Here is a 144,179-nt window from a genome sequence, read left to right on the forward strand (position 1 = left end):
CTGGGCATCTGCCCATCTCCGACTTGCTTGTGACTTTTGGACTTGGTCCCCTTGTTCCACAGGTACCCTAGATTGGAAATCCACAGTTGTTGCATTGCTGGTTTGTGTCTTTCCTGCATTATTCCTCTAACACGACTCTTTTGTCCTTAGGGGAACTTTAGTGCACTTTGCACTCACTTTTCAGGGTCTTGGGGAGGGTTATTTTGCTAACTCTCACTATTTTCTAATAGTCCCAGCGACCCTCTACAAGGTCACATAGGTTTGGGGTCCATTCGTGGTTCGCATTCCACTTTTGGAGTATATGGTTTGTGTTGCCCCTATCCCTATGTTTCCCCATTGCATCCTATTGTAACTATACATTGTTTGCACTGTTTTCTAAGACTATACTGCATATGTTTGCTATTGTGTATATATATCTTGTGTATATTTCCTATCCTCTCACTGAGGGTACACTCTAAGATACTTTGGCATATTGTCATAAAAATAAAGTCCCTTTATTTTTAGTATAACTGTCTATTGTGTTTTCTTATGATATTGTGCATATGACACTAAGTGGTACTGTAGTAGCTTCACACGTCTCCTAGTTCAGCCTAAGCTGCTCTGCTAAGCTACCATTATCTATCAGCCTAAGCTGCTAGACACCCTATACACTAATAAGGGGTAACTGGGCCTGGTGCAAGGTGCAAGTACCCCCTTGGTACTCACTACAAGCCAGTCCAGCCTCCTACAGGAAGTCTCTAGCCCTTTTCGTTCCTGCAGAAACCGCAGCTTCTTCTGTCCAGTAGAAGCTTCTTTGCACCCGCAGCTGGCATTTCCTGGGCATCTGCCCATCTCCGACTTGCTTGTGACTTTTGGACTTGGTCCCCTTGTTCCACAGGTACCCTAGATTGGAAATCCACAGTTGTTGCATTGTTGGTTTGTGTCTTTCCTGCATTATTCCTCTAACACGACTTCTTTGTCCTTAGGGGAACTTTAGTGCACTTGGCACTCACTTTTCAGGGTCTTGGGGAGGGTTATTTTTCTAACTCTCACTATTTTCTAATAGTCCCAGCGACCCTCTACAAGGTCACATAGGTTTGGGGTCCATTCGTGGTTCGCATTCCACTTTTGGAGTATATGGTTTGTGTTGCCCCTATCCCTAGGTTTCCCCATTGCATCCTATTGTAACTATACATTGTATGCACTGTTTTCTAAGACTATACTGCATATTTTTGCTATTGTGTATATATATCTTGTGTATATTTCCTATCCTCTCACTGAGGGTACACTCTGAGATACTTTGGCATATTGTCATAAAAATAAAGTACCTTTATTTTTAGTATAACTGTGTATTGTGTTTTCTTATGATATTGTGCATATGACACTAGGTGGTACTGTAGTAGCTTCACACGTCTCCTAGTTCAGCCTAAGCTGCTCTGCTAAGCTACCATTATCTATCAGCCTAAGCTGCTAGACACCATATACACTAATAAGGGATAACTGGGCCTGGTGCAAGGTGCAAGTACCCCTTGGTACTCACTACAAGCCAGTCCAGCCTCCTACACTAGTTCAGCCTAAGCTGCTCTGCTATAGCTACCTTCTATCAGCCTAAGCTGCTAGAAACACCTCTTCTACACTAATAAGGGATAACTGGACCTGGCACAAGGTGTAAGTACCTCTGGTACCCACTACAAGCCAGGCCAGCCTCCTACACAATGTTTCCTGGGGTTTGCAAATTTTTACCGGAGGTTCATAAATCATTTCTCCCAGACAGTGGCCCCAATCACTAAGCTATTAAGAAAGAAAGAAAGATTTGTATGGTCCCCAGAAGCTGACCAAGCCTTTTTAACTTTGAAGGAAGCTTTTTCCACTGCCCCAGTCTTGACTCACCCTGATGCGGACCGTCCCTTCATAGTGGAAGTTGATGCTTCAGATGTGGCAATAGGTGCAGTCTTGTCACAACGAAGCAAAGACACTGGCCAACTTCATCCTGTAGCTTACATGTCTTGGAAACTGAACGAAGCCGAACAGAACTATGTCATTGCTGAAAAAGAGCTTCTGGCGATTCGTTACGCCTTTAAAGAATGGAGACATCATTTGTTGGGTGCCAAATACACTGTCACAGTATATACTGATCATCACAATCTCCAATTCATGAGTTCCACCAGACTTTTGACTCCTCGGCAATTACGCTGGATGCTGTTTTTTGCCGAATTTGATTTTGTGGTAACTTTCTGACCTGGTAAAGACAATCGCAAAGCTGACACCTTGTCCTGCCAAGAGTCTACCATGTTGCCTGCAGTTCAAACCTCCAGAGCTATCATTGCTCCAGACAAAGGGGCATATTTATACTCTGTTTGCGCCGGAATTGAGTCGTTTTTTTTGACGCAATTCCGACGCAAAACTAACTCCATATTTATACTTTGGCGTTAGACGCGTCTAGCGCCAAAGTCCATGGAGTTTGCGTTATTTTTTTGCGTGGACACCTACTTTGCGTTAATGATATGCAAGGTAGGCGTTCCCGCCTAAAAAATTTACTCCGAGGCATGTGTGCCGTATTTACACTCCCGGGCAAAATTCACGCCCGGGAGTGGGCGGATCAAAAAAAATGACATCCGGCCGCTTTTGCGCCGTTTTTTAGTGCCTGGTCAGGGCAGGCGTTAAGGGACCTGTGGGCTCGGAAGGAGCCCAGAGGTGCCCTCCCATGCCCCCAGGGACACCCCCTGCCACCCTTGCCCACCCCAGGAGGACACCCAAGGCTGGAGGGACCCATCCCAGGGACATTAAGGTAAGTTCAGGTAAGTTTTTATTTTTTATTTTTTTGTAGCATAGGGGGGCCTGATTTGTGCCCCCCTACATGCCACTATGCCCAATGACCATGCCCAGGGGACAGAAGTCCCCTGGGCATGGCCATTGGGCAAGGGGGCATGACTCCTGTCTTTGCTAAGACAGGAGTCATTTCAATGGGGGTTGGGAGTCGAAAAAAATTGCGCAAATCGGGTTGAGGCGAAAAATTTGCCTCAGCCTGACTTGCCCCATTTTTTGGCACCCAAGCTCCATATCGTTTAGCGCAGTTTTGCGTCAAAAAGTATAAATATGGCCCAAAGTCCTATGCATCATAAAAACTGAAGATTTCTTTGAAGGCATCCGTAATTCTTTCACCATTGAGAAATGGCAGACATGGGCCAAAGCAGATCCCAAAAGGTCAATCGAGCAAGGATTACTTTTCCATGATGCTTGTTTGTACGTGCCTACTACCAAACTTTGCAAGATAGTATTTCATTGGTTGCATGTTATACCTACGGCAGGTCATCCAGGTACTCCTAAAACTCTTTAATTAATCCAACCCTACTTTTGGTGGCCAACCAAGATGTAAAAGCAATGGTAAACAACTGCAAAGTCTGTGCTCGCATTAAAACAAGTCATTCGAAACCAAAAGGGTTGTTGCATCCACTCCCAACTCCAAGTCGTCCTTGGGAGCACATTTCTGTAGACTTTATTACAGGTCTACCACTGGTTCAACAGCATTCTGTAATCCTGGTGGTAGTGGATAGTCTCACGAAATATGGACATTTCATTGCCTATAAGAAATTGCTCACCTCCAGTGAACTGGCAACTATTTTACTGAATAGAGTGGTCCGTTATCATGGACTGCCGAAGATGATCCTCTCCGATCGATGGTCGCAATTTGCCTCCAATTTCTGGAAGACCTGGTGCAAAACACTTCAAGTCACTTCCACACTATCTACAAGCCATCAGCCTCAAACAGATGGTCAAACTGAGAGACTAAATCAGACTTTGAAGCAAAACCTGCGTGCTTACACTAAAAAAGCACTTCATTCTTGGACATGTATGCTCTGGTTAGCTGAGTTAGCCCATAATAACTAATTCCACACTTCCACTGGCGTTACACCATTTTTTGGCTTGTTTGGCTATCATCCTGACACCTTGCCTATCACGATCCCTCAAGAAAGTTCTCTTACGCCAGCTATGTCAGAAACCATTCAACATCTTCATCAAACCCAGAAATTGATTCAACAGCATTTAGAAAAAGTCAAACAAAAATACAAAAAGCATTATGACAAGAAACATTGTGAGGGACCGCAGTATCAACCAGGTGATAAAGTGTGGCTTTCTACAAGACATATAGACTTAAAAAAGAAGCACATGTTCAACCCCAAATTCATAGGTCCCTACACTGTCCTTCAGCAAATCAATCCTGTGACCTATAAACTGCAATTGCCAAGATCATTACGGATTCATCCAGTGTTCCACACTTCCCTCTTGAAAAAGGCAGTCCAGAAGGGCCACCCTCATCCACCTCCAGTTCCAGTACAGGGGGAAGTGGAATACGAAGTCAAGAAGGTGTTGGATTCCAAGCTGAGAGGGCGTAACCTATGGTACTTAATCTCATGGAAAGGTTATGGCCCTGAAAGTAACTAATGGGATTCCGCATCTGATATTCATACTCCAGTACTTGTGAGGCGCTTTCATCGTCTCAATCCAGACAAACCAGGCCCTAGAGTGCGTCTGGGAGAGGTAAGTACTGTCAACATCAGGGCAGTGCGCGCTCTACGGGCGACTAGAATGCAAAAACCCAGCACTCTCAAGATAACGTAATTTATGCATTGTTCTGATATGCTGTTGCTTAACCTTTTGCATTACAGAGTTTAATCCTGAAGACTTATGTTCAAGGTCCATATAAATACTGTTAATTTGCAATGTACTGCTGCAGGCTTTCAGAGTGTGGTCCCTTTCCAGGGCCTTCTAGAAGCTTTCCCTGCAGCATGCCTGGGTGTGGTTTGTGGGCTGGGCCAAGACTCTATATAAGGGAGCCAGCCCAGCTCCACGTGCTCACTATTCAGAGGTCCCTGTGCAGAGCAGCAGCAACTTCCTGAGCTCCTGTTCCGGAGGACTACTTTGATCTTCCAAGCCTTGCCCTTTCACTTTGTTGGTGATTCTTGATCTGGGCGGTAAGACGGAGGTCGGGCTGGGCCCCCGATCCCGTTTCTCTAAGGCTTTTCGAGTCTTTGGGCCTAATTTGCATGATAAAGCCATTTTGCCCTTGTGCGTGTGAACGCGCGGTTCTCTGTTCGTGTACAACTCTTGATAATCATGGTGCGCTACCATTTTATGCCATTTACAAGATAGTATTCGAATTGGCAAGACGCGCAATTCATTTCTTGTGCTTAATTCATGTTATTCATTGTACGCTACCATTTCATGGCATTCACATGGTGGCATTCGAATCGGCAAAATGGGCAATTCATTTCTTGTGCTTAATTCATGTTATTCAATGTACGGTACCATTTCATGGCATTCACATGGTGGCATTCGAATCGGCAAGAGGCGCGATTAATTTCTTGTGCTTAATTCATGTTATTCATTGTACGCTACCATTTCATGGCATTCACATGGTTGCCTTCGAATCGGCAAGACGCGCGATTCATTTCTTGTGCTTAATTCATGAATATTCAATGTGCGTTACCATTTCATGGCATTTACGTGGTGACATTCGAATCGGCAATATGCGCAATTCATTTCTTGTGCTGAACTCATGTTACTCGTTGTGCGCTACCATTTCGTTGCATTCACATGGTGGTTTTCGAATCGGCAAGACGTGCGAATCGTTTCTTGTGCCTAACTTATGTTATTCATTGAGCGCAACTGTAGGAAAGTACCATCTTGCCTGGCGTGTTACCCCCATTTTTCACTGTATATATGTTGTTTTAGTTGTATGTGTCACTGGGACCCTGGTAACCCAGGGCCCCAGTGCTCATAAGTGTGCCTGAATGTGTTACCTGTGTAGTGACTAACTGTCTCACTGAGGCTCTGCTAATCAGAACCTCAGTGGTTATGCTCTCTCATTTCTTTCCAAATTGTCACTAACAGGCTAGTGACCAATTTTACCAATTTACATTGGCTTACTGGAACACCCTTATAATTCCCTAGTATATGGTACTGAGGTACCCAGGGTATTGGGGTTCCAGGAGATCCCTATGGGCTGCAGCATTTCTTTTGCCACCCATAGGGAGCTCTGACAATTCTTACACAGGCCTGCCACTGCTACCTGAGTGAAATAACGTCCACGTTATTTCACAGCCATTTTACACTGCACTTAAGTAACTTATAAGTCACCTATATGTCTAACCTTTACCTGGAAAAGGTTAGGTGCAAAGTTACTTAGTGTGAGGGCACCCTGGCACTAGCCAAGGTGCCCCCACATTGTTCAGGGCCAATTCCCCGGACTTTGTGAGTGCGGGGACACAATTACACGCGTGCACTACATATAGGTCACTACCTATATGTAGCTTCACAATGGTAACTCCGAATATGGCCATGTAACATGTCTATGATCATGGAATTGCCCCCTCTATACCATCCTGGCATAGTTGGCACAATCCCATGATCCCAGTGGTCTGTAGCACAGACCCTGGTACTGCCAAACTGCCTTTCCTGGGGTTTCACTGCAGCTGCTGCTGCTGCCAACCCCTCAGACAGGCATCTGCCCTCCTGGGGCAGGATGGCAGAACAAAGAACTTCCTCTGAGAGAGGGTGTTACACCCTCTCCCTTTGGAAAATGGTGTGAAGGCAGGGGAGGAGTAGCCTCCCCCAGCCTCTGGAAATGCTTTCTTGGGCACAGATGTGCCCAATTCTGCATAAGCCAGTCTACACCGGTTCAGGTGACCCCTTAGCCCTGCTCTGGCACGAAACTGGACAAAGGAAAGGGGAGTGACCACTCCCCTGACCTGCACCTCCCCTGGGAGGTGTCCAGAGCTCCTCCAGTGTGCTCCAGACCTCTGCCATCTTGGAAACAGAGGTGCTGCTGGCACACTGGACTGCTCTGAGTGGCCAGTGCCACCAGGTGACGTCAGAGACTCCTTGTGATAGGCTCCTTCAGGTGTTGCTAGCCTATCCTCTCTCCTAAGTAGCCAAACCCTCTTTTCTGGCTATTTAGGGTCTCTGTCTCTGGGGAAACTTTAGATAACGAATGCAAGAGCTCAGCCGAATTCCTCTGCATCTCTCTCTTCACCTTCTGCCAAGGAATCGACAGCTGACCGCGCTGGAAGCCTGCAAAACTGCAACAAAGTAGCTAAGACGACTACTGCAACTCTGTAACGCTGATCCTGCCGCCTTCTCGACTGTTTTCCTGTTTGTGCATGCTGTGGGGGTAGTCTGCCTCCTCTCTGCACCAGAAGCTCCGAAGAAATCTCCCGTGGGTCGACGGAATCTTCCCCCTGCAACCGCAGGCACCAAAAAGCTGCATTACCGGTCCCTTGGGTCTCCTCTCAGCACGACGAGCGAGGTCCCTCGAATCCAGCAACTCTGTCCAAGTGGCCCCCACAGTCCAGTGACTCTTCAGTCCAAGTTTGGTGGAGGTAAGTCCTTGCCTCACCTCGCTAGACTGCATTGCTGGGAACCGCGACTTTTGCAGCTACTCCGGCCTCCGTGCACTTCCGGTGGAAATCCATTGTGCACTGTCCAGCCTGGGTCCACAGCACTCTAACCTGCATTGCACGACCTCCTAAGTTGTTCTCCGGCGACGTGGGACTTCTTTGTGCGACTTCTGGTGAGCACCATTTCACGCATCCTCGTAGTGCCTGTTTCTGGCACTTCTCCGGGTGTTACCTGCTGCTAAGAGGGCTCCTTGTCTTGCTCGACGTCCCCTCTACCTCCTGGTCCAATTTGCGACCTCCTGGTCCCTCCTGGGCCACAGCAGCGTCCAAAAACGCATACCGCACGATTTGCAGCTAGCAAGGCTTGTTGGCGTTCTATCGGCGGGAAAACCCTTCTGCATGACTCTCCAAGGCGAGAGGGATCCGTCCACCAAAGGGGAAGTCTCTAGCCCTTTTCGTTCCTGCAGAAACCTGAGCTTCTTCTGTCCAGTAGAAGCTTCTTTGCACCCACAGCTGGCATTTCCTGGGCATCTGCCCATCTCCGACTTGCTTGTGACTTTTGGACTTGGTCCCCTTGTTCCACAGGTACCCCAGATTGGAAATCCATCGTTGTTGCATTGTTGGTTTGTGTTTTTCCTGCATTATTCCTCTAACAAGACTTCTTTATCCTTAGGGGAACTTTAGTGCACTTTGCACTCACTTTTCAGGGTCTTGGGAGGGTTATTTTTCTAACTCTCACTATTTTCTAATAGTCCCAGCGACCCTCTACAAGGTCACATAGGTTTGGGGTCTATTCGTGGTTCGCATTCCACTTTTGGAGTATATGGTTTGTGTTGCCCCTATCTCTATGTTTCTCCATTGCATCCTATTGTAACTATACATTGTTTGCACTGTTTTCTAAGACTATACTGCATATTTTTGCTATTGTGTATATATATCTTGTGTATATTTCCTATCCTCTCACTGAGGGTACACTCTAAGATACTTTGGCATATTGTCATAAAAATAAAGTACCTTTATTTTTAGTATAACTGTGTATTGTGTTTTCTTATGATATTGTGCATATGACACTAAGTGGTACTGTAGGAGCTTCACTCGTCTCAAAGTTCAGCCTAAGCTGCTCTGCTAAGCTACCATTATCTATCAGCCTATGCTGCTAGACACCCTATACACTAATAAGGGATAACTGGGCCTGGTGCAAGGTGCAAGTACCCCTAGGTACTCACTACAAGCCAGTCCAGCCTCCTACAGCAACCATTTCATGGCATTTACAAACCCTTGTGGAAATGCGCAATGTGCACAATTCATGTTCCTGCATTTTAAGAAAACTAAAGTGTTAGAATTCTAGATGTTATATTGTATGTGCATAATAAGTCCCTTAAGTACAATTCCTATGGTGTTATAGAAATCATTCAGATTATTTCCTTATCTTCATGCAAAAGACTATGCTTGAATTTGAAAATGTAATTCCAGAATTTTCTGATGTTTCTAATCCATGTGTAACATTTCATTAAGAGGTTCATTGGAAAGTTGTATTAATCTTTCTTGATTCCTTCACAGGTAACCAGACATCTTGAGGCCTAGTTATTTTAGTCCATGCTTAAGTTATCCATGTTTCCAGTATGACAATGCTTAGAATCATAGTCTAGTAATGATTAATGTGATATAATCTTGATATTGTGTGTTTTAACCTTTTTGCTTCCTACAGGTCTCCTTCCCAGCTGTTCCCTACATAATCCCCTTTTCCCCACTTGGACTCTCTTAGACTCTGTGACATACTAATCAGAGTATTGGAGCTGTCTTGTGGTGGACGTGTTGGGAACGTGCGCAGACCCTGAGGATCTGGTGACTCTGACAGATTTGTTGCATTAGTACTTGGTAGACTCAGATCTGACCTCTCCCCAAGAATTGGGAAAGAAGGCAGACAAATGGGTCAGAACAAGAGTGAGCAGAAAAGCTCATACAGGTGGTGACAAGGATGGCAAGAAGAAGGATGGTAAGTCTTCTGACAAGGGTGGAGACAAAGATAAAAACAAGTCTTCATCAGGCCCACAAAAATCCTCTGGGGGAGGTGGGTCCAAATCCTCTTCTAACAATCAAAAGAAGCTATGGTGTTATTTATGTAAAAGTAAAGGCCATTGGGCAAGTGATCAAGAAAAAGACCAAGGCTCCCACTGCCACAACCCCAACTGCGTCCTCTAGTGCCCCTAGTAATAGCATTGGCGGTGGGAAGAATAGTACAAATAGCCAATCCAAGGGTGTAGCTGGGCTCACCATTGGTAATGTAGTTGGGGTTGGTCTTGTTAGGGAGACCACAGAGGCTGTTTTAGTCTCTGATGGTGGTATTGACTTTGCCACCTTGGTTGCTTGTCCCCTTAATATGGATAAGTACAAGCAACTTCCCTTAATAAATGGTGTTGAGGTTGAGGCCTACATGGATACAGGAGCCAGTGTCACAATGTGATTGAGAAAATGGTTCACCCGGATCAACACCTACTTGGTCAGCAGTACCAAGTGACTGATGCTCATAACAACACCCATAGCCACCCCATGGCTGTTGTGAATCTCAACTGGGGGGGGGGGAGTTCACTGGTCCAAAGTAAACTGTGGTAGCCACTGATTTACCTGTAGACTGCTTACTAGGCAATGATTTGGAGACTTCAGCTTGGGTTGAAGTGGAGTTGGAGGCTCATACAGCAATGCTGGGCATTCCAGGGCATATCTTTGCTCTCACAAGGACTCGGGCCCAGAAGCAAAGAGGACAGGGAAGCTTGGATCCTGGAACAATGGACCAAGTGCTCCCAAAAGCTAGGGGTAGAAAGGGTAAATCCTTGCCCACTATCCCTCCCTCTCCAGAAGATTCCCCTTTTGAGGAAGAGGAATCCTCTCCCTGTGCAGAACTTACACCAGATGAGCTGGCAGCAGACACTGCTGAGATTTTGGGTGCAGGGGGGGCTGCTAGGGAAGAGCTAAGTGTGGCACAGCAGACCTGTCCACACTAGAGGGTTTGAGTCAGCAAGCTGTCAAAGAGCAGAATTGGGATATCTCTGATAGCCATAAAGTCTATTGGGAAGATAACCTCCACCACACACAGTCAAGGGACCCTAAACCTGGAGCTGCCAATAGATTGGTCATCCCTTTGCAGTATAGGGAGTTTCTTCTGATTTTGGCTCATGATATTCCTTTGGCTGGGTATGTGGGCAAGAGTAAAACTTGGGACAGACTTGTTCCATTGTTGTACTGGGCTCACATGTCAGAGGACACTAATGAGTTTTGTTGCTCTTGTGTGACCTGCCAAGCCTGTTGCAAGACTGGTGGCACACCTAAGGCCCCCTTAATGCCACTTCCAGTGGTTGGGGTGCCATTTGAAAGGGTAGGGGTTGACATAGTTGGCATCCTTGACCCTCCAACAGCTTCAAGCAATAGGTTTATCCTTGTGGTAGTAGACCATGTCACTAGGTATCCTGAAGCTGTACCCTTAAGGACCACTACAGTTCCTGCAGTGGCAAAAGCCCTCCTAGGAATCTTTTCCAGAGTGGGTTTTCCTAAGGAAGTGGTGTCAGACAGAGGTAATAACTTCATGTCTGCATACCTCAAAGCTATGTGGAAGGAGTGTGGTGTAACTTACAAGTTCACTACTCCTTATCACCCACAGACAAATGGTCTGGTTGAGAGGTTTAATAAAACTCTGAAAGGCATGATCATGGGACTCCCTAAAAAACTCAGGAGGAGATTGGATGTCCTGTTGCCATGCCTCCTTTTTGCTTATAGAGAGGTACCCCAAAAAGGAGTGGGCTTCAGCCCCTTTGAAATCCTCTTTGGGCACCCTGTAAGAGGCCTCCTTGCTATTGTGAATGAGAGTTGGGAACAACCTTTAAAAGCTCCCAAGCAAGACATTGTGGATTATGTACTTGGCCTAAGATCCAGAATGGCTGAGTACATGAAAAATGCCAGTAAAAACCTTCAGGCCAGCCAAGAGCTCCAAAAGCAATGGCATAACCAGAAGGCTCTCCTGACCCAGTACCACCCAGGGCACAAGGTGTGGGTATTAGAGCCTGTGGCCCCAAGAGCACTACAGGACAAATGGAGTGGACCCCATCTCATAGTAGAAAAGAAAGGTGAGGTCACCTATTTGGTAGACCTGGGCACTGCCAGGAGTCCCCTTAGGGTGTTCCATGTCAATCGCCTGAAACCTCTTATTATGACAGGGCTTTCTTAACCCTGCTCATGGCAACTGATGAGGGGAAGGAAGAAGAGAGTGACCCTCTCCCTGACCTCTTCTCCACCGCTGAAGCTGATGGCTTAGTGGAGGGGGTTGTTCTTGCAGATTGCCTTCCTGCTGAGCAGAAGGACAACTGCATAAATCTCCTCGACCAGTTCTCTGACCTCGTCTCACTGATCCCAGGTACAACTACCTGGTGTGAGCACACAATCAACACTGGAGACAATTTACCTGTCAAAAGTAAGATTTATAGGCAGCCTGACCATGTCAGAGACTGCATAAAACAAGAGGTACAGACAATGTTAGATCTGGGAGTGATTGAGCCTTCTGAAAGCCCATGGGCTAGCCCAGTGGTGCTTGTCCCCAAACCTCATAGTAAAGATGGTAAAAAGGAAATGAGGTTTTGTGTTCACTATAGAGGACTCAGTCATGTAACCAAAACTGATGCTCACCCTATACCAACGGCAGATGTGCTAATAGATACACTGGTGTCTGCAAAGTATCTAAGCACTTTTGACTTAACTGCAGGGTATTTGCAGATTAAGTTGTCAGAAGATGCTGAACCTAAAACAGCATTTCACACCATTGGAGAGCACTACAAGTTTACTGTTATGCCCTTTGGTCTGACAAATGCACCTGCCACGTTTCAGAGGTTGGTGAAGACAGTCCTGCAAGGGTTGGAAGCCTTTAGTGCAGCATAGTTAGATGATATAGCTGTATTTAGCTCCACCTGGGATGAGCACCTGGTCCACCTATGGAAAGTTAGAGAGGCCCTGCAAAAGGCAGGCCTCACTATCCAGACTTCAAAGTGCCAGATAGGGCAGGGGAAAGTTGTTTATCTGGGCCACCTAGTGTCGTATAGGCTCTCATTATTCTAACGAGACTACTGGATTTTGAGCAGCAAGATCGTCCACGGTGTGGGAGACTGAGTCCGACCCACGGTGGGTGACACCTGTCGCTCCAAATCCGGGTTTTGCTCCAGCTAACTAGCAGTGCCTCATCTCTACTAGAAGATAGGGATGATTGGGCAGCCGAGCGCATGACATATCGGGCTTCTCAGGGAAGTCATGGTCACTCAGGTCACATCCGGTTCTCTCGTTCATAATACAGTCTCATATATAAATGATAGACAGAAGCAGTACATGTTTCAGTGATAGGTTTGATAAAACAACTGCATCTTAGGTAGCAAAGCGTGAGCTGCAATAATCAGGATGACACAACATGACAGTATTAAAATGGTGACGAGAACAGTGAAGCATAAGAATAACGCTATCATATTGTCACTAGGATTGATGGACTATTTCCTATCTAAGTCATAATCTGACCACAGCATTTTAAGCTCTAATTCTGCCTTTCAGGTTCCCCCAGGAGGACATCAACCCTCATACCTGAGCAAAGGCCTATAGTCTGCGTTAGCATCTGTAGCGAAGCATTCAGCATTCAGTCATGGTTCCCTGGCTGGAATCTCCCTCTTAACGTGTAATGGGACTAGGAACTGTTTCTATAATAACATAGCTGATGTTCTAAGAAAATGTCCCTACGTAAGGATGTGTATTTTCTGCAAATGTTGGAGACTAAACTTCTACCACGTTCACCGGCAATGTACTAAACTTTAGCCTTGAATGAAGCACAGAGTGATCAAGAATGTCTTGTTTGAGAACACAGTGCTGAACTAAGCAAAAACAATTAGATAGATGAAAATAAAACAAGACCGTAAAACTGGTTATTGTAAAAATAACAGTGCAAAGCCGAATTAAATATATCTAGGTTAAAGTGCACAGCGGCCTAATGTGTCAAACTAACGTGCATGGAGCTATTTCTAAAATGGCTACATTACACCCTCCCCTTGTCGGTTGAAAGTGGTTCAAAGCCAAAGCTAAAATCTCATAGCTAAAAGCTCAACCTAAGATTTATATAAAAACGATGTCAATCTGGACAAGTTAAAAGGACACACAAGCATACTACATGGCAATTTAAAACATGAGCATGTGTCTTATAATCGAATCAAAAGGACAGGTCAATTTAGAAAAGTTCAAAACTAGGTGGAGAACAAGAGATCTTCCACTTTGGCAGATGTCAAAGCCGGAAAGTCCTCGCCAAAATGGATCAAGGAGCAAGTGTGTTCCATAGCCCCAGTGTCAACAAAGGCGGCACCCCGTGGAGTGTCCATTGATGAGTTGTCGACAACTTCCTCTAGGAAGGGTAACTCATAATTAGCTTCATGCAGCAAACGCAACCTCAACGCGCATGTCTGGTAATGATCCCTCAGCGAGAACATCAACAGATCAGCATTGACTGCAGGCAAGCGCTGCTGTGAAAGACAGACTTCCAGTGCATGTTCGAAAGAGCACCAGAGGCAGCGGAACATGGGCTGCACACAATACAAAACCGGTCTGAATGACAAAGACCAGTCACACTCCATTTGCTCCAGGAGTGTTGCTCCAAAGTACTGCATCATTCGTTCACGGCAAAGCTGCGCTGATGGGAGCGCCGTCATTTCTCCTCTTTGTGGCGGGACAGCCATTGCATATAAACAACAGCAGGATGTCAGCTAATAAAGCCAAAGTTATCGGAAATCCCCCAAAAATACTACCGAAAATTGAGTGGGTAGCTGAAGGTATCAAACCGAATATGGAGGAGAAGGTGTGAACGAAACCAGGACCAACAGCTTTGAAAAAATGTACGATTCCAGTTGTACTGGACGCATTAAATATTCGTCCCACGAGTTCACCAAAGTGTCTCTGAAAATTCGTATTTAACAGGGACTGTATTTCTGCTGATGACCTTGCCACTTGTCACCAGGCAGGTCGCTCCCCCCAACTGCCACGCAGCCCCCTGTTGGTTGAACTTCCATTGCCGCTTTTGCCGCCTGACTACTCACTCCCTTTTTTCTGTACCCCTGCGCTCTGTTGTCCCTCTCCCGCCGTCTTTTCCCACCGTTTTTGCCCTGGGTTTTCCCCCGGGTTTTTTCCCTTGTTGCTGAGCCCCTGCTGCCCCGCCCCCTTCACTCCCATTGGCCGTCCCACTCCCACCTCCCAGCTGCTCCTCCCTCCCTCTGCCCTCATATGGAGGCCGCGAAGCGGTGGTAGAGAGCGACCTTTGACCCTGTCACCAGGCAGGTCGCTCCCCCCATCTGCCACGCAGCCCCCTGTGGGTTGAACCTCCGTTGCCGCTTTTGCCGCCTGGGTACTCGCTCCCTTTTGTCTGTACCCCTGCGCTTGGCTTCTGTGCCACTTCGTTTTTTCATTCTGTGCCGCTGTGTTTTTGTAGGAGGCTGGCCTGGTTTGTAGTGAGTACCAAGGGGTACTTACACTCTGCACCAGGTCCAGGTATCCCTTATTAGTGTAGCAGAGGTGTCTAGCAGCTTAGGCTGATAGAAAAGGGTAGCTTAGCAGAGCAGCTTAGGCTGAACTAGGAGACATGCAAAGCTCCCACTATACCACTGGTGTCATATGCACAATATCATAAGAAAACACAATACACAGATATACTAAAAATATATATATACACAATACCAAAATTATGCAGTAATAGCAATAGAAAGCAATGCAAGCAATGTACAGTCACAATAGATTGCAATGAGAGCACATAGGTATAGGGGCAACACAAACCATATACTCCAAAAGCGGAATGCGAACCACGAATGGACCCCAAACCTATGTGAACTTGTAGAGGGTCGCCAGGACTGTAAGAAAACAGTGAGGGTTAGAAAAATAGCCCACCCCAAGACCCTGAAAAGTAGGTGTAAAGTGCACCTAAGTTCCCCAGAGAGCAAAGAAGTCGTGATAGGGGAATTCTGCAAGGAAGACCAACACCAGCAATGCAACAACGATGGATTTCTGGATGAGAGTACCTGTGGAACAAGGGGACCAAGTCCAAGAGTCGCGATAAAGTCAAGATTGGGCAGATGCTCAGGAAATGCCAGCTGAGGGTGCAAAGAAGCTGCTACTGGATGGTAGAAGCTGTGGATTCTGCAAGAACAAAGAGGACTAGGAACTTCCCCTTTGGAGGATGGATGTCCCACGTCGTGAAGAAGCTTGCAGAGGTGTTCCCACACAGGAAGACCGCAAACAAACCTTGCTAATTGCAAGGGTTGCGGTTAGGGTTTTTGGATGCTGCTGTGGCCCAGGAGGGACCAGGATGTCGCCAATTGCGTGAGGAGACAGAGGGGGTGCCCAGCAAGATAGGGAGCCCTCACAGGAGCAGGCAGCACCCGCAGAAGTGCCGGAACAGGCACTACGAAGAAGAGTGAACTGGAGCTCACCTGAAGTCACAAAAGGAGATCCCACGACGCCGGAGGACAACTCAGGAGGTTGTGCACTGCAGGTTAGAGTGTCGGGGACCCAGGCTTGGCTGTGCACAAAGGAAATCCTGGAAGAGTGCACAGGAGCCGGAGCATCTGCAAATCACGTGCTACCCAGCAATGCAGTCTAGCGTGGGGAGGCAAGGACTCACCTCCACCAAACTTGGACTGAAGAGTCACTGGACTGTGGGAGTCACTTGGACAGAGTTGCTGAGTTCCAGGGACCACGCTCGTCATGCTGAGAGGGGACCCAGAGGACCGGTGATGCAGTTCTTTTGGTGCCTGCGGTTGCAGGGGGAGGATTCCGTCGTCCCACAGGAGATTTCTTCGGAGCTTCTAGTGCAGAGAGGAGGCAGACTACCGCATGCACCACCAGGAAAACAGTCGAGAAGGCGGCAGGATCAGCGATACAAGGTTGCAGTAGTCGTCTTTGCTACTTTGTTGCGGTTTTGCAGGCTTCCTGAGCAGTCAGCGGTCGATTCCGTGGCAAAAGGTGAAGAGAGAGATGCAGAGGAACTCTGATGAGCTCTTGCATTCGTTATCTAAAGAATTCCCCAAAGCAGAGATCCTAAATAGCCAGAAAAGGAGGTTTGGCTACCTAGGAAGGAGGATAGGCTAGCAACACAGGTAAGAGCCTATCAGAAGGAGTCTCTGACGTCACCTTCTGGCACTGGCCACCTCTGTTTCCAAGATGGCAGAGGTCTGGAGCACACTGGAGGAGCTCTGGGCACCTCCCCTGGGAGGTGCAGGTCAGGGGAGTGGTCACTCCCCTTTCCTTTGTCCAGTTTCGTGCCAGAGCAGGGCTGGCGGATCCCTGAACCGGTGTAGACTGGCTTATGCAGAGATGGGCACCATCTGTGCCCATCAAAGCATTTCCAGAGGCTGGGGGAGGCTACTCCTCCCCAGCCCTGACACCTTTTTCCAAAGGGAGAGGGTGTAACACCCTCTCTCGGAGGAAGTCCTTAGTTCTGCCTTCCTGGGCCAAGCCTGGCTGGACCCCAGGAGGGCAGAAACCTGTCTGAGGGGTTGGCAGCAGCAGCAGCTGCAGTGAAACCCCAGGAAAGGTAGTTTGGCAGTACCCAGGTCTGTGCTAGAGACTCGGGGGATCATGGAATTGTCTCCCCAATGCCAGAATGGCATTGGGGTGACAATTCCATGATCTTAGACATGTTACATGGCCATTTTCGGAGTTACCATTGTGAAGCTATACATAGGTAGTGACCTATGTATAGTGCACGTGTGTAATGGTGTCCCCGCACTCACAAAGTCCGGGGAATTTGCCCTGAACAATGTGGGGGCACCTTGGCTAGTGCCAGGGTGCCCACACACTAAGTAACTGAGCACCCAACCTTTACCAGGTAAAGGTTAGACATATAGGTGACTTATAAGTTACTTAAGTGCAGTGGTAAATGGCTGTGAAATAACGTGGACGTTATTTCACTCAGGCTGCAGTGTCAGGCCTGTGTAAGAATTGTCAGAGCTCCCTATGGGTGGCAAAAGAAATGCTGCAGCCCATAGGGATCTCCTGGAACCCCAATACCCTGGGTACCTCAGTACCATATACTAGGGGATTATAAGGGTGTTCCAGTAAGCCAATGTGAATTGGTCACTAGCCTGTTAGTGACAATTTGGAAAGCAAAGAGAGAGCATAACCACTGAGGTTCTGGATAGCAGAGCCTCAGTGAGACAGTTAGTCATAACACAGGTAACACATACAGGGCACACTTATGAGCACTGGGGCCCTGGCTGGCAGGATCCCAGTGACACATACACTAAAACAACATATATACAGTGAAATATGGGGGTAACATGCCAGGCAAGATGGTACTTTCCTACAGTAACCATGAGCAGGATTAAGTCAGCCCTGTCATAGTAAGTGTGAGAAGGTAGCCTCTTTCTAGCCTTGTTACCCCCACTTTTGGCCTGTTTGTGAGTGTATGTCAGGGTGTTTGTCACTGTTTTCTCTGTCTCACTGGGATCCTGATAGCCAGGCCTCAGTAGTCATAGTGAAAACACTATGTTTTCAGTATGTTTGTTATGTGTCACTGGGATCCTGCTGGTCAGGACCCCAGTGCTCATAGGTTTGGGGCCTATATGTATGTGTCACTGGGACCCTGTCACACAGGGCCCCAGTGCTCATAGGTGTGCATGTATATGTTCCCTGTGTGGTGCCTAACTGTCTCACTGAGGCTCTGCTAACCAGAACCTCAGTGGTTATGCTCTCTCATTACTTTCAAATAGTCACTGACAGGCTAGTGACCATTTTAACCAATTTACATTGGCTTACTGGAACACCCTTATAATTCCCTAGTATATGGTACTGAGGTACCCAGGGTATTGGGGTTCCAGGAGATCCCTATGGGCTGCAGCATTTCTTTTGCCACCCATAGGGAGCTCTGACAATTCTTACACAGGCCTGCCACTGCAGCCTGAGTGAAATAACGTCCACGTTATTTCACAGCCATTTTACACTGCACTTAAGTAACTTATAAGTCACCTATATGTCTAACCTTTACCTGGTAAAGGTTAGGTGCAAAGTTACTTAGTGTGAGGGCACCCTGGCACTAGCCAAGGTGCCCCCACATTGTTCAGAGCCAATTCACTGAACTTTGTGAGTGCGGGGACACCATTACACGCGTGCACTACATATAGGTCACTACCTATATGTAGCTTCACCATGGTAACTCCGAATATGGCCATGTAACATGTCTATGATCATGGAATTGCCCCCTCTATGCCATCCTGGCATTGTTGGTACAATTCCATGATCCCAGTGGTCTGTAGCACAGACCCTGGTACTGCCAGACTGCCCTTCCTGGGGTTTCACTGCAGCTGCTGCCAACCCCTCAGACAGGCAGCTGCCCTCCTGGGGTCCAGCCAGGCCTGGCCCAGGATGGCAGAACAAAGAACTTCCTCTGAGAGAGGGTGTGACACCCTCTCCCTTTGGAAAATGGTGTGAAGGCAGGGGAGGAGTAGCCTCCCCCAGCCTCTGGAAATGCTTTGTTGGGCACAGATGTGCCCAATTCTGCATAAGCCAGTCTACACCGGTTCAGGGACCCCTTAGCCCCTGCTCTGGCGCGAAACTGGACAAAGGAAAGGGGAGTGACCACTCCCCTGACCTGCACCTCCCCTGGGAGGTGTCCAGAGCTCCTCCAGTGTGCTCCAGACCTCTGCCATCTTGGAAACAGAGGTGCTGCTGGCACACTGGACTGCTCTGAGTGGCCAGTGCCACCAGGTGACGTCAGAGACTCCTGCTGATAGGCTCCTTCAGGTGTTAGTAGCCTTTCCTCTCTCCTAGGTAGCCAAACCCTCTTTTCTGGCTATTTATGGTCTCTGTCTCTGGGGAAACGGTAGATAACGAATGCATGAGCTCAGCCGAGTTCCTCTGCATCTCTCTCTTCACCTTCTGATAAGGAAACGACCGCTGACCGCGCTGGAAGCCTGCAAACCTGCAACATAGTAGCAAAGACGACTACTGCAACTCTGTAACGCTGATCCTGCCGCCTTCTCGACTGTTTTCCTGCTTGTGCATGCTGTGGGGGTAGCCTGCCTCCTCTCTGCACCAGAAGCGCCGAAGAAATCTCCCGTGGGTCGACGGAATCTTCCCCCTGCAACTGCAGGCACCAAAAAGCTGCATTTCCGGTCCCTTGGGTCTCCTCTCAGCACGACGAGCGAGGTCCCTCGAATCCAGCGACGCTGTCCAAGTGACCGGCACAGTCCAGTGACTCTTCAGCCCAAGTTTGGTGGAGGTAAGTCCTTGCCTCACCTCACTGGGCTGCATTGCTGGGAACCGCGACTTTGCAAGCTACTCCGGCCCCTGTGCACTTCCGGCGGAAATCCTTCGTGCACAGCCAAGCCTGGGTCCACGTCACTTTAACCTGCATTGCACGACTTTCTAAGTTGGTCTCCGGCGACGTGGGACTCCTTTGTGCAACTTCAGCGAGCACCGTTTCACGCATCCTCGTAGTGCCTGTTTCTGGCACTTCTCCGGGTGCTACCTGCTTCAGTGAGGGCTCTTTGTCTTGCTCGACGTCCCCTCTCTCTGCAGGTCCAATTTGCGACCTCCTGGTCCCTCCTGGGCCCCAGCAGCGTCCAAAAACGCCAAACGCACGATTTGCCTGTAGCAAGGCTTGTTGGCGTCCATCCGGCGGGAAAACACTTCTGCACGACTCTCCAAGGCGTGGGGGATCCATCCTCCAAAGGGGAAGTCTCTAGCCCTTGTCGTTCCTGCAGTATTCACAGTTCTTCAGCCTAGTAAGAGCTTCTTTGCACCAACCGCTGGCATTTCTTGGGCATCTGCCCATCTCCGAGTTGCTTGTGACTTTTGGACTTGGTCCCCTTGTTCCACAGGTACCCTCAGTCAGGAATCCATCGTTGTTGCATTGCTGATTTGTGTTTTCCTTGCATTTTCCATCTAACACGACTATTTTGTCCTTAGGGAAACTTTAGTGCACTTTGCACTCACTTTTTAGGGTCTTGGGGAGGGTTATTTTGCTAACTCTCACTATTTTCTAATAGTCCCAGCGACCCTCTACAAGGTCACATAGGTTTGGGGTCCATTCGTGGTTCGCATTCCACTTCTGGAGTATATGGTTTGTGTTGCCCCTATCCCTATGTTTCCCCATTGCATCCTATTGTAACTATACATTGTTTGCACTGTTTTCTAAGACTATACTGCATATTTTTGCTATTGTGTATATATATCTTGTGTATATTTCCTATCCTCTCACTGAGGGTACACTCTAAGATACTTTGGCATATTGTCATAAAAATAAAGTACCTTTATTTTTAGTATAACTGTGTATTGTGTTTTCTTATGATATTGTGCATATGACACTAAGTGGTACTGTAGTAGCTTCACACGTCTCCTAGTTCAGCCTAAGCTGCTCTGCTAAGCTACCATTATCTATCAGCCTAAGCTGCTAGACACCCTATACACTAATAAGGGATAACTGGGCCTGGTGCAAGGTGCAAGTACCCCTTGGTACTCACTACAAGCCAGTCCAGCCTCCTACAGTAAGGCTTTAGGCGATTGACATGAAGCACCCTAAGGGGACTTATGGCAGTGCCCAGGTCTACCAGGTAGGTGACCTCACCTTTTTTCTCTACAATTAGACTTTGTAAAAACTTTTGCAAAGTCTAAAGGACTTTAAGAAAGTTAGAAAATTGTTTCTAGGTATATATTATACATGCTCTAAGTATTGGAGCAAGCTTTTCTTGTGAAAAGCACAAGTAACAAAGTGGTAAAGCAATTGCAAGTACTTATCCCACCGCTGCACCACCAACGTAGGAGGCTGGCCTGGTTTGTAGTGGGTACCTTGGGTACTTACACCTTATACCAGGTCCAGTTATCCATTATTAGTGAAATGTAGTAGTGTTCTAGCTGCTTAGGCTGATAGAGGTAGCTATAGCAGAGCAGCTTAGGCTGAACTAGGAGACATGTAAAGCTCATGCAATGCCACTTATGGTTACACAGAACTTATACACAATTACACAATTAAAGACAATCCTCAGTGTTACCAAAATAAAGGTATTTATTTGGGTGACACAGTACCAAAAATATCTTAGAGACTATACTCCTTCTGGAGGTAAGTATTATACACAATGTATACACTAGACACCAAAATTAGACAAGTCAATAGTCATAGGACAATGCAAACAGTAGGAAATCCTATAGAATGCAAAGGCTGAAAATAGGTCTAGGGGCAACACAAACCATATACTAAGAAAGCGGAATGCGAATCACTAATTTCCCCCTAGATAAGTGTAGTGTGTGCACAATCCCTGGGAGAGTAAGAATAAAGTAAAGGTAAGTAAATTACCCCACCCCAGAGCCCAGAAAAGCAGGAGTAAAGTACTGCAAGTTTCCTTAGGACACACTACACCTCGTTTTGGGGATTTTGCAGCAGCCAACCAAGTCTGCAAAGAACAACTGCTGGATTATTGGACCTGAGGACCTGCAAAGGAAGGGGACGAACCCCAGATGTCGAAAGAAGTTCCAGGAAGGACAGGAGCCCCTGCCAACCCAGAAGAGGGTGCAAAAGAAGAGTCCCCGGTTAGTCAAAGACTGCAGGAATGCACCCTAGGAAGATGCCAGTGGATTCCTGCATGATGCAAAAGATGTCTCACGGCGTGAAGATCGTTACAGATGAGATTTTGTGTTGGAAAACACCAACAAGCCTTGGCTACATAAAAAGTGTGTTTTGCATCAAAATGGCGCTGGATAGACCCAGGAGTGACCTGGGGTCCTCAACTCTCTGTGAGGAGGAACAGGGGACACTCAGCACTTTAGAGAGCCCTCAGGATACCAGCCAGCTCTTCCAGGAGTTGCAAGATCTGGGTTCAAAGGAGGTGCAAGACACAGTTGATGCATTACAACAAAAGAAGGTCCCACGCCACTGGAGAACAACTCAGCGAGTTGAGCATCACAGGATGGAGTGCTGGGGACCTTGGCCAGGCTGTGCATGAAGGAATTTTGCAAAGAGTGCACAAAGGCCTCAGGAGGTGAAGAAGACGTAGTACACAGGGGTACCGTTGCACTCGGGGAAGGCAAGGTCTTACCTCCTCCAAATTGCGTCAGCAGGACCTCAGGACAGTCTATGTCGAAGATGTCTACTCTCTGTGTCCTTGGGAGCATGCTTGTGGCTGTGAGAGGAGTCCCAGCGTACCGGTCGTCATCTTGTAAGGTGCCTGCTTGAAGTAGAGGAGTGACTCTGTCACTCCACAGGAGATTTCTTCAGCCCTTCTGGTGCAGGATGAAGACAGAGAGTCCCCAGAGCATTCACACTGTGGAAACTGTTCCAGTTGCTGACTTGGAGTTGAGGTTGCTGAAGAAAAGTGTCTCTTGTAGACACTTTGTTGCAGTTATAGCGTTTCTTGGAGCAGGCTGCGGTTGATCCAAGGTCACAAGAGTCTGAAGTTGTTGCAGAGGATTCCTGAAGGAAACTTGCAAGCAGAATCAGAAGAGAACCCACCGGAGATACCCTAAATAGCCCTGAGAGGGGGATTGGCTACCTTCTCAGGTATGGACATATCAGGAGGGGTCTCTGATGTCTCCTGCTGGCACTGGCCACTGAGAGACCTCCAGAGTGCCCACAAACCTTTCAAAGCAAGATGGCTGATGCCTGGGACACACTGGAGGAGCTCTGTGCACCACCCCTGGGGTGGTGATGGACATGGGAGTGGTCACTCCCCTTTTCTTTGTCCAGTTTCCCCCCAGAGCAGGGGAAAAGGGGTCCCTGAACCGGTGTATACTGGTTTATGCAAGGAGGGCACCATCTGTGCCCTTCAAAGCATTTCCAGAGGCTGGGGGAGGTTGCCCCTCTCCAGCCTGTAACACCTATTTCCAAAGGGAGTGGGTGTAACACCCTTGTGAGAAAGTAACCTCTTTCTAGCCTTGTTACCCCCACTTTTGGCCTGTTTGTGAGTGTATGTCAGGGTGTTTTCACTGTCTCACTGGGATCCTGCTAGCCAGGGCCCAGTGCTCATAGTGAAAACCCTATGTTTTCAGCATGTTTGTTATGTGTCACTGGGACCCTGCTAGTCAGGACCCCAGTGATCATAAGGTTGTGGCCTATATGTATGTGTTCCCTGTGTGGTGCCTAACTGTCTCACTGAGGCTCTGCTAACCAGAACCTCAGTGGTTATGCTCTCCTCTCTCCTAGGTAGCCAAACCCTCTTTTCTGGCTATTTAGGGTCTCTGTCTCTGGGGAAACGGTAGATAACGAATGCATGAGCTCAGCCGATTTCCTCTGCATCTCTCTCTTCACCTTCTGATAAGGAAATGACCGCTGACCGCGCTGGAAGCCTGCAAACCTGCAACATAGTAGCAAAGACGACTACTGCAACTCTGTAACGCTGATCCTGCCGCCTTCTCGACTGTTTTCCTGCTTGTGCATGCTGTGGGGGTAGCCTGCCTCCTCTCTGCACCAGAAGCGCCGAAGAAATCTGTGAGAAGGTAGCCTCTTTCTAGCCTTGTTACCCCCACTTTTGGCCTGTTTGTGAGTGTATGTCAGGGTGTTTGTCACTGTTTTCACTGTCTCACTGGGATCCTGATAGCCAGGCCTCAGTGCTCATAGTGAAGACACTATGGTTTCAGTATGTTTGTTATGTGTCACTGGGATCCTGCTGGTCAGGACCCCAGTGCTCATAGGTTTGTGGCCTATATGTATGTGTCACTGGGACCCTGTCACACAGGGCCCCAGTGCTCATAGGTGTGCAGGTATGTGTTCCCTGTGTGGTGCCTAACTGTCTCACTGAGGCTCTGCTAACCAGAACCTCAGTGGTTATGCTCTCATTTCTTTCCAAATTGTCACTGACAGGCTAGTGACCATTTTTACCAATTTACATTGGCTTACTGGAACACCCTTATAATCCCCTAGTATATGGTACTGAGGTACCCAGGGTATTGGGGTTCCAGGAGATCCCTATGGGCTGCAGCATTTCTTTTGCCACCCATAGGGAGCTCTGACAATTCTTACACAGGCCTGCCACAGCAGCCTGAGTGAAATAACGTCCACGTTATTTCACAGCCATTTTACACTGCACTTAAGTAACTTATAAGTCACCTATATGTCTAACCTTTACCTGGTAAAGGTTAGGTGCAAAGTTACTTAGTGTGAGGGCACCCTGGCACTAGCCAAGGTGCCCCCACATTGTTCAGAGCCAATTCACTGAACTTTGTGAGTGCGGGGACACCATTACACGCGTGCACTACATATAGGTCACTACCTATATGTAGCTTCACCATGGTAACTCCGAATATGGCCATGTAACATGTCTATGATCATGGAATTGCCCCCTCTATGCCATCCTGGCATTGTTGGTACAATTCCATGATCCCAGTGGTCTGTAGCACAGACCCTGGTACTGCCAGACTGCCCTTCCTGGGGTTTCTCTGCAGCTGCTGCTGCTGCCAACCCCTCAGACAGGCATCTGCCCTCCTGGGGTCCAGCCAGGCCTGGCCCAGGATGGCAGAACAAAGAACTTCCTCTGAGAGAGGGTGTGACACCCTCTCCCTTTGGAAAATGGTGTGAAGGCAGGGGAGGAGTAGCCTCCCCCAGCCTCTGGAAATGCTTTGTTGGGCACAGATGTGCCCAATTCTGCATAAGCCAGTCTACACCGGTTCAGGGACCCCTTAGCCCCTGCTCTGGCGCGAAACTGGACAAAGGAAAGGGGAGTGACCACTCCCCTGACCTGCACCTCCCCTGGGAGGTGTCCAGAGCTCCTCCAGTGTGCTCCAGACCTCTGCCATCTTGGAAACAGAGGTGCTGCTGGCACACTGGACTGCTCTGAGTGGCCAGTGCCACCAGGTGACGTCAGAGACTCCTTGTGATAGGCTCCTTCAGGTGTTAGTAGCCTTTCCTCTCTCCTAGGTAGCCAAACCCTCTTTTCTGGCTATTTAGGGTCTCTGTCTCTGGGGAAACTTCAGATAACGAATGCATGAGCTCAGCCGAGTTCCTCTGCATCTCCCTCTTCACCTTCTGATAAGGAATCGACCGCTGACCGCGCTAGAAGCCTGCAAACCTGCAACATAGTAGCAAAGACGACTACTGCAACTCTGTAACGCTGATCCTGCCGCCTTCTCGACTGTTTTCCTGCTTGTGCATGCTGTGGGGGTAGTCTGCCTCCTCTCTGCACCAGAAGCTCCGAAGAAATCTCCCGTGGGTCGACGGAATCTTCCCCCTGCAACCGCAGCCACCAAAAAGCTGCATCTCCGGTCCCTTGGGTCTCCTCTCAGCACGACGAGCGAGGTCCCTCGAATCCAGCGACACCGTCCAAGTGACCCCCACAGTCCAGTGACTCTTCAGCCCAAGTTTGGTGGAGGTAAGTCCTTGCCTCACCTCGCTGGGCTGCATTGCTGGGAACCGCGACTTTGCAAGCTACTCCGGCCCCTGTGCACTTCCGGCGGAAATCCTTCGTGCACAGCCAAGCCTGGGTCCACGGCACTCTAACCTGCATTGCACGACTTTCTAAGTTGGTCTCCGGCGACGTGGGACTCCTTTGTGCAACTTCGGCGAGCACCGTTTCACGCATCCTCGTAGTGCCTGTTTCTGGCACTTGTCCGGGTGCTACCTGCTTCAGTGAGGGCTCTTTGTCTTGCTCGACGTCCCCTCTCTCTGCAGGTCCAATTTGCGACCTTCTGGTCCCTCTTGGGCCCCAGCAGCGTCCAAAAACGCCAAACGCACGATTTGCGTGTAGCAAGGCTTGTTGGCGTCCATCCGGCGGGAAAACACTTCTGCACGACTCTCCAAGGCGTGGGGGATCCATCCTCCAAAGGGGAAGTCTCTAGCCCTTGTCGTTCCTGCAGTATTCACAGTTCTTCAGCCTAGTAAGAGCTTCTTTGCACCAACCGCTGGCATTTCTTGGGCATCTGCCCATCTCCGAGCTGCTTGTGACTTTTGGACTTGGTCCCCTTGTTCCACAGGTACCTTCAGACAGGAATCCATCGTTGTTGCATTGCTGATTTGTGTTTTCCTTGCATTCTCCCTCTAACACGACTATTTTGTCCTTAGGGGAACTTTGGTGCACTTTGCACTCACTTTTCAGGGTCTTGGGGTGGGTTATTTTACTAACTCTCACTATTTTCTAATAGTCCCAGCGACCCTCTACAAGGTCACATAGGTTTGGGGTCCATTCGTGGTTCGCATTCCACTTCTGGAGTATATGGTTTGTGTTGCCCCTATCCCTATGTTTCCCCATTGCATCCTATTGTAACTATACATTGTTTGCACTGTTTTCTAAGACTATACTGCATATTTTTGCTATTGTGTATATATATCTTGTGTATATTTCCTATCCTCTCACTGAGGGTACACTCTAAGATACTTTGGCATATTGTCATAAAAATAAAGTACCTTTATTTTTAGTATAACTGTGTATTGTGTTTTCTTATGATATTGTGCATATGACACTAAGTGGTACTGTAGTAGCTTCACACGTCTCCTAGTTCAGCCTAAGCTGCTCTGCTAAGCTACCATTATCTATCAGCCTAAGCTGCTAGACACCCTATACACTAATAAGGGATAACTGGGCCTGGTGCAAGGTGCAAGTACCCCTTGGTACTCACTACAAGCCAGTCCAGCCTCCTACATTGGTTGTGCAGTGGTGGGATAAGTGCTTGAGACTGCTTACCACTCTTGTCATTGTACTTTTCATAAGAGAAAAATATACAAAACAAGGTCAGTGTATATACACATAGCCAAAAAGTTTTGCATTTCCTCTTTTCACTCTTTTCTAAGTGCTGAAAAGTACTTCTAAACTTTCAAAAAGTTCTTAAAAGTTTAAAAAGTTTTTTCTGTCTTTCCAAAAAGTTCTGAAAACTTTTTTCTCTTTTTCAATCACTTTAACTCTCTCTAAAAAATGTCTGGCACAGGAAAAAATGTTGAACTGTCCAGACTTGCATATGATCACCTTAGCTGGAAAGGAGCAAGGAGTCTCTGCATAGAGAGAGGTTTGAGTGTAGGGAAGAATCCTTCCTTAGAACTGTTAATTAATATGCTTAGAGTAGAGGATAAGGCCATAAGTGCCCAATCTGTAGAAAAAGTAGCTAATGGTTCTCAATCTGATCCAGGGACTCCCCCAGGAAAAGGTTCAGGAAAGAAACTTCTCAGCCTGCCCATTACTAGACAGTCTAGCATAGTTGGTACAGAGGTTGAATCACACCATACTAATGGTGTGCTCTCACATTATACTGGTAGCCAAGCTGTTAGGGTGCCCTCTGTAAGGGACAGGTCTCCTTCTGTTCATTCCCATCATACCTCTGTATCTAGAAATGTCCCTCCCACCCACCCTGATGACAGATTGTTGGAAAGGGAGCTCAATAGATTGAGAGTGGAACAAACCAGACTGAAGCTCAAGAAGCAACAGCTGGATTTGGATAGACAGTCTTTAGAAGTAGAGAGGGAAAGACAGAAGTTGGGTTTAGAAACCCATGGTGGCAGCAGCAGTATTCCCCATAGTCATCCTGCAAAAGAGCATGATTCCAGGAATCTGCACAAGATAGTTCCCCCTTATAAGGAGGGGGATGACATTAACAAGTGGTTTGCTGCACTTGAGAGGGCCTGTGCTGTACAGGATGTCCCTCAAAAGCAGTGGGCTGCTATCCTATGGCTATCATTTACTGGAAAAGGGAGGGATAGGCTCCTTACTGTAAAAGAAAATGATGCTAATAATTTCCAAGTTCTTAAGAATGCACTCCTGGATGGTTATGGCTTAACCACTGAACAGTACAGGATAAAGTTCAGAGAGACCAAAAAGGAGTCTTCACAAGACTGGGTTGATTTCATTGACCATTCAGTGAAGGCCTTGGAGGGGTGGTTACATGGCAGTAAAGTTACTGATTATGAAAGCCTGTATAACACAATCCTGAGAGAGCATATACTTAATAATTGTGTGTCTGATTTGTTGCACCAGTACCTGGTAGACTCTGATCTGACCTCTCCCCAAGAATTGGGAAAGAAGGCAGACAAATGGGTCAGAACAAGGGTGAACAGAAAAGTTCATACAGGGGGTGACAAAGATGGCAATAAGAAGAAAGATGGTGAAAAATCTCAAGATAAGCATGGGGATAAGGGTAAAACCAAAGATCCCACTTCAAATCTTAAACACTCTTCAGAGGGTGGGGACAAAACAAATTCTTCCTCTTCTTCCTAACCTGCACACATTAAAAAGCCTTGGTGCTTTGTGTGTAAAAATAGAGGCCATAGGCCAGGGGATAAGTCCTGTCCAGGTAAACCCCCTGAGCCTACCACCACTAATACATCAAGCTCTAGTGCCCCTAGCAGTAGTGGTACTAGTGGTGGGACTGCTGGCAACAGTCAAGCAAAGGGTGTAGTTGGGTTCACTTATCGGTCCATAGTGGAAACTGATGTAATCAGTCCCAAGACAGTTTCTGTCACAACTAGTGGCACTGGCCTTGCCACACTGGCTGCTTGTCCCCTTACAATGGATAAGTACAGGCAGACAGTTTCAATAAATGGTGTTGAGGCCTTGGCCTACAGGGACACAGGTGCCAGTTTCACTTTGGTGACTGAAAACCTAGTGCCTCCTGAACAACACATCATTGGACAACAGTATAAGATTATTGATGTCCATAACTCCACTAAGTTTCTTCCCTTAGCTATAATTCAGTTTAGTTGGGGTGGAGTTACTGGCCCTAAGCAGGTGGTGGTATCACCTAGCTTACCTGTAGACTGTCTCTTAGGTAATGACCTAGAGGCCTCAGGTTGGGCTGATGTAGAGTTTTATGCCTATGCAGCCATGCTGGGCATCCCTGAGGAATTGTTCCCTCTCATTTCTACTGAAATGAAAAAGCAAAGGAGAGAAGGCCTGAAAACTCAGGATCCCTCTCCATCAACAGGTAAAAAGGGTATCACAGTATCCCCTAACCACCCTACCATTCAGGATACCATTCCTGTGGTGGGAGAAACCTCTCCTGGGGTGGCACCTGTTCCAAGGGAATCATCAGCTGGCAAAGCTGGACTCCCTGAGGTGGAAGTACCTCTCTGTGGGGTAACTAACATTGGTGAGAAAAACAGCACCATTTTAGTTAACATGGAGCATCCCTCCAACCCTCCCAGAGAAACTTTAGTGCAGAAACCCTGCACTACCTCACAACACTTAGGACAGCATCCCTGCCCTAGTGTGGAGCTCATAGGACAGCATCCCTGCCCTGCTCCAACTCAAGAGAAACAGCATCCCTGTTCTCTCTTCCAGCCAGATGGACAAAGTTTTTGCCCAGCTATGGCTTTTCTGAGACAGCATCCCTGTCTGGCATTTCCATCACTACAAATAGGTTCAGTGGACAATTCCCACTGCTCTAAACTAAAACTTACTGATAGAAACTCTGAAAATACATCTTCACATTGTTGCTTAGCTAAAAAACTTCAAACAGGGTGGTTTACATCCCCACAGGGAAGTAACCATATAGTGGATGATAAAGGGAGTAACCAGTCTATTGCAGAGCTACTCTCTACTTATCACCACTTAGACAATAAAGTCTCAACTGGCCAAGGTTAGCCTTATTGTCCTTCGTTTGGGGGGGGGGGTTGTGTGAGAAGGTAGCCTCTTTCTAGCCTTGTTACCCCCACTTTTGGCCTGTTTGTGAGTGTATGTCAGGGTGTTTGTCACTGTTTTCACTGTCTCACTGGGATCCTGATAGCCAGGCCTCAGTGCTCATAGTGAAGACACTATGGTTTCAGTATGTTTGTTATGTGTCACTGGGATCCTGCTGGTCAGGACCCCAGTGCTCATAGGTTTGTGGCCTATATGTATGTGTCACTGGGACCCTGTCACACAGGGCCCCAGTGCTCATAGGTGTGCAGGTATGTGTTCCCTGTGTGGTGCCTAACTGTCTCACTGAGGCTCTGCTAACCAGAACCTCAGTGGTTATGCTCTCATTTCTTTCCAAATTGTCACTGACAGGCTAGTGACCATTTTTACCAATTTACATTGGCTTACTGGAACACCCTTATAATCCCCTAGTATATGGTACTGAGGTACCCAGGGTATTGGGGTTCCAGGAGATCCCTATGGGCTGCAGCATTTCTTTTGCCACCCATAGGGAGCTCTGACAATTCTTACACAGGCCTGCCACAGCAGCCTGAGTGAAATAACGTCCACGTTATTTCACAGCCATTTTACACTGCACTTAAGTAACTTATAAGTCACCTATATGTCTAACCTTTACCTGGTAAAGGTTAGGTGCAAAGTTACTTAGTGTGAGGGCACCCTGGCACTAGCCAAGGTGCCCCCACATTGTTCAGAGCCAATTCACTGAACTTTGTGAGTGCGGGGACACCATTACACGCGTGCACTACATATAGGTCACTACCTATATGTAGCTTCACCATGGTAACTCCGAATATGGCCATGTAACATGTCTATGATCATGGAATTGCCCCCTCTATGCCATCCTGGCATTGTTGGTACAATTCCATGATCCCAGTGGTCTGTAGCACAGACCCTGGTACTGCCAGACTGCCCTTCCTGGGGTTTCTCTGCAGCTGCTGCTGCTGCCAACCCCTCAGACAGGCATCTGCCCTCCTGGGGTCCAGCCAGGCCTGGCCCAGGATGGCAGAACAAAGAACTTCCTCTGAGAGAGGGTGTGACACCCTCTCCCTTTGGAAAATGGTGTGAAGGCAGGGGAGGAGTAGCCTCCCCCAGCCTCTGGAAATGCTTTGTTGGGCACAGATGTGCCCAATTCTGCATAAGCCAGTCTACACCGGTTCAGGGACCCCTTAGCCCCTGCTCTGGCGCGAAACTGGACAAAGGAAAGGGGAGTGACCACTCCCCTGACCTGCACCTCCCCTGGGAGGTGTCCAGAGCTCCTCCAGTGTGCTCCAGACCTCTGCCATCTTGGAAACAGAGGTGCTGCTGGCACACTGGACTGCTCTGAGTGGCCAGTGCCACCAGGTGACGTCAGAGACTCCTTGTGATAGGCTCCTTCAGGTGTTAGTAGCCTTTCCTCTCTCCTAGGTAGCCAAACCCTCTTTTCTGGCTATTTAGGGTCTCTGTCTCTGGGGAAACTTCAGATAACGAATGCATGAGCTCAGCCGAGTTCCTCTGTATCTCCCTCTTCACCTTCTGATAAGGAATCGACCGCTGACCGCGCTGGAAGCCTGCAAACCTGCAACATAGTAGCAAAGACGACTACTGCAACTCTGTAACGCTGATCCTGCCGCCTTCTCGACTGTTTTCCTGCTTGTGCATGCTGTGGGGGTAGTCTGCCTCCTCTCTGCACCAGAAGCTCCGAAGAAATCTCCCGTGGGTCGACGGAATCTTCCCCCTGCAACCGCAGGCACCAAAAAGCTGCATCTCCGGTCCCTTGGGTCTCCTCTCAGCACGACGAGCGAGGTCCCTCGAATCCAGCGACACCGTCCAAGTGACCCCCACAGTCCAGTGACTCTTCAGCCCAAGTTTGGTGGAGGTAAGTCCTTGCCTCACCTCGCTGGGCTGCATTGCTGGGAACCGCGACTTTGCAAGCTACTCCGGCCCCTGTGCACTTCCGGCGGAAATCCTTCGTGCACAGCCAAGCCTGGGTCCACGGCACTCTAACCTGCATTGCACGACTTTCTAAGTTGGTCTCCGGCGACGTGGGACTCCTTTGTGCAACTTCGGTGAGCACCGTTTCACGCATCCTCGTAGTGCCTGTTTCTGGCACTTCTCCGGGTGCTACCTGCTTCAGTGAGGGCTCTTTGTCTTGCTCGACGTCCCTTCTCTCTGCAGGTCCAATTTGCGACCTTCTGGTCCCTCCTGGGCCCCAGCAGCGTCCAAAAACGCCAAACGCACGATTTGCGTGTAGCAAGGCTTGTTGGCGTCCATCCGGCGGGAAAACACTTCTGCACGACTCTCCAAGGCGTGGGGGATCCATCCTCCAAAGGGGAAGTCTCTAGCCCTTGTCGTTCCTGCAGTATTCACAGTTCTTCAGCCTAGTAAGAGCTTCTTTGCACCAACCGCTGGCATTTCTTGGGCATCTGCCCATCTCCGAGCTGCTTGTGACTTTTGGACTTGGTCCCCTTGTTCCACAGGTACCTTCAGACAGGAATCCATCGTTGTTGCATTGCTGATTTGTGTTTTCCTTGCATTCTCCCTCTAACACGACTATTTTGTCCTTAGGGGAACTTTGGTGCACTTTGCACTCACTTTTCAGGGTCTTGGGGTGGGTTATTTTACTAACTCTCACTATTTTCTAATAGTCCCAGCGACCCTCTACAAGGTCACATAGGTTTGGGGTCCATTCGTGGTTCGCATTCCACTTCTGGAGTATATGGTTTGTGTTGCCCCTATCCCTATGTTTCCCCATTGCATCCTATTGTAACTATACATTGTTTGCACTGTTTTCTAAGACTATACTGCATATTTTTGCTATTGTGTATATATATCTTGTGTATATTTCCTATCCTCTCACTGAGGGTACACTCTAAGATACTTTGGCATATTGTCATAAAAATAAAGTACCTTTATTTTTAGTATAACTGTGTATTGTGTTTTCTTATGATATTGTGCATATGACACTAAGTGGTACTGTAGTAGCTTCACACGTCTCCTAGTTCAGCCTAAGCTGCTCTGCTAAGCTACCATTATCTATCAGCCTAAGCTGCTAGACACCCTATACACTAATAAGGGATAACTGGGCCTGGTGCAAGGTGCAAGTACCCCTTGGTACTCACTACAAGGCAGTCCAGCCTCCTACAAAATCTCCCGTGGGTCGACGGAATCTTCCCCCTGCAACTGCAGGCACCAAAAAGCTGCATTTCCGGTCCCTTGGGTCTCCTCTCAGCACGACGAGCGAGGTCCCTCGAATCCAGCGACGCTGTCCAAGTGACCCCCACAGTCCAGTGACTCTTCAGCCCAAGTTTGGTGGAGGTAAGTCCTTGCCTCACCTCGCTGGGCTGCATTGCTGGGAACCGCGACTTTGCAAGCTACTCCGGCCCCTGTGCACTTCCGGCGGAAATCCTTCGTGCACAGCCAAGCCTGGGTCCATGGCACCTAACCTGCATTGCACGACTTTCTAAGTTGGTCTCCGGCGACGTGGGACTCCTTTGTGCAACTTCGGCGAGCACCGTTTCACGCATCCTCGCAGTGCCTGTTTCTGGCACTTCTCTGGGTGCTACCTGCTTCAGTGAGGGCTCTTTGTCTTGCTCGACGTCCCCTCTCTCTGCAGGTCCAATTTGCGACCTCCTGGTCCCTCCTGGGCCCCAGCAGCGTCCAAAAACGCCAAACGCACGATTTGCGTGTAGCAAGGCTTGTTGGTGTCCATCCGGCGGGAAAACACTTCTGCACGACTCTCCAAGGCGTGGGGGATCCATTCTCCAAAGGGGAAGTCTCTAGCCCTTGTCGTTCCTGCAGTATTCACAGTTCTTCAGCCTAGTAAGAGCTTCTTTGCACCAACCGCTGGCATTTCTTGGGCATCTGCCCATCTCCGATTTGCTTGTGACTTTTGGACTTGGTCCCCTTGTTCCACAGGTACCCTCAGTCAGGAATCCATCGTTGTTGCATTGCTGATTTGTGTTTTCCTTGCATTTTCCCTCTAACACGACTATTTTGTCCTTAGGGAAACTTTAGTGCACTTTGCACTCACTTTTTAGGGTCTTGGGGAGGGTTATTTTGCTAACTCTCACTATTTTCTAATAGTCCCAGCGACCCTCTACAAGGTCACATAGGTTTGGGGTCCATTCGTGGTTCGCATTCCACTTCTGGAGTATATGGTTTGTGTTGCCCCTATCCCTATGTTTCCCCATTGCATCCTATTGTAACTATACATTGTTTGCACTGTTTTCTAAGACTATACTGCATATTTTTGCTATTGTGTATATATATCTTGTGTATATTTCCTATCCTCTCACTGAGGGTACACTCTAAGATACTTTGGCATATTGTCATAAAAATAAAGTACCTTTATTTTTAGTATAACTGTGTATTGTGTTTTCTTATGATATTGTGCATATGACACTAAGTGGTACTGTAGTAGCTTCACACGTCTCCTAGTTCAGCCTAAGCTGCTCTGCTAAGCTACCATTATCTATCAGCCTAAGCTGCTAGACACCCTATACACTAATAAGGGATAACTGGGCCTGGTGCAAGGTGCAAGTACCCCTTGGTACTCACTACAAGCCAGTCCAGCCTCCTACAGTAAGGCTTTAGGCGATTGACATGAAGCACCCTATGGGGACTTCTGGCAGTGCCCAGGTCTACCAGGTAGGTGACCTCACCTTTTTTCTCTACAATTAGACTTTGTAAAAACTTTTGCAAAGTCTAAAGGACTTTAAGAAAGTTAGAAAATTGTTTCTAGGTATATATTATACATGCTCTAAGTATTGGAGCAAGCTTTTCTTGTGAAAAGCACAGGTAACAAAGTGGTAAAGCAATTGCAAGTACTTATCCCACCGCTGCACCACCAACGTAGGAGGCTGGCCTGGTTTGTAGTGGGTACCTTGGGTACTTACACCTTATACCAGGTCCAGTTATCCCTTATTAGTGAAATGTAGTAGTGTTCTAGCTGCTTAGGCTGATAGAGGTAGCTATAGCAGAGCAGCTTAGGCTGAACTAGGAGACATGTAAAGCTCATGCAATGCCACTTATGGTTACACAGAACTTATACACAATTACACAATTAAAGACAATCCTCAGTGTTACCAAAATAAAGGTATTTATTTGGGTGACACAGTACCAAAAATATCTTAGAGACTATACTCCTTCTGGAGGTAAGTATTATACACAATGTATACACTAGACACCAAAATTAGACAAGTCAATAGTCATAGGACAATGCAAACAGTAGGAAATCCTATAGAATGCAAAGGCTGAAAATAGGTCTAGGGGCAACACAAACCATATACTAAGAAAGCGGAATGCGAATCACTAATTTCCCCCTAGATAAGTGTAGTGTGTGCACAATCCCTGGGAGAGTAAGAATAAAGTAAAGGTAAGTAAATTACCCCACCCCAGAGCCCAGAAAAGCAGGAGTAAAGTACTGCAAGTTTCCTTAGGACACACTACACCTCGTTTTGGGGATTTTGCAGCAGCCAACCAAGTCTGCAAAGAACAACTGCTGGATTATTGGACCTGAGGACCTGCAAAGGAAGGGGACGAACCCCAGATGTCGAAAGAAGTTCCAGGAAGGACAGGAGCCCCTGCCAACCCAGAAGAGGGTGCAAAAGAAGAGTCCCCGGTTAGTCAAAGACTGCAGGAATGCACCCTAGGAAGATGCCAGTGGATTCCTGCATGATGCAAAAGATGTCTCACGGCGTGAAGATCGTTACAGATGAGATTTTGTGTTGGAAAACACCAACAAGCCTTGGCTACATAAAAAGTGTGTTTTGCATCAAAATGGCGCTGGATAGACCCAGGAGTGACCTGGGGTCCTCAACTCTCTGTGAGGAGGAACAGGGGACACTCAGCACTTTAGAGAGCCCTCAGGATACCAGCCAGCTCTTCCAGGAGTTGCAAGATCTGGGTTCAAAGGAGGTGCAAGACACAGGTGATGCATTACAACAAAAGAAGGTTCCACGCCACTGGAGAACAACTCAGCGAGTTGAGCATCACAGGATGGAGTGCTGGGGACCTTGGCCAGGCTGTGCATGAAGGAATTTTGCAAAGAGTGCACAAAGGCCTCAGGAGGTGAAGAAGACGCAGTACACAGGGGTACCGTTGCTCTCGGGGAAGGCAAGGTCTTACCTCCTCCAAATTGCGTCAGCAGGACCTCAGGACAGTCTATGTCGAAGATGTCTACTCTCTGTGTCCTTGGGAGCATGCTTGTGGCTGTGAGAGGAGTCCCAGCGTACCGGTCGTCATCTTGAAAGGTGCCTGCTTGAAGTAGAGGAGTGACTCTGTCACTCCACAGGAGATTTCTTCAGCCCTTCTGGTGCAGGATGAAGACAGAGAGTCCCCAGAGCATGCACACTGTGGAAACTGTTCCAGTTGCTGACTTGGAGTTGAGGTTGCTGAAGAAAAGTGTCTCTTGTAGACACTTTGTTGCAGTTATAGCGTTTCTTGGAGCAGGCTGCGGTTGATCCAAGGTCACAAGAGTCTGAAGTTGTTGCAGAGGATTCCTGAAGGAAACTTGCAAGCAGAATCAGAAGAGAACCCACCGGAGATACCCTAAATAGCCCTGAGAGGGGGATTGGCTACCTTCTCAGGTATGGACCTATCAGGAGGGGTCTCTGATGTCTCCTGCTGGCACTGGCCACTGAGAGACCTCCAGAGTGCCCACGAACCTTTCAAAGCAAGATGGCTGATGCCTGGGACACACTGGAGGAGCTCTGTGCACCACCCCTGGGGTGGTGACGGACATGGGAGTGGTCACTCCCCTTTTCTTTGTCCAGTTTCCCCCCAGAGCAGGGGAAAAGGGGTCCCTGAACCTGTGTAAACTGGTTTATGCAAGGAGGGCACCATCTGTGCCCTTCAAAGCATTTCCAGAGGCTGGGGGAGGTTGCCCCTCTCCAGCCTGTAACACCTATTTCCAAAGGGAGTGGGTGTAACACCCTTGTGAGAAAGTAACCTCTTTCTAGCCTTGTTACCCCCACTTTTGGCCTGTTTGTGAGTGTATGTCAGGGTGTTTTCACTGTCTCACTGGGATCCTGCTAGCCAGGGCCCAGTGCTCATAGTGAAAACCCTATGTTTTCAGCATGTTTGTTATGTGTCACTGGGACCCTGCTAGTCAGGACCCCAGTGATCATAAGGTTGTGGCCTATATGTATGTGTTCCCTGTGTGGTGCCTAACTGTCTCACTGAGGCTCTGCTAACCAGAACCTCAGTGGTTATGCTCTCTCTGGACAAATTGTCACTAACAGGCTAGTGACCAATTTTACCAATTTACATTGGCTTACTGGAACACCCTTATAATTCCCTAGTATATGGTACTGAGGTACCCAGGGTATTGGGGTTCCAGGAGATCCCTATGGGCTGCAGCATTTCTTTTGCCACCCATAGGGAGCTCTGACAATTCTTACACAGGCCTGCCACTGCAGCCTGAGTGAAATAACGTCCACGTTATTTCACAGCCATTTTACACTGCACTTAAGTAACTTATAAGTCACCTATATGTCTAACCTTTACCTGGTAAAGGTTAGGTGCAAAGTTACTTAGTGTGAGGGCACCCTGGCACTAGCCAAGGTGCCCCACATTGTTCAGGGCAAATTCCCCGGACTTTGTGAGTGCGGGGACACCATTACACGCGTGCACTACATATGGGTCACTACCTATATGTAGCTTCACAATGGTAACTCCGAATATGGCCATGTAACATGTCTAAGATCATGGAATTGCCCCCTCTATGCCATCCTGGCATTGTTGGCACAATTCCATGATCCCAGTGGTCTGTAGCACAGACCCTGGTACTGCCAAACTGCCTTTCCTGGGGTTTCACTGCAGCTGCTGCTGCTGCCAACCCCTCAGACAGGTTTCTGCCCCCCTGGGGTCAAGCCAGGCTTGTCCCAGGATGGCAGAACAAAGGACTTCCTCTGAGAGAGGGTGTTACCCCCCTCTCCCTTTGGAAAATGGTGTGAAGGCAGGGGAGGAGTAGCCTCCCCCAGCCTCTGGAAATGCTTTCTTGGGCACAGATGTGCCCAATTCTGCATAAGCCAGTCTACGCCGGTTCAGGGGACCTCTTAGCCCTGCTCTGGCGCGAAACTGGACAAAGGAAAGGGGAGTGACCACTCCCCTGACCTGCACCTCCCCTGGGAGGTGTCCAAAGCTCCTCCAGTGTGCTCCAGACCTCTGCCATCTTGGAAACAGAGGTGCTGCTGGCACACTGGACTGCTCTGAGTGGCCAGTGCCACCAGGTGACGTCAGAGACTCCTTGTGATAGGCTCCTTCAGGTGTTGCTAGCCTATCCTCTCTCCTAGGTAGCCAAACCCTCTTTTCTGGCTATTTAGGGTCCCTGTCTCTGGGGAAACTTTAGATAACGAATGCAAGAGCTCAGCCGAGTTCCTCTGCATCTCTCTCTTCACCTTCTGATAAGGAATCGATTGCTGACCGCGCTGGAAGCCTGCAAAACTGCAACAAAGTAGCTAAGACGACTACTGCAACTCTGTAACGCTGATCCTGCAGCCTTCTCTTCTGTTTTCCTGTTTGTGCATGCTGTGGGGGTAGTCTGCCTCCTCTCTGCACCAGAAGCTCCGAAGAAATCTCCCGTGGGTCGACGGAATCTTCCCCCTGCAACCGCAGGCACCAAAAAGCTGCATTACCGGTCCCTTGGGTCTCCTCTCAGCATGACGAGCGAGGTCCCTCGAATCCAGCAACTCTGTCCAAGTGGCCCCCCACAGTCCAGTGACTCTTCAGTCCAAGTTTGGTGGAGGTAAGTCCTTGCCTCACCTCGCTGGGCTGCATTGCTGGGAACTGCGACTTTTGCAGCTACTCCGGCCCCTGTGCACTTCCGGCGGAAATCCTTCGTGCACAGCCAAGCTGGGGTCCACGGCATTCTAACCTGCATTGCACGACTTTCTAAGTTGGTCTCCGGCGACGTGGGACTCCTTTGTGTAACTTCGGGTTAGCACCGTTTCACGCATCCTCGTAGTGCCTGTTTCTGGCACTTCTTCGGGTGCTACCTGCTGCTGAGAGGGCTCCTTGTCTTGCTCGACGTCCCCTCTCTCTCTTGGTCCAATTTGCGACCTCCTGGTCCCTCCAGGGCCACAGCAGTGTCCAAAAATGCTAACCGCACAATTTGCAGCTAGCAAGGCTTGTTGGCGTTCTTTTGGCGGGAAAACACTTCTGGACGACTCTCCACGGCGAGAGGGATCCGTCCACTAAAGGGGAAGTCTCTAGACCTTTTCGTTCCTGCAGAAACCGCAGCTTCTTCTGTCCAGTAGAAGCTTCTTTGCACCCACAGCTGGCATTTCCTGGGCATATGCCCATCTCCGACTTGCTTGTGACTTTTGGACTTGGTCCCCTTGTTCCACAGGTACCCTAGATTGGAAATCCACAGTTGTTGCATTGTTGGTTTGTGTCTTTCCTGCATTATTCCTCTATCACGACTTCTTTGTCCTTAGGGGAACTTTAGTGCACTTTGCACTCACTTTTCAGGGTCTTGGGTAGGGCTAATTTTCTAACTCTCACTATTTTCTAATAGTCCCAGCGACCCTCTACAAGGTCACATAGGTTTGGGGTCCATTCGTGGTTCGCATTCCACTTTTGGAGTATATGGTTTGTGTTGCCCCTATCCCTATGTGTCCCCATTGTATCCTATTGTAACTATACATTGTTTGCACTGTTTTCTAAGACTATACTGCATATTTTTGCTATTGTGTATATATATCTTGTGTATATTTCCTATCCTCTCACTGAGGGTACACTGTAAGATACTTTGGCATATTGTCATAAAAATAAAGTACCTTTATTTTTAGTATAACTGTGTATTGTGTTTTCTTATGATATTGTGCATATGACACTAAGTGGTACTGTAGTAGCTTCACACGTCTCCTAGTTCAGCCTAAGCTGCTCTGCTAAGCTACCATTATCTATCAGCCTAAGCTGCTAGACACCCTATACACTAATAAGGGATAACTGGGCCTGGTGCAAGGTGCAAGTACCCCTTGGTACTCACTACAAGCCAGTCCAGCCTCCTACATTGGTTGTGCAGCGGTGGGATAAGTGCTTTGAGACTACTTACCACTCTTGTCATTGTACTTTTCATTAGAGAAAAATATACAAAACAAGGTCAGTGTATATACACATAGCCAAAAAGTTTTGCATTTCCTCTTTTCACTCTTTTCTAAGTGCTGAAAAGTACTTCTAAACTTTCAAAAAGTTCTTAAAAATTTAAAAAGTTTTTTTTCTGTCTTCTAAAAAGTTCTGAAAACTTTTTTCTCTTTTTCTATCACTTTAACGCTCTCTAAAAATGTCTGGCACAGGCCAAAATGTTGATCTGTCCAAACTTGCATATGATCACCTTAGCTGGAAAGGAACAAGGAGTCTCTGCATAGAGAAAGGTTTGAGTGTAGGGAAGAATCCTTCCTTGGAATTGTTACTTAACATGCTTAGAGAACAGGATAAGGCTAGAAGTGCCCCATCTGTTGAAAAAGTAGCTAATGGTTCCCAATCTGATCCAGGGACTCCCCCAGGAAAAGATTCAGGAAAGAAACTTCCTTGCCTGCCCATTACTAGACAGTCTAGCATAATTGGTAATGATGAAGAGCCACACCATACAAATAGTGTTGTCTCACATCATAGCAAAAGCATTTATTCTCACCATACTGGTAGTGATGTTTCTGTTAGCCAAGCTGTTAGGGTGGCTTCTGTAAGGGACAGGTCTCCTTCTGTTCATTCCCATCATACCTCTGTATCTAGGAATGTCCCTCCCACCAACCCTGATGACAGAATGTTAGAGAGGGAACTCAATAAGTTGAGGGTGGAACAAACCAGACTGAAGCTTAAGAAGCAACAGCTGGATTTGAATAGACAGTCTTTTGAACTAGAGAAGGAAAGACAGAAGTTGGGTTTAGAAACCCATGGTGGCAGCAGCAGTATTCCCCATAGTCATCCTGCAAAAGAGCATGATTCCAGGAATCTGCACAAGATAGTTCCCCCTTATAAGGAGGGGGATGACATTAACAAGTGGTTTGCTGCACTTGAGAGGGCCTGTGTAGTACAGGATGTCCCTCAAAGGCAGTGGGCTGCTATCCTATGGCTATCATTTAGTGGAAAATGTAGGGATAGGCTCCTTACTGTGAAAGAAAATTATGCTAATGATTTCCAAGTTCTTAAGAATGCACTCCTGGATGGTTATGGCTTAACCACTGAACAATACAGGATAAAGTTCAGAGAGACCAAAAAGGAGTCTTCACAAGACTGGGTTTATTTCATTGACCATTCAGTGGAGGCCTTGGAGGGGTGGTTACATGGCAGTAAAGTTACTGATTATGAATGCCTGTATAACACAATCCTGAGAGAGCATATACTTAATAATTGTGTGTCTGATTTGTTGCACCAGTACCTGGTAGACTCTGATCTGACCTCTCCCCAAGAATTGGGAAAGAAGGCAGACAAATGGGTAAGAACAAGGGTGAACAGAAAAGATCATACAGGGGGTGAAAAAGATGGCAATAAGAAGAAAGATGGTGAAAAATCTCAAGATAAGCATGGGAATAAGGGTAAAACCAAAGATCCCACTTCAAATCTTAAACACTCTTCAGAGGGTGGGGATAAAACTAATTCTTCCTCTTCTTCTCAACCCACACACATTAAAAAGCCTTGGTGCTTTGTGTGTAAAAATAGAGGCCATAGGCCAGGGGATAAGTCCTGTCCAGGTAAACCCCCTGAGCCTACCACCACTAATACATCAAGCTCTAGTGCCCCTAGCAGTAGTGGTACTAGTGGTGGGACTGCTGGCAACAGTCAAGCAAAGGGTGTAGTTGGGTTCACTTATGGGTCCATCATAGAAACTGGGGTAGTCAGTCCCAAGACAGTTTCTGTCACACCTAGTGGCATTGGCCTTGCCACACTGGCTGCTTGTCCCCTTACAATGGATAAGTACAGGCAGACAGTTTCAATAAATGGTGTTGAGGCCTTGGCCTACAGGGACACAGGTGCCAGTATCACTTTGGTGACTGAAAACCTAGTGCACCCTGATCAACACATCATTGGACAACAGTATAAGATTATTGATGTCCATAACTCCACTAAGTTTCTTCCCTTAGCTATAATTCAGTTTAGTTGGGGTGGAGTTACTGGCCCTAAGCAGGTGGTGGTTTCACCTAGCTTACCTGTAGACTGTCTCTTAGGTAATGACCTAGAAACCTCAGGTTGGGCTGATGTAGAGTTTTATGCCCATGCAGCCATGCTGGGCATCCCTGAGGAATTGTTCCCTCTCATTTCAAGTGAAATGAAAAAGCAAAGGAGAGAAGGCCTGAAAACTCAGGATCCCTCTCCATCAACAGGTAATAAGGGTATCACAGTATCCCCTAACCACCCTACCATTCAGGATACCATTCCTGTGGTGGGAGAAACCTCTCCTGGGGTGGCACCTGTTCCAAGGGAAACATCAGCTGGCAAAGCTGTACTCCCTGAGGTAGAAGTACCTCTCTGTGGGATAACTAACATTGGTGAGAAAAATAGCACCATTTTAGTTAACATGGAGCATCCCTCCAACCCTCCCAGAGAAACTTTAGTGCAGAAACCCTGCACTGCCTCACAACACTTAGGACAGCATCCCTGCCCTAGTGTGGAGCTCATAGGACAGCATCCCTGCCCTCCTCCAACTCAAGAGAAACAGCATCCCTGTTCTCTCTTCCAGCCATATGGACAAAGTTTTTGCCCAGCTATGGCTTTTCTGAGACAGCATCCCTGTCTGGCATTTCCATCATTACAAATAGGTTCAGTGGACAATTCCCACTGCTCTAAACTAAAACTTACTGATAGAAACTCTGAAAATACATCTTCACATTGTTGCTTAGCTAAAAAACTTCAAACAGGGTGGTTTACATCCCCACAGGGAAGTAACCATATAGTGGATGATAAAGGGAGTAACCAGTCTATTGCAGAGCTACTCTCTACTTATCACCACTTAGACAATAAAGTCTCAACTGGCCAAGGTTAGCCTTATTGTCCTTCGTTTGGGGGGGGTTGTGTGAGAAAGTAACCTCTTTCTAGCCTTGTTACCCCCACTTTTGGCCTGTTTGTGAGTGTATGTCAGGGTGTTTTCACTGTCTCACTGGGATCCTGCTAGCCAGGGCCCAGTGCTCATAGTGAAAACCCTATGTTTTCAGTATGTTTGTTATGTGTCACTGGGACCCTGCTAGTCAGGACCCCAGTGATCATAAGGTTGTGGCCTATATGTATGTGTTCCCTGTGTGGTGCCTAACTGTCTCACTGAGGCTCTGCTAACCAGAACCTCAGTGGTTATGCTCTCTCTGTACAAATTGTCACTAACAGGCTAGTGACCAATTTTACCAATTTACATTGGCTTACTGGAACACCCTTATAATTCCCTAGTATATGGTACTAAGGTACCCAGGGTATTGGGGTTCCAGGAGATCCCTATGGGCTGCAGCATTTCTTTTGCCACCCATAGGGAGCTCTGACAATTCTTACACAGGCCTGCCACTGCAGCCTGAGTGAAATAACGTCCACGTTATTTCACAGCCATTTTACACTGCACTTAAGTAACTTATAAGTCACCTATATGTCTAACCTTTACCTGGTAAAGGTTAGGTGCAAAGTTACTTAGTGTGAGGGCACCCTGGCACTAGCCAAGGTGCCCCCACATTGTTCAGGGCAAATTCCCCGGACTTTGTGAGTGCGGGGACACCATTACACGCGTGCACTACATATAGGTCACTACCTATATGTAGCTTCACAATGGTAACTCCGAATATGGCCATGTAACATGTCTAAGATCATGGAATTGCCCCCTCTATGCCATCCTGGCATTGTTGGCACAATTCCATGATCCCAGTGGTCTGTAGCACAGACCCTGGTACTGCCAAACTGCCTTTCCTGGGGTTTCACTGCAGCTGCTGCTGCTGCCAACCCCTCAGACAGGTTTCTGCCCTCCTGGGGTCAAGCCAGGCTTGTCCCAGGATGGCAGAACAAAGGACTTCCTCTGAGAGAGGGTGTTACCCCCTCTCCCTTTGGAAAATGGTGTGAAGGCAGGGGAGGAGTAGCCTCCCCCAGCCTCTGGAAATGCTTTCTTGGGCACAGATGTGCCCAATTCTGCATAAGCCAGTTTACACCGGTTCAGGGGACCCCTTAGCCCTGCTCTGGCACGAAACTGGACAAAGGAAAGGGGAGTGACCACTCCCCTGACATGCACCTCCCCTGGGAGGTGTCCAGAGCTCCTCCAGTGTGCTCCAGACCTCTGCCATCTTGGAAACAGAGGTGCTGCTGGCACACTGGACTGCTCTGAGTGGCCAGTGCCACCAGGTGACGTCAGAGACTCCTTGTGATAGGCTCCTTCAGGTGTTGCTAGCCTATCCTCTCTCCTAGGTAGCCAAACCCCCTTTTCTGGCTATTTAGGGTCTCTGTCTCTGGGGAAACTTTAGATAGCGAATGCAAGAGCTCAGCCGAGTTCCTCTGCATCTCTCTCTTCACCTTCTGATAAGGAATCGACTGCTGACCGCGCTGGAAGCCTGCAAAACTGCAACAAAGTAGCTAAGACGACTACTGCAACTCTGTAACGCTGATCCTGCCGCCTTCTCGACTGTTTTCCTGTTTGTGCATGCTGTGGGGGTAGTCTGCCTCCTCTCTGCACCAGAACCTCCGAAGAAATCTCCCGTGGTTCGACGGAATCTTCCCCCTGCAACTGCAGGCACCAAAAAGCTGCATTACCGGTCCCTTGGGTCTCCTCTCAGCACGACGAGCGAGGTCCCTCGAATCCAGCAACTCTGTCCAAGTGGCCCCCCACAGTCCAGTGACTCTTCAGTCCAAGTTTGGTGGAGGTAAGTCCTTGCCTCACCTCGCTGGGCTGCATTGCTGGGAACCGCGACTTTTGCAGCTACTCCGGCCCCTGTGCACTTCCGGCGGAAATCCTTCATGCACAGCCAAGCCGGGGTCCACGGCACTCTAACCTGCATTGCACGACTTTCTAAGTTGGTCTCCGGCGACGTGGGACTCCTTTGTGTAACTTCGGGTGAGCACCGTTTCACGCATCCTTGTAGTGCCTGTTTCTGGCACTTCTCTGGGTGCTACCTGCTGCTGAGAGGGCTCCTTGTCTTGCTCGACATCCCCTCTCTCTTCTGGTCCAATATGCGACCTCCTGGTCCCTCCAGGGCCACAGCAGCATCCAAAAACACTAACTGCACGATTTGCAGCTAGCAAGGCTTGTTGGCATTCTTTCGGCGGGAAAATACTTTTGCACGACTCTCCACGGCGAGGTGGATCCGTCCACCAAAGGGGATGTCTCTAGCCCTTTTCTTTCCTGCAGAAATCGCAGCTTCTTCTGTCCAGTAGAAGCTTCTTTGCACCACAGCTGGCATTTCCTGGGCATATGCCCATCTCCGACTTGCTTGTGACTTTTGGACTTGGTCCCCTTGTTCCACAGGTACCCTAGATTGGAAATCCACAGTTGTTGCATTGTTGGTTTGTGTCTTTCCTGCATTATTCCTCTATCACGACTTCTTTGTCCTTAGGTGAACTTTAGTGCACTTTGCACTCACTTTTCAGGGTCTTGGGGAGGGCTAATTTTCTAACTCTCACTATTTTCTAATAGTCCCAGCGACCCTCTACAAGGTCACATAGGTTTGGGGTCCATTCGTGGTTCGCATTCCACTTTTGGAGTATATGGTTTGTGTTGCCCCTATCCCTATGTGTCCCCATTGCATCCTATTGTAACTATACATTGTTTGCACTGTTTTCTAAGACTAAACCGCATATTTTTGCTATTGTGTATATATATCTTGTGTATATTTCCTATCCTCTCACTGAGGGTACACTCTAAGATACTTTGGCATATTGTCATAAAAATAAAGTACCAAAGTACCTTTATTTTTAGTATAACTGTGTATTGTGTTTTCTTATGATATTGTGCATATGACACTAAGTGGTACTGTAGTAGCTTCACACGTCTCCTAGTTCAGCCTAAGCTGCTCTGCTAAGCTACCATTATCTATCAGCCTAAGCTGCTAGACACCCTATACACTAATAAGGGATAACTGGGCCTGGTGCAAGGAGCAAGTACCCCTTGGTACTCACTACAAGCCAGTCCAGCCTCCTACACCTGCTCTCAGAGGAAATACTTTTTTTCTGCCTTCCTGGGACTGGGCTGCCCAGAACCCAGGAGGGCAGAACACTGTGTGTGAGGTGGCAGCAGCTGTAGCTGTAGTGCAAGCCTCAGAGAGCTGGTTTTGCAGGACTGGGGGTCCATGCTGGAGGCCCCAGGATGCATGGAATTGGCTCCCCAATTCCATTTTTGGAATGGGGGGACAATTCCATGATCTTAGACATGTTACATGGCCATATTCGGAGTTATCATTGTGAAGCTACATATAGTTTTTTTTTTTTTCCTCATCTCAATAATCAGTGCCAATAAAGAAAGGATCCACTACTTTTTGACCCCAAGTGTATAGCCCCCCGGTATCAACAGGCCACTCCACCTGGCACTCTCTTCCATGGATCCCCCTATAACCTTGGCAAATCATTCCCATCTAACCGCCTAGTGCCATAAATAGACAATAGGCCTAGATGCGCGGAAGGGGGAATCAGGAATAATCATCGGACTTCATACCCAAACTAAACACCTCCAATCAAGTAAAAGTTTGACAGACATTTTCCCATCCCAACCAAAAAATATCTCTTTTACTAATAGGCCCGGCTCTGTCCAACTTATATAATCGATCTACCGAGTTCTGCCACTCCTGTAGTGTAGGAGGTAGTGAGCATACTCATTTATAACAAATTTGCTGCCGGGCTATAAGCATCAAAACAACCAAAAGACATTGCTGTGTTTGGTCTTTCAGGTCACAAACCCCAAATAAAACTAGAACAGAATTCAATGTTATTTCTTCACCAAACATCTTATTTAAAACATTCTGCACGGCTTCCCAGAAATTAGCTAAGCTGGGACAATCCCAAAACATATGAATATCATCCGCATTTGGGTCATCACATCGTGGACAGTTTTTCTCACTTTTGCCAATACGGGATAGCCTTACTGGAGTCCAATACACTCTGTGCAAAGTAAACAGATGATTCCTCCTCATTGCCGCTGATTTAACAGCGGACCAAAGAACTGAACATGACTTTTGCCACAACGATATTATATCCATGTTTGGGAAAACCTCTCCCCACTTCTAGAACGGAAGGGGGGGATCCTCCTCAGCTGCCTCCAACAAGGCTTGATACAACGCACTTTCTTTAAGTAAAAGTCTCTGAATTAATTTCTCCTCCAAACAAGATCTGCCAATTTCTCCTTCTTGTAACGATTTAATCCAACTAGCCAACTGATAATATTTAAATTTAGAAACGGACCCCCCGCTCTCTCCAAAAATGTCGCCCATGGAATCAACTTCACACCCTCAATAATCTGTCCTCACCGTAGTACCCCGCTCGCTTTTAGTGGAATTGATAGTTCATCAAGGAGACATACCGGGGTACCAAGTGAATCCCAAATTGGGGCTAGTCCAGAATAATAAACTATCCCTACTAGATTACGAATCTGTAGCCAGATCTTGCAGGCCTGCCGTGGAATCTTAAGTCTAACTTTTTTTAAAAACCTTGGATGACCAAATTTTTACAAAAAAAACTCAGCCCCTTCCTCCATGTGTGCTGTCAAAGCTTCCCACATTGGGGTATATTCTGACTTTTTATTTAAAATAATTCTACTATTCTTAAATTGAAAAGCCAAGTAATACTTATAGAAATCAGGTGTTGCTAACCCCTCCCATTCCTTCTTCTTCCACAGCTTTTTCCAGGATATCCTTATTCCCTTATGTGCCCAGACAAACGAAGACAAATCTCCCTGCAGTTTTGTGAACCACTTACCCTTGAATTCTAAGGGGATAGTATTAAATGAGAAAGTACATTTTGGCAAAATTATCATTTTCAAAATATTGGATCTACCTATTAAAGAGAGAGGGAGAGCTGCCCATGTTCTAAGGAGTTTCTTAGTCTCAAAGTGGACTTTCTCAAAGTTTATCCTTGCTAGGTCCCCCAAATCTTTTATAATCTGAACTCCTAAATATCTAATCTCTTGTTTAACTAACGTGGATTCATATGACATATTCCTCCACATAATCTCCGTCTTCTCAACATTGACATTATTACCTGACATTCTACCAAAACCTTCTATCACCAAATTTATTGAGGGGAGTGAAAAATAAAGATCCCTAGTATAAATCATCAGATCGTCTGCATACATTGCAACTTTCTTCTCCCAATTCTTACTCTGAAAGCAAAGGATTTCCCCATTGTTTCTAAGCAATATTGCAAGAGGCTCAATATATAAATCAAATAATAGTGGGGATAAAGGACAACCCTGACGTGTCCCTCTAAAAATGCCTACTTCTTGTGATAGCACATCATTAATCAAAATTCTCGCTGTTGGTGACCTATATAGCTCTTTAACTGCTCTAATAAAAGTGGTCCCTAATCCAAACCTCTCCATTACAACCTGCAAAAATAGCCAATTTACCTGATCAAAAGTTATTATTGCCAGAGGGAGCCTCTCTGCTAAGGCCAAGTCCATTGCCGCCAGCAAGTCATGCACTAATTCCTGTAGCTGTCTGCCTTTAATAAACCCCTTCTGATCTGGATGGACGAATCCAGGAATGACTTTCCCCAGCCTTTTAGATAGCAAACTTGTATACATTTTATAATCTGAGTTTAGTAATGAAATAGGCCGATAGAAGAACACTGTGTTGGATCTTTACGGGGTTTCAAAATCAAACAAATTACAGCCTCAGCCCAAGAACTCAGTGCAGGCCCCCCTTCCAGAAACATAGTTAAACTATTTCAATAGAACCGGGATTAGTTCTTCCGTTAGTGCCAAATACAACTCGTTCGGGAGGTTATCTGTGCCAGATGCCTTTCCTCTCTTCATACCCTTAAAAACATCAGTTAATTCCATCCCAGTTAACTCTCCTTCTAACAAATGTAGTGCTGAGTTCTCCAGACACGGCACTCTAACCTTAGTCAAAAAATCCATAATCTGCTCCTCAGAGTTCCGTAAATCATCTGAGTACACAGTATGAAAAAAAGGAGACAAAAGCAGCTTCTATTTCTGACCTTTCTACACAAATCTGCCCAGTGACCTCAGACCTTATTGAAGGGATATGTTTCTTTGAATGATCTGACTTTACTTTCCAAGCTAATAATTTACTACATCCTTCCCCGTATTCATAATGCGCATACTGACTAGCTTCCCATTTCTTTCTTTCTTTTTTTTTTAAGTTTCAAAAGTTTTATTAAGAATATATAAGGCGGTACATACAGCATATAAACAAACTGTTTAGCTTTCAAAACATTGTTTTTGTTCGTTTACCACAATTATTTCCATTGTAAGCATATATACATGTACTGTCAGGTAAGTAAAAATTCCCAGTTGCATAGTTGAGTTGTGTACCCTTATTTTGAAGAAGAGTGGAAAACAGGTGGGGGGGGGTGGTAAGGGGAGGGGGAGCGAGGATAGGGTTGTGTAGGAGGGGTTGGTCTTGGTATAGGGGAGAGGCAAAATAGTCATATGAAATGGGGAGGGGGAGAGAAGGGAAAGAAAGAGGGAGAAAGAGGAAGGGTAATCGCGGGGGAATGTAGAATGAAGAGACTCGAGGTAGGCAGGGGGTCTTTGTATCCTGAGACTAGCTTGTTCAGGCCTAAGAGTAGATCGTTCTGTACTTCTCCGTCTGTAGCAAGTTATTATCTAGGGGTAGATAATATGTATGATAGATATGGTAAGGTCAGTTAGAGAGTGTCTACGTCTTATATGAGTTGATTTCTCAGTCCTTGTTTGTGTTAGGAAGCGACTTGTATTACTATGTTGGGTAGTTCAGAGTCTCGGGCATGTGACAAAATTAGAGGCCTGTGGATTGATAGAGAGAGAGAAAAAAGAGAGAGAGAAGAGAGGATAGCGTAGCTAGGGAGAGAGAGAGGGGGCAGTAGGAGATTAAATGTGTTTCCGGAGTCTAGGATTCTCAGAGGGTGATTGGTAATTAATATTCCCTAATCATTGATCATTGAACATTGATCATCCGTTGGTCATCCACCAGCTGCTTCATGGTCTCTTCAAGAATGGGCGCCAGACCTCCTCAAATTGTTCTGCTTGGTCCTGTAGGTTATAAATCACTCGTTCATGGGTAGCCGTTTGATACATGGCGGTCATCCATTCCATGGGTGTGGGGGCAATGCTAGATCTCCAGTGCCTGAGTATGCATATTTTGGCCGTGGCTAGCGCCGTGTGGATTAATCGTTTATGTGCCCGCGATAGGGAGGGATACGGGCGAATGTCATGTAGAATGATAAATGCTGGTGGGGTCGGTTTTGGTATCTGTATGAAGTCCGATAAGGCGAGGCGTACCGCGTCCCATAGTGACTGTACCGTGGGGCAGTGGCATAAAATATGAAGTTGGTCGCAATATGGCTCTGTGCATCTCCAACAGTTCGCGTGAGGTATCAACCCTGCCATGAAGAGTTTAACGGGGGTCCAGTACCATCCCTGAAGGATTTTAAATAGGCAAAATTTCAGGCGTGCTTCACGTACGCCCCTGTCGAGGGCTTCTAGTATGTCTGGCCATTCTTCGTCCGTGTAGGTTATCTCTAGTATGTCCTGCCACTTTAAGCGTAGTCGTTCAAGTAAAGGCTGAGAGTAAAGGTGGTTAGTTAATTCGGCATAGAGGCCAGCCAAGACGCCTTTTTGTCGGCCCCATTTCTGAAGATAGGTGACGATGGGTGAGGTTTTGAGCAGCCACGGGGGGGTTCCTAATGTTCTCCGCATACAGTGTTTGAGCTGTAGATATCGCCACTCCTGGTTACTTTGGATACCGAATTCTTCCTGGAGGGAGGCGAATGTGCGGAAGCTATCTCCATCTATTATGTGAGATATATTGTGGATACCTGCCTCGGACCATTGGGGCCATCTGAGAATAGTCCCTCCTATTTTAATGCTTTTATTCCCTGCTATGGGAGCCTGAGTATGCAGGGAGGGGTGTACTCCTAGTAGTCGATGGGCTCTGCACCACGCTGTGTTTGTAGCCTTGAGGATGGGGTTAGTTAAGGGAACGTGGTCGGCGTATGTTCCTCCCATCTCCGTATACTGTCCATATAGGAGTTTCTCTGTGATCACCCATTGCGGTGGATCGGCTATATCCGGAAGCGTATATATTAGCTGTGAGAGTTGTAGGGCCAGAGAGTATTGTTCTACCGAGGGTAGTCCTAATCCTCTGTAGAGCCGTCGTGCCAGTATTATTGCAGGTTTCAGTCTTGGGCGTGAGGAGCCCCAGACGAAGGCCCTTATGGATGCGTCTATTAATCGGAGTGAGGAAAGAGGTATCTGTAGGGGAAGCATGCCTAACACGTATGTGAAGCGTGGTAAGGTGACCATTCTGACCGCCTGTGTCCTGCCCCACATGGACAGGCCTAGTAGGGACCATTTGGCAAAGTCTTGTTTCATTTTAGATATAAGGGGGTCTATGTTGTCCCTGACCATATGTCCTAGACCTCTGTTAATAAACGTTCCTAAATATTTAAGGCGGGTCGGGGTCCATTTGAATTGAAGGCCTTGTATCGCTGCCCTCGTCGTTATGCGGGATAATGGTAGTGCCTCACTTTTATCCCAGTTTACCCGATATCCGGATAGGGATGCAAAGTCTTCTATAGTGGAAAGTAGTGCTGGGAGCGAGGTTTCTAGATCGGACATTGTTAACAGAATGTTGTCTGCGTAGAGATATATTTTGGATATGCCCCCGGTGATATGGATCCCTTTTATTTGGTGAGAATTTCGTATGGTGGCAGCTAGGGGTTCCATGGCCAATAAAAATAGAAGTGGCGACAAGGGGCATGTAGGAGGCTGGACTGGCTTGTAGTGAGTACCAAGGGGTACTTGCACCTTGCACCAGGCCCAGTTATCCCTTATTAGTGTATAGGGTGTCTAGCAGCTTAGGCTGATAGATAATGGTAGCTTAGCAGAGCAGCTTAGGCTGAACTAGGAGACGTGTGAAGCTACTACAGTACCACTTAGTGTCATATGCACAATATCATAAGAAAACACAATACACAGTTATACTAAAAATAAAGGTACTTTATTTTTATGACAATATGCCAAAGTATCTTAGAGTGTACCCTCAGTGAGAGGATAGGAAATATACACAAGATATATATACACAATAGCAAAAATATGCAGTATAGTCTTAGAAAACAGTGCAAACAATGTATAGTTACAATAGGATGCAATGGGGAAACATAGGGATGGGGGCAACACAAACCATATACTCCAAAAGTGGAATGCGAACCACGAATGGACCCCAAACCTATGTGACCTTGTAGAGGGTCGCTGGGACTATTAGAAAATAGTGAGAGTTAGAAAAATAACCCTCCCCAAGACCCTGAAAAGTGAGTGCAAAGTGCACTAAAGTTCCCCTAAGGACAAAATAGTCGTGTTAGAGGAATAATGCAGGAAAGACACAAACCAGCAATGCAACAACTGTGGATTTCCAATCTAGGGTACCTGTGGAACAAGGGGACCAAGTCCAAAAGTCACAAGCAAGTCGGAGATGGGCAGATGCCCAGGAAATGCCAGCTGCGGGTGCAAAGAAGCTTCGACTGGACAGAAGAAGCTGAGGTTTCTGCAGGAACGAAAAGGGCTAGAGACTTTCCCTTTGGTGGACGGATCCCTCTCACCTTGGAGAGTTGTGCAGAAGTGTTTTCCTGCCGAAAGGATGCCAACAAGCCTTGCTAGGCGCAAATCGTGCGTTTGTCGTTTTTGGACGCTGCTGGGGCCCAGGAGGGACCAGGAGATCGCAAATTGGACCTGAAGAGAGAAGGGACGTCGAGCAAGACAAAGAACTCTCACTGAAGCAGGTAGCACCCAGAGAAGTGCCAGAAATAGGCACTACAAGGATGCGTGAAACGGTGCTCGCCGAAGTTGCACAAAGGAGTCCCACGTCGCCGGAGACCAACTTAGAAAGTCGTGCAATGCAGGTTAGAGTGCCGTGGACCCAGGCTTGGCTGTGCACAAAGGATTTCCGCCGGAAGTGCACAGGGGCCGGAGTAGCTGCAAAGTCGCGGTTCCCAGCAATGCAGCCCAGCGAGGTGAGGCAAGGACTTACCTCCACTAACTTGGGCTGAAGAGTCACTGGACTGTGGGGGTCACTTGGACAGAGTCGCTGGATTCGAGGGACCTCGCTCGTCGTGCTGAGAGGAGACCCAAGGGACCGGTAATGCAGCTTTTTGGTGCCTGCGGTTGCAGGGGGAAGATTCCGTCGACCCACGGGAGATTTCTTCGGAGCTTCTGGTGCAGAGAGGAGGCAGACTACCCCCACAGCATGCACAAGCAGGAAAACAGTCGAGAAGGCGGCAGGATCAGCGTTACAGAGTTGCAGTAGTCATCTTTGCTACTATTTTGCAGGTTTGCAGGCTTCCAGCGCGGTCAGCGGTCGTTTCCTTATCAGAAGGTGAAGAGGGAGATGCAGAGGAACTCGGCTGAGCTCATGCATTCGTTATCTAAAGTTTCCCCAGAGACAGAGACCCTAAATAGCCAGAAAAGAGGGTTTGGCTACCTAGGAGAGAGGATAGGCTACTAACACCTGAAGGAGCCTATCAGCAGGAGTCTCTGACGTCACCTGGTGGCACTGGCCACTCAAAGCAGTCCAGTGTGCCAGCAGCACCTCTGTTTCCAAGATGGCAGAGGTCTGGAGCACACTGGAGGAGCTCTGGACACCTCCCAGGGGAGGTGCAGGTCAGGGGAGTGGTCACTCCCCTTTCCTTTGTCCAGTTTCGCGCCAGAGCAGGGGCTAAGGGGTCCCTGAACCGGTGTAGACTGGCTTATGCAGAATTGGGCACCTCTGAGCCCAACAAAGCATTTCCAGAGGCTGGGGGAGGCTACTCCTCCCCTGCCTTCACACCATTTTCCAAAGGGAGAGGGTGTCACACCCTCTCTCAGAGGAAGTTCTTTGTTCTGCCCTCCTGGGCCAGGCCTGGCTGGACCCCAGGAGGGCAGCTGCCTGTCTGAGGGGTTGGCAGCAGCAGCAGCTGCAGTGAAACCCCAGGAAGGGCAGTTTGGCAGTACCAGGGTCTGTGCTACAGACCACTGGGATCATGGGATTGTGCCAACTATGCCAGGATGGCATAGAGGGGGCAATTCCATGATCATAGACATGTTACATGGCCATATTCGGAGTTACCATTGTGAAGCTACATATAGGTAGTGACCTATATGTAGTGCACGCGTGTAATGGTGTCCCCGCACTCACAAAGTTCAGGGAATTGGCTCTGAACAATGTGGGGGCACCTTGGCTAGTGCCAGGGTGCCCTCACACTAAGTAACTTTGCACCTAACCTTTACCAGGTAAAGGTTAGACATATAGGTGACTTATAAGTTACTTAAGTGCAGTGTAAAATGGCTGTGAAATAACGTGGACGTTATTTCACTCAGGCTGCAGTGGCAGGCCTGTGTAAGAATTGTCAGAGCTCCCTATGGGTGGCAAAAGAAATGCTGCAGCCCATAGGGATCTCCTGGAACCCCAATACCCTGGGTACCTCAGTACCATATACTAGGGAATTATAAGGGTGTTCCACTAAGCCAATGTAAATTGGTAAAATTGGTCACTAGCCTGTTAGTGACAATTTGAAAGTAATGAGAGAGCATAACCACTGAGGTTCTGGTTAGCAGAGCCTCAGTGAGACAGTTAGGCACCACACAGGGAACATATACATGCACACCTATGAGCACTGGGGCCCTGTGTGACAGGGTCCCAGTGACACATACATATAGGCCACAAACCTATGAGCACTGGGGTCCTGACCAGCAGGATCCCAGTGACACATAACAAACATACTGAAAACATAGTGTTTTCACTATGAGCACTGAGGCCTGGCTATCAGGATCCCAGTGAGACAGTGAAAACAGTGACAAACATCCTGACATACACTCACAAACAGGCCAAAAGTGGGGGTAACAAGGCTAGAAAGAGGCTACCTTCTCACAGGGCATCCCTGGCGTGTGCCCCTTCCGATAGGGAATGGGTCTGACATGATGTCCCCACAGTTAACCTGTGCTGTGGGGTGGTCATAAAATAAAAGTACTTTAGAGATAAATTGTTCCCCCAGGCCAAAATGCTTCATGGTTGTGAATAGGTAGGGCCACTCAATGCGGTCGAATGCTTTCTCCGCGTCTAGGGACAGGGCTTCGTCAGGTAATTGTATGGATTCTAACAGTGTATGGCAAAGAGTTCGCATATGATTTCTGGAGGTACGGCCTGGTACAAATCCTACTTGGGTATTGTGAATCAACGATGGTATCACCTTGCGGAGCCGCGCTGCTAGAACACTGGCTAGGAGTTTGACATCCCCATTCAAAAGGGAGATAAGACGGTAACTGCCGCAAAGAAGGGGGTCTCTCCCTGGCTTAGGCAAGATGACAATCGTGGCTTTATTGGATAGAGCGCCCAGGGAGCCTTCTTGACATGCTTCCGTCAGTGCTTCATGTACTGCGGTTATTGCCTCCTCCCCAGCCCATTTATAGAATTCCGCAGGGAATCCGTCCTCTCCTGGTGATTTATGGTAGGGGAGGCTTGTTATAACTTGGGTTATCTCTTCTTTGCTTATGTTACCGTCCAAGAGGGCCCTGCCTGCCTCAGACAGACGGGGTAGATTGGCCGCGGCAAGGAATGTCTCCATTTGTGTTTGATCTGTCGTTGTTTCAGGAGTGTACAAATGTCGGTAGTACTTGGCGAACTCGTTTACAATGTCTTGTGGGCGAGTTAGCACTGCTCCTGAAGAAGATGTTATGGCCGCAATGGCAGAGGCTGCCTCTCTTTGTCGGAGCTGCGCCGCTAGGAGGCGACCTGCTTTTTCCCCTTGTTCGTAATGGCGGCCTCGCAATTTTTGCAGTGCGTATTCCGCCTGAGATGTATAGAGTTCATTGTGTGCCATGCGGGCCTGTTCTAAGGCGTGTCGCAGCCTAGGGGATGGTTGGGCGGTATATTGTTTAGTGAGGTCCTGTATCGTGGTCTCTAAGGTGGTTTGGCGGGCTATTCTGTCTTTGTTGGCCAGTGCTGCATCTCGCATCATATTCCCTCTTAGGGTTGCTTTTGCTGCCGCCCATAGGATCCTTTTTGAGGATACAGTGCCTGAATTCTCAGCCATGTATGTGGTTACATGAGCTTTTAATTGTTCCTTCCCTTGTGGAGAGCGATATCTGTGCACAGCCAATCGCCATGGTTTACGACCAGAGAAGGAGAGTCCCACCTGGATCCGGATTAGTATTGGGGAGTGATCTGAGAGCCCACTGTCTAGGATACAGGTGTCTTGTATATGAGGGATTACAGTGTGTGATACTAAGAAATAATCCAGACGCGATTGGGTGCCATGGACGGTGGATAAGAAAGTATATTCCTTATCTTTCGGGTGTTGTATTCTCCAGCAGTCCACCAGACCGACGTCAGTGGTCAGGTCTGTCAGAAGCGCTCTGTCGTAATTGTTACATACATCGACAGGGCCTGTCCTATCCATTATGGCGTCTTGGACGAGATTCCAGTCTCCCCCGATTATGTATCGAGTAGTTCCAATTTCTGTCAGGAGGCGATTTAGCTGTACAAGGAATAGGCGTTTTGGGCCGGTTGGTGCGTAAACGGATCCCACGCATAAAACAGTGTCCCCTAGTTTTAATTTAGCAAATATATACCTTCCTTCCGTATCATTCCAGGTTTTAATGATAGTGACCGGGAGGGATTTACGCACTAGTATCGCCACTCCACATTTGCGGGGTCCGTTACTTCCAGATTCCTGACTCGTTGGACGGCAGCTGAAGGCAACCCTCCCTACCCAATCCCATTTAAGTTTACTGGATTCCAGAGTGTCAAGGTGAGTCTCTTGAATCAGAGCTATATCTGTTTTTTTGGATTGAAGATAGGACAGTATCTTTTTCCGCTTAACATAGCTCGTCATGCCGTGTACATTCCAAGAGAGTATGCGTAATGGTCGCGTCGCTTGAGGGTGGGGCTTCGACATATTGGATAATTGTGAGTAAGTAAGCACCCTCGATCCGGGGTTGGTGTTGGTGGGGGGGGGAGGGAGGGTGGGAGATATTGACTTAGTAGTTAGAGTGGGAGTTGTGTTTCGATATGATACGGTGTTTTATTTTATTTTATTTTATACGGGGGTTAGTAGCTGGTGGAGGCCAAGGGAATCCTCTGGAGAAGAAAGAGAAGAGAGAGGAGAGGGTGAAGGAAGAGAGGTAATATAAGTAGGACGAGAGCCAGATGGAGGGGAAATATGAGGAAAAAAGAAGGCAAGGAGAAATGAGAGGGAGAAGAAAAGAGGGAGAAGGGGGGGAAGGGATGGATGCGTGTGCTGAAGTTGAGATTGAGAGTATAGCAAGAGAGCGTGCAATTTGGGGGAAGAAGTGGAGAAGGGTAGGGATGAGGGAGGTTAGGAGTCCAACCTCCTTCGTTCGTTAGGTCTGTAAACGGCGGGACCGATTTCTCTCGGAGCTCTCGTGCCGTCGGGCGGTCTCGATCGGGGGGGGCAAAGGGGGGAAACAGCAGACAGCCAGTTATCGATATGTCGGTGATAAGGAGGGGTGGGGGGGGGGGCACACAGCAGTGCTTATGTTTATGTATCGGGAAGTGGGTCTGTTCATCAGTGGTTAGTGGCTAGTGTATTAGTTATATAACTAAAGTGTATATCGGCAGAAGTAATGATCGGTTAATAACTATAGTACCTGAGCGGCGCTGGAGAGGAGGGAGGGGGTGTCGGGTGTTGATGGGGTATGGTGTTTAGGATGTTGTGCCTAGTACTTGATGTTGTATGGTATCGTAGGGTGTTTAGGAGTTCATAAGATAGGGTCGTAAATTAAAGTAGGGACTGGGCAGACAGAAAGACCGAGACCGGCTGGCGAGGGGAGGGGGGGGGCAGGGCAGAGGAGGGGGGGAGAGAGCTCAAACAGAGTATTATAGTTCTCGCGTATGCATGGGTACATAAAGATACCAATATACAGTATAATATAATACTTCCTGAGCATTTCTTTTCAACTATAACACTGCCTCGTCTCATCTCGCCTTACAACTGTTCAATGACATATTAGGTTGATCAACATAACATATCCTGGCATCTTATCACATTATCATGTTAGGAGCCATTATGCCAAACGTCTCTCTATTAATCGTAGGATAGGTAATGAGTGTAGCTGAGCCCCGGGTTACGCGAGGATAGTGCGTATCTCATCCTATTACTAACTCCTTGCCGTGTATTATTACATCATAATACTGACCTACTAAGGTCTTACTTGGTATGTGCCACCATCATAGTTGTTCTGTTGTTGGTGATAGTTTAAGATAGTAATAATGATTAGGATGGGGGTAGGTACGAACATCTGGGGAAAAGAATAGCTAATACTTTATAATTTACATTGTGATGTTATAATGTGGTGTGGAGTGGCAGTGTAGAATGTCATAATATTTCGCTTTGTTATGCGGTATTATGTTGTATTATGTCCTCGTGTTCTATTTTTTTTTCCCCCAGTTTCTTATTGTAGAATAAGGTAAAGTCAAGTAGTGGGAGCTTTGATATGTTTCAGGTTATATCGTATTGTGTGTCCCTGTATTGGAATTAATTTATCTTTACGTTGTCTAGTCCCATCCCTTGGGGTGATAATGGGGGCTAAACGGTTCTAATGTCGGCGCTGGTCGAGTGTGGTGTGTATTAGGAAAGTTTCACATACTTTGTTGTTTACTACCATGAGATACTTTGTAGTGTGTGGAATGTAAGGTAAGTTCCATGATAGTTAATTAGTGTTTATTTTTTGTTATCTGTTTAATGCCCCTGTTACCTTGTTATAGGGTTATAGGGTCGGGACCGGGCCCTTATTCAACATACAGTGAGTTGGTGGGGTCTGATCCCTGTTCTAGTAATCATCATCTGTTGTGTACTGAGGGCAAATAACGATTTACTGGTAGTTTCCATTATAGGGCCTCGGCTCTAGTCATAAAGAGCATATATTTTTCATGTATCTGGTTTTAACATTGATACTAGCAGTCTTAGACAATTACAATAGTAATACACATATGATCTGGAAAGGTACTCATCCTTCCGCGGAGTCTATAGTTGTTATTTTCGACTCTCTGGCGATAGTCCCATAAGTCGTCTTGTCGCGTTACCTTCTCAAGAAGACCCAGTTGTAGGCTTTAAAGGGGAGCGGGATTTGTCTCTTTCCGATAATTGGGTGTGGGTTACTACTGCGTGTAAAATCTGACCCCTGTCATCATATGATCTAGTTAGTCTCTCCATGTCTCTACCTCTATGACTGGCTCCGGTGTCGTGTAGAGCCGTCTTCACCTTTTCTATTCCCGAGTGGGGGGTTTCGGCCCTATCACTGCCTCCTACAATGTCATGCTCACTGTCTGTGTTGTAAGAGTCCATAGGCTGGGATTGGAAAGAGTCAAGGAAGAGTCTCAATTCGTCGGGGTTATAAAAGTCCTTGGATACTCCATTTTTTGTAACCCACATTCTTGCAGGGTCAAAGAGACCGTATTTCATCTCTAGTTTGCGAAGCCGGGGTCGTAGGGCTAGGAAAGCCTTTCTACGTTCGTTGGTTTCCTTGGAGTAATCGGCGGTTATTCGGATCTCGTGCTGGTCTATTCGGAAAGGGCCGTGGTTGCGTGCTACTTGGAGTATTTGTCGGGTTTGATTATGCCGCAGCAAGCATGCGATGATTGGGCGGGGCCTTGGGGAGTTGTCAGAGCGTTTTGGGCCTATCCTGTGTGCCCGTTGGAATTCTAGCGGCGGGTCAAAGTCCAATGAAATCATTTTTGGAAGAGTGGAGGTCAGAAAAGTCTGCATATCCGAGCCTTCTTCGTTTTCCGGAATCCCAAGTATGCAGATATTGTCTCTCCGGCTCCTGTCCTCCATGTCCGTTAGTTTGCTCCTGAGGTAGATGAAGTCTTGTTCTCGCACCTGAGACGTGTTGATCTGCGTCTCTAGTGATCCCATGCGTTGTTCTAGCCCTGTCACTCTAGATTGAAAGCCGGCAATGTCAGATCGCATGGATTTGGTTTCTAGTGTCAATGAAGTTATAGAGGCGTCCATCCCCTCTATGCGGCGGCTGACGGTGGTGATCTCTTGTAGTATCCTGTCCATAGTCGTGGATTGATCTTTATCAGGCATCGTGGTGAACTCGTTTAAAGGTGGCGATGTTTGAGGGTTTATCTTCGTGGGGGTTAGGCGTTTGTGTTGTAGCGCTTCTGAGAATAATAGTTGTCGTGCAGGCTTGCTGACAGGTTTATGGTTCGGTTTGTTGCCGGGCATCGCCTCAATTGTCTACAGAGTCTGACCACGTGGGGCCCGAGATTCCCTCCGTAGATTCCGATAAGGATATAGATGTTCGGTGGCTTACACTGGTGTCAGTCCACTCCCTTCTCCTGTATCTCTGTTCTCTTGGCTCCCTCTGGCTCTCCTCATCCCCGGTGCCCCCCCAGTCGCTCACCCCTCTCGTCCCCTCGCCTCCACGTGCCTCCCGTCGTGCCCCTCTGCCCTCCTCAGTATTAGTTGTCTGGAGGGGGGGGGAGAAAGTTTATTATCTCAGCGGGAGGGTTTTTTGTTGTCCCTCTGTGATGGAAAAGAGGGGAGAAGTCGTGCCTCTGCCTCCGGCGATGCCGTTCTTATTTTGAAGAGATTCGATCCTACCTCTCTTTGGGTTTCTCTCCCGGCTGTCGAAGGGGCCGCACCCCTTTGCTGTGTCTTCCCGTCTCCCTGTGGGGGGGGGGAAGGTCCACGGGTGTTTGTTGGCGTTGTAGGGAGATGGATGCGGGTCGTCACGACTCCCGCAGTCCCTGCGGCCTGTTCAGCTTGCTCCTTGCCGCTACGGGCACGCCGTCCGCGGTCTTCCGAAGACGCGACTCCGCCCCCTTTTTCCAGGCCTTATCGGCCTGGGGCGAGTCGCGAGTTTCCTGCCTTGCGTCCCGCTCCTACGGGGTCCCCGGACATGGTTCCGTGTCGCCGCTGTTGTAGGGGTGGAGGGGCACCGAACCCGGTGTGTTGTCCGGCTGTCTTCTCGCCCCCTTCGCCCCTCCGGGACCGCCTCGGCGCGGAGCTCTCGCTCTAAGCGGCCATCTTGTTTCGTGGCCCGGCCACGCCCCCCTTCTTTCTTTCTTGGCTTTCTAGAAAACACTCTAAGTTCAAATATGCTTTTTCATATTGCTGCTCAAGTATCCTTAAATGAGCCTTGTTCTCCATTTTCTGTGCGGCCTGTATTGACTCCTGCAGAGTTGCCATTCTGGTCTCAATATTGCGTAATTTATCTCTTTCCTCCCTACGCCTAAATGCAGCCAAGCTAATCAATCTCCCCCTTATATAGGCTTTGTATGCATCCCATACTATTTGCAAACTAGCTGAACCCTGATTCAACTAAAAAAACTTTCTTGTGTCTTTTGTTAGTATCTCAATTATCAGGTCATCCAATAATAATGAACGGCTTATTGTACACTGAAGCCTAGGAACTTACACCGTGAAGGAGAGATACAACTTAACAGCCGCATGATCTGAAAGATGTGCTGGGGCATGCGCTATATAAGAAACATTCCCTATCAGGCTATTTTGCAATTTAAAAAAATCTATTCTGGACTTGTGCCCATATTTCTTATTATAAAAAGTAAATCTGGGCCCTACCCCCCCTTAACCTGCCACACATCCACGAGCCCCAAATCAATTATCGCCTGTTTAATCATTGACCTACTTCTAGGGGAGTTAGCCATCGCCCGGGTGGTGGATCTGTCCAGCTCCAAATTCAACAATATATTGAAGTCCCCTCCTAACACAACCGAATACTTAGTTTTCAAAAGAAGATTATACAGTTCTATAAACGGGGTAAAATCATCCGTATTGGGGCCATAATAGCCTGCAATCGTAAGCCAAAGACCAAAAAACAAACCTCAACCACCACCCATCTACCCTTTGAATCTACCTGCACATCACCTATACCTAACCCCTTAGTTATTTTCTCTTTAAAAAGAATAGCAATGCCTTTGATCTGGCACAATTGATTAGTCACTATCCCCCGGGAGAACCACTGTGTACTTTTAAACACCTCTTCCCATTCTTCTCGTGAGAGATGCGTCTCTTGTAGAATAATCACATCCTCATCCGCCTGTCTAAGAAACTCCAAAATCTTTCTTCTTCTACCCTCGACCCTTAACCCGTTGATATTTCACGAAATTATTTTTAGGAATAAACCCTCCTGATAACCCATCCTCTAGAGAAACTTCTTGAATCCTCCCCTTCTTTATTTGTGAAAAACCCATTCTGAGGACTTTCATATTTTTATCTTTTTTCCCCCCATGCTCCCACACCCAAAACGGCACACTCCCCACACCGCACCAAACCCCCTCATACCCCTAACCCACCCACCCGTGGGAACCCTCCTTTTTAATAATAGGACAACCATAGTTATCACATAGAGCACTCCGTACACCGGGCTATATCCGATCATACCAAAATTATAACATTATTGCAACGACTTCATCTGTTCTATAAAGGCCCTAACCTCCTGTGGATCTCTTATGTTATGTATTTTATTCTGCCACATAATCCACATGGCCACGGGAAATCTCAACTGCACTATTGCCCCCAAGGAACGAAGCTCTTACATTAATTTCCCCAGCTCCCACTGTCTATCCAAGGTCACTCTAGAAACATCTGACCGTATCCTGAAGGACCAGTCATCTTTAACAAAATTTCTCACCTTCAAAGCCTCAGACAAAATCCTCTCTTTTATTGAATAAGTGGCAAAATTTACTAGGATTCTTCTAGGGGATTTCCTACCCGCATTCTTTTTGAACGGATCTCGATGTATTCTTTGAATATCGTCCTCCAATTTCAGATGTGCTAAACCTGGCATTGTGTCTTTTATCAGTGAAACCATGTATCCCTTGAGATCCGCTCCTTCCGTCCCCTCCGGGACTCCAAGAACCCTAATATTATTTCTTCTCATGTTATTCTCCAAAAACTCTAGTTTATCCTGTAGGCTCCTCTCCCACGTTTAAGATGCAAGATATCTTGAGAGTTGGCCAACACCTGGCCTTTTTGCTGTTCCACGGCCTCCTCCAGCTTGCCAACCCGATCTGTTAACTGATTAATCTTAGTCTCCAAAACCATACATGCTTCCTGTATCTTAGCTTGATTGCTCTCGGAAATCTAGAACTTTTCCCGAATCTCCTTCGTGAGGGAAAGCAAAAGTTCATAAACAACCCCATTGCTGGGCTCTACGGGGGCTGAGGCGTTAGGCTCAAAAGGGGGACCCTGTAAGAGCAAGGAATCTTCCCTGCCCCTTAAAAAGCCACCCCTTATTTGAGAGATCTGGGCCATCTGCACCTCACGCTTCTCCAGGGACTCCTGTTCCAATGCCTCTGAGCCCCCTAAGGCCGATTGTGCTTCCATAGGTGCAGGAGAAATCTCACTTGCCTCCTCCACCCCTGGCTGAAAATATTTAGTTATTGAGCCCAGGGTAGCACTTTTCCCCCAGAGTCACAGCCCATATAGTTCTCCAACTCCCTCAGATTCCCCTTGACTCGAGATTGGCCCCTCCTTTTGGTTAAGCATACATTGTCCACGGTTATAATATTCTCCAGCCCCCGAGATCCAGGCTTACCTTTTCGTGTTGCCCCAAGCATGCCAGCGCCTACCTGAGGACCTTTCAAATAATGCTTAACCAGTGACATTAATGCTGATCCAGATGTCTCTCCTCCTTGCTTCTCTAATTCCGTTAAATCAGCTCCAGAAAGTGTTCTCGGACCTCGAAGACTGCACCTAGAGGTGTAGCGTCTCCCCTGACGCACACCCCTTACAGCCTCGCTCCACACACCTGAGGTGGGATGAGACCTCCAACGCCTCTCTCCAAATGCACCTTCGTTTGCGCTTCTCCCTGCCGCAGCAGCGCCCGCAACATAGGTATGGGCCAGAATTATTTTGCAGCGGTTTTACAACCTCCTGCTGTCTAAAAAAAGGTATTGACCTATATGTAGTGCACACGTGTAATGGTGTCCCCGCACTCACAAAGTCTGGGAAGATGGCCCTTGTGGAGGCAGCTTTGTTAGTGCAAGGTCACCCTTACAGTTAGTAACTGTGCACCTAACCTTCAGCAAGTGAAGGTTAGACATATAGATGACTTATAAGTTACTTAAGTGCAGTGAAAATGGCTGTGAAATAACATGCGGTTATTTCACTCAGGCTGAAATGGCAGTCCTGTGTAAGGGTTTGGCTGAGCTCCCTATGGATGGCAAAAGAAATGCTGCAGCCCATATGGATCTCTTGGAACCCCAATGCCCGGGTACCTAGGTACCATATACTAGGGACTTATAAGGGGGGTCCAGTGTGCCAATTGAAATTGGTAAATAAAGTCACTGGACCACAGTGACAAAATTAAAAGCAGAGAGTGCATAAGCACTGAGGTTCGTGTTAGCAGAACCTCAGTGACACAGTTAGGCATACAGATAAAGCCATAAACTATGAGCACTGGTGTCCTGACCAGCAGGATCCCAATGAGACAGGCAAAACACACTGACATATAGGTTGTTATCTATGAGCACTGGGGTCCTGGCTATCAGGATCCTAGTGACACTGTAAAAACACACTGACACACATTCACAAACAGGCAAAAAGTGGGGGTATCCATGCTAGAAAGAGGCTACCTTCTCACACCCTCTAGCCCACACAAAACCACATTTTTGTCTTTCCTTCTTTGTTATAAGGTTTGGGGACAAGCACCACTAGGTTAGCACAGGGGCTATCAAAAGGCTCAATAGTTCCAAGGTCTAACATTTTCTGAACTTCAGCATTTAGGCAATCTCTGACATGGTCAGGTTGCCTGTAAAGTTTTCTTTTGACAGGTAAACTGTCTCCAGTGTCAGTTGTATGTTCACACCAAGTAGTTGTGCCAGGTGTGAGTGAGAAGAGTTCAGAGAACTGATCAAGGAGATTTTTGCAGTCTTCCTTCTGCTCAGCAGTAAGGCAGTCTGCCAGAACCACTCCCTCCACTAAACCATTAGTTTTAGTGGTGGAGAAGAGATCAGGGAGAGGGTCACTCTCTTCTTCCTGTCCCTCATCGGTAACCATGAGCAGGATTAAGTCAGCCCTGTCATAGTAAGTGTAGGAGGCTGGACTGGCTTGTAGTGATTACCAAGGGGTACTTGCACCTTGCACCAGGCCCAGTTATCCCTTATTAGTGTATAGGGTGTCTAGCAGCTTAGGCTGATAGATAATGGTAGTTTAGCAGAGCAGCTTAGGCTGAACTAGGAGACGTGTGAAGCTACTACAGTACCACTTAGTGTCATATGCACAATATCATAAGAAAACACAATACACAGTTATACTAAAAATAAAGGTACTTTATTTTTATGACAATATGCCAAAGTATCTTAGAGTGTACCCTCAGTAAGAGGATAGGAAATATACACAAGATATATATACACAATAGCAAAAATATGCAGTATAGTCTTAGAAAACAATGCAAACAATGTATAGTTACAATAGGATGCAATGAGGAAACATAGGGATAGGGGCAACACAAACCATATACTCCAGAAGTGGAATGCGAACCACGAATGGACCCCAAACCTATGTGACCTTGTAGAGGGTCGCTGGGACTATTAGAAAATAGTGAGAGTTAGCAAAATAACCCTCCCCAAGACCCTGAAAAGTGAGTGCAAAGTGCACTAAAGTTCCCCTAAGGACAAAAGAGTTGTGTTAGAGGAATAATGCAGGAAAGACACAAACCAGCAATGCAACAACTGTGGATTTCCAATCTAGGGTACCTGTGGAACAAGGGGACCAAGTCCAAAAGTCACAAGCAAGTCGGAGAGGGGCAGATGCCCAGGAAATGCCAGCTGCGGGTGCAAAGAAGCTTCGACTGGACAGAAGAAGCTTAGGTTTCTGCAGGAACGAAAAGGGCTAGAGACTTCCCCTTTGGTGGACGTATCCCTCTTGCCTTGGAGAGTCGTGCAGAAGTGCTTTCCCGCCGGAAGGATGCCAACAAGCCTTGCTACACGCAAATCGTGCGTTTGGCGTTTTTGGACGCTGCTGGGACCCAGGAGGGACCAGGAGCTCGCAAATTGGACCTGAAGAGAGAGGGGACGTCGAGCAAGAAAAAGAGCCCTCACTAAAGCAGGTAGCACCCGGAAAAGTGCCAGAAACAGGCACTACGAGGATGCGTGAAACGGTGCTCGCCGAAGTTGCACAAAGGAGTCCCACGTCGCCGGAGACCAACTTAGAAAGTCGTGCAATGCAGGTTAGAGTGCCGTGGACCCAGGCTTGGCTGTGCACAAAGGATTTCTGCCGGAAGTGCACAGGGGCCGGAGTAGCTGCAAAGTCGCGGTTCCCAGCAATGCAGCCCAGCGAGGTGAGGCAAGGACTTACCTCCACCAAACTTGGGCTGAAGAGTCACTGGACTGTGGGGGTCACTTGGACAGCGTCGCTGGATTCGAGGGACCTCGCTCGTCGTGCTGAGAGGAGACCCAAGGGACCGGTAATGCAGCTTTTTGGTGCCTGCGGTTGCAGGGGGAAGATTCCGTCGACCCACGGGAGATTTCCTCGGAGCTTCTGGTGCAGAGAGGAGGCAGACTACCCCCACAGCATGCACAAGCAGGAAAACAGTCGAGAAGGCGGCAGGATCAGCGTTACAGAGTTGCAGTAGTCGTCTTTGCTACTATGTTGCAGGTTTACAGGCTTCCAGCGCGGTCAGCGGTCGTTTCCTTATCAGAAGGTGAAGAGAGAGATGCAGAGGAACTCGGCTGAGCTCATGCATTCGTTATCTAAAGTTTCCCCAGAGACAGAGACCCTAAATAGCCAGAAAAGAGGGTTTGGCTACTTAGGAGAGAGGAAAGGCTACTAACACCTGAAGGAGCCTATCAGCAGGAGTCTCTGACGTCACCTGGTGGCACTGGCCACTCAGAGCAGTCCAGTGTGCCTGCAGCACCTCTGTTTCCAAGATGGCAGAGGTCTGGAGCACACTGGAGGAGCTCTGGACACCTCCCAGGGGAGGTGCAGGTCAGGGGAGTGGTCACTCCCCTTTCCTTTGTCCAGTTTCGCGCCAGAGCAGGGGCTAAGGGGTCCCTGAACCGGTGTAGACTGGCTTATGCAGAATTGGGCACATCTGTGCCCAACAAAGCATTTCCAGAGGCTGGGGGAGGCTACTCCTCCCCTGCCTTCACACCATTTTCCAAAGGGAGAGGGTGTCACACCCTCTCTCAGAGGAAGTTCTTTGTTCTGCCATCCTGGGCCAGGCCTGGCTGGACCCCAGGAGGGCAGCTGCCTGTCTGAGGGGTTGGCAGCAGCAGCAGCTGCAGTGAAACCCCAGGAAGGGCAGTTTGGCAGTACCAGGGTCTGTGCTACAGACCACTGGGATCATGGGATTGTGCCAACTATGCCAGGATGGCATAGAGGGGGCAATTCCATGATCATAGACATGTTACATGGCCATATTCGGAGTTACCATTGTGAAGCTACATATAGGTAGTGACCTATATGTAGTGCACGCGTGTAATGGTGTCCCCGCACTCACAAAGTTCAGGGAATTGGCTCTGAACAATGTGGGGGCACCTTGGCTAGTGCCAGGGTGCCCTCACACTAAGTAACTTTGCACCTAACCTTTACCAGGTAAAGGTTAGACATATAGGTGACTTATAAGTTACTTAAGTGCAGTGTAAAATGGCTGTGAAATAACGTGGACGTTATTTCACTCAGGCTGCAGTGGCAGGCCTGTGTAAGATTTGTCAGAGCTCCCTATGGGTGGCAAAAGAAATGCTGCAGCCCATAGGGATCTCCTGGAACCCCAATACCCTGGGTACCTCAGTACCATATACTAGGGAATTATAAGGGTGTTCCAGTAAGCCAATGTAAATTGGTAAAAATGGTCACTAGCCTGTTAGTGACAATTTGGAAAGAAATGAGAGAGCATAACCACTGAGGTTCTGATTAGCAGAGCCTCAGTGAGACAGTTAGTCACTACACAGGTAACACATTCAGGCACACTTATGAGCACTGGGGCCCTGGGTTACCAGGGTCCCAGTGACACATACAACTAAAACAACATATATACAGTGACAAATGGGGGTAACATGCCAGGCAAGATGGTACTTTCCTACACAACCCCCCCCCAAACGAAGGACAATAAGACTAGCCATTACCTGATGAGTCTTCATTGTCTAAGTGGAAATATCTGGAGAGTCCATCTGCATTGGAGTGGCTACTCCCAGGTCTATGTTCCACTGTATAGTCCATTCCCTGTAGGGATATGGACCACCTCAACAATTTAGGATTTTCACCTTTCATTTGTTTTAGCCAAAGTAGAGGTTTGTGGTCTGTCTGAACAATGAAGTGAGTGCCAAACAGGTATGGCCTCAACTTCTTCAGAGCCCAGACCACAGCAAAGGCCTCCCTCTCAATGGCAGACCAACGCTTTTCTCTAGGGGTCAACCTCCTACTAATAAAAGCAACAGGTTGATCCTGGCCCTCAGAATTAAGTTGTGATAGGACTGCCCCTACTCCTAATTCAGATGCATCAGTTTGGACATAGAATTTCTTAGAGTAACAAGGGCTTTTCAGGACAGGTGCAGAGCACATGGCCTGCTTCAGCTCCTCAAAAGCTTTCTGACAGCTTGCTGTCCATAATACCTTTTTAGGCATTTTCTTGGATTTGAGGTCATTAAGAGGGGCTGCAATGGAGCCATAGTTCTTAATGAACCTCCTGTAGTACCCAGTGAGGCCTAGGAAGGCTCTCACCTGAGTCTGAGTGGTAGGGGGAACCCAATCAATAATAGTTTGGATTTTCCCCTGAAGTGGTGCAATCTGTTCCCCACCAACAAGGTGTCCCAGATAAACCACCTTACCCTGCCCTATCTGGCACTTTGAAGCCTTGATAGTGAGGCCTGCCTTTTGCAGGGCCTCCAAAACTTTCCATAGGTGGACCAGGTGATCATCCCAGCTGGAGCTAAAGACAGCTATATCGTCCAAATATGCTGCACTGAAAGCTTCCAGCCCTTGCAGGACTGTGTTCACCAACCTCTGAAAAGTGGCGGGTGCATTTTTCAAACCAAAAGGCATTACAGTAAACTGGTAATGTCCTCCAATGGTAGAAAATGCAGTCTTAGGTTTAGCATCTTCTGACAATTTGATCTGCCAATACCCTGCAGTCAAATCAAAAGTGCTTAGATACTTGGCAGATGCCAGTGTATCTATAACCTCATCTGCCCTGGGTATAGGGTGAGCATCAGTTTTGGTTACCAAGTTGAGACCTCTATAGTCTACACAAAACCGCATTTCTTTCTTTCCATCTTTAGAATTGGGTTTTGGTACCAGTACCACAGGAGAAGCCCATGGACTGTCAGAGTGCTCAACCACTCCTAGTTCCAACATTTTCTGAACTTCTTGCTTTATGCAGTCCCTGACATGGTCAGGCTGCCTATAGATCTTACTTTTGACAGGTAAACTGTCTCCAGTATCTATAGTGTGCTCACACCAAGAAGTGGTGCCTGGCACAGTAGAGAAGAGTTCTGAAAATTGTCCTAGGAGATTTATGCAATTATCTTTCTGCTCAGCAGTAAGACAATCAGCCAAAACTACACCTTCCACAAGAGCATCTTGTTCTGTGGAAGAGAAGAGATCAGGTAGAGGATCACTGTCTTCTTCCTGTCCCTCATCTGTTGCCATGAGCAGGGTGAGATCAGCCCTGTCATAGTAGGGTTTCAGGCGGTTGACATGGAGCACCCTAAGGGGACTCCTGGCAGTGCCTAAGTCAACCAAGTAGGTGACTTCACCCTTCTTTTCAACAATTGTGTGGGGACCACTCCATTTATCTTGAAGTGCTCTTGGGGCCACAGGCTCCAAGACCCACACTTTCTGCCCTGGTTGGTACTGAACCAAAACAGCCTTCTGATCATGCCATTGCTTCTGGAGCTCTTGGCTGGCCTGAAGGTTTTTACTGGCCTTTTTCATGTACTCAGCCATCCTTGATCTGAGGCCAAGTACATAATCCACAATATCCTGCTTAGGAGCTTTTAAAGGTTGTTCCCAACCCTCCTTTACAAGTGTGAGTGGACCCCTAACAGGGTGTCCAAAAAGAAGTTCAAAGGGGCTGAAGCCCACTCCTTTCTGGGGTACCTCCCTGTAGGCAAAAAGGAGGCATGGTAGAAGGATATCCCATCTCCTGCGGAGTTTTTCAGGGAGACCCATAATCATGCCTTTGAGAGTTTTATTAAATCTCTCCACCAGTCCATTTGTTTGTGGATGATAGGGTGTTGTGAACTTGTAAGTTACACCACACTCCTTCCACATGGCCTTTAAGTATGCAGACATGAAATTGCTTCCTCTGTCTGATACTACTTCCTTTGGGAAGCCCACCCTGGAAAATATTCCCAGGAGGGCCTTTGCCGCTGCAGGAGCTGTAGTGGTCCTTAAAGGAATTGCTTCAGGATATCTTGTGGCATGGTCCACTACCACCAAGATAAACCTATTGCCTGAAGCAGTAGGAGGGTCAAGGGGGCCAACTATGTCAACCCCTACCCTTTCAAAGGGAACCCCAACCACAGGCAGTGGGATAAGGGGTGCCTTTGGGGTGCCACCTCTCTTGCCACTGGCTTGACAGGTTTCACAGGACTTGCAAAATTCTTTTGTGTCCTCAGACATCCTAGGCCAATGAAACAGGGGAACAAGCCTGTCCCAAGTTTTCATTTGTCCTAGATGCCCAGCTAAGGGAATGTCATGTGCCAGTGTTAGGAGGAACTTTCTGTACTCCTGAGGAATCACTAATCTCCTGGCAGCTCCAGGTTTAGGATCCCTATGCTCAGTGTACAAGAGGTTGTCCTCCCAGTAAACTCTGTGAGAGTCACTGACATCCCCATTAGCCTGTTTGACAGCTTGCTGTCTGAGACCCTCTAATGTGGGACAGGTTTGCTGTGCCACACTCAGCTCCTCTCTGGCAGGCCCCCCCTTCACCCAAAAGCTCAGCAGTGTCTGCTTCCAGCTCCTCTGGTGTAGGTTCTGCACAGGGAGGGAATTCTTCTTCCTCAGAAGTTGAATCCACTGTAGAGGGAGGGATAGTAGGAAGTGGTTTGCTTCTACTAGCCCTAGCTTTAGGGAGCACTTGGTCCATTGTTCCAGGATCCAAGCTTCCCTGTCCTTTTTGCTTTTTGGCCTGAGCCCTTGTCAAAGCAAAAATATGCCCTGGGATGCCCAGCATTGCTGCATGGGCCTCCAACTCCACATCTGACCAAGCTGATGTCTCCAAATCATTCCCTAATAGACAGTCTACAGGTAAATCTGAAGCTACCACAACTTTCTTTGGACCAGTTACCCCCCCCCAGTTGAGATTTACAACAGCCATGGGGTGGCTTTGTGTTATGTTGTGAGCATCGGTTACTTGGTACTGGTGTCCAAGTATGTGTTGTTCAGGGTGCACCAGTTTCTCAATCACCAATGTGACACTGGCACCTGTGTCCCTGTAGGCCTGGACCTCAACACCATGTATTAGGGTTAGTTGCTTGTACTTCTCCAAGTTATGGGGGCAAGCAACCAAAGTGGCTAAATCAATAGCCCCTTCAGAGACTAAAGTAGCCTCTGTGGTCTCCCTAATCAGACCAACCCCAACTAAATTACCAAAAGTGAGCCCAGCTACTCCCTTGGATTGGCTATTAGTAGGTTTGCTCCCACCACCACTGCTATTAGTAGGGACACTAGGTGTAGCAGTAGGGGTTGTAGTGGTAGGAGCTGTGGTGCCTTTCTTTGGACAACTGGGATCTGTTGTCCAATTGCCTTTTATTTTACATAAATAGCACCATGGTTTCTTTTCCTTGTTCTGATTAAAGGAGGATTTGGACCCACCACCCCCACCAGAGTGTTTTTGTGGGCCTGATGAAGACTCATTTTTAGATTTGTCCCCACCCTTGTCAGAAGACTTACCATCCTTCTTTTTGTTGCCATCTTTGTCACCCCCTGTATGAACTTTTCTGTTCACTCTTGTTCTGACCCATTTGTCTGCCTTCTTTCCCAATTCTTGGGGAGAGGTCAGATCAGAGTCCACCAAGTACTGGTGCAACAAATCAGACACACAATTATTAAAAATATGCTCTCTCAGGATTAAGTTATACAGGCTGTCATAATCAGTAACTTTACTGCCATGTAACCACCCCTCCAAGGCCTTCACTGAATGGTCAATGAAATCAACCTAGTCTTGTGAAGACTCCTTTTTGGTCTCTCTGAACTTTATCCTGTACTGTTCAGTGGTTAAGCCATAACCATCCAGGAGTGCATTCTTAAGAACTTGGAAATTATTGGCATCATTTTCTTTCACAGTAAGGAGCCTATCCCTACCTTTTCCACTAAATGATAGCCATAGGATAGCAGCCCACTGCCTTTGAGGGACATCCTGTACAACACAGGCCCTCTCAAGTGCAGCAAACCACTTGTTAATGTCATCCCCCTCCTTATAAGGGGGAACTATCTTGTGCAGATTCCTGGAATCATGCTCTTTTGCAGGATGACTATGGGGAATACTGCTGCTGCCACCATGGGTATCTAAACCCAACTTCTGTCTTTCCTTCTCTAATTCAAAAGACTGTCTATCCAAATCCAGCTGTTGCTTTTTAAGCTTCAGTCTGGTTTGTTCCACCCTCAACTTATTGAGTTCCCTCTCTAACATTCTGTCATCAGGGTTGGTGGGAGGGACATTTCTAGAAACAGAGCTATGATGGGAATGAACAGAAGGAGACCTGTCCCTTACAGAAGCCAACTTAACAGCTTGGTTTACAGAAACATTACTACCAGTATGGTGAGAATAAATGCTTTTGCTATGATGTGAGACAACACTATTTCTTTGGTGTGGCTCATCATCATTACCATCTATGCTAGATTGTCTAGTAATGGGCAGGCTAGGAAGTTTCTTTCCTGAATCTTTTCCTGGGGGAGTCCCTGAATCAGATTGGGAACTATTAGGTACTTTTTCAACAGATGGGCCACCTCTGGCCTTATCCTGTTCTCTAAGCATGTTAATTAACAGTTCCAAGGCAGGATTCTTCCCTACACTCAAACCTCTCTCTATACAGAGACTCCTTGCTCTTTTCCAGCTAAGGTTGTCATATGCAAGTTTGGACAGATCAACACTTTGGCCTGTGCCAGACATTTTTTTAGAGAGAGTTAAAGTGATAGAGAAAGAGACAAAAGTTTTCAGAACTTTTTGGAAAGACAGAAAAAAAACTTTTTAAACTTTTAAGAACTTTTTGAAAGTTTAGGAGTACTTTTCAGCACTTAGAAAAGAGTGAAAAGAGGAAATGCAAAACTTTTTGGCTATGTGTATATACACTGACCTTGTTTTGTATATTTTTCTCTTATGAAAAGTACAATGACAAGAGTGGTAAGTAGTCTCAAGGACTTATCCCACCACTGCACAACCAATGTAGGAGGCTGGACTGGCTTGTAGTGAGTACCAAGGGGTACTTGCACCTTGCACCAGGCCCAGTTATCCCTTATTAGTGTATAGGGTGTCTAGCAGCTTAGGCTGATAGATAATGGTAGCTTAGCAGAGCAGCTTAGGCTGAACTAGGAGACGTGTGAAGCTACTACAGTACCACTTAGTGTCATATGCACAATATCATAAGAAAACACAATACACAGTTATACTAAAAATAAAGGTACTTTATTTTTATGACAATATGCCAAAGTATCTTAGAGTGTACCCTCAGTAAGAGGATAGGAAATATACACAAGATATATATACACAATAGCAAAAATATGCAGTATAGTCTTAGAAAACAGTGCAAACAATGTATAGTTACAGTAGGATGCAATGAGGAAACATAGGGATAGGGGCAACACAAACCATATACTCCAGAAGTGGAATGCGAACCACGAATGGACCCCAAACCTATGTGACCTTGTAGAGGGTCGCTGGGACTATTAGAAAATAGTGAGAGTTAGCAAAATAACCCTCCCCAAGACCCTGAAAAGTGAGTGCAAAGTGCACTAAAGTTCCCCTAAGGACAAAAGAGTCGTGTTAGAGGAATAATGCAGGAAAGACACAAACCAGCAATGCAACAACTGTGGATTTCCAATCTAGGGTACCTGTGGAACAAGGGGACCAAGTCCAAAAGTCACAAGCAAGTCGGAGAGGGGCAGATGCCCAGGAAATGCCAGCTGTGGTTGCAAAGAAGCTTCGACTGGACAGAAGAAGCTGAGGTTTCTGCGGGAACGAAAAGGGCTAGAGACTTCCCCTTTGGTGGACGGATCCCTCTCGCCTTGGAGAGTCGTGCAGACGTGTTTTCCCGCCGGAAGGACGCCAACAAGCCTTGCTACACGCAAATCGTGCGTTTGGCGTTTTTGGACGCTGCTGGGGCCCAGGAGGGACCAGGAGGTCGCAAATTGGACCTGAAGAGAGAGAGGACGTCGAGCAAGACAAAGAGCCCTCACTGAAGCAGGTAGCTCCCGGAAAAGTGCCAGAAACAGGCACTACGAAGATGCGTGAAACGGTGCTCGCCGAAGTTGCACAAAGGAGTCCCACATCGCCGGAGACCAATTTAGAAAGTCGTGCAATGCAGGTTAGAGTGCTGTGGACCCAGGCTTGGCTGTGCACAAAGGATTTCCGCCGGAAGTGCACAGGGGCCGGAGTAGCTGCAAAGTCGCGGTTCCCAGCAATGCAGCCCAGCGAGGTGAGGCAAGGACTTACCTCCACCAAACTTGGGCTGAAGAGTCACTGGACTGTGGGGGTCACTTGGACCATGTCGCTGGATTCGAGGGACCTCGCTCGTCGTGCTGAGAGGAGACCCAAGGGACCGGTAATGCAGCTTTTTGGTGCCTGCGGTTGCAGGGGGAAGATTCCGTCGACCCACGGGAGATTTCCTTGGAGCTTCTGGTGCAGAGAGGAGGCAGACTACCCCCACAGCATGCACAAGCAGGAAAACAGTCGAGAAGGCGGCAGGATCAGCGTTACAGAGTTGCAGTAGTCGTCTTTGCTACTATGTTGCAGGTTTGCAGGCTTCCAGCGCGGTCAGCGGTCGTTTCCTTATCAGAAGGTGAAGAGAGAGATGCAGAGGAACTCGGCTGAGCTCATGCATTCGTTATCTAAAGTTTCCCCAGAGACAGAGACCCTAAATAGCCAGAAAAGAGGGTTTGGCTACCTAGGAGAGAGGAAAGGCTACTAACACCTGAAGGAGCCTATCAGCAGGAGTCTCTGACGTCACCTGGTGGCACTGGCCACTCAGAGCAGTCCAGTGTGCCTGCAGCACCTCTGTTTCCAAGATGGCAGAGGTCTGGAGCACACTGGAGGAGCTCTGGACACCTCCCAGGGGAGGTGCAGGTCAGGGGAGTGGTCACTCCCCTTTCCTTTGTCCAGTTTCGCGCCAGAGCAGGGGCTAAGGGGTCCCTGAACCGGTGTAGACTGGCTTATGCAGAATTGGGCACATCTGTGCCCAACAAAGCATTTCCAGAGGCTGGGGGAGGCTACTCCTCCCCTGCCTTCACACCATTTTCCAAAGGGAGAGGGTGTCACACCCTCTCTCAGAGGAAGTTCTTTGTTCTGCCATCCTGGGCCAGGCCTGGCTGGACCCCAGGAGGGCAGCTGCCTGTCTGAGGGGTTGGCAGCAGCAGCAGCTGCAGTGAAACCCCAGGAAGGGCAGTTTGGCAGTACCAGGGTCTGTGCTACAGACCACTGGGATCATGGGATTGTGCCAACTATGCCAGGATGGCATAGAGGGGGCAATTCCATGATCATAGACATGTTACATGGCCATATTCGGAGTTACCATTGTGAAGCTACATATAGGTAGTGACCTATATGTAGTGCACGTGTGTAATGGTGTCCCCGCACTCACAAAGTTCAGGGAATTGGCTCTGAACAATGTGGGGGCACCTTGGCTAGTGCCAGGGTGCCCTCACACTAAGTAACTTTGCACCTAACCTTTACCAGGTAAAGGTTAGACATATAGGTGACTTATAAGTTACTTAAGTGCAGTGTAAAATGGCTGTGAAATAACGTGGACGTTATTTCACTCAGGCTGCAGTGGCAGGCCTGTGTAAGATTTGTCAGAGCTCCCTATGGGTGGCAAAAGAAATGCTGCAGCCCATAGGGATCTCCTGGAACCCCAATACCCTGGGTACCTCAGTACCATATACTAGGGAATTATAAGGGTGTTCCAGTAAGCCAATGTAAATTGGTAAAAATGGTCACTAGCCTGTTAGTGACAATTTGGAAAGAAATGAGAGAGCATAACCACTGAGGTTCTGATTAGCAGAGCCTCAGTGAGACAGTTAGTCACTACACAGGTAACACATTCAGGCACACTTATGAGCACTGGGGCCCTGGGTTACCAGGGTCCCAGTGACACATACAACTAAAACAACATATATACAGTGACAAATGGGGGTAACATGCCAGGCAAGATGGTACTTTCCTACACAACCCCCCCCCAAACGAAGGACAATAAGACTAGCCATTACCTGATGAGTCTTCATTGTCTAAGTGGAAATATCTGGAGAGTCCATCTGCATTGGAGTGGCTACTCCCAGGTCTATGTTCCACTGTATAGTCCATTCCCTGTAGGGATATGGACCACCTCAACAATTTAGGATTTTCACCTTTCATTTGTTTTAGCCAAAGTAGAGGTTTGTGGTCTGTCTGAACAATGAAGTGAGTGCCAAACAGGTATGGCCTCAACTTCTTCAGAGCCCAGACCACAGCAAAGGCCTCCCTCTCAATGGCAGACCAACGCTTTTCTCTAGGGGTCAACCTCCTACTAATAAAAGCAACAGGTTGATCCTGGCCCTCAGAATTAAGTTGTGATAGGACTGCCCCTACTCCTAATTCAGATGCATCAGTTTGGACATAGAATTTTTTAGAGTAACAAGGGCTTTTCAGGACAGGTGCAGAGCACATGGCCTGCTTCAGCTCCTCAAAAGCTTTCTGACAGCTTGCTGTCCATAATACCTTTTTAGGCATTTTCTTGGATGTGAGGTCATTAAGAGGGGCTGCAATTGAGCCATAGTTCTTAATGAACCTCCTGTAGTACCCAGTGAGGCCTAGGAAGGCTCTCACCTGAGTCTGAGTGGTAGGGGGAACCCAATCAATAATAGTTTGGATTTTCCCCTGAAGTGGTGCAATCTGTTCCCCACCAACAAGGTGTCCCAGATAAACCACCTTACCCTGCCCTATCTGGCACTTTGAAGCCTTGATAGTGAGGCCTGCCTTTTGCAGGGCCTCCAAAACTTTCCATAGGTGGACCAGGTGATCATCCCAGCTGGAGCTAAAGACAGCTATATCGTCCAAATATGCTGCACTGAAAGCTTCCAGCCCTTGCAGGACTGTGTTCACCAACCTCTGAAAAGTGGCGGGTGCATTTTTCAAACCAAAAGGCATTACAGTAAACTGGTAATGTCCTCCAATGGTAGAAAATGCAGTCTTAGGTTTAGCATCTTCTGACAATTTGATCTGCCAATACCCTGCAGTCAAATCAAAAGTGCTTAGATACTTGGCAGATGCCAGTGTATCTATAAGCTCATCTGCCCTGGGTATAGGGTGAGCATCAGTTTTGGTTACCAAGTTGAGACCTCTATAGTCTACACAAAACCGCATTTCTTTCTTTCCATCTTTAGAATTGGGTTTTGGTACCAGTACCACAGGAGAAGCCCATGGACTGTCAGAGTGCTCAACCACTCCTAGTTCCAACATTTTCTGAACTTCTTGCTTTATGCAGTCCCTGACATGGTCAGGCTGCCTATAGATCTTACTTTTGACAGGTAAACTGTCTCCAGTATCTATAGTGTGCTCACACCAAGAAGTGGTGCCTGGCACAGTAGAGAAGAGTTCTGAAAATTGTCCTAGGAGATTTATGCAATTATCTTTCTGCTCAGCAGTAAGACAATCAGCCAAAACTACACCTTCCACAAGAGCATCTTGTTCTGTGGAAGAGAAGAGATCAGGTAGAGGATCACTGTCTTCTTCCTGTCCCTCATCTGTTGCCATGAGCAGGGTGAGATCAGCCCTGTCATAGTAGGGTTTCAGGCGGTTGACATGGAGCACCCTAAGGGGACTCCTGGCAGTGCCTAAGTCAACCAAGTAGGTGACTTCACCCTTCTTTTCAACAATTGTGTGGGGACCACTCCATTTATCTTGGAGTGCTCTTGGGGCCACAGGCTCCAAGACCCACACTTTCTGCCCTGGTTGGTACTGAACCAAAACAGCCTTCTGATCATGCCATTGCTTCTGGAGCTCTTGGCTGGCCTGAAGGTTTTTACTGGCCTTTTTCATGTACTCAGCCATCCTTAATCTGAGGCCAAGTACATAATCCACAATATCCTGCTTAGGAGCTTTTAAAGGTTGTTCCCAACCCTCCTTTACAAGTGTGAGTGGACCCCTAACTGGGTGTCCAAAAAGAAGTTCAAAGGGGCTGAAGCCCACTCCTTTCTGGGGTACCTCCCTGTAGGCAAAAAGGAGGCATGGTAGAAGGATATCCCATCTCCTGCGGAGTTTTTCAGGGAGACCCATAATCATGCCTTTGAGAGTTTTATTAAATCTCTCCACCAGTCCATTTGTTTGTGGATGATAGGGTGTTGTGAACTTGTAAGTTACACCACACTCCTTCCACATGGCCTTTAAGTATGCAGACATGAAATTGCTTCCTCTGTCTGATACTACTTCCTTTGGGAAGCCCACCCTGGAAAATATTCCCAGGAGGGCCTTTGCCACTGCAGGAGCTGTAGTGGTCCTTAAAGGAATTGCTTCAGGATATCTTGTGGCATGGTCCACTACCACCAAGATAAACCTATTGCCTGAAGCAGTAGGAGGGTCAAGGGGGCCAACTATGTCAACCCCTACCCTTTCAAAGGGAACCCCAACCACAGGCAGTGGGATAAGGGGTGCCTTTGGGGTGCCACCTGTCTTGCCACTGGCTTGACAGGTTTCACAGGACTTGCAAAATTCTTTTGTGTCCTCAGACATCCTAGGCCAATGAAACAGGGGAACAAGCCTGTCCCAAGTTTTCATTTGTCCTAGATGCCCAGCTAAGGGAATGTCATGTGCCAGTGTTAGGAGGAACTTTCTGTACTCCTGAGGAATCACTAATCTCCTGGCAGCTCCAGGTTTAGGATCCCTATGCTCAGTGTACAAGAGGTTGTCCTCCCAGTAAACTCTGTGAGAGTCACTGACATCCCCATTAGCCTGTTTGACAGCTTGCTGTCTGAGACCCTCTAATGTGGGACAGGTTTGCTGTGCCACACTCAGCTCCTCTCTGGCAGGCCCCCCTTCACCCAAAAGCTCAGCAGTGTCTGCTTCCAGCTCCTCTGGTGTAGGTTCTGCACAGGGAGGGAATTCTTCTTCCTCAGAAGTTGAATCCACTGTAGAGGGAGGGATAGTAGGAAGTGGTTTGCTTCTACTAGCCCTAGCTTTAGGGAGCACTTGGTCCATTGTTCCAGGATCCAAGCTTCCCTGTCCTTTTTGCTTTTTGGCCTGAGCCCTTGTCAAAGCAAAAATATGCCCTGGGATGCACAGCATTGCTGCATGGGCCTCCAACTCCACATCTGACCAAGCTGATGTCTCCAAATCATTCCCTAATAGACAGTCTACAGGTAAATCTGAAGCTACCACAACTTTCTTTGGACCAGTTACCCCCCCCCCAGTTGAGATTTACAACATCCATGGGGTGGCTTTGTGTTATGTTGTGAGCATCGGTTACTTGGTACTGGTGTCCAAGTATGTGTTGTTCAGGGTGCACCAGTTTCTCAATCACCATTGTGACACTGGCACCTGTGTCCCTGTAGGCCTGGACCTCAACAACATTTATTAGGGTTAGTTGCTTGTACTTCTCCAAGTTATGGGGGCAAGCAACCAAAGTGGCTAAATCAATAGCCCCTTCAGAGACTAAAGTAGCCTCTGTGGTCTCCCTAATCAGACCAACCCCAACTAAATTACCAAAAGTGAGCCCAGCTACTCCCTTGGATTGGCTATTAGTAGGTTTGCTCCCACCACCACTGCTATTAGTAGGGACACTAGGTGTAGCAGTAGGGGTTGTAGTGGTAGGAGCTGTGGTGCCTTTCTTTGGACAACTGGGATCTGTTGTCCAATTGCCTTTTATTTTACATAAATAGCACCATGGTTTCTTTTCCTTGTTCTGATTAAAGGAGGATTTGGACCCACCACCCCCACCATAGTGTTTTTGTGGGCCTGATGAAGACTCATTTTTAGATTTGTCCCCACCCTTGTCAGAAGACTTACCATCCTTCTTTTTGTTGCCATCTTTGTCACCCCCTGTATGAACTTTTCTGTTCACTCTTGTTCTGACCCATTTGTCTGCCTTCTTTCCCAATTCTTGGGGAGAGGTCAGATCAGAGTCCACCAAGTACTGGTGCAACAAATCAGACACACAATTATTAAGAATATGCTCTCTCAGGATTAAGTTATACAGGCTGTCATAATCAGTAACTTTACTGCCATGTAACCACCCCTCCAAGGCCTTCACTGAATGGTCAATGAAATCAACCCAGTCTTGTGAAGACTCCTTTTTGGTCTCTCTGAACTTTATCCTGTACTGTTCAGTGGTTAAGCCATAACCATCCAGGAGTGCATTCTTAAGAACTTGGAAATTATTGGCATCATTTTCTTTCACAGTAAGGAGCCTATCCCTACCTTTTCCACTAAATGATAGCCATAGGATAGCAGCCCACTGCCTTTGAGGGACATCCTGTACAACACAGGCCCTCTCAAGTGCAGCAAACCACTTGTTAATGTCACCCCCCTCCTTATAAGGGGGAACTATCTTGTGCAGATTCCTGGAATCATGCTCTTTTGCAGGATGACTATGGGGAATACTGCTGCTGCCACCATGGGTATCTAAACCCAACTTCTGTCTTTCCTTCTCTAATTCAAAAGACTGTCTATCCAAATCCAGCTGTTGCTTTTTAAGCTTCAGTCTGGTTTGTTCCACCCTCAACTTATTGAGTTCCCTCTCTAACATTCTGTCATCAGGGTTGGTGGCAGGGACATTTCTAGAAACAGAGCTATGATGGGAATGAACAGAAGGAGACCTGTCCCTTACAGAAGCCAACTTAACAGCTTGGTTTACAGAAACATTACTACCAGTATGGTGAGAATAAATGCTTTTGCTATGATGTGAGACAACACTATTTCTTTGGTGTGGCTCATCATCATTACCATCTATGCTAGATTGTCTAGTAATGGGCAGGCTAGGAAGTTTCTTTCCTGAATCTTTTCCTGGGGGAGTCCCTGAATCAGATTGGGAACTATTAGGTACTTTTTCAACAGATGGGCCACCTCTGGCCTTATCCTGTTCTCTAAGCATGTTAATTAACAGTTCCAAGGCAGGATTCTTCCCTACACTCAAACCTCTCTCTATACAGAGACTCCTTGCTCTTTTCCAGCTAAGGTTGTCATATGCAAGTTTGGACAGATCAACACTTTGGCCTGTGCCAGACATTTTTTTAGAGAGAGTTAAAGTGATAGAGAAAGAGACAAAAGTTTTCAGAACTTTTTGGAAAGACAGAAAAAAAACTTTTTAAACTTTTAAGAACTTTTTGAAAGTTTAGGAGTACTTTTCAGCACTTAGAAAAGAGTGAAAAGAGGAAATGCAAAACTTTTTGGCTATGTGTATATACACTGACCTTGTTTTGTATATTTTTCTCTTATGAAAAGTACAATGACAAGAGTGGTAAGTAGTCTCAAGCACTTATCCCACCACTGCACAACCAATGTAGGAGGCTGGACTGGCTTGTAGTGAGTACCAAGGGGTACTTGCACCTTGCACCAGGCCCAGTTATCCCTTATTAGTGTATAGGGTGTCTAGCAGCTTAGGCTGATAGATAATGGTAGCTTAGCAGAGCAGCTTAGGCTGAACTAGGAGACGTGTGAAGCTACTACAGTACCACTTAGTGTCATATGCACAATATCATAAGAAAACACAATACACAGTTATACTAAAAATAAAGGTACTTTATTTTTATGACAATATGCCAAAGTATCTTAGAGTGTACCCTCAGTAAGAGGATAGGAAATATACACAAGATATATATACACAATAGCAAAAATATGCAGTATAGTCTTAGAAAACAGTGCAAACAATGTATAGTTACAATAGGATGCAATGAGGAAACATAGGGATAGGGGCAACACAAACCATATACTCCAGAAGTGGAATGCGAACCACGAATGGACCCCAAACCTATGTGACCTTGTAGAGGGTCGCTGGGACTATTAGAAAATAGTGAGAGTTAGCAAAATAACCCTCCCCAAGACCCTGAAAAGTGAGTGCAAAGTGCACTAAATTTCCCCTAAGGACAAAAGAGTCGTGTTAGAGGAATAATGCAGGAAAGACACAAACCAGCAATGCAACAACTGTGGATTTCCAATCTAGGGTACCTGTGGAACAAGGGGACCAAGTCCAAAAGTCACAAGCAAGTCGGAGAGGGGCAGATGCCCAGGAAATGCCAGCTGCGGGGGCAAAGAAGCTTCGACTGGACAGAAGAAGCTGAGGTTTCTGCAGGAACGAAAAGGGCTAGAGACTTCCCCTTTGGTGGACGGATCCCTCACGCCTTGGAGAGTCGTGCAGAAGTGTTTTCCCGCTGGAAGGATGCCAACAAGCCTTGCTACACGCAAATCGTGCGTTTGGCGTTTTTGGACGCTGCTGGGGCCCAGGAGGGACCAGGAGGTCGCAAATTGGACCTGAAGAGAGAGGACGTCGAGCAAGACAAAGAGCCCTCACTGAAGCAGGTAGCACCCGGAGAAGTGCCAGAAACAGGCACTACGAGGATGCGTGAAACGGTGCTCGCCGAAGTTGCACAAAGGAGTCCCACGTCGCCGGAGACCAACTTAGAAAGTCGTGCAATGCAGGTTAGAGTGCCGTGGACCCAGGCTTGGCTGTGCACAAAGGATTTCCGCCGGAAGTGCACAGGGGCCGGAGTAGCTGCAAAGTCGCGGTTCCCAGCAATGCAGCCCAGCGAGGTGAGGCAAGGACTTACCTCCACCAAACTTGGGCTGAAGAGTCACTGGACTGTGCGGGTCACTTGGACAGCGTTGCTGGATTCGAGGGACCTCGCTCGTTGTGCTGAGAGGAGACCCAAGGGACCGGTAATGCAGCTTTTTGGTGCCTGCGGTTGCAGGGGGAAGATTCCGTCGACCCACGGGAGATTTCCTCGGAGATTCTGGTGCAGAGAGGAGGCAGACTACCCCCACAGCATGCACAAGCAGGAAAACAGTCGAGAAGGCGGCAGGATCAGCGTTACAGAGTTGCAGTAGTCGTCTTTGCTACTATGTTGCAGGTTTGCAGGCTTCCAGCGCGGTCAGCGGTCGTTTCCTTATCAGAAGGTGAAGAGAGAGATGCAGAGGAACTCGGCTGAGCTCATGCATTCATTATCTAAAGTTTCCCCAGAGACAGAGACCCTAAATAGCCAGAAAAGAGGGTTTGGCTACCTAGGAGAGAGGAAAGGCTACTAACACCTGAAGGAGCCTATCAGCAGGAGTCTCTGACGTCACCTGGTGGCACTGGCCACTCAGAGCAGTCCAGTGTGCCTGCAGCACCTCTGTTTCCAAGATGGCAGAGGTCTGGAGCACACTGGAGGAGCTCTGGACACCTCCCAGGGGAGGTGCATGTCAGGGGAGTGGTCACTCCCCTTTCCTTTGTCCAGTTTCGCGCCAGAGCAGGGGCTAAGGGGTCCCTGAACCGGTGTAGACTGGCTTATGCAGAATTGGGCACATCTGTGCCCAACAAAGCATTTCCAGAGGCTGGGGGAGGCTACTCCTCCCCTGCCTTCACACCATTTTCCAAAGGGAGAGGGTGTCACACCCTCTCTCAGAGGAAGTTCTTTGTTCTGCCATCCTGGGCCAGGCCTGGCTGGACCCCAGGAGGGCAGCTGCCTGTCTGAGGGGTTGGCAGCAGCAGCAGCTGCAGTGAAACCCCAGGAAGGGCAGTTTGGCAGTACCAGGGTCTGTGCTACAGACCACTGGGATCATGGGATTGTGCCAACTATGCCAGGATGGCATAGAGGGGGCAATTCCATGATCATAGACATGTTACATGGCCATATTCGGAGTTACCATTGTGAAGCTACATATAGGTAGTGACCTATATGTAGTGCACGCGTGTAATGGTGTCCCCGCACTCACAAAGTTCAGGGAATTGGCTCTGAACAATGTGGGGGCACCTTGGCTAGTGCCAGGGTGCCCTCACACTAAGTAACTTTGCACCTAACCTTTACCAGGTAAAGGTTAGACATATAGGTGACTTATAAGTTACTTAAGTGCAGTGTAAAATGGCTGTGAAATAACGTGGACGTTATTTCACTCAGGCTGCAGTGGCAGGCCTGTGTAAGATTTGTCAGAGCTCCCTATGGGTGGCAAAAGAAATGCTGCAGCCCATAGGGATCTCCTGGAACCCCAATACCCTGGGTACCTCAGTACCATATACTAGGGAATTATAAGGGTGTTCCAGTAAGCCAATGTAAATTGGTAAAAATGGTCACTAGCCTGTTAGTGACAATTTGGAAAGAAATGAGAGAGCATAACCACTGAGGTTCTGATTAGCAGAGCCTCAGTGAGACAGTTAGTCACTACACAGGTAACACATTCAGGCACACTTATGAGCACTGGGGCCCTGGGTTACCAGGGTCCCAGTGACACATACAACTAAAACAACATATATACAGTGAAAAATGGGGGTAACATGCCAGGCAAGATGGTACTTTCCTACAGTAAGGCTTTAGGCGATTGACATGAAGCACCCTAAGGGGACTTCTGGCAGTGCCCAGGTCTACCAGGCAGGTGACTTCACCTTTTTTCTTTACAATTAGATGGGGTTCACTCCATTTGTCCTGGAGTGCTCTTGGGATCACAGGCTCCAATACCCACACATTCTGTCTTGGGTGGTACTCTGTCAGGACAGCCTTCTGGTCAAACCATTGCTTTTGAGCTCTTGGCTGGCCTGAAGGTTTTTGCTGGCCTTTTTCATGTACTCCTCCATTCTACTTCTCAGGCCAAGTTCATAGTCCACTATGTCCTATTTTAGAGCTTTTAAAGGTTGTTCCCAACCCTACTTAACAAGAGCAAGGGGACCCCTAACAGGGTGCCCAAAGAGGAGTTCAAAGGGGCTATAGCCCATTCCTTTTTGGGGTACCTCCTTGCAGGCGACAAGGAGGCATTTTTAATAGGACATCCCATCTCCTTCTGAGTTTTTCAGAGAGTCTCATAATCATACCTTTAAGAGTTTTATTAAACCTCTCCAACTGTCCATTAGTTTGTGGATGATAAGGGGTGGTGAACTTGTAGGTAACACCACACTCCTTTGACATTGCTTTTAGGTATGCAGACATGGATTTACTACCTCTGTCTGACACCACTTCCTTAGGGAAGCCCACCCTGGAAAAGATTCCTAGGAGGGCCTTTCCACCGCAGGAGCTGTAGTGGTCCTTAAGGGGATAGCTTTTGGATACCTTGTGGCATGGTCCACCACCACAAGGATAAATCTGTTGCCAGAAGCTGTTGGAGGATCAAGGGGGCCAACAATATCAACCCCTACCCTTTCAAAGGGTACACCAACCACTGGTAGTGGCATTAAAGGGGGCTTTGGTGTGCCACCAGTTTTCCCACTGGCTTGGCAGGTGACACAGGTGTTACAAAACTCCTTTCTGTCTTCTGACATATGGGGCCAGTGAAAATGTGGAACAAGTCTGTCCCATGTTTTACTCTGGCCTAAATGCCCAGCTAATGGGATTTCATGAGCCAGAGTTAGGAGGAATTCCCTGTACTGAAGGGGGATGAGCAGTCTCCCGGTGGTACCAGGTTTAGGGTCCCTTGCTTCAGTATGAAGGAGATTATTCTCCCAGTACACTCTCTGTGTGTCATTGACATCACCATTTTGCTGCTTGACAGCTTGCTGTCTGAGGCCCTCCAATGTGGGACAGGTTTTCTCTTCCCTATCAGGACCCCTGTACCCAAGAGCTCAGCTGTATCAGCTTCCAGCTCCTCTGTGTAGGTTCTGCACAGGGAGAGAATTCATCTTCCTCAAAAGGGGAATTATCTGTGGAGGGAAGGATAGTGGACAAGGGTTTGGCCTTCCCAACCCTAGTTTTTGGGAACACTTGGTCCATTTTTCCAGGATCCAAGTTTCCCAGTCCTCTTTGCTTCTTGGCCTGAGCCCTGGTAAGAGCAAAGATATGCCCATGGATGCCCAGCATTGCTGCACGGGCCTCCAACTCCACTTCAGCCCAAGCTGAAGTTTCCAAATCATTGCCTAGCAGACATTCTACAGGTATATCAGTGGTTACCACAACTTTCTTTGGACCAGTAACCCCCCCAGTTGAGATTCACAAGAGCAATGAGGTGGCTTATAGTGTTGTTATGAGCGTCTGTCACTTGGTACTGGTGACTAAGTAGGTATTGTTCAGGGGCAACCAGTTTTTCCACCACCATTGTGACGCTGGCACCTGTATCCCTGTAGGCCTCAACTTGATCACCATTAATAAGGGGTAGCTGCTTGTACTTATCCATGTTAAGGGGACAAGCACTAAAGTGGCTAGGTCAATGCCACCATTAGAGACTAAAACAGGCTCAGTGATCTCCCTAACTAGACCAACCCCAACTATATTACCAATGATGAGCCCAGCTGCACCCTTAGATTGACTATTAGTAGTGTTTTTCCCACCACCACTGCAATTACTAGGGGCACTAGTGCTTGCAGTTGGGGTTGTGGTGGTGGGATGTTTGGTGCTTTTCTTTGGACAATGACGCTCAGTTGCCCAATGGCCTTTGACACTACACAAATAACACCAAGGTTTCTTATATTTGTGGGAAGAGGATTTGGACCCACCACCCGCAGAGGATTTTTGTGGGCCTGATGAAGACTCTGAATTTTTATCTTTGTCCCCACCCTTGCCATGTGAGTTACCATCCTTCTTCTTGCCATCCTTGTTACCCCCTGCATGAACTTTTCTGTTCCCCTTTGTTCTGACCCATTTGTCAGCCTTCTTTCCCACTTCTTGGGGAGAAGTCAGATCTGAGTCCACAAGATACTGATGCAACAAGTGTGACACACAATTATTCAAAATATGCTCTCTAAGAATCAAGTTATAAACGCTTTCATAATCAGTCACCTTTCTGCCATGTAACCAACATTCTAGGGCCGTCACAGAACAGTCTACATAGTCTGTCCAGTCCTGTGAAGACTCCTTTCTGGTCTATCTGAACTTAAGTCTGTACTGTTCAGTGGTTAAGCCCAGACCATCCAAGAGTGCATTTTTGAGAACCTGGTAGTGTAGGAGGCTGGCCTACCTGATGGTACTCACACCTTGTGCCAGGTCCAGTTATCCCTTATTAGAAGATTAGTAGTATTCTAGCAGCTTAGGCTGATTGAGTTAGCCATAGCAGAGCAGCTTAGGCTGAACTAGGAGACATGCAAAGCTCCTACTATACCACTTATATCATATAGGTACTATATCATAAGAAACACAATACTCAGGGTTACTAAAAAGAAAGGTACCGCCAAATGGCCGATCCGCGGTCAGAAGACCGCGGAGGCCATTCGGACTTTCCCGCTGGGCTGGCGGGCGCCCGCCAAGGGAGCGCCCGCCGGCCCAGCGGGAAAGGCCCTGCAACACAGAGGCCGGCTCCGAATGGAGCCAACGGTGTTGCAGGGGTGCGACGGGTGCAGTTGCTATGCAGACAGTGAAAATCATGCTGGGGCCCTGTTAGGGGGCCCCACGACACCCGTTCCCGCCATCCTGTTCCTGGCGGTCAAAACCGCCAGAAACAGGCTGGCGGGAAGGGGGTCGGAATCCCCATGGCGGCGCTGCTTGCAGTGCCGCCATGGAGGTTCAGCCCAGCCAGGGGAAATCCAGCGGGAAACCGCCGGATCCCCTTTTCTGACCGCGGCTTTACCGCCGCGGTCAGAATGGGCACTGAAGCACCGCCAGCCTGTTGGCGGTGCTTCCGTTGCCCGGCCAGGGTCGGAATGAGGGCCTAAGTGTGTCCAAGATACCTGTAGGAGGCTGGCCTGGCTTGTAGTGGGTACCAGAGGTACTTACACCTTGTGCCAGGTCCAGTTATCCCTTATTAGTGTAGAATAGGTGTTTCTAGCAGCTTAGACTGATAGAAGGCAGCTATGGCAAAGCAGCTTAGGCTGAACTAGGAGGCATGTAAAGCTCCTACTATACCACTGGTGTCATATGCACAATATCATAAGAAAACACAATACATAGATATACTAAAAATAAAGGTACTTTATTTTTATGACAATATGCCAAAAGTATCTCAGTGAGTACCCTCAGTATGAGGATAAGATATATACACAAGATATATGTACACAAACCAAAATTATGCAGGTAATAGCAAGCAATGTAAAGTTACAGTAGATTGCAGTAGGAGCACATAGGTATAGGGGCAACACAAACCATATACTCCAAAAGTGGAATGTGAACCACGAATGGACCCCAAACCTATGTGAGCTTGTAGAGGGTCGCTGGGACAGTAAGAAAACAGTGAGGGTTAGAAAAATAGCCCACCCCAAGACCCTGAAAGGTAGGTGTAAAGTGCACCTACTACCTCCAGAGAGCACAGAAGTCGTGATAGGGGGATTCTGCAAGGAAGAACAAACACCAGCAATGCAACAACAGTGGATTTATGGACCTGAGTACCTGTAATACAAGGGGAACAAGTCCAAGATTCGCGACAGTGTCGAGAGTGGGCAGGAGCCCAAGAAATGCCAGCTGAGGGTGCAAGGAAGCTGCCACCTGTTGGAAGAAGCTTGGTGTTCTGCAAGAACGAAGAGGACTAGGAACTTCCCTTTTGGAGGATGGATGTCCCACGTCGTGAAGAAGCTAGCGGAGGTGTTCCCACACAGAGAGACCGCAAACAAGCCTTGCTAGCTGCAAGGGTCGCGGATAGGGTTTTTGGATGCTGCTGTGGCCCAGGAGGGACCAGGATGTCGCCACTTGGATGAGGAGACAGAGGGGGTGCCCAGCAAGTCAGGCAGCCCTCACAGAAGCAGGCAGCACCCGCAGAAGTACCTGAACAGGCACTTAGAAGAAAGGTGAACCGGAGTCCACCTGAAGTCACAAAAGGGAGTCCCACGCCGCAGGAGGACAACTCAGAAGGTTGTGCACTTCAGGTTGGAGTGCGGGACCCAGACTTGGCTGTGCATGAAGGAAATCCTGGAAGAGTGCACAGGAGCCGGAGCAGCTGCAAATCACGCTGTACCCAGCAATGCAGTCTAGCGTGGGGAGGCAAGGACTTACCTCCACCAAACTTGGACTGAAGAGTCACTGGACTGTGGGAGTCACTTGGACAGAGTTGCTGAGTTCCAGGGACCACGCTCGTTGTGCTGAGAAGGGACCCAGAGGACCGGTGATGCAGTCTTTTGTTGCCTGCGGTTGCAGGGGAAAGATTCCGTCGACCCACAGGAGATTTCTTCAGAGCTCCTGGTGCAGAAAGGAGGCAGGCTACCCCCAGAGCATGCACCACCTGGAAACAGTCGAGAAAGCCGGCAGGATGAAGCGATACAAGGTTGCTAGTAGTCGTCTTGCTACTTTGTTGCGGTTTTGCAGGCGTCCTGAGCAGTCAGCGGTCGATCCTTTGGCAGAAGGTGAAGAGGGAGATGCAGAGGAACTCTGGTGAGCTCTTGCATTCGTTATCTGGTGAGATCCCCAAAGCAGGGACCCTAAATAGCCAGAAAAGGAGGTTTGGCTACCTAGGAAGGAGGATTGGCTACCAAGAGAGGTAAGAGCCTATCAGAAGGAGCCTCTGACGTCACCTGCTGGCACTGGCAACTCAGAGAAGTCCAGTGTGCCACAAACACCTCTGTTTCCAAGATGGCAGAGGTCTGGGACACACTGGAGGAGCTCTGGGCACCTGCCCTGGGAGGTGCAGATCAGAGGAGTGGTCACTCCCCTTTCCTTTGTCCAGTTTCGCGCCAGAGCAGGGCTGGGGGATCCCTGAACCCGTGTAGACTGGCTTATGCAGAGATGGGCACCATCTGTGCCCATCAAAGCATTTCTAGAGGCTGGGGGAGGCTACTCCTCCGCAGCCTTCACACCTATTTCCAAAGGGAGAGGGTGTTACACCCTCTCTCAGAGAAAGTCCTTTGTTCTACCTTCCTGGGCCAGGGCTGCCTGGACCCCAGGAGGGCAGAAACCTGTCTGACGGGTTGGCAGCAGCACCAGCTGCAGTGGAGACCCCGGAAAGGCAGTTTGGCAGTACCCGGGTTCTGTGCTAGAGACCCAGGGGATCATGGAATTGTCCCCCCAATGCCAGAATGGCATTGGGGAGACAATTCCATGATCTTAGACATGTTACATGGCCATGTTCGGAGTTACCATTGTGACGCTGTTCATAGGTAGTGACCTATGTACAGTGCACGTGTGTAATGGTGTCCCCGCACTCATAAAGTCCCGTGAATTTGCCCTGAACGATGTGGGGGCACCTTGGCTAGTGCCAGGGTGCCCTCACACTAAGTAACTTTGCACCCAACCTTCACCAGGTGAAGGTTAGACATATAGGTGACTTATAAGTTACTTAAGTGCAGTGGTAAATGGCTGTGAAATAACGTCTGTGTTATTTCACTCAGGCTGCACTGGCAGTCCTGTGTAAGAATTGTCAGAGCTCCCTATGGGTGGCAAAAGAAATGCTGCAGCCCATAGGGATCTCCTGGAACCCCAATACCCTGTGTACCTCAGTACCGTATACAAGGGAATTATATCGGTGTACCAGTATGCCAATGTGAATTGGTAACTTTAGTCACTAGCCTGTTAGTGACAAATTTGGAAAGCAGTGTGAGCATAACCACTGAGAGTGAGACAGTTAGGCATCACACAGGGAACACATACAGGGCACATACTTATGAGCACTGGGGCCCTGCCTGGCAGGGTCCTAGTGACACATTGTAGGAGTCTGGACTGGCTTGTAGTGAGTACCAAGGGGTACTTACACCTTGCACCAGGCCCAGTTATCCCTTATTAGTGTATAGGGTGTCTAGCTGCTTAGGGTGATAGATAATGGTAGCTTAGCAGAGCAGCTTAGGCTGAACTAGGAGACAAGTGAAGCTCCTACAGTACCACTAGTGTCATATGCACAATATCATAAGAAAACACAATACACAGATATACTAAAAATAAAGGTACTTTATTTTTATGACAATATGACAAAAGTATCTCAGTGAGTACCCTCAGTATGAGGATAGCAAATATACACAAGATATATGTACACAATACCAAAATATGCAGTATTAGTATTAGAAAACAGTGCAAACAATGTATAGTTACAATAGGATGCAATGGGGACACATAGGGATAGGGGCAACACAAACCATATACTCCAAAAGTGGAATGCGAACCACGAATGGACCCCAAACCTATGTGACCTTGTAGAGGGTCGCTGGGACTGTAAGAAAACACTTAGGGTTAGAAAAATAGCCCACCCCAAGACCCTGAAAAGTGAGTGCAAAGTGCACTAAAGTTCCCCAAAGGACATAGAAGTCGTGATAGGGGAATTCTGCAGGAAAGACACAAATCAGCAATGCAACAACGATGGATTTCCAAAGAGGGTACCTGTGGAACAAGGGGACCAAGTCCAAAAGTCACAAGCAAGTCGGAGATGGGCAGATGCCCAGGAAATGCCAGCTGTGGGTGCAAAGAAGCTGCTACTGGACAGTAGAAGCTGAAGATTCTGCAGGAACGACAAGGGCTAGGAACTTTCCCTTTGGAGGACGGATCCAGCACGCAGTGGAGAGTTGTGCAGAAGTGTTTTCCTGAAGAAAGACTGCCAACAAGCCTTGCTAGCTGCAAATCGTGCGGTTAGGGTTTTTGGATGGTGCTGTGGCCCAGGAGGGACCAGGATGTTGCCATTTACGTCTGGGGACAGAGGAGGCGTCAAGCAAGACAAGGAGCTCTCTCAGAAGCAGGCAGCACCCGCAAAAGTGCCGGAACAGGCACTACGAAGTGGAGTGAAATGGTGCTCACCCGAAGTTGCTCAAAGGAGTCCCACGCCGCTGGAGGAAAACGTAGGAGGTCGTGCAATGCAGGTTAGAGTGCCGTGGACCAAGGCTTGCCTGGGCACAAAGGATTTCCGCCGGAAGTGCACGGAAACCAGAGTAGCTGCAAAAGTCGCGGTTCCCAGCAATGCAGTCTGGAGTGGGGAGGCAAGGACTTACCTCCATCAAACTTAGACTGAAGAGTCACTGGACTGTGGGAGTCACTTGGACGGACTTGCTGGATTCAAGGGACCTCGCTCGTTGTGCTGAGAGGAGACCCAGGGTACCGGTGATGCAGTTCTTTGGTGCCTGCGGTTGCAGGGGGACGATTCTGTCGACCCACAGGAGATTTCTTTGGAGCTTCTAGTGCAGAGAGGAAGCAGACTACCCCCACAGCATGCACCACCAGGAAAGCAGTCGAGAAGGCGGCAGGATCAGCGTTACAGAGTTGCAGTAGTCGCCTTCGCTACTTTGTTCCAGTTTTGCAGGCTTCCAGCGCGGTCAGCAGTCGATTCCTTGGCAGAAGGTGAAGAGAGAGATGCAGAGGAACTTGGATGAGCTCTTGCATTCGTTATCTAAGGAAATCCCCAAAGCAGAGACCCTAAATAGCCAGAAAAGAGGGTTTGGCTACTTAGGAAAGAAGATAGGCTAGCAACACCTGAAGGAGCCTATCAGAAGGAGTCTCTGACGTCACCTGCTGGCCCTGGCCACTCAGAGCAGTCCAGTGTGCCAGCAGCACCTCTGTTTCCAAGATGGCAGAGGTCTGGAGCACACTGGAGGAGCTCTGGGCACCTCCCAGGGGAGGTGTAGGCCAGGGGAGTGGTCACTCCCCTTCCCTTTGTCCAGTTTCGCGCCAGAGCAGTGCTGAGGGGTCCCTGAACCGGTGTAGACTGACTTATGCAGAATTGGGCACCATGTGTGCCCATGAAAGCATTTCCAGAGGCTGGGGGAGGCTACTCCTCCCCTGCCTTCACACCATTTTCCAAAGGGAGAGGGTGTAACACCCTCTCTCAGAGGAAGTTCTTTGTTCTGCCATCCTGGGCCAAGCCTGGCTGGACCCCAGGAGGGCAGAAACCTGTCTGAGGGGTTGGCAGCAGCAGCAGCTGCAGTGAAACCCCGGGAAAGGCAGTTTGGCAGTGCCAGGGTCTGTGCTAGAGACCCGTGGGATCATGGGATTGCACCAACAATGCCAGGATGGCATAGAGGGGGCAATTCCATGATCTTAGACATGTTACATGGCCATATTCGGAATTACCATTGTGAAGCTACACATAGGTAGTGACCTATATGTAGTGCACGTGTGTAATGGTGTCCCCGCACTCACAAAGTCCGGGGAATTGGCCCTGAACAATGTGGGGGCACCTTGGCTAGTGCCAGGGTGCCCACACACTAAGTAACTTAGCACCCAACCTTTACCAGGTAAAGGTTAGACATATATGTGACTTATAAGTTACTTAAGTGCAGCGTAAAATGGCTGTGAAATAACGTGGATGTTATTTCACTCAGGCTGCAGTGGCAGGCCTGTGTAAGAATTGTCAGAGCTCCCTATGGGTGGCTGTAGGAGGCTGGACTGGCTTGTAGTGAGTACCTAGGGGTACTTGCACCTTGCACCACGCCCAGTTATCCCTTATTAGTGTATAGGGTGTCTAGCAGCATAGGCTGATAGATAATGGGAGCTTAGCAGAGCAGCTTAGGCTGAACTAGGAGACGAGTGAAACTCCTACAGTACCACTTAGTGTCATATGCACAATATCATAAGAAAACACAATACACAGATATACTAAAAATAAAGGTACTTTATTTTTATGACAATATGCCAAAAGTATCTCAGTGAGTACCCTCAGTATGAGGATAGCAAATATTCACAAGATATATGTACTCAATACCAAAATATGCAGTAATAGTATTAGAAAACAGTGCAAACAATGTATAGTTACAATAGGATGCAATGGAGACACATAGGGATAGGGGCAACACAAACCATATACTCCAAAAGTGGAATGCGAACCACGAATGGACCCCAAACCTATGTGAACTTGTAGAGGGTCGCTTGGACTATTAGAAAATAGTAAGGGTTAGAAAAATAGCCCACCCCAAGACCCTGAAAAGTGAGTGCAAAGTGCACTAAAGTTCCCCAAAGGACATAGAAGTCGTGATAGGGGAATTCTGCAGGAAAGACACAAACCAACAATGCAACAACGATGGATTTCCAGTCGAGGGTACCTGTGGAACAAGGGGACCAAGTCCAAAAGTCCCAGGCAAGTCGGAGATGGGCAGATGCCCAGGAAATGCCAGCTGTGGGTGCTAAGAAGCTGCTACTGGACAGTAGAAGCTGAGGTTTCTGCAGTAACGACAAGGGCTAGAGACTTCCCCTTTAGAGGACGGATCCCTCACGCCATGGAGAGTCGTGCAGAAGTGTTTTCCTGCCGAAAGACCGCCAACAAGCCTTGCTAGCTGCAAATCGTGCAGTAAGGGTTTTTGGACGCTGCTGTGGCCCAGGAGGAACCAGGATGTCGCAAATTGCATCATGACACAGAGGGGATGTCGTGCAAGACAAGAAGCACTCTCAGCAGCAGGTAGCACCCGGAGAAGTGCCAGAAACAGTCACTACGAGGATGCGTGAAACGGTGCTCTCCCGAAGTCGCACAAAGGAGTCCCACGTCGCCGGAGAACAACTTAGGAGGTCGTGCAATGCAGGTTAGAGTGCCGTGGACCCAGGCTGGACGGTGCACAAAGGATTTCCGCCGGAAGTGCACGGAGGACGGAGTAGCTGCAAAAGTTGCGGTTTCCAACAATGCAGTCTGGCGTGGGGAGGCAAGGACTTACCTCCACCAAACTTGGACTGAAGAGTCACTGGACTGTGGGAGTCACTTGGACAGAGTTGCTGGATTCAAGGGACCTCGCTCGTCGTGCTGAGAGGAGACCCAAGGTACCGGTGATGCAGTTCTTTGGTGCCTGCGGTTGCAGGGGGACGATTCCGTCAACCCACGGGAGATTTCTTCGGAGCTTCTAGTGCAGAGAGGAGGCAGACTACCCCCACAGCATGCGCCACCAGGAAAACAGTCGAGAAGGCGGCAGGATCAGCGTTACAGAGTTGCAGTAGTCGTCTTTGCTACTATGTTGCAGTTTTGCAGGCTTCCAGCGCGGTCAGCAGTCGATTCCTTGGCAGAAGGTGAAGAGAGAGATGCAGAGGAACTCAGATGAGCTCTTGCATTCGTTATCTAAAGAATCCCAAGAGACAGAGACCCTAAATAGCCAGAAAAGAGGGTTTGGCTACCTAGGAGAGAGGATAGGCTAGCAACACCTGAAGGAGCCTATCACAAGGAGTCTCTGACGTCACCTGGTGGCACTGGCCACTCAGAGCAGTCCAGTGTGCCAGCAGCACCTCTGTTTCCAAGATGGCAGAGGTCTGGAGCACACTGGAGGAGCTCTGGGCACCTCCCAGGGGAGGTACAGGTCAGGGGAGTGGTCACTCCCCTTTCCTTTGTCCAGTTTCGCGCCAGAGCAGGGCTAAGGGGTCCCTGAACCGGTGTAGACTGGCTTATGCAGAAATGGGCACCAAATGTGCCCATGAAAGCATTTCCAGAGGCTGGGGGAGGCTACTCCTCCCCTGCCTTCACACCATTTTCCAAAGGGAGAGGGTGTAACACCCTCTCTCAGAGGAAGTCCTTTGTTCTGCCATCCTGGGCAAGGCCTGGCTGGACCCCAGGAGGGCAGATGCCTGTCTGAGGGGTTGGCAGCAGCAGCAGCAGCAGCTGCAGTGAAACCCCGGGAAAGGCAGTTTGGCAGTACCAGGGTCTGTGCTACAGACCACTGGGATCATGGGATTGTGCCAACTATGCCAGGATGGTATAGAGGGGGCAATTCCATGATCATAGACATATTACATGGCCATATTTGGAGTTACCATTGTGAAGCTACATATAGGTAGTGACCTATATGTAGTGCATGCGTGTAATGGTGTCCCCGCACTCACAAAGTCCGGGGAATTGGCCCTGAACAATGTGGGTGCACCTTGGCTAGTGCCAGGGTGCCCTCACACTAAGTAACTTAGCACCCAACCTTTGCCAGGTAAAGGTTAGACATATAGGTGACTTATAAGTTACTTAAGTGCAGTGTAAAATGGCTGTGAAATAACGTGGACGTTATTTCACTCAGGCTGCAGTGGCAGGCCTGTGTAAGAATTGTCAGAGCTCCCTATGGGTGGCAAAAGAAATGCTGCAGCCCATAGGGATCTCCTGGAACCCCAATACCCTGGGTACCTCAGTACCATATACTAGGGAATTATAAGGGTGTTCCAGTAAGCCAATGTAAATTGGTAAAATTGGTAACTAGCCTGTTAGTGACAATTTGGAAAGAAATGAGAGAGCATAACCACTGAGGTTCTGATTAGCAGAGCCTCAGTGAGACAGTTAGTCACTACACAGGTAACACATTCAGGCACACTTATGAGCACTGGGGCCCTGGGTGACAGGGTCCCAGTGACACATACAACTAAAACAACATATATACAGTGAAAAATGGGGGTAACATGCCAGGCAAGATGGTACTTTCCTACACAACCCCCCCCCAAACGAAGGACAATAAGACTAGCCATGACCTGATGAGTCTTCATTGTCTAAGTGGAAATATCTGGAGAGTCCATCTGCATTGGAGTGGCTACTCCCAGGTCTATGTTCCACTGTATAGTCCATTCCCTGTAGGGATATGGACCACCTCAATAATTTAGGATTTTCACCTTTCATTTGTTTTAGCCAAAGTAGAGGTTTGTGGTCTGTCTGAACAATGAAGTGAGTGCCAAACAGGTATGGCCTCAACTTCTTCAGAGCCCAGACCACAGCAAAGGCCTCCCTCTCTATGGCAGACCAACGCTTTTCTCTAGGGGTCAACCTCCTTCTAATAAAAGCAACAGGTTGATCCAGGCCCTCAGAATTAAGTTGTGATAGGACTGCCCCTACTCCTAATTCAGATGCATCAGTTTGGACATAGAATTTTTAAGAGTAACAAGGGCTTTTCAGGACAGGTGCAGAGCACATGGCCTGCTTCAGCTCCTCAAAAGCTTTCTGACAGCTAGCTGTCCACAATACCTTTTTAGGCATCTTTTTGGATGTAAGGTCATTAAGAGGGGCTGCAATGGAGCCATAGTTCTTAATGAACCTCCTGTAATACCCAGTGAGGCCTAGGAAGGCTCTCACCTGAGTCTGAGTAGTAGGGGGAACCCAATCTACAATTGTTTGGATTTTCCCCTGAAGTGGTGCAATCTGTTCCCCACCAACAAGGTGTCCCAGATAAACCACCTTCCCCTGCCCTATCTAGCACTTTGAAGCCTTGATAGTGAGGCCTGCCTTTTGCAGGGCCTCTAAAACTTTCCATAGGTGGACCAGGTGATCATCCCAACTGGAGCTAAAGACAGCTATATCGTCCAAATACGCTGCACTAAAAGCTTCCAGCCCTTGCAGGACTGTGTTCACCAACCTCTGAAAAGTGGCAGGTGCATTTTTCAATCCAAAAGGCATTACTGTGAATTGGTAATGTCCTCCAATGGTTGAAAATGCAATTTTAGGTTTAGCATCTCCTGATAATTTGATCTGCCAATACCCTGCAGTCAAATCAAAAGTGCTTAGATACTTGGCAGATGCCAGTGTATCTATGAGCTCATCTGCCCTGGGTATAGGGTGAGCATCTGTTTTGGTTACCTGGTTGAGACCTCTATAATCTACACAAAAGCGCGTTTCCTTCTTTCCATCCTTGGAATGAGGTTTTGGTACAAGTACCACAGGAGAGGCCCATGGACTTTCAGAGTGCTCAACCACTCCCAGTTCTAACATTTTCTGCACCTCTTGCTTTATGCAGTCTCTGACATGGTCAGGCTGCCTATAGATCTTACTTTTGACAGGCAAGCTGTCTCCAGTATCTATAGTGTGCTCACACCAAGAAGTGGTACCTGGCACAGTAGAGAAGAGTTCAGAAAACTGACCCAGGAGATTTATGCAATGGACTTTCTGCTCAGCAGTAAGACAATCACCCAAAACTACACCTTCCACAAGAGCATCTTGTTCTGTGGAAGAGAAGAGATCAGGTATAGGATCACTGTCTTCTTCCTGTCCCTCATCAGTTACCATGAGCAGGGTGAGATCAGCCCTGTCATAGTAGGGTTTCAGGCGATTGACATGGAGCACCCTAAGGGGACTCCTGGCAGTGCCTAAGTCAACTAAGTAGGTGACTTCACCCTTCTTTTCAACAATTATGTGGGGTCCACTCCATTTATCTTGGAGTGCTCTTGGGGCCACAGGCTCCAAGACCCACACTTTCTGCCCTGGTTGGTACTGAACCAAAACAGCCTTCTGATCATGCCATTGCTTCTGGAGCTCTTGGCTGGCCTGAAGGTTTTTACTGGCCTTTTTCATATACTCAGCCATCCTTGATCTGAGGCCAAGTACATAATCCACTATATCTTGCTTTGGAGCTTTTAAAGGTTGTTCCCAACCCTCCTTGACAAGTGTCAGTGGACCCCTAACAGGGTGTCCAAAGAGGAGTTCAAAGGGGCTAAAGCCCACTCCTTTCTGGGGTACCTCCCTGTAGGCAAAAAGGAAGCATGGTAAAAGGATATCCCATCTCCTGCGGAGTTTTTCTGGGAGTCCCATAATCATGCCTTTGAGAGTTTTGATAAATTTCTCCACCAGTCCATTTGTTTGTGGATGATAGGGTGTAGTGAACTTGTAAGTTACAACACACTCTTTCCACATGGCCTTTAAGTAAGCAGACATGAAATTGCTTCCCCTGTCTGATACTACTTCCTTTGGGAAGCCCACCCTGGAAAATATTCCCAGGGGGGCCTTTGCCACTGCAGGTGCTGTAGTGGTCCTTAAAGGAATTGCTTCAGGATATCTTGTGGCATGGTCCACTACCACCAAGATAACCCTATTGCCTGAAGCAGTAGGAGGGTCAAGGGGGCCAACTATGTCATCCCCTACCCTTTCAAAGGGAACCCCAACCACAGGCAGTGGAATAAGGGGTGCCTTTGGGGTGCCACCTGTCTTGCCACTGGCTTGGCAGGTTTCACAGAACTTACAAAATTCTTTTGTGTCCTCAGACATTCTAGGCCAATGAAACAAGGGAACAAGCCTGTCCCAAGTTTTCATTTGTCCTAGATGCCCAGCTAGGGGAATGTCGTGGGCTAGAGTTAGGAGGAACTTTCTGTACTCCTGAGGAATCACTAACCTCCTGGCAGTTCCAGGTTTAGGATCCCTTGCTTCAGTGTACAAGAGGTTGTCCTCCCAGTAAACTCTGTGAGAGTCACTGACATCCCCATTAGCTTGTTTGACAGCTTGCTGTCTTAGACCCTCTAGTGTGGGACAGGTATGCTGTGCCACACTCAGCTCAACCCCTGGCAGGCCCCCCTTCACCCAAAACCTCAGCAGAGTCTGCTTCCAGCTCCTCTGGTGTAGGTTCTGCACAGGGTGGAAATTCTTCTTCCTCAGAAGTAGAATCCACTGTAGAGGGAGGGATAGTAGGAAGTGGTTTACTTCTACTAGCCCTAGCTTTAGTGAGCACTTGGTCCATTGTTCCAGGATCCAAGCTTCCCTGTCCTTTTTGCTTTTTGGCCTGAGCCCTGGTTAAAGCAAAAATATGCCCTGGGATGACCAGCATTGCTGCATGGGCCTCCAACTCCACATCTGACCAAGCTGATGTCTCTAAATCATTTCCTAGTAGACAGTCTACAGGTAAATCTGAGGCAACCACAACTTTCTTTGGACCAGTAACCCCCCCCCCAGTTGAGATTTACAACAGTCATGGGGTGGCTAAGTGTGTTGTTGTGAGCATCGGTTACTTGGTACTGGTGACCAAGTAGGTGTTGTTCAGGGTGGACCAGTTTCTCTATCACCATAGTTACACTGGCTCCAGTGTCACTGTAGGCCTGAACCTCAACACCATTTATTAGGGGTAGCTGCTTGTACTTATCCATATTAAGGGGACAAGCAACTAAGGTGGCTAAATCAATAGCCCCCTCAGAGACTAATATAGACTCTGTGGTCTCCCTAACAAGACCAACCCCAAATAAGTTACCAATAGTGAGCCCAGCTACTCCCTTGGATTGGCTATTAGTAGGTTTGCTCCCACCACCACTGCTATTAGTAGGGACACTAGCGGTAGCAGTAGGGGTTGTAGTGGTAGGAGCATTGGTGCTTTTCTTTGGACAACTGGGATCTGTTGTCCAATGGCCTTTTATTTTACATAAATAGCACCATGGTTTCTTTTCCTTGTTTTGATTAGAAGAGGATTTGGGCCCACCACCCCCACCAGAGTGTTTTTGTGGGCCTGATGAAGACTCATTTTTAGATTTGTCCCCACCCTTGTCAGAAGACTTACCATCCTTCTTTTTGTTGCCATCTTTGTCACCCCCTGTATGAACTTTTCTGTTCACCCTTGTTCTGACCCATTTGTCTGCCTTCTTTCCCAATTCTTGGGGAGAGGTCAGATCAGAGTCCACCAAGTAGTGGTGCAACAAATCAGACACACAATTATTAAGAATATGCTCTCTCAGGATCAAGTTATACAGGCTGTCATAATCAGTAACTTTACTGCCATGTAACCACCCCTCCAAGGCCTTCACTGAATGGTCAATGAAATCAACCCAGTCTTGTGAAGACTCCTTTTTGGTCTCTCTGAACTTTATCCTGTATTGTTCAGTGGTTAAGCCATAACCATCCAGGTGTGCATTCTTAAGAACTTTGTAATCATTAGCTTCATTTTCTTTCACAGTAAGGAGCCTATCCCTACCTTTTCCACTAAATGATAGCCATAGGATAGCAGCCCACTGCCTTTGAGGGACATCCTGTACAGCACAGGCCCTCTCAAGTGCAGCAAACCACTTGTTAATGTCATCCCCCTCCTTATAAGGGGGAACTATCTTGTGCAGATTCCTGGAATCATTGCTCTTTTGCAGGATGACTATGGGGAATACTGCTGCTGCCACCATGGGTTTCTAAACCCAGTTTCTGTCTCTCCTTCTCTACTTCTAAAGTCTGTCTATCCAAATCCAGCTGTTGCTTCTTGAGCTTCAGTCTGGTTTGTTCCACTCTCAATCTATTGAGCTCCCTTTCTAACAATCTGTCATCAGGGTGGGTGGGAGGGAAATGTCTTGAAACAGAAGTATGATGAGAATGGACAGAAGGAGACCTGTCCCTTACAGAGGGCACCCTAACAGCTTGGCTAACAGAAACATCATTTCTACTGTGATGAGAATGAATGCTCTTGCTATGATGTGAGACAACACTATCTGTATGGTGTGACTCAACATCAGTATCAACTATGCTAGACTGTCTAGTAATGGGGAGGCTTGGAAGTTTCTTTCCTGAATCTTTTCCTGGGGGACTCCCTGGATCAGATTGGGAACCATTAGCTGCTTTTTCAACAGATGGGGCACTTTTAGCCTTATCTTGTTCTCTAAGCATGTTAAGTAACAATTCCAAGGAAGGATTCTTCCCTACACTCAAACCTCTTTCTACACAGAGACTCCTTGCTCCTTTCCAGCTAAGGTGGTCATATGCAAGTTTGGACAGATCAACATTTTGGCCTGTGCCAGACATTTTTAGAAAGAGTTAAAGTGATAGAAAAAGGATAAAAAGTTTGTCAGAGCTTTTAGAAAGACTGGAAGAAAAAAAAACTTTTTAATCTTTTTAGAACTTTTTAGAAAGTTAGAAGTACTTTTCAGCACTTTAGACAAGAGTGAAAAGAGGAAATGCAAAACTTTTTGGTTATGTGTATATACACTGAACTTGTTTTGTATATTTTTCTCTTATGAAATGTACAATGACAAGAGTGGTAAGTAGTCTCAAAGCACTTATCCCACCGCTGCACAACCAATGTAGGAGGCTGGACTGGCTTGTAGTGAGTACCTAGGGGTACTTGCACCTTGCACCAGGCCCAGTTATCCCTTATTAGTGTATAGGGTGTCTAGCAGCATAGGCTGATAGATAATGGTAGCTTAGCAGAGCAGCTTAGGCTGAACTAGGAGACGAGTGAAGCTCCTACAGTACCACTTAGTGTCATATGCACAATATCATAAGAAAACACAATACAGATATACTAAAAATAAAGGTACTTTATTTTTATGACAATATGCCAAAAGTATCTCAGTGAGTACCCTCAGTATGAGGATAGCAAATATACACAAGATATATGTACACAATACCAAAATATGCAGTAATAGTATTAGAAAACAGTGCAAACAATGTATAGTTACAATAGGATGCAATGGGGACACATAGGGATAGGGGCAACACAAACCTTATACTCCAAAAGTGGAATGCGAACCACGAATGGACCCCAAACCTATGTGACCTTGTAGAGGGTCGCTGGGACTGTAAGAAAACAGTTAGGGTTAGAAAAATAGCCCACCCCAAGACCCTGAAAAGTGAGTGCAAAGTGCACTAAAGTTCCCCAAAGGACATAGAAGTCGTGATAGGGGAATTCTGCAGGAAAGACACAAACCAGCAATGCAACAACGATGGATTTCCAGTCGAGGGTACCTGTGGAACAAGGGGACCAAGTCCAAAAGTCACAAGCAAGTCGGAGATGGGCAGATGCCCAGGAAATGCCAGCTGTGGGTGCTAAGAAGCTGCTACTGGACAGTAGAAGCTGAGGTTTCTGCAGGAACGACAAGGGCTAGGAACTTCCCATTTGGAGGACGGATCCCTCACTCCGAGTAGAGTCGTGCAGAAGTGTTTTCCTGAAGAAAGACCGCAAACAAGCCTTGCTAACTGCAAGTCGTGCGGTTAGCGTTTTTTTGGGTGCTGCTGTGGCCCAGGAGGGACCAGGATGTCGAAAATTGCGTCTGGGGACAGAGGGGGCGTCGAGCAAGACAAAGAGCCCTCTCAGAAGCAGGCAGCTCCCGCAGAAGTGCCGGAACAGGCACTACGAAGTGGAGTGAAACAGTGCTCATCCGTAGTCGCACAAAGGAGTCCCACATCACCGGAGGACAACGTAGGAAGTCGTGCAATGCAGGTTAGAGTGGCGTGGACCCAGGCTAGACTGTGCACAAAGGATTTCCGCCGGAAGTGCACGGAGGCCGGAGTAGCTGCAAAAGTCGCCGTTCCCAGCAATGTAGTCTGGCGTGGGGAGGCAAGGACTTACCTCCACCAAACTTGGACTGAAGAGTCACTGGACTGTGGGAGTCACTTGGACAGATTTGCTGGATTCAAGGGACCTCGCTCGTCGTGCTGAGAGGAGACCCAGGGTACCAGTGATGCAGTTCTTTGGTGCCTGCGGTTGCAGGGGTACGATTCCGTCGACCCACAGGAGATTTCTTCGGAGCTTCTAGTGCAGAGAGGAGGCAGACTACCCCCACAGCATGCACCACCAGGAAAGCAGTCGAGAAGTCGGCAGGATCAGCGTTACAGAGTTGCAGTAGTCGTCTTTGCTACTTTGTTGCAGTTTTGCAGGCTTCCAGCGCGGTCAGCAGTCGATTCCTTGGCAGAAGGTGAAGACAGAGATGCAGAGGAACTCGGATGAGCTCTTGCATTCGTTATCTAAGGAAATCCCCAAAGCAGAGACCCTAAATAGCCAGAAAAGAGGGTTTGGCTACTTAGGAGAGAAGATAGGCTAGCAACACCTGAAGGAGCCTATCAGAAGGAGTCTCTGACGTCACCTGCTGGCCCTGGCCACTCAGAGCAGTCCAGTGTGCCAGCAGCACCTCTGTTTCCAAGATGGCAGAGGTCTGGAGCACACTGGAGGAGCTCTGGGCACTTCCCAGGGGAGGTGCACGTCAGGGGAGTGGTCACTCCCCTTCCATTTGTCCAGTTTCGCACCAGAGCAGGGCTGAGGGGTCCCTGAACCGGTGTAGACTGGCTTATGCAGAAATGGGCACCATCTGTGCCCATGAAAGCATTTCCAGAGGCTGGGGGAGGCTACTCCTCCCCTGCCTTCACACCATTTTCCAAAGGGAGAGGGTGTAACACCCTCTCTCAGAGGAAGTCCTTTGTTCTGCCATCCTGGGCCAGGCCTGGCTGGACCCCAGGAGGGCAGAAGCCTGTCTGAGGGGTTGGCAGCAGCAGCAGCTGCAGTGAAACCCCGGAAAGGCAGTTTGGCAGTGCCAGGGTCTGTGCTAGCGACCCGTGGGATCATGGGATTGCACCAACAATGCCAGGATGGCATAGAGGGGGCAATTCCATGATCATAGACATGTTACATGGCCATATTCGGAGTTACCATTGTGAAGCTACACATAGGTAGTGACCTATATGTAGTGCACGCGTTTAATGGTGTCCCCGCACTCACAAAATCCTGGGAATTGGCCCTGAACAATGTGGGGGCACCTTGGCTAGTGCCAGGGTGCCCACACACTAAGTAACTTAGCACCCAACCTTTACCAGGTAAAGGTTAGACATATAGGTGACATATAAGTTACTTAAGTGCAGTGTAAAATGGCTGTGAAATAACGTGGACGTTATTTCACTCAGGCTGCAGTGGCAGGCCTGTGTAAGAATTGTCAGAGCTCCCTATGGGTGGCAAAAGAAATGCTGCAGCCCATAGGGATCTCCTGGAACCCCAATACCCTGGGTACCTCAGTACCATATACTAGGGAATTATAAGGGTGTTCCAGTAAGCCAATGTAAATTGGTAAAATTGGTCACTAGCCTGTTAGTGACAATTTGAAAGAAGTGAGAGAGCATAACCACTGAGGTTCTGATTAGCAGAGCCTCAGTGAGACAGTTAGTCATAACACAGGTAACACTTTCAGGCACACTTATGAGCACTGGGGCCCTGGCTGGCAGGGTCCCAGTGACACATACAACTAAAACAACATATATACAGTGAAAAATGGGGGTAACATGCCAGGCAAGATGGTACTTTCCTACACACATAGACTAAAACAGCATATATACAGTGAAATATGGGTGTAATATGCCAGGCAAGATGGTACTTTCCTACAATACCCCACCCCAAAACCCTGAAAAGTAGGAGTAAAGTACTACAATTTTCCCAGAAACACACTAAACTTGTGATAGAGGATTCTGCAAAGACCACAACAGACTGCAAAGCACTGAAGACGGATTCCTGGACCTGAGGACCTGCAAAGGAAGGGGACTAAGTCCAAGAGTCGTGAAAGTGTCCAGGTTGGGCAGGAGCCTACTAAACCCTGGATGAAGGTGCAAAATGGCTGCCTCCGATTGGAAGAAGCTGAAGATTCTGCAACAACGAAAGGTCCTAGGACCTTCTCCTTCATGCAGAAGATGTCCCAGGGAGTGCTGCAGGATGCAGAATTGTTTCTTTGAAGAAAGACCACAAACAAGCATTGCTAGCTGCAAAGGTCACTGTTGAAGAAAAAGGATGCTACCTGGGTCCAGGAAGGACCAGGATGTCGCCACTTGGGAGAGGAGACAGAGGGAGCTCTGAGCAACAAAAGAACACATACACTGGAAGGTAGCATCCGCAGAAGTCCTTGAACAAGGGTTCAAGATGACTGAGCACAGCTGTCATCTCAACACTACAAAAGATGGTCTCACAAAGCTCGAGGTGAACTCAGAGAGTTCAGCAATGCAGGGCGGAGTGCAGGGGACCTGTGCTTGGCTGTGCACAAAGGATTCCTTGCAGAAGTGCACAGAAGCCGTAGCAGCTGCAGTTCACGCGGTACACAGGATTACTCTCTGAAGAGGGGAGGCAAGGACTTACCTCCTCCAAATTTGGACAGTTGGACCACTGGACAGTCTGGGTTACTTTGGTCCACCAGCTGCGTTCCAGGGGCCACGCTCGTAGGGATGAGAGGCGTCCCAGAGTACCAGTGACACTGAAGTTTGTTGCTTGCTGGAGCAGGGGGAAGATTCCGTCAACCAACAGGAGATTTCTTCATGACTTCCAGTGCAGGATGAAGGCAGGCAGCCCCCAAAGCAAGCATCACCAGGAAACAGTTGAGAAAGCTGGCAGGATTAGGTGCTACAATGTCGCTGGTAGCCTTCTTGCTACTTTGTTGCAGTTTTGCACGTGTCCTGGAGCAGTCAGCGGTCGATCCTTGGCAGAAGTCGAAGAGAGAGGTGCAGAGGAACCTAGTCAGGTGAGCACCTATCAGGAGGGGTCTCTGATGTCACCTGCTGGCACTGGCCACTCAGAGGTCTCTAGTGTGCCCTCACACCTCTGGATTCAAGATGGTAGAGGTCTGAGACACACTGGAGGAGCTCTGGGCACCACCCCTGCGGTGGTGATGGACAGGGGAGTGGTCACTCCCCGTTCCTTTGTCCAATTTTGCGCCAGATCAGGGACTGGGGGTTCCCTGTACCGGTGTAGACTGGTTTATGCAAGGAGGGCACCATCTGTGCCCTTCAAGGCATTTCCAGAAGCTGGGGAGGCTACTCCTCCCCACCCCTTAACACCTATTTCCAAAGGGAGAGGGTGTAACACCCTCTCTCAGAGGAAATTCTTTGTTCTGCCTTCCTGGGACCTAGGTTCCATATACTAGTGAATTATAAGGGTGTTCCAGTGTGCCAATTAAAATTGGTAAAAGTGGTCACTACCCTATAGTGACAAATTTAAAGGCAGAGAGAGCATAAGCACTGAGGTTCTAGTTAGCAGAGGCTCAGTGACACAGTTAGGCACTACACAGGTATACACATTTAGGCCACAAACTGAGCACTGGGGTCCTGGCTAGCAGGATCCCAGTGAGACAGTAAAACACTCTGACATATACTCACAAACATGCCAAAAGTGGGGGTAACAATGCTAGAAATAGGCTACTTTTCTACAGGTAGTTATCATCATCATCGTATCTGACAATAGGAAGTCTGTCTCTCCCCTTGCCAGAGAAGGATAACCAAGGGATAGCAGCTCACTGTAAATGAGGGACCCTCTGAACTTTACAGGCTCTCTCAAGTGCAGCAAACCACTTGTTGATGTCATCACCATCCTGGTAAGGAGGGACAACCTTGTGCAGATTTCTAGAATCAAATGAAGGTTGCCTAACGTTTGTATTCCTAGAACTGCTGCTGCCACCATGGAGAACTAACCTCAAACCCTGCCTCTCTTTCTCCACAGCCAGGAATCCCCTGCCTAAGGCCAACTGCTCTGGCATTAGCTTCAGTCTGCCCTCCTTTAACCTCAGCTTTCTGAGTTCCCTATCTAGGGACTGGTCCTCAGGGTTAGAATTATGTGAAGCCGCTGAAACAGAGTTAACATGGGTGTGTGCAGAGGCAGACCTATCTCTAGCAAGGGCCACTCTAGTGTCCTGGCCTCCAGGGGTAAAGGGAGTCCTACTTGTGTGTGAACCCTTCCAACCACCAGTAATACTAGGGGGCTTGTTGACAAATAGTTCTGTGGAAGGACCCTCCCCAGGATTGTCATCTTGCTCCTCTGAGCCTTCCTGGTTGGAGTCATCCTCTACTTCTTCCGTTGTCTGATCTGGACCAGTGCTGAGTCCCTGGTCATATTGGAGGAGAAGATTTAAGAGGAACTCCTTGTTGGGGTTCTTCCCAATCCCTAAACTTCTTTTAATTCAGAGACCCCTCAAACTTTTAAAGTTAAGATTTTCATATGTAGTTTTCACAACTCTAGGGGTAGCTTCTACAGAAGACATATTGAAAGATTTTTTTTTTGGGAAAGTGAATAAAAAGTTAGTAGAATAACAGAGCTAACTTTTTATAGAAATGAAGAAAACCTTTCAAGACTTTGTAAAAACTTTTGCAAAGTTTAAAGGACTTTTAGAAATTAGAAAATTGTTTCTTGGTATATATTATATATGTTCTAAGTATTGAGGCAAGCTTTTCTTGTGAAAAGCACAGGCAACAAAGAGGTAAAGCAATTGCAAGTACTTATCCCATCGCTGCACCACCAATTGAAAAGCCAAGTAATACTTATAGAAATCAGGTGTTGCTAACCCCTCCCATTCCTTCTTCTTACACAGCTTTTTCCAGGATATCCTTATTCCCTTATGGGCCCAGACAAACAAAGACAAATCTCCCTGCAGTTTTGTGAACCACTTACCCTTGAATTCTAAGGAGATAGTATTAAATGAGAAAGTACATTTTGGCAAAATTATCATTTTCAAAATATTGGATCTACCTATTAAAGAGAGAGGGAGAGCTGCCTATGTTCTAAGGAGTTTCTTAGTCTCAAAGTGGACTTTCTCAAAGTTTATCCTTGCTAGGTCCCCCAAATCTTTTATAATCTGAACTCCTAAATATCTAATCTCTTGTTTAACTAACGTGGATTCATATGACATATTCCAACACATAATCTCCGTCTTCTCAACATTGACATTATAACCTGACATTCTACCAAAACCTTCTATCACCAAATTTATTGAGGGGAGTGAAAAATAAAGATCCCTAGTATAAATCATCAGATCATCTGCATACAATGCAACTTTCTTCTCCCAATTCTTACTCTGAAAGGAAAGGATTTCCCCATTGTTTCTAAGCAATATTGCAAGAGGCTCAATATATAAATCAAATAATAGTGGGGATAAAGGACAACCCTGACGTGTCCCTCTAAAAATGCCTACTTCTTGTGATAGCACATCATTAATCAAAATTCTCGCTGTTGGTGACCTATATAGCTCTTTAACTGCTCTAATAAAAGTGGTCCCTAATCCAAACCTCTCCATTACAACCTGCAAAAATAGCCAATTTACCTGATCAAAAGTTATTCTTGCCAGAGGGAGCCTCTCTGCTAAGGCCAAGTCCATTGCCGCCAGCAAGTCATGCACTAATTCCTGTAGCTGTCTGCCTTTAATAAACCCCTTCTGATCTGGATGGACTAATCCAGGAATGACTTTCCCCAGCCCTTTAGATAGCAAACTTGTATACATTTTATAATCTGAGTTCAGTAATGAAATAGGCCGATAAGAAGAACACTGTGTTGGATCTTTACGGGGTTTCAAAATCAAACAAATTACAGCCTCAGCCCAAGAACTCAGTGCAGGCCCCCGTTCCAGAAACATATAGTTAAACTATTTCAATAGAACCAGGATTAGTTCTTCCCTTAGTGCCAAATACAACTCGTTCGGGAGGTTATCTGGGCCAGATGCCTTTCCTCTCTTCATACCCTTAAAAACATCAGTTAATTCCATCCCAGTTAACTCTCCTTCTAACAAATGTAGTGCTGAGTTCTCCAGACATGGCACTCTAACCTTAGTCAAAAAATCCATAATCTGCTCCTCATAGTTCTGTAAATCATCTGAGTACACAGTATGAAAAAAAGGAGACAAAAGCAGCTTCTATTTCTGACCTTTCTACACAAATCTGCCCAGTGACCTTAGACCTTATTGAAGGGATATGATTCTTTGAATGATCTGACTTTACTTTCCAAGCTAATAATTTACTACATCCTTCCCCGTATTCATAATGCGCATACTGACTAGCTTCCCATTTCTTTCTTTCTTGGCTTTCTAGAAAACACTCTAAGTTCAAATATGCTTTTTCATATTGCTGCTCAAGTATCCTTAAATGAGCCTTGTTCTCCATTTTCTGTGCGGCCTGTATGGACTCCTGCAGAATTGCCATTCTGGTCTCAATATTGCGTAATTTATCTCTTTCCTCCCTACGCCTAAATGCAGCCAAGCTAATCAATCTCCCCCTTATATAGGCTTTGTATGCATCCCATACTATTTGCAAACTAGCTGAACCCTGATTCAACTCAAAAAACTTTCTTGTGTCTTTTCTTAGTATCTCAATTATCAGGTCACCCAATAATAATGAACGGCTTATTGTACACCGAAGCCTAGGAACTTGCACCGTGAAGGAGAGATACAACTTAACAGCCGCATGATCTGAAAGATGTGCTGGGGCATGCGCTATATAAGAAACATTCCCTATCAGGCTATTTTGCAATAAAAAAAAATCTATTCTGGACTTGTGCCCATATTTCTTATTATAAAAAGTAAATCTGGGCCCTACCCCCCCCTTAACCTGCCACACATCCACGAGCCCCAAATCAATTATCGCCTGTTTAATCATTGACCTACTTCTAGGGGAGTTAGCCATCGCCCGGGTGGTGGATCTGTCCAGCTCCAAATTCAACAATATATTGAAGTCCCCTCCTAACACAACCGAATACTTAGTTTTCAAAAGAAGATTATACAGTTCTATAAACGGGGTAAAATCATCCGTATTGGGGCCATAATAGCCTGCAATCGTAAGCCATAGACCAAAAAAACAAACCTCAACCACCACCCATCTACCCTTTGAATCTACCTGCACATCACCTATACATAACCCCTTAGTTATTTTCTCTTTAAAAAGAATAGCGACGCCTTTGATCTGGCACAATTGATTAGTCACTATCCCCCGGGAGATCCACCGTGTACTTTTAAACACCTCTTCCCATTCTTCTCGTGAGAGATGCGTCTCTTGTAGAATAATCACATCCTCATCCGCCTGTCTAAGAAACTCCAAAATCTTTCTTCTTCTACCCTCGACCCTTAACCCGTTGATATTCCATGAAATTATTTTTAGGAATAAATCCTCCTGTTTACCAATCCTCTAGAGAAACTTCTTGAATTGTCCCCTTCTTTATTTGTGAAAAACCCATTCTGAGGACTTTCATATTTTTATCTTTTTTCCCCCCCATGCTCCCACACCCAAAACGACACACTTCCCACACCGCACCAAACCCCCTCATACCCCTAACCCACCCACCCGTGGGAACCCTCCTTTTTTATAATAGGACAACCATAGTTATCACATAGAGCACTCCGTACGCCGGGCTATATCCAATCACACCAAAATTATAACATTATTGCAACGACTTCATCTGTTCTATAAAGGCCCTAACCTCCTCTGGATCTCTTATGTTATGGGTTTTATTCTGCCACATAATCCACAGGGCCACGGGAAATCTCAACTGCACTATTGCCCCCAAGGAACGAAGCTCTTGCATTAATTTCCCCAGCACCCACTGTCTGTCCAAGGTCACTGTAGAAACATCTGACCGTATCCTGAAGGACCAGTCATCTTTAACAAAATTTCCCACCTTCAAAGCCTCAGACAAAATCCTCTCTTTTATTGAATAAGTGGCAAAATTTACTAGGATTCTTCTAGGGGATTTCCTACCCGCATTCTTTTTAAAACGGATCTTGATGTATTCTTTGAATATCGTCCTCCAATTTCAGATGTGCTAAACCTGGCATTGTGTCTTTTATCAGTGAAACCATGTATCCCTTGAGATCCGCTCCTTCCGTCCCCTCCGGGACTCCAAGAACCCTAATATTATTTCTTCTCATGTTATTCTCCAAAAACTATAGTTTATCCTGTAGGCTCCTCTCCCACGTTTAAGATGCAAGATATCTTGAGAGTTGGCCAACACCTGGCCTTTTTGCTGTTCCACGGCCTCCTCCAGCTTGCCAACCCGATCTGTTAACTGATTAATCTTAGTCTCCAAAACCATACATGCTTCCTGTATCTTAGCTTGATTGCTCTCGGAAAACTCGAACTTTTCCCGAATCTCCTTCGTGAGGGAAAGAAAAAGTTCATAAACAACCCCATTGCTGGGCTCTACGGGGGCTGAGGCGTAAGGCTCAAAAGGGGGACCCTGTAAGAGCAAGGAATCTTCCCAGCCCCTTAAAAAGCCACCCCTTATTTGAGAGATCTGGGCCATCTGCACCTCACGCTTCTCCAGGGACTCCTGTTCCAATGCCTCTGAGCCCCCTAAGGCCGATTGTGCTTCCATAGGTGCAGGAGAAATCTCACTTGCCTCCTCCACCCCTGGCTGAAAATATTTAGTTATTGAGCCCAGGGTAGCACTTTTCCCCCCAGAGTCACCGCCCATATAGTTCTCCAACCAACTGCCTCAGGTTCCCCTTGACTCGAGATTGGCCCCTCCTTTTGGTTAAGCATACATTGTCCACGGTTATAATATTCTCCAGCCCCCGAGATCCAGGCTTACCTTTTCGTGTTGCCCCAAGCTTGCCAGCGCCTACCTGAGGACCTTTCAAATAATGCTTAACCAGTGACATTAATGCTGATCCAGATGTCTCTACTCCTTGCTTCTCTAATTCCGTTAAATCAGCTCCAGAAAGTGTTCTCGGACCTCGAAGACTGCACCTAGAGGTGTAGCGTCTCCCCTGATGCACACCCCTTACAGCCTCGCTCCACACACCTGAGGTGGGATGAGACCTCCAACGCCTCTCTCCAAATGCACCTTCATTTGCGCTTCTCCCTGCCGCAGCAGCGGCCGCAACATAGGTATGGGCCAGAATTATTTTGCAGCGGTTTTACAACCTCCTGCTGTCTAAAAAAAGGTATTGACCTATATGTAGTGCACACGTGTAATGGTGTCCCCGCACTCACAAAGTCCGGGGAAATGGCCCTGAGCTATGTGGAGGCAGCTTTGTTAGTGCAAGGTCACCCTTACAGTTAGTAACTGTGCACCTAACCTTCAGCAAGTGAAGGTTAGACATATAGATGACTTATAAGTTACTTAAGTGCAGTGAAAATGGCTGTGAAATAACATGTGCGTTATTTCACGCAGGCTGAAATGGCAGTCCTGTGTAAGGGTTTGGCTGAGCTCCCTATGGATGGCAAAAGAAATGCTGCAGCCCATATGGATCTCTTGGAACCCCAATGCCCGGGTACCTAGGTACCATATACTAGGGACTTATAAGGGGGGTCCAGTGTGCCAATTGAAATTGGTAAATAAAGTCACTGGCCTACAGTGACAAAATTAAAAGCAGAGAGCGCATAAGCACTGAGGTTCGTGTTAGCAGAGACTCAGTGACACAGTTAGGCATACAGATAAAGCCATAAACTATGAGCACTGGTGTCCTGACCAGCAGGATCCCAATGAGACAGGCAAAACACACTGACATATAGGTTGTTATCTATGAGCACTGGGGTCCTGGCTAGCAGGATCCTAGTGACACTGTAAAAACACACTGACACACCCTCACAAACAGGCAAAAAGTTGGGGTATCCATGCTAGAAAGAGGCTACCTTCTCACACCCTCTAGCCCACACAAAACCACATTTTTGTCTTTCCTTCTTTGTTATAAGGTTTGGGGACAAGCACCACTAGGTTAGCACAGGGGCTATCAAAAGGCTCAATAGTTCCAAGGTCTAACATTTTCTGAACTTCAGCTTTTAGGCAATCTCTGACATGGTCAGGTTGCCTGTAAAGTTTTCTTTTGACAGGTAAACTGTCTCCAGTGTCAGTTGTATGTTCACACCAAGTAGTTGTGCCAGGTGTGAGTGAGAAGAGTTCAGAGAACTGATCAAGGAGATTTTTGCAGTCTTCCTTCTGCTCAGCAGTAAGGCAGTCTGCCAGAACCACTCCCTCCACTAAACCATTAGTTTTAGTGGTGAAGAAGAGATCAGGGAGAGGGTCACTCTCTTCTTCCTGTCCCTCATCGGTAACCATGAGCAGGATTAAGTCAGCCCTGTCATAGTAAGGCTTTAGGCGATTGACATGAAGCACCCTAAGGGGACTTCTGGCAGTGCCCAGGTCTACCAGGCAGGTGACTTCACCTTTTTTCTTTACAATTAGATGGGGTCCACTCCATTTGTCCTGGAGTGCTCTTGGAATCACAGGCTCCAATACCCACACATTCTGTCTTGGGTGGTACTCTGTCAGGACAGCCTTCTGGTCAAACCATTGCTTTTGAGCTCTTGGCTGGCCTAAAGGTTTTTGCTGGCCTTTTTCATGTACTCCTCCATTCTACTTCTCAGGCCAAGTTCATAGTCCACTATGTCCTGTTTTGGAGCTTTTAAAGGTTTTTGTAGGAGGCTGGACTGGCTTGTAGTGAGTACCAAGGGGTACTTACACCTTGCACCAGGCCCAGGTATCCCTTATTAGTGTATAGGGTGTCTAGCAGCTTAGGGTGATAGATAATGGTAGCTTAGCAGAGCAGCTTAGGCTGAACTAGGAGACGAGTGAAGCTCCTACAGTACCACTAGTGTCATATGCACAATATCATAAGAAAACAATACACAGATATACTAAAAATAAAGGTACTTTATTTTTAGGACAATATGCCAAAAGTATCTCAGTGAGTACCCTCAGTATGAGGATAGCAAATATACACAAGATATATGTAAACAATACCAAAAATATGCAGTATAGTATTAGAAAATGTGCAAACAATATATAGTTACAATAGGATGCATTGGGGACACATAGGGATAGGGGCAACACAAACCATATACTCCAAAAGTGGAATGCGAAACACGAATGGACCCCAAACCTATGTGACCTTGTAGAGGGTCGCTGGGACTGTAAGAAAACAGTGAGGGTTAGAAAAATAGCCCACCCCAAGACCCTGAAAAGTGAGTGTAAAGTGCACTAAAGTTCCCCAAAGAGCACAGAAGTCGTGATAGGGGAATTCTGCAGGAAAGACCAAAACCAGCAATGCAACAACAATGGATTTCCAGACGAGGGTACCTGTGGAACAAGGGGACCAAGTCCAAAAGTCAAGACCAAGTCGAGAGTGGGCAGATGCCCAGGAAATGCCAGCTGTGGGTGCAAAGAAGCTGCTACTAGGAAGTAGAAGCTGAGGATTCTGCAGGAACGACAAGGGCTAGAAACTTCCCCTTTGGAGGATGGATGTCCCACGTCGTGAAGAGTTGTGCAGAAGTATTTTCCTGAAGAAAGACCGCAAACAAGCCTTGCTAGCTGCAAGTCATGCGGTTAGGGTTTTTGGATGCTGCTGTGGCCCAGGAGGGACCAGGATGTCGCCAATTGCGTCAGGGGACAGAAGGGGCGCCCAGCAGGACGAGGAGCCCTCTTAGAAGCAGGCAGCATCCGCAGAAGTGCCGGAACAGGCACTACAAAGAGGAGTGAAACGGTGCTCACCCGAAGCTGCACAAAGGAGTCCCACGCCGCCGGAGGACAACTCAGGAGGTCGTGCAATGCAGGTTAGAGTGCCGTGGACCCAGGCTTGGCTGTGCACAAAGGATTTCCGCCGAAAGTGCACAGAGGCCGGAGTAGCTGCAAAAGACGCGGTTCCAAGCAATGCAGTCTGGCGTGGGTAGGCAAGGACTTACCTCCACCAAACTTGGACTGAAGAGTCACTGGACTGTGAGAGTCACTTGGACAGAGTTGCTGGATTCAAGGGACCTCGCTTGTCGTGCTGAGAGGAGAGCCAGGGGACAGGTGATGCAGTTCTTTGATGCCTGCGGTTGCAGGGAGATGATTCCGTCGACCCACGGGAGATTTCTTCGGAGCTTCTAGTGCAGAGAGGAGGCAGACTACCCCCACAGCATGCACCACCAGGAAAACAGTCGAGAAGGCGGCAGGATCAGCGTTACAGAGTTGCAGTAGTCGTCTTCACTACTTTGTTGCAGTTTTGCAGGCTTCCAGCGCGGTCAGCAGTCGATTCCTTGGCAGAAGGTGAAGAGAGAGATGCAGAGGAACTCGGATGAGCTCTTGCATTCGTTATCTAAGGAAATCCCCAAAGCAGAGACCCTAAATAGCCAGAAAAGAGGGTTTGGCTACTTAGGAGAGAAGATAGGCTAGCAACACCTGAGGGAGCCTATTAGAAGGAGTCTCTGACGTCACCTGCTGGCACTGGCCACTCAGAGCAGTCCAGTGTGCCAGCAGCACCTCTGTTTCCCAGATGGCAGAGGTCTGGAGCACACTGGAGGAGCTCTGGGCACCTCCCAGGGGAGGTGCAGGTCAGGGGAGTGGTCACTCCCCTTCCCTTTGTCCAGTTTCGCGCCAGAGCAGGGCTGAGGGGTCCCTGAACAGGTGTAGACTGGCTTATGCAGAATGTGTGCCCATGAAAGCATTTCCAGAGGCTGGGGGAGGCTACTCCTTCCCTGCCTTAACACCATTTTCCAAAGGGAGAGGGTGTAACACCCTCTCTCTGAGGAAGTCCTTTGTTCTGCCTTCCTGGGCCAGGCCTGGCTGGACCCCAGGAGGGCAGAAGCCTGTCTGAGGGGTTGGCAGCAGCAGCAGCTGCAGTGAAACCCCGGGAAAGGCAGTTTGGCAGTACCAGGGTCTGTGCTAGAGACCCGTGGGATCATGGGATTGTGCCAACAATGCCAGGATGGCATAGAGGGGGCAATTCCATGATCTTAGACATGTAACATGGCCATATTCGGAGTTACCATTGTGAAGCTACACATAGGTAGTGACCTATATGTAGTGCACGCGTGTAATGGTGTCCCCGCACTCACAAAGTCCGGGGAATTGGCCCTGAACAATGTGGGGCACCTTGGCTAGTGCCAGGGTGCCCACACACTAAGTAACTTAGCACCCAACCTTTACCAGGTAAAGGTTAGACATATAGGTGACTTATAAGTTACTTAAGTGCAGTGTAAAATGGCTGTGAAATGACGTGGACGTTATTTCACTCAGGCTGCAGTGGCAGGCCTGTGTAAGAATTGTCAGAGCTCCCTATGGGTGGCAAAAGAAATGCTGCAGCCCATAGGGATCTCCTGGAACCCCAATACCCTGGGTACCTCAGTACCATATACTAGGGAATTATAAGGGTGTTCCAGTGTGCCAATGTAAATTGGTAAAATTGGTCACTAGCCTGTTAGTGACAATTTGTAAAGAGAGAGCATAACCACTGAGGTTCTGGTTAGCAGAGCCTCAGTGAGACAGTTAAGCATCACACAGGGAACACATACCTATAGGTCACAAACTTATGAGCACTGGGGTCCTGGCTAGCAGGGTCCCAGTGACACATAACAAACATACTGAAAACATAGGGTTTTCACTATGAGCACTGGGCCCTGGCTGGCAGGATCCCAGTGAGACAGTGAAAACACCCTGACATACACTCACAAACAGGCCAAAAGTGGGGGTAACAAGGCTAGAAAGAGGCTACTTTCTCACACAATCCCCCCCCCCCCCCAAACGAAGGACAATAAAGCTAACCTTGGCCAGTTGAGACTTTATTGTCTAAGTGGTGATAAGTAGAGAGTAGCTCTGCAATAGACTGGTGTAGGAAAGTACTGCTCTGGCGCGAAACTGGACAAAGGAAAGGGGAGTGACCACTCCCCTGACCTGTACCTCCCCTGGGAGGTGCCCAGAGCTCCTCCAGTGTGCTCCAGACCTCTGCCATCTTGGAAACAGAGGTGCTGCTGGCACACTGGGCTGCTCTGAGTGGCCAGTGCCACCAGGTGACGTCAGAGACTCCTTCTGATAGGCTCCTTCAGGTGTTGCTAGACTATCCTCTCTCCTAAGTAGCCAAACCCTCTTTTCTGGCTATTTAGGGTCTCTGTCTCTGGGGAAACTTTAGATAACGAATGCAAGAGCTCAGCCGAGTTCCTCTGCATCTCTCTCTTCACCTTCTGCCAAGGAATCGACTGCTGACCGCGCTGGAAGCCTGCAAAACTGCAACATAGTAGCAAAGACGACTACTGCATCTCTGTAACGCTGATCCTGCCGCCTTCTCGACTGTTTTCCTGGTGGGGCATGCTGTGGGGGTAGTCTGCCTCCTCTCTGCACTAGAAGCTCCGAAGAAATCTCCCGTGGCTCGACGGAATCTTCCCCCTGCAACCGCAGGCACCAAAAAGCTGCATTACCGGTCCCTTGGGTCTCCTCTCAGCATGACGAGCGAGGTCCCTCGAATCCAGCAACTCTGTCCAAGTGACCCCCACAGTCCAGTGACTCTTCAGTCCAAGTTTGGTGGAGGTAAGTCCTTGCCTCACCTCGCTAGACTGCATTGCTGGGAACCGCAACTTTTGCAGCTACTCCGGCCCCTGTGCACTTCCGGTGGAAATCCTATGTGCACAGCCAAGCCTGGGTCCACAGCACTCTAACCTGCATTGCACGACTTTCTAAGTTGGTCTCCGGCGACGTGGGACTCCTTTGTGTAACTTCGGGTGAGCACCGTTTCACACATCCTCGTAGTGCCGGTTTCTGGCACTTCTCCGGGTGCAACCTGCTACTAAGAGGACTCCTTGTCTTGCTCGACGTCCTCTCTACCTCCTGGTCCAATTTGCGACCTCCTGGTCTCTCTTGGGCCACAGCAGCATCCAAAAACGCTAACCACACGATTTGCAGCTAGCAGGGCTTGTTGGCGTTCTTTCGGCGGGAAAACACTTCTGCACGACTCTCCACAGCGAGTGGAATCCGTCCACCAAAGGGGAAGTCTCTAGCCCTTTTCGTTCCTGCAGAAACCTCTGCTTCTTCTGTCCAGTAGAAGCTTCTTTGCACCCACAGCTGGCATTTCCTGGGCATATGCCCATCTCCGACTTGCTTGTGAGTTTTGGACTTGGTCCCCTTGTTCCACAGGTACCCGAGATTGGAAATCCATCGTTGTTGCATTGTTGGTTTGTGTCTTTCCTGCATTATTCCTCTAACACAACTTCTTTGTCCTTAGGGGAACTTTAGTGCACTTTGCACTCACTTTTCAGGGTCTTGGGGAGGGTTATTTTTCTAACTCTCACTATTTTCTAATAGTCCCAGCGACCCTCTACAAGGTCACATAGGTTTGGGGTCCATTCGTGGTTCGCATTCCACTTTTGGAGTATATGGTTTGTGTTGCCCCTATCCCTATGTGTCCCCATTGCATCCTATTGTAACTATACATTGTTTGCACTGTTTTCTAAGACTATTATTATAAAGTCCACCACACGCAGTACTTATCTTTAGTTCCAGACTTTATTTCATCTCCACTGTTCAGCCTTCATACAGTTATCTTGATCACCCCACCTCCGGCTCCTCAGCTTCTCTCCTCTGACCAACATTCTATTGCAGCCTCCCATCCCAACCCGAATGTTCCATATACCAACTTTCCACGGGGAGGAGGGATATACCATTCTCAGTCTTATAATGTGCTAATACATATTAATGAATTATAATTAATAAATACTTATACTCATTTACTTATACTCATACTTACACTATAAATGGTAATAATACACTATTAGCAATTAATGAACATAGCTAATAAACAAACTACCTTACAACACATCTTCCCCACAATAATAATAAAAACTAAGAGAGAAAGGTACCTTGGAAAAGATAAATGAACGGAGAGAAAGAAAAAAGAGAGTGGAAGGAACGGAAGAGGAAAAAAAAATAAAAGAAAATCTCATTGTCCCCTAGAGGCAGAGTTGAAAGGTGCGAAATGCCATCTAACCACTGTGGGATTCTAAATAGAATGGTCACTAGTTATGATTGGAGAATTTAACAATTCTATCCATACTCCAGCATTGACCATTATCTAAAACAACAACATTTCTCTTTATTTTGGTTATGTAGAAGGGACCTGCAAATTTAGAGTCTTTCATATACGACCTTGCCTGACCTAACGGTCTACATACTAATACTTGATCTCCCACCTTCCAATTTTGCATCCTAGTCCCGTACTTCATGTCATATCTTTGTTTATACTTGTCCTGATGCATCCTTACTTTTGTACTACTGTAAGACAATACCTTTTCGTTTTTGTTACCACCACCCAGCCATGATGGAAAGAATTTGGTGCATGGTGTTCTGCCACGTAACGCAATAAAAGGGGAAATCTTGGTAATAGAATTTGGAGTAGTGTGGTAAGCCCACAACATCTCCCTGACAGCATCCTCTACATTAACGTGGTTAATGGAGGCCAATTGGATGCACTCTTTAATCATTCGATTGGTACGTTCAGCCAGGCCATTTGCCCTAGGGCAATATAAGGCAGTGGTGAGATGTTTAATGCCTACTAAGTCCAGGAATTGCTTCATCATTAAGGAAGTAAGTTGTACCCCATTGTCTGTAACCAGCGTTTCAGGAATACCTTCCACAGCAAAGATATCTTTAAGGAAGGAAATGACAGAATTTGTAGTGATTTGGTTTACGAATTTTGTGGATATCCAATGGGAATGGTAATCAATAAGGACTAAAGCAAATCTTTTTTGAAGACCTGAATAATTAAGGGGCCCAATGATGTCAAAAGCTAATTTTATCCATGGTTTATTGGGGACTTGAACCGGAGAGATAGGCGTTTTGCGGACCAGTTTAGATTTGTCACTTGCAGAACAGACCGAACATTTTTTAATTTCATTTTCAATTAAGGAATCCATATTGGGGAACCAAAAGCACTCTCTGATTCTGGCTTTAGTGAGACTGCGACCTAAATGGCCCTCGTGGGCAAGTTTGATTATTTTTAATCTAAGACTCTGTGGAGGTATGATTTTATCATTTCGGAGAATAAAATTATTCTTTTCATTTATTTCCAATCTCACTTCCCAAAAGTCCTTTATGGATTCTTCCAGGTCTTTTCTTAATAATGGCCACCCTTCTTTAGCTCTTTCTTTTAACACAGATAAGGTGTCGTCTTGTTTATACGCTAGCTCCCATTCGCAATTACTAATGGAAGGCAGATCCACTAAAAGTATTGGAGATTCGTTAATTTCCACCTCCTCTTTTGTGTCCATTGGGGATCTGGAAAGGAAATCAGCCGTAGTGTTTTTATTACCGGGAATGTACTCTACATTGAAGCAAAAGTTTTCGAGCCCTAATATCCACCTGGCTATTCTTGGGGTGCTGTTGCTGAATCCCTTGGTGGAGAACACATATACCAGGGGTTTATGATCTGTTCTCAAGACAAATTGGATACCCCACAGAAAAAACTTAAAATGTTTTACGGCCCAGAAGACTGCCAAGGCCTCTCTTTCGATAACTGAGTAGTTTGATTCAGCATTATTTAGGGCCTTGGATGCAAAAGCAATTATTCTTTCTTCCCCATCTACTATTTGAGATAGGGTGGTGCCCAATCCTAGTTTGCTGGCGTCCGTCGTGAGAATTGTCTTCCTGTTATGATCAAAATTACTCAAATGAGGAGCTTCTATTATGGCTAATTTGATTTGCTCGAAAGCACTGTTATGGTCCTCCGTCCAGATAAATGGTGTATGATTTTTTAATAACTCTCTGAGTTTATGCGAAATGGATGAATTTTTTTTAACATATTTGGACATGAATTCCGCCAACCCCAGGAATGAACGTAACTCCTCCTTGTTTTTTGGGGGATCAGCTTTTTTTACCGCATCCACCAGGGAGAACTTCGGTTTGAATCCGTCTTTGGAGATTATATGACCTAAATACTCTACCGAACCCACTCCCAACTGACATTTTTCACTTCTAAGTGTGAGTCCCGCCATCTTCAACTTCCGGAGCACAGCTCTTAACATCTCATTGTGCTCTTCTTCCGTGACCCCATAGACTAGAACATCTTCCTGGAAACATAAGGTGTTAGGTAAGTCGCCCAGGATATTCTGCATAACTTTCTGAAAGACAGCGGCTGCTGAAGCGAGCCCAAAGGGCATCCTGTTGAACATGAAAGAGCCAAACGGGGTGGTAAACGCTGTAAGCCACTTAGAGTCAGGATGTAATTCAATTTGATGGTATGCATTTGAAAGGTTCAGAACTGAAAAATATGCTGCTTTGCCCATCGTACTAAGAACTTCATGGATTCTAGGTAGGGGGTATCTTTCCACCCAAATGTTCCTGTTCAAATCCCTCAAGTCAACACATAGCCTGATATCTTTACCGTTACTTTTCTTTGCAACCACAATGGGGGCCAACCATTCTGAACAATCCACCGGTTGTATAATCCCTAAATTTTCCAACCTGTTTAATTCTTCTTTGACTGCATTCTTTAGCAGGTGAGGAATTGGTCTCGTCTTGTGGGCAACCGCTTTAGCTTTAGGTTTAATCTTAATTTTATGTTGAAAATTCTTCAACAGCCCTAGTTTACCAGAGAAGATTTCTGGGAATTCATGTATAAAAGCTTCACCACCATTAAGACTCTCCACACAAATCACTTGATCCGGATTATTAGGGTCAAGCTTTATACCCAGTTCTTTTTGGTGTTGCCACCCCAGCAAACTGGAACCATCTTCCACCACATATATTTTACCTACGGTGGAGCGTCCTTTGAAGGAAATAATGCCTGAGAACATTCCCTTTAGATAAATGGGATCCCTGTTATACCCTTTGGGACAAATATCAGCTATGGATAAATCAATACCATTTTCCTTTTCAATTTCCTTAAGGTCCTGAGAATTGATAATGGTAAATGGGGAGCATGAATCAGCATATACCCTAATCGCCCTGTTATTAATGGTTATGGTACATTCTGGATAACGATTGGAGTTACTATTATCAGAATTTACTTGTAATATAATCTTCTTGATTAACTGGGAAGACTCTTCTAGCTTCTTATTATCCACCAGCCTAGATGTGTCCTTGCATACTCTTGCAAAGTGGCCCCTTTTATTACATCGTCTGCACACTGCAGATCTGGCTTGACATTGAGTGGAATTAGCCAAGTGGTTACTGCTACCACAACGGAAACAAGTAAAGTTAGGCTTATTATTACCATGCAGCTGGGGTGATTTGTCTTTACTTCTGATCTTCAGTATCTTCTCTTCTCTGGGGTCACTAGAGATTTCATTTATATGTTCCTCAACAGGTGTGTGTCTAATTTCCTGCAGGCAGATTTCCGTGTGTTCTATAGATTTCGCAATCTCAATGGCTTCCTGTAGGTCCGGTTGTCTCTGCAGAAGCTTCTCCTGAATTTTAGCATTATTGGTACACCGGACCAACTGGTCTCTAATGAGAGAGTCATTGAGTTCTCCGAAATCACATAGCGTACATAGACCTCTAAGAGCAGCAATATAGTTGGTGACACTCTCTTGCTTGCCTTGACATCTAGAGAAGAATTTGTGTCGCTCCAGGACAACATTAACACGGTCTCCAAACTGTTTCTCTAGTTTCAAACATGTAGTTACATATTCATCCTGTACCAACCCATCAGCATTATTGGGATCTGGAAGAGAATCATACATTTTCCTTCCATGAGTTCCTAAATTATGAAGCAAAATATGTTGCTTCCTAATCGGATTAAATTTGTCTCCTCCAATGGCTATGAGATAGGATTCAAAAATTTTAAACCAATCCTTCCACGGAATGTTGGGTTCCCCCATATCATTCAAGAAGGGAATTGGTTGGGACATCCCCGCTGCAGCCATCATTACACTTAGAAAATAAAGTAAGTGAAACACACAAATTATCAATATAATCACAAGAGAGAACACTAAAACAAATCCAATATACCTTGAAAATCGAAAAATTGGTAATTATTGATTCAGTTTTCCTCCCTTTTTTTTTTTTTTAATTTTTTATCAGAGAAACGATCTTAGTAATAAATCAATCCCAACATGCCTATATACTGCAGCATAAGTGAATTAAGAATTAAGAACAAGTAGGGCAGATTACTGATGATATGCTTACAATCTTCCTTAAAATATTCTTAGATGTCCACAGAAAAATTTATTGTGCTGTGCCTGTCAGCGTGTATTAGTCTGACAGGCTTCCACAATGAAACGGTGTGTAGAGAATACTAGATGCCTACAGGATCGTTTGTTCTGCTGTGTCACACAGCACGGACAGGCTTACCGGATTGAAGACCCGACACAGAACGCCGTGTGTGTCGGCATGTTTAATATTAACTCCAACATCCGATGTGCTGTGCCTGTCAGCGCGTCGCAACTTGACAGGCCGCTGACAGAACGCGGCGCGTTGGGAGCTTAACCGGCCGCTGACAGAACACTGACAGAACGCTGTGTTTTGACGGCACGTTGGAAGAAGAAAACAACGTCCGTAAAGCTGTGCCTGTCAGCGCGTATGAAGTTGACAGGCCGCTGAAATTGACACGCCGTGTCTGTCGGAAAACAACGTCCATAAAGCTGTGCCTGTCAGCGCGTATGAAGTTGGCAGGCTGCCGAAATTGACACGCCGTGTCTGTCGGCGTGTTGACAGGCGTCCGCAGCGTTTCTCCTGTCAGCGCGTACGAAATTGACAGGTCGCAGCGAAATCCAACGTGCGCCGTGCTGTGCCTGTCAGCGTGTGACAGGCCGCCAAACCAAAACCGCCTCACTCACCACTCGTCCAATGCCCCGCGCAAGTAGAAGACAGGTAACACAGAATCCGTTTCGCCAAATGGAGCACTGAAGTCAAAATTCAGAGGAACACTGCAGGGCAGAACAGGCAAAAGTGGATATAAATGTCACAGTGCCAAATGCCCCTGGAAAGAAGGGAATACACATGGGTGCTTGATAAGATGAAATTCGAGTCAAGCAGGTAGTTGAATAAAGGCAATGTTGAAGAGATTATCCTTTCGACAAAATTATGAGTTATCTTCACCAATAGGCAAACAAATGATCATTGGTAGGACTGGAGGCTTAAAGTTCACTAACTAGTACTGAAGGCATGAATAGGTACATCACAAGGGGTGGAGATGATGGTGCCCCCTTTCGCACTCCCTCGTCGCCAGTATTATAAAGTCCACCACACGCAGTACTTATCTTTAGTTCCAGACTTTATTTCATCTCCACTGTTCAGCCTTCATACAGTTATCTTGATCACCCCACCTCCGGCTCCTCAGCTTCTCTCCTCTGACCAACATTCTATTGCAGCCTCCCATCCCAACCCGAATGTTCCATATACCAACTTTCCACGGGGAGGAGGGATATACCATTCTCAGTCTTATAATGTGCTAATACATATTAATGAATTATAATTAATAAATACTTATACTCATTTACTTATACTCATACTTACACTATAAATGGTAATAATACACTATTAGCAATTAATGAACATAGCTAATAAACAAACTACCTTACAACAATTATACTGCATCTTTTTGCTATTGTGTATATATATCTTGTGTATATTTCCTATCCTCTCACTGAGGGTACACTCTAAGATACTTTGGCATATTGGCATAAAAATAAAGTACCTTTATTTTTAGTATAACTGTGTATTGTGTTTTCTTATGATATTGTGCATATGACACTAAGTGGTACTGTAGTAGCTTCACACGTCTCCTAGTTCAGCCTAAGCTGCTCTGCTAAGCTACCATTATCTATCAGCCTAAGCTGCTAGACACCCTATACACTAATAAGGGATAACTGGGCCTGGTGCAAGGTGCAAGTACCCCTTGGTACTCACTACAAGCCAGTCCAGCCTCCTACATTGGTTGTGCAGCGGTGGGATAAGTGCTTTGAGACTACTTACCACTCTTGTCATTGTACTTTTCATTAGAGAAAAATATACAAAACAAGGTCAGTGTATATACACATAGCCAAAAAGTTTTGCATTTCCTCTTTTCACTCTTTTCTAAGTGCTGAAAAGTACTTCTAAACTTTCAAAAAGTTCTAAAAAGTTTTAAAAGTTTTTTTTCTGTCTTTCTAAAAGTTCTGAAAACTTTTTTCTCTTTTTCTATCACTTTAACTCTCTCTAAAAAATGTCTGGCACAGGCCAAAATGTTGACCTGTCTAAGATTGCATATGATCACCTTAGCTGGAAAGGAGCAAGGAGTCTCTGCATAGAGAGAGGTTTGAGTGTAGGGAAGAATCCTTGTGAGAAAGTGTAGGAGGCTGGACTGGCTTGTAGTGAGTACCAAGGGGTACTTGCACCTTGCACCAGGCCCAGTTATCCCTTATTAGTGTATAGGGTGTCTAGCAGCTTAGGCTGATAGATAATGGTAGCTTAGCAAAGCAGCTCAGGCTGAACTAGGAGACGTGTGAAGCTACTACAGTACCACCTAGTGTCATATGCACAATATCATAAGAAAACACAATACACAGTTATACTAAAAATAAAGGTACTTTATTTTTATGACAATATGCCAAAGTATCTTAGAGTGTACCCTCAGTGAGAGGATAGGAAATATACACAAGATATATATACACAATAGCAAAAATATGCAGTATAGTCTTAGAAAACAGTGCAAACAATGTATAGTTACAATAGGATGCAATGGGGAAACATAGGGATAGGGGCAACACAAACCATATACTCCAAAAGTGGAATGTGAACCACGAATGGACCCCAAACCTATGTGACCTTGTAGAGGGTCGCTGGGACTATCAGAAAATAGTGAGAGTTAGAAAAATAACCCTCCCCAAGACCCTGAAAAGTGAGTGCAAAGTGCACCAAAGTTCCCCTAAGGACAAAATAGTCGTGTTAGAGGGAAAATGCAAGGAAAACACAAATCAGCAATGCAACAACGATGGATTCCTGACTGAGGGTACCTGTGGAACAAGGGGACCAAGTCCAAAAGTTACAAGCAGCTCGGAGATGGGCAGATGCCCAAGAAATGCCAGCGGTTGGTGCAAAGAAGCTCTTACTAGGCTGAAGAACTGTGAATACTGCAGGAACGACAAGGGCTAGAGACTTCCCCTTTGGAGGATGGATCCCCCACGCCTTGGAGAGTCGTGCAGAAGTGTTTTCCCGCCGGATGGACGCCAACAAGCCTTGCTACACGCAAATCGTGCGTTTGGCGTTTTTGGACGCTGCTGGGGCCCAGGAGGGACCAGGAGGTCGCAAATTGGACCTGCAGAGAGAGGGGACGTCGAGCAAGACAAAGAGCCCTCACTAAAGCAGGTAGCACCCGGAGAAGTGCCAGAAACAGGCACTACGAGGATGCGTGAAACGGTGCTCGCCGAAGTTGCACAAAGGAGTCCCACGTCGCCGGAGACCAACTTAGAAAGTCGTGCAATGCAGGTTAGAGTGCCGTGGACCCAGGCTTGGCTGTGCATGAAGGATTTCCGCCGGAAGTGCACAGGGGCCGGAGTAGCTTGCAAAGTCGCGGTTCCCAGCAATGCAGCCCAGCGACGTGAGGCAAGGACTTACCTCCACCAAACTTGGGCTGAAGAGTCACTGGACTGTGGCGGTCACTTGGACAGTGTCGCTGGATTCGAGGGACCTCGCTCGTCGTGCTGAGAGGAGACCCAAGGGACCGGAAATGCAGCTTTTTGGTGCCTGCGGTTGCAGGGGGAAGATTCCGTCGACCCACGGGAGATTTCTTCGGAGCTTCTGGTGCAGAGAGGAGGCAGACTACCCCCACAGCATGCACAAGCAGGAAAACAGTCGAGAAGGCATCAGGATCAGCGTTACAGAGTTGCAGTAGTCGTCTTTGCTACTATGTTGCAGGTTTGCAGGCTTCCAGCGCGGTCAGCGGTCGATTCCTTATCAGAAGGTGAAGAGGGAGATGCAGAGGAACTCGGCTGAGCTCATGCATTCGTTATCTAAAGTTTCCCCAGAGACAGAGACCCTAAATAGCCAGAAAAGAGGGTTTGGCTACCTAGGAGAGAGGAAAGGCTACTAACACCTGAAGGAGCCTATCACAAGGAGTCTCTGACGTCACCTGGTGGCACTGGCCACTCAGAGCAGTCCAGTGTGCCAGCAGCACCTCTGTTTCCAAGATGGCAGAGGTCTGGAGCACACTGGAGGAGCTCTGGACACCTCCCAGGGGAGGTGCAGGTCAGGGGAGTGGTCACTCCCCTTTCCTTTGTCCAGTTTCGCGCCAGAGCAGGGGCTAAGGGGTCCCTGAACCGGTGTAGACTGGCTTATGCAGAATTGGGCACACCTGTGCCCAACAAAGCATTTCCAGAGGCTGGGGGAGGCTACTCCTCCCCTGCCTTCACACCATTTTCCAAAGGGAGAGGGTGTCACACCCTCTCTCAGAGGAAGTTCTTTGTTCTGCCATCCTGGGCCAGGCCTGGCTGGACCCCAGGAGGGCAGCTGCCTGTCTGAGGGGTTGGCAGCAGCAGCAGCTGCAGAGAAACCCCAGGAAGGGCAGTCTGGCAGTACCAGGGTCTGTGCTACAGACCACTGGGATCATGGAATTGTACCAACAATGCCAGGATGGCATAGAGGGGGCAATTCCATGATCATAGACATGTTACATGGCCATATTCGGAGTTACCATGGTGAAGCTACATATAGGTAGTGACCTATATGTAGTGCACGCGTGTAATGGTGTCCCCGCACTCACAAAGTTCAGTGAATTGGCTCTGAACAATGTGGGGGCACCTTGGCTAGTGCCAGGGTGCCCTCACACTAAGTAACTTTGCACCTAACCTTTACCAGGTAAAGGTTAGACATATAGGTGACTTATAAGTTACTTAAGTGCAGTGTAAAATGGCTGTGAAATAACGTGGACGTTATTTCACTCAGGCTGCAGTGGCAGGCCTGTGTAAGAATTGTCAGAGCTCCCTATGGGTGGCAAAAGAAATGCTGCAGCCCATAGGGATCTCCTGGAACCCCAATACCCTGGGTACCTCAGTACCATATACTAGGGAATTATAAGGGTGTTCCAGTAAGCCAATGTAAATTGGTAAAAATGGTCACTAGCCTGTCAGTGACAATTTGGAAAGAAATGAGAGAGCATAACCACTGAGGTTCTGGTTAGCAGAGCCTCAGTGAGACAGTTAGGCACCACACAGGGAACATACACATGCACACCTATGAGCACTGGGGCCCTGTGTGACAGGGTCCCAGTGACACATACATATAGGCCACAAACCTATGAGCACTGGGGTCCTGACCAGCAGGATCCCAGTGACACATAACAACCATACTGAAAACATGGTGTTTTCACTATGAGCACTGAGGCCTGGCTATCAGGATCCCAGTGAGACAGTGAAAACAGTGACAAACACCCTGACATACACTCACAAACAGGCCAAAAGTGGGGGTAACAAGGCTAGAAAGAGGCTACCTTCTCACACAACCCCCCCCCAAACGAAGGACAATAAGGCTAACCTTGGCCAGTTGAGACTTTATTGTCTAAGTGGTGATAAGTAGAGAGTAGCTCTGCAATAGACTGGTTACTCCCTTTATCATCCACTATATGGTTACTTCCCTGTGGGGATGTAAACCACCCTGTTTGAAGTTTTTTAGCTAAGCAACAATGTGAAGATGTATTTTCAGAGTTTCTATCAGTAAGTTTTAGTTTAGAGCAGTGGGAATTGTCCACTGAACCTATTTGTAGTGATGGAAATGCCAGACAGGGATGCTGTCTCAGAAAAGCCATAGCTGGGCAAAAACTTTGTCCATCTGGCTGGAAGAGAGAACAGGGATGCTGTTTCTCTTGAGTTGGAGCAGGGCAGGGATGCTGTCCTATGAGCTCCACACTAGGGCAGGGATGCTGTCCTAAGTGTTGTGAGGTAGTGCAGGGTTTCTGCACTAAAGTTTCTCTGGAAGGGTTGGAGGGATGCTCCATGTTAACTAAAATGGTGCTGTTTTTCTCACCAATGTTAGTTATCCCACAGAGAGGTACTTCCACCTCAGGGAGTCCAGCTTTGCCAGCTGATGATTCCCTTAGAACAGGTGCCACCCCAGGAGAGGTTTCTCCCACCACAGGAATAGTATCCTGAATGGTAGGGTGGTTAGGGGATACTGTGATACCCTTTTTACCTGTTGATGGAGAGGGATCCTGAGTTTTCAGGCCTTCTCTCCTTTGCTTTTTCATTTCACTTGAAATGAGAGGGAACAATTCCTCAGGGATGCCCAGCATGGCTGCATGGGCATAAAACTCTACATCAGCCCAACCTGAGGCCTCTAGGTCATTACCTAAGAGACAGTCTACAGGTAAGCTAGGTGATACCACCACCTGCTTAGGGCCAGTAACTCCACCCCAACTAAACTGAATTATAGCTAAGGGAAGAAACTTAGTGGAGTTATGGACATCAATAATCTTATACTGTTGTCCAATGATGTGTTGTTCAGGAGGCACTAGGTTTTCAGTCACCAAAGTGAAACTGGCACCTGTGTCCCTGTAGGCCAAGGCCTCAACACCATTTATTGAAACTGTCTGCCTGTACTTATCCATTGTAAGGGGACAAGCAGCCAGTGTGGCAAGGCCAATGCCACTAGGTGTGACAGAAACTGTCTTGGGACTGATTACATCAGTTTCCACTATGGACCCATAAGTGAACCCAACTACACCCTTTGCTTGACTGTTGCCAGCAGTCCCACCACTAGTACCACTACTGCTAGGGGCACTAGAGCTTGATGTATTAGTGGTGGTAGGCTCAGGGGGTTTACCTGGACAGGACTTATCCCCTGGCCTATGGCCTCTGTTTTTACACACAAAGCACCAAGGCTTTTTAATGTGTGCAGGTTGGGAAGAAGAGGAAGAATTTGTTTTATCCCCACCCTCTGAAGAGTGTTTAAGATTTGAAGTGGGATCTTTGGTTTTACCCTTATCCCCATGCTTATCTTGAGATTTTTCACCATCTTTCTTCTTATTGCCATCTTTGTCACCCCCTGTATGAACTTTTCTGTTCACCCTTGTTCTGACCCATTTGTTTGCCTTCTTTCCCAATTCTTGGGGAGAGGTCAGATCAGAGTCTACCAGGTACTGGTGCAACAAATCAGACACACAATTATTAAGTATATGCTCTCTCAGGATTGTGTTATACAGGCTTTCATAATCAGTAACTTTACTGCCATGTAACCACCCCTCCAAGGCCTTCACTGAATGGTCAATGAAATCAACCCAGTCTTGTGAAGACTCCTTTTTGGTCTCTCTGAACTTTATCCTGTACTGTTCAGTGGTTAAGCCATAACCATCCAGGAGTGCATTCTTAAGAACTGTAAAATTATTGGCATCATTTTCTTTCACAGTAAGGAGCCTATCCCTACCTTTTCCACTAAATGATAGCCATAGGATAGCAGCCCACTGCCTTTGAGGGACATCCTGTACAGCACAGGCCCTCTCAAGTGCAGCAAACCACTTGTTAATGTCATCCCCCTCCTTATAAGGGGGAACTATCTTGTGCAGATTCCTGGAATCATGCTCTTTTGCAGGATGACTATGGGGAATACTGCTGCTGCCACCATGGGTATCTAAACCCAACTTCTGTCTTTCCCTCTCTATTTCTAAAGACTGTCTATCCAAATCCAGCTGTTGCTTCTTGAGCTTCAGTCTGGTTTGTTCCACTCTCAATCTATTGAGCTCCCTTTCTAACAATCTGTCATCAGGGTGGGTGGGAGGGACATTTCTAGATACAGAGGTATGATGGGAATGAACAGAAGGAGACCTGTCCCTTACAGAGGGCACCCTAACAGCTTGGCTACCAGCATAATGTGAGATCACATCATCAGTATGGTGTGATTCAACCTCTGTACCAACTATGCTAGACTGTCTAGTAATGGGCAGGCTGAGAAGTTTCTTTCCTGAACCTTTTCCTGGGGGAGTCCCTGGATCAGATTGAGAACCATTAGCTACTTTTTCTACAGATTGGGCACTTATGGCCTTATCCTGTACTCTAAGCATATTAATTAACAGTTCTAAGGAAGGATTCTTCCCTACACTCAAACCTCTCTCTATGCAGAGACTCCTTGCTCCTTTCCAGCTAAGGTGATCATATGCAAGTTTGGACAGTTCAACATTTTGGCCTGTGCCAGACATTTTTAGAGAGAGTTAAAGTGATAGACAAAGAGAAAAAAGTTTTCAGAACTTTTTGGAAAGACAGAAAAAAACTTTTTAAACTTTTAAGAACTTTTTGAAAGTTTAGTAGTACTTTTCAGCACTTAGAAAAGAGTGAAAAGAGGAAATGCAAAACTTTTTGGCTATGTGTATATACACTGACCTTGTTTTGTATATTTTTCTCTTATGAAAAGTACAATGACAAGAGTGGTAAGTAGTCTCAAGCACTTATCCCACCACTGCACAACCAATGTAGGAGGCTGGACTGGCTTGTAGTGAGTACCAAGGGGTACTTGCACCTTGCACCAGGCCCAGTTATCCCTTATTAGTGTATAGGGTGTCTAGCAGCTTAGGCTGATAGATAATGGTAGCTTAGCAAAGCAGCTCAGGCTGAACTAGGAGACGTGTGAAGCTACTACAGTACCACCTAGTGTCATATGCACAATATCATAAGAAAACACAATACACAGTTATACTAAAAATAAAGGTACTTTATTTTTATGACAATATGCCAAAGTATCTTAGAGTGTACCCTCAGTGAGAGGATAGGAAATATACACAAGATATATATACACAATAGCAAAAATATGCAGTATAGTCTTAGAAAACAGTGCAAACAATGTATAGTTACAATAGGATGCAATGGGGAAACATAGGGATAGGGGCAACACAAACCATATACTCCAAAAGTGGAATGTGAACCACGAATGGACCCCAAACCTATGTGACCTTGTAGAGGGTCGCTGGGACTATCAGAAAATAGTGAGAGTTAGAAAAATAACCCTCCCCAAGACCCTGAAAAGTGAGTGCAAAGTGCACCAAAGTTCCCCTAAGGACAAAATAGTCGTGTTAGAGGGAAAATGCAAGGAAAACACAAATCAGCAATGCAACAACGATGGATTCCTGACTGAGGGTACCTGTGGAACAAGGGGACCAAGTCCAAAAGTTACAAGCAGCTCGGAGATGGGCAGATGCCCAAGAAATGCCAGCGGTTGGTGCAAAGAAGCTCTTACTAGGCTGAAGAACTGTGAATACTGCAGGAACGACAAGGGCTAGAGACTTCCCCTTTGGAGGATGGATCCCCCACGCCTTGGAGAGTCGTGCAGAAGTGTTTTCCCGCCGGATGGACGCCAAAAAGCCTTGCTACACGCAAATCGTGCGTTTGGCGTTTTTGGACGCTGCTGGGGCCCAGGAGGGACCAGGAGGTCGCAAATTGGACCTGCAGAGAGAGGGGACGTCGAGCAAGACATAGAGCCCTCACTGAAGCAGGTAGCACCCGGAGAAGTGCCAGAAACAGGCACTACGAGGATGCGTGAAACGGTGCTTGCCGAAGTTGCACAAAGGAGTCCCACGTCGCCGGAGACCAACTTAGAAAGTCGTGCAATGCAGGTTAGAGTGCCGTGGACCCAGGCTTGGCTGTGCATGAAGGATTTCCGCCGGAAGTGCACAGGGGCCGGAGTAGCTTGCAAAGTCGCGGTTCCCAGCAATGCAGCCCAGCGACGTGAGGCAAGGACTTACCTCCACCAAACTTGGGCTGAAGAGTCACTGGACTGTGGCGGTCACTTGGACAGTGTCGCTGGATTCGAGGGACCTCGCTCGTCGTGCTGAGAGGAGACCCAAGGGACCGGAAATGCAGCTTTTTGGTGCCTGCGGTTGCAGGGGGAAGATTCCGTCGACCCACGGGAGATTTCTTCGGAGCTTCTGGTGCAGAGAGGAGGCAGACTACCCCCACAGCATGCACAAGCAGGAAAACAGTCGAGAAGGCATCAGGATCAGCGTTACAGAGTTGCAGTAGTCGTCTTTGCTACTATGTTGCAGGTTTGCAGGCTTCCAGCGCGGTCAGCGGTCGATTCCTTATCAGAAGGTGAAGAGGGAGATGCAGAGGAACTCGGCTGAGCTCATGCATTCGTTATCTAAAGTTTCCCCAGAGACAGAGACCCTAAATAGCCAGAAAAGAGGGTTTGGCTACCTAGGAGAGAGGAAAGGCTACTAACACCTGAAGGAGCCTATCACAAGGAGTCTCTGACGTCACCTGGTGGCACTGGCCACTCAGAGCAGTCCAGTGTGCCAGCAGCACCTCTGTTTCCAAGATGGCAGAGGTCTGGAGCACACTGGAGGAGCTCTGGACACCTCCCAGGGGAGGTGCAGGTCAGGGGAGTGGTCACTCCCCTTTCCTTTGTCCAGTTTCGCGCCAGAGCAGGGGCTAAGGGGTCCCTGAACCGGTGTAGACTGGCTTATGCAGAATTGGGCACACCTGTGCCCAACAAAGCATTTCCAGAGGCTGGGGGAGGCTACTCCTCCCCTGCCTTCACACCATTTTCCAAAGGGAGAGGGTGTCACACCCTCTCTCAGAGGAAGTTCTTTGTTCTGCCATCCTGGGCCAGGCCTGGCTGGACCCCAGGAGGGCAGCTGCCTGTCTGAGGGGTTGGCAGCAGCAGCAGCTGCAGAGAAACCCCAGGAAGGGCAGTCCTGGCAGTACCAGGGTCTGTGCTACAGACCACTGGGATCATGGAATTGTACCAACAATGCCAGGATGGCATAGAGGGGGCAATTCCATGATCATAGACATGTTACATGGCCATATTCGGAGTTACCATGGTGAAGCTACATATAGGTAGTGACCTATATGTAGTGCACGCGTGTAATGGTGTCCCCGCACTCACAAAGTTCAGTGAATTGGCTCTGAACAATGTGGGGGCACCTTGGCTAGTGCCAGGGTGCCCTCACACTAAGTAACTTTGCACCTAACCTTTACCAGGTAAAGGTTAGACATATAGGTGACTTATAAGTTACTTAAGTGCAGTGTAAAATGGCTGTGAAATAACGTGGACGTTATTTCACTCAGGCTGCAGTGGCAGGCCTGTGTAAGAATTGTCAGAGCTCCCTATGGGTGGCAAAAGAAATGCTGCAGCCCATAGGGATCTCCTGGAACCCCAATACCCTGGGTACCTCAGTACCATATACTAGGGAATTATAAGGGTGTTCCAGTAAGCCAATGTAAATTGGTAAAAATGGTCACTAGCCTGTCAGTGACAATTTGGAAAGAAATGAGAGAGCATAACCACTGAGGTTCTGGTTAGCAGAGCCTCAGTGAGACAGTTAGGCACCACACAGGGAACATACACATGCACACCTATGAGCACTGGGGCCCTGTGTGACAGGGTCCCAGTGACACATACATATAGGCCACAAACCTATGAGCACTGGGGTCCTGACCAGCAGGATCCCAGTGACACATAACAACCATACTGAAAACATGGTGTTTTCACTATGAGCACTGAGGCCTGGCTATCAGGATCCCAGTGAGACAGTGAAAACAGTGACAAACACCCTGACATACACTCACAAACAGGCCAAAAGTGGGGGTAACAAGGCTAGAAAGAGGCTACCTTCTCACAGAAAGTAGCCTCTTTCTAGCCTTGTTACCCCCACATTTGGCCTGTTTGTGAGTGTATGTCAGGGTGTTTTCACTGTCTCACTGGGATCCTGCTAGCCAGGGCCCAGTGCTCATAGTGAAAACCCTATGTTTTCAGTATGTTTGTTATGTGTCACTGGGACCCTGCTAGTCAGGACCCCAGTGCTCATAAGTTTGTGGCCTATATGTATGTGTTCCCTGTGTAGTGCCTAACTGTCTCACTGAGGCTCTGCTAACCAGAACCTCACTGGTTATGCTCTCTCATTTCTTTCAAATTGTCACTAACAGGCTAGTGACCAATTTTACCAATTTACATTGGCTTACTGGAACACCCTTATAATTCCCTAGTATATGGTACTGAGGTACCTAGGGTATTGGGGTTCCAGGAGATCCCTATGGGCTGCAGCATTTCTTTTGCCACCCATAGGGAGCTCTGACAATTCCTACACAGGCCTGCCACTGCAGCCTGAGTGAAATAACGTCCACGTTATTTCACAGCCATTTTACACTGCACATAAGTAACTTATAAGTCACCTATATGTCTAACCTTTACCTGGTAAAGGTTAGGTGCAAAGTTACTTAGTGTGAGGGCACTCTGGCACTAGCCAAGGTGCCCCCACATTGTTCAGAGCCAATTCCCTGAACTTTGTGAGTGCGGGGACACCATTACACGCGTGCACTACATATAGGTCACTACCTATATGTAGCTTCACAATGGTAACTCCGAATATGGCCATGTAACATGTCTATGATCATGGAATTGCCCCCTCTATGCCATCCTGGCATAGTTGGCACAATCCCATGATCCCGGTGGTCTGTAGCACAGACCCTGGTACTGCCAAACTGCTCTTCCTGGGGTTTCACTGCAGCTGCTGCTGCTGCCAACCCCTCAGACAGGCATCTGCCCTCCTGGGGTCCAGCCAGGCCTGGCCCAGGATGGCAGAACAAAGGACTTCCTCTGAGAGAGGGTGTTACACCCTCTCCCTTTGGAAAATGGTGTGAAGGCAGGGGAGGAGTAGCCTCCCCCAGCCTCTGGAAATGCTTTCTTGGGCACAGATGTGCCCAATTCTGCATAAGCCAGTCTACACCGGTTCAGGGGACCCCTTAGCCCTGCTCTGGCGCGAAACTGGACAAAGGAAAGGGGAGTGACCACTCCCCTGACCTGCACCTCCCCTGGGAGGTGTCCAGAGCTCCTCCAGTGTGCTCCAGACCTCTGCCATCTTGGAAACAGAGGTGCTGCTGTCACACTGGACTGCTCTGAGTGGCCAGTGCCACCAGGTGACGTCAGAGACTCCTTGTGATAGGCTCCTTCAGGTGTTGCTAGCCTATCCTCTCTCCTAAGTAGCCAAACCCTCTTTTCTGGCTATTTAGGGTCTCTGTCTCTGGGGAAACTTTAGATAACGAATGCAAGAGCTCAGCCGAGTTCCTCTGCATCTCTCTCTTCACCTTCTGCCAAGGAATCGACTGCTGACCGCGCTGGAAGCCTGCAAAACTGCAACATAGTAGCAAAGACAACTACTGCAACTCTGTAACGCTGATCCTGCCGCCTTCTCGACTGTTTTCCTGGTGGTGCATGCTGTGGGGGTAGTCTGCCTCCTCTCTGCACTAGAAGCTCCGAAGAAATCTCATGTGGGTCGAGGGAATCTTCCCCCTGCAACCGCAGGCACCAAAAAGCTGCATTACCGGTCCCTTGGGTCTCCTCTCAGCACGACGAGCGAGGTCCCTCGAATCCAGCAACTCTGTCCAAGTGACCCCCACAGTCCAGTGACTCTTCAGTCCAAGTTTGGTGGAGGTAAGTCCTTGCCTCACCTCGCTAGACTGCATTGCTGGGAACCGCGACTTTTGCAGCTACTCCGGCCCCTGTGCACTTCCGGCGGAAATCCTTTGTGCACAGCCAAGCCTGGGTCCACGGCACTCTAACCTGCATTGCACGACTTTCTAAGTTGGTCTCCGGCGACTCCTTTGTGTAACTTCGGGTGAGCACAGTTTCAAGCATCCTCGTTGTGCCGGTTTCTGGCACTTCTCCGGGTGCTACCTGCTGCTAAGAGGGCTCCTTGTCTTGCTCGACGTCCCCTCTACCTCCTGGTCCCTCCTGAGCCACAGCAGCATCCAAAAACGCTAACCGCACGATTTGCAGCTAGCAAGGCTTGTTGGCGTTCTTTCGGCGGGAAAACACTTCTGCACGACTCTCCACGGCGAGAGGGATCCGTCCACCATAGGGGAAGTCTTTAGCCCTTATCGTTCCTGCAGAAACCTCTGCTTCTTCTGTCAAGTAGAAGCTTCTTTGCACCCACAGCCGGCATTTCCTGGGCATATGCCCATCTCCGACTTGCTTGTGACTTTTGGACTTGGTCCCCTTGTTCCACAGGTACCCTAGATTGGAAATCCATCGTTGTTGCATTGTTGGTTTGTTTCTTTCCTGCATTATTCCTCTAACACGACTTCTTTGTCCTTAGGGGAACTTTAGTGCACTTTGCACTCACTTTTCAGGGTCTTGGGGAGGGTTATTTTTCTAACTCTCACTATTTTCTAATAGTCCCAGCGACCCTCTACAAGGTCACATAGGTTTGGGGTCCATTCGTGGTTCGCATTCCACTTTTGGAGTATATGGTTTGTGTTGCCCCTATCCCTATGTGTCCCCATTGCATCCTATTGTAACTATACATTGTTTGCACTGTTTTCTAAGACTATACTGCATATTTTTGCTATTGTGTATATATATCTTGTGTATATTTCCTATCCTCTCACTGAGGGTACACTCTAAGATACTTTGGCATATTGTCATAAAAATAAAGTACCTTTATTTTTAGTATAACTGTGTATTGTGTTTTCTTATGATATTGTGCATATGACACTAAGTGGTACTGTAGTAGCTTCACACGTCTCCTAGTTCAGCCTAAGCTGCTCTGCTAAGCTACCATTATCTATCAGCCTAAGCTGCTAGACACCCTATACACTAATAAGGGATAACTTGGTCTGGTGCAAGGTGCAAGTACCCCTTGGTACTCACTACAAGCCAGTCCAGCCTCCTACAAGTACCATCTTGCCTGGCATGTTACCCCCATTTTTCACTGTATATATGTTGTTTTAGTTGTATGTGTCACTGGGACCCTGCTAGTCAGGGCCCCAGTGCTCATAAGTGTGCCTGAATGTGTTACCTGTGTTATGACTAACTGTCTCACTGAGGCTCTGCTAACCAGAACCTCAGTGGTTATGCTCTCTCTTTACAAATTGTCTCTAACAGGCTAGTGACCAATTTTACCAATTTACATTGGCTTACTGGAACACCCTTATAATGCACTAGTATATGGTACTGAGGTACCCAGGGTATTGGGGTTCCAGGAGATCCCTATGGGCTGCAGCATTTCTTTTGCCACCCATAGGGAGCTCTGACAATTCTTACACAGGCCTGCCACTGCAGCCTGAGTGAAATAACGTCCACGTTATTTCACAGCCATTTTACACTTCACTTAAGTAACTTATAAGTCACCTATATGTCTAACCTTTACCTGGTAAAGGTTGGGTGCTAAGTTACTTAGTGTGTGGGCACCCTGGCACTAGCCAAGGTGCCCCCACATTGTTCAGGGCCAATTCCCCGGACTTTGTGAGTGCCGGGGCACCATTACACGCGTGCACTACATATAGGTCACTACCTATGTGTAGCTTCACAATGGTAACTCCGAATATGGCCATGCAACATGTCTAAGATGATGGAATTGCCCCCTCTATGCCATCCTGGCATTGTTGGTGCAATCCCATGATCCCACGTGTCTCTAGCACAGACCCTGGCACTGCCAAACTGCCTTTCCCGGGGTTTCACTGCAGCTGCTGCTGCTGCCAACCCCTCAGACAGGCTTCTGCCCTCCTGGGGTCCAGCCAGGCCTGGCCCAGGATGGCAGAACAAAGGACTTCCTCTGAGAGCTGAACTAGGAGACGAGTGAAGCTCCTACAGTACCACTAGTGTCATATGCACAATATCATAAGAAAACACAATACACAGATATAGTAAAAATAGTAATATACACAAGATATATGTACACAATACCAAAATATGCAGTAATAGTATTAGAAAACAGTGCAAACAATGTATAGTTACAATGGGATGCAATGGGGACACATAGGGATAGGGGCAACACAAACCATATACTCCAAAAGTGGAATGCGAACCACGAATGGACCCCAAACCTATGTGACCTTGTAGAGGGTCGCTGGGACTATTAGAAAATAGTAAGGGTTAGAAAAATAGTCCACCCCAAGACCCTGAAAAGTGAGTGCAAAGTGCACTAAAGTTCCCCAAAGGACATAGAAGTCGTGATAGGGGAATTCTGCAGGAAAGACACAAACCAACAATGCAACAACGATGGATTTCCAGTCGAGGGTACCTGTGGAACAAGGGGACCAAGTCCAAAAGTCACAAGCAAGTCGGAGATGGGCAGATGCCCAGGAAATGACAGCTGTGGGTGCAAAGAAGCTGCTACTGGACAGTAGAAGCTTAGGTTTCTGCAGGAACGACAAGGGCTAGAGACTTCCCCTTTGGAGGAGGGATCACTCACGCCGTTGAGAGTCGTGCAGAAGTGTTTTCCCGCCGAAAGACCGCCAACAAGCCTTGCTAGCTGCAAATCGTGCGGTTAGTGTTTTTGGATGCTGCTGTGGCCCAGGAGGGACCAGGATGTCGCCAATTGCGTCAGGGGACAGAGGGTGCGTCGAGCAAGACAAGGAGACCTCTCAGCAGCAGGCAGCACCCGCAGAAGTGCCAGAAACAGGCACTACGAGGATGCATGAAACGGTGCTCACCCAAAGTCGCACAAAGGAGTCCCACGTCGCCGGAGAACAACTTAGGAGGTCGTGCAATGCAGGTTAGAGTGCCGTGGACCCAGGCTGGACTGTGCACAAAGGATTTCCACCGGAAGTGCACGGAGGCTGGAGTAGCTGCAAAAGTCGCGGTTCCCAGCAATGCAGTCTGGCGTGGGGAGGCAAGGACTTACCTCCACCAAACTTGGACTGAAGAGTCACTGGACTGTGGGAGTCACTTGGACAGAGTTGCTGGATTCAAGGGACCTCGCTCGTCGTGCCGAGAGGAGACCCAGGGTTCCGGTTGTAGGAGGCTGGACTGGCTTGTAGTGAGTACCAAGGGGTACTTGCACCTTGCACCAGGCCCAGTTATCCCTTATTAGTGTATAGGGTGTCTAGCAGCTTAGGCTGATAGATAATGGTAGCTTAGCAGAGCAGCTTAGGCTGAACTAGGAGACGTGTGAAGCTACTACAGTACCACTTAGTGTCATATGCACAATATCATAAGAAAACACAATACACAGTTATACTAAAAATAAAGGTACTTTATTTTTATGACAATATGCCAAAGTATCTTAGAGTGTACCCTCAGTGAGAGGATAGGAAATATACACAAGTTATATATACACAATAGCAAAAATATGCAGTATAGTCTTAGAAAACAGTGCAAACAATGTATAGTTACAATAGGATGCAATGGAGAAACATAGGGATAGGGGCAACACAAACCATATACTCCAAAAGTGGAATGCGAACCACGAATGGACCCCAAACCTATCTGACCTTGTAGAGGGTCGCTGGGACTATTAGAAAATAGTGAGAGTTAGAAAAATAACCCTCCCCAAGACCCTGAAAAGTGAGTGCAAAGTGCACTAAAGTTCCCCTAAGGACAAAGAAGTCGTGTTAGAGGAATAATGCAGGAAAGACACAAACCAGCAATGCAACAACTGTGGATTTCCAATCTAGGGTACCTGTGGAACGAGGCGACCAAGTCCAAAAGTCACAAGCAAGTCGGAGATGGGCAGATGCCCAGGAAATGCCAGCTGCGGGTGCAAAGAAGCTTCGACTGGACAGAAGAAGCTGAGGTTTCTGCAGGAACGAAAAGGGCTAGAGACTTCCCCTTTGGTAGACGGATCCCTCTCGCTGTGGAGAGTCGTGCAGAAGTATTTTCCCGCCAAAGACCGCCAACAAGCCTTGCTAGCTGCAAATCGTTCATTTGGCGTTTTTGGACGCTGCTGGAGCCCAGGAGGGACCAGGAGGTCGCAAATTGGAACTGAAGAGAGAGGGGACGTCGAGCAAGACAAAGAGCCCTCACTGAAGCAGGTAACACCCGGAAAAGTGCCAGAAACAGGCACTAAAAGGATGCGTGAAACGGTGCTTGCCGAAGTTGCACAAAGGAGTCCCACGTCGCCGGAGACCAACTTAGAAAGTCGTGCAATGCACGTTAGAGTGCCGTGGACCCAGGCTTGGCTGTGCACAAAGGATTTCCACCGGAATTGCACAGGGGCCGGAGTAGCTGCAAAGTCGCGGTTCCCAGCAATGCAGCCCAGCGAGGTGAGGCAAGGACTTACCTCCACCAAACTTGGGCTGAAGAGTCACTGGACTGTGGGGGTCACTTGGACAGAGTCGATGGATTCGAGGGACCTCGCTCGTCGTGCTGAGAGGAGACCCAAGGGACCGGTGATGCAGCTTTTTGGTGCCTGCGGTTGCAGGGGGAAGATTCCGTCGACCCACGGGAGATTTCTTCGGAGCTTCTGGTGCAGAGAGGAGGCAGGCTACCCCCACAGCATGCACAAGCAGGAAAACAGTCGAGAAGGCGGCAGGATCAGCGTTACAGAGTTGCAGTAGTCGTCTTTGCTACTATGTTGCAGGTTTGCAGGCTTCCAGCGCGGTCAGCAGTCGTTTCCTTATCAGAAGGTGAAGAGAGAGATGCAGAGGAACTCGGCTGAGCTCATGCATTCGTTATCTAAAGTTTCCCCAGAGACAGAGACCCTAAATAGCCAGAAAAGAGGGTTTGGCTACCTAGGAGAGAGGATAGGCTACTAACACCTGAAGGAGCCTATCAGCAGGAGTCTCTGACGTCACCTGGTGGCACTGGCCACTCAGAGCAGTCCAGTGTGCCAGCAGCACCTCTGTTTCCAAGATGGCAGAGGTCTGGAGCACACTGGAGGAGCTCTGGACACCTCCCAGGGGAGGTGCAGGTCAGGGGAGTGGTCACTCCCCTTTCCTTTGTCCAGTTTCGCGCCAGAGCAGGGGCTAAGGGGTCCCTGAACCGGTGTAGACTGGCTTATGCAGAATTGGGCACATCTGTGCCCAACAAAGCATTTCCAGAGGCTGGGGGAGGCTACTCCTCCCCTGCCTTCACACCATTTTCCAAAGGGAGAGGGTGCCACACCCTCTCTCAGAGGAAGTTCTTTGTTCTGCCATCCTGGGCCAGGCCTGGCTGGACCCCAGGAGGGCAGCTGCCTGTCTGAGGGGTTGGCAGCAGCAGCAGCTGCAGTGAAACCCCAGGAAGGGCAGTTTGGCAGTACCAGGGTCTGTGCTACAGACCACTGGGATCATGGGATTGTGCCAACTATGCCAGGATGGTATAGAGGGGGCAATTCCATGATCATAGACATGTTACATGGCCATATTCGGAGTTACCATGGTGAAGCTACATATAGGTAGTGACCTATATGTAGTGCACGCGTGTAATGGTGTCCCCGCACTCACAAAGTTCAGGGAATTGGCTCTGAACAATGTGGGGGCACCTTGGCTAGTGCCAGGGTGCCCTCACACTAAGTAACTTTGCACCTAACCTTTACCAGGTAAAGGTTAGACATATAGGTGACTTATAAGTTACTTAAGTGCAGTGTAAAATGGCTGTGAAATAACGTGGACGTTATTTCACTTAGGCTGCAGTGGCAGGCCTGTGTAAGAATTGTCAGAGCTCCCTATGAGTGGCAAAAGAAATGCTGCAGCCCATAGGGATCTCCTGGAACCCCAATACCCTGGGTACCTCAGTACCATATACTAGGGAATTATAAGGGTGTTCCAGTAAGCCAATGTAAATTGGTAAAATTAGTCACTAGCCTGTTAGTGACAATTTGGAAAGAAATGAGAGAGCATAACCACTGAGGTTCTGATTAGCAGAGCCTCAGTGAGACAGTTAGTCACTACACAGGTAACACATTCAGGCACACTTATGAGCACTGGGGCCCTGGAGAACAGGGTCCCAGTGACACATACAACTAAAACAACATATATACAGTGAAAAATGGGGGTAACATGCCAGGCAAGATGCTACTTTCCTACAGAACCCCCCCCAAACGAAGGACAATAAGACTAGCCATGACCTGATGAGTCTTCATTGTCTAAGTGGAAATATCTGGAGAGTCCATCTGCATTGGAGTGGCTACTCCCAGGTCTATGTTCCACTGTATAGTCCATCCCCTGTAGGGATATGGACCACCTCAACAATTTTGGATTTTCACCTTTCATTTGTTTTAGCCAAAGTAGAGGTTTGTGGTCTGTCTGAACAATGAAGTGAGTGCCAAACAGGTATGGCCTCAGCTTCTTCAGAGCCCAGACCACAGCAAAGGCCTCCCTCTCTATGGCAGACCAACGCTTTTCTCTAGGGGTCAACCTCCTACTAATAAAAGCAACAGGTTGATCCTGGCCCTCAGAATTAAGTTGTGATAGGACTGCCCCTACTCCTAGTTCAGATGCATCATTTTGGACATAGAATTTTTTAGAGTAACAAGGGCTTTTCAGGACAGGTGCAGAGCACATGGCCTGCTTCAGCTCCTCAAAAGCTTTCTGACAGTTTGCTGTCCATAATACCTTTTTAGGCATTTTCTTGGATGTGAGGTCATTAAGAGGTGCTGCAATGGAGCCATAGTTCTTAATGAACCTCCTGTAATACCCAGTGAGGCCTAGGAAGGCTCTCACCTGAGTCTGAGTGGTAGGGGGAATCCAATCAATAATTGTTTGGATTTTCCCCTGAAGTGGTGCAATCTGTTCCCCACCAACAAGGTGTCCCAGATAAACCACCTTCCCCTGCCCTATCTGGCACTTTGAAGCCTTGATAGTGAGGCCTGCCTTTTGCAGGGCCTCCAAACCTTTCCATAGGTGGACCAGGTGATCATCCCAGCTGGAGCTAAAGACAGCTATATCGTCCAAATATGCTGCACTGAAAGTTTCCAGCCCTTGCAGGACTGTGTTCACCAACCTTTGAAAAGTGGCAGGTGCATTTTTCAAACCAAAAGGCTTTACAGTAAACTGGTAGTGTCCTCCAATGGTTGAAAATGCAGTTTTAGGTTTAGCATCTTCTGACAATTTGATCTGCCAATACCCTGCAGTCAAATCAAAAGTGCTTAGATACTTGGCAGATGCCAGTGTATCTATGAGCTCATCTGCCCTGGGTATAGGGTGAGCATCAGTTTTGGTTACCAAGTTGAGACCTCTATAGTCTACACAAAACCGCATTTCCTTCTTTCCATCTTTGGAATGGGGTTTTGGTACAAGTACCACAGGAGAAGCCCATGGACTTTCAGAGTGCTCAACCACTCCTAGTTCTAACATTTTCTGGACCTCTTGCTTTATGCAGTCCCTGACATGGTCAGGCTGCCTATAGATTTTACTTTTGACAGGTAAACTGTCTCCAGTATCTATAGTGTGCTCACACCAAGAAGTGGTACCTGGCACAGTAGAGAAGAGTTCAGAGAATTGATCTAGGAGATTTATGCAATGGTCTTTCTGCTCAGCAGTAAGACAATCAGCCAAAACTACACCTTCCACAAGAGCATCTTGTTCTGTGGAAGAGAAGAGATCAGGTAGAGGATCACTGTCTTCTTCCTGTCCCTCATCAGTTGCCATGAG

Source organism: Pleurodeles waltl, chromosome 7, assembly GCF_031143425.1.
Source record: "Pleurodeles waltl isolate 20211129_DDA chromosome 7, aPleWal1.hap1.20221129, whole genome shotgun sequence".
NCBI lineage: Eukaryota > Metazoa > Chordata > Amphibia > Caudata > Salamandridae > Pleurodeles > Pleurodeles waltl.